The sequence below is a fragment of the Perognathus longimembris genome, chromosome 21, assembly GCF_023159225.1.
Source record: "Perognathus longimembris pacificus isolate PPM17 chromosome 21, ASM2315922v1, whole genome shotgun sequence".
NCBI classification, from domain to species: Eukaryota; Metazoa; Chordata; class Mammalia; order Rodentia; family Heteromyidae; genus Perognathus; species Perognathus longimembris.
Window position 1 is genome coordinate 3,438,169 of NC_063181.1, and position 122,615 is coordinate 3,560,783.

Here is a 122,615-nt window from a genome sequence, read left to right on the forward strand (position 1 = left end):
AACCAGCAAAGATTGCCATTATGCATTGCCCGAGTCATCAAAAGGGAGTTGATTCGGTGACTAGAGGGAATAATCTGGCTGACCAGGCAGCTAAGGAAGCAGCACTCCAGCCCAGAGCAGAAGTATTGACTCTAGTAGACCCAGGACCACGAGCTTTGCCTCCTGTACCCCAGTATTCCCAAGAAGACTTGGAGTGGATAAAAAAAAATTCCCATGACCCACAAAACCCTGGACAGAGAAGGAAACGATGACTGGTGGAAAACTGGTGAAGGGAAACTTATCTTGCCACAAAGGCTGGGTAAGGGGATCCTTAAAAGAATCCACCAAGCTTCTCACATGGGAACCCGAAGAATGCAGGACTTGCTCCGACATTCCAAAGTAAAAATTAGACAAGGAGATCAACTTATTGAAGATATTGTTAAAAATTGCAAGGCCTGTCAGCTTACCAATGCCCCCAATCAACCAGTTACTAAAGGAGCTCGCCTCCATGGGGATAGGCCAGGCGTGTATTGGGAAGTAGATTTCACAGAAATCAAACCTGGAAAATTTGGATACAAATATTTGCTAGTTTTTGTAGACACCTTTTCAGGATGGGTGGAAGCCTATCCAACAAAGCATGAGACTGCGAATATAGTGGCTAAGAAGATCCTGGAAGAAATCCTACCCAGGTATGGCTTCCCATCCACCACTGGGTTGGACAACGGACCGGCTTTCGTCTCAAAAGTAAGTCAGGGAATAGCCGCTGCACTGGGGACGGATTGGAAATTGCATTGTGCTTATAGACCCCAGAGTTCAGGACAGGTAGAGAGAATGAATCGGACTCTAAAAGAGACCTTAACTAAATTGGCCTTAGAGACTGGCGCAGACTGGGTGTCACTCCTTCCTTTTGCTCTACTTAGGGTAAGAAATTCTCCCTATCAGCTTGGCTTTACTCCTTTTGAAATAATGTACGGGTACCCCCCGCCCATTATCCCTAGCCTTCAGACTGAATTGCTTGCTGATTTGGATGATACTGAATTTTTGTGTAAACTTGATTATTTGCAGCTCGTGCACAAGAAAATGTGGCCCCAACTTAAGGCATTATATGATTCTGCTTCTGTCCCTACCCCCCCATTTATTCAGGCCAGGAGATTGGGTGTTCATCCGGAGGCATAACCCCAAATCCTTAGAACCACGATGGAAGGGACCCTACGTGGTGCTACTGACTACTCCCACCGCCCTTAAGGTAGATGGCGTCACCACTTGGGTCCATTGCTCCCACGCCAGGCCAGCTGAACCTTTTGCCCTGGACGACGACTACTATAGTGGATGGGAGGTCTCCAAGCACCCAACTCAGCCGCTTCGCCTTCGCCTCAAGAAAAGAAAGTTAGACTGAATATTGTTATAATTTTCTTTTTCCCTTCTTTCCTTACTACCCTGGCTAGTGTTGATGTTATTTTGGCAGCTCACTCCAAAGTGAGGTGACCCCCTTATTTTAGGTAGTTTTGGGCTTGCTCAGGAATACGGGTACAGCCACCCGACCCTTAGAGCACAGCTAAGAAGTTTCTGTATTATTTTGTTGCTTACATTTGGATACTAAACACTATACAGCTAATGGTAAGTCTGTATAGCTGAAAGTTAATTTTCAGTTTGCAGTAATCCTGCAGTCCCTTGGTAAAGTAGACTAAGGTTATAGGTTCCTGGCTAGGTAAGGTCTACGCCCCTGAGTCAGCCTAAAGAAGTTGCAGAAGATGGATGATCTTCACCCATCAGCCCCCCTTTAAAATCAAGGGACCAGAGTTGTTTTTGGGAAGATGAGGCAGGATAAACTAGAGACATGCAAAACAGAGGTACAGAGACTATTCTGGTAAGAAATGGTGACAGTCCCTTTGGTTACTACATTGGGCCCTACTGGCCCATGCCTTACCTCTATGTCATCCCCTAGACATGCAAGCCATTGAAATGGACAGAATGGAGCCATGATTGGCTCCCAAGGTACCAAAAAGAAAAAGGGGGAAATGAAGTGCCAGACACATGAACCCCATTTTAGAATTAAACCCTGAGCCAATCAGATTGTACCTGTGTCCTAATCTTGCTTGCACACCTGATTGTTGTAACCTTGTTCTTTGCCTTTATAAGCCCTGTGTAATCACAGCTCGAGGCTTCCTCCTAACCTCCGCTGTGTCAGTGGATAGGACGAGGCCCGAGTTGCAGCTCGCTTAAATAAAGCCTTGCCTTGCTTTTGCATTTCGGAGTGTCTGAATCTCGGTGGTCTTCTTGGGGGTGGTCTTGCGACTTGGCACAACAACAACACCTGCCTTTACCATATGAATAATCTCAACAGCCAATTGTTAGGTTTTTAAAGTAGTTAGCCGGTAAAGGAGAACGCCACGTGGTGTTCAGGCAGGAGAGACATTTTATTATCCAACTGCTGGCCTTTGGCCGACATGATCCATGCCGGAAGAGAAGAGAGAGAAGGGAGAGAAGGGGTGGTCCCCACTTAGTCCTGCTTTATTTGGGGCAGGGGCAAGGGGTGTGGCCAGGTGTATTAGGATGTGACCTCAGGGAAAGGGGAGGTAACTGCCTCCAGGTCTGCTGGTTACCTAGGTAACTGGGTGGAGACTTAATGAGGTGGGGGCATCTATATGGAGCTCTCTGGTAGAGGAACTTATACCAGGGGACTGCGGGTCTCTGTCTCTCTAAAACAGGACCCCACTCTGTTAAGAGTGTGCCCTTGCTTTCTGCATTTCTGTCTGCTTTTGTCTACAGGCTTGCTGACATCCTCAGTAGAATCAGCCAAGTTTTCTTGTCACTGTGAATTGTCCAGAAATTCTTTTTCTGGGATTGAAGTTAAGGACCCTAAGGGAGGAGTCCCTGTTAAAAGGAAAATGTCACAAACCCTCACCTGCATCTGGTGCAAGGAGGCAGAGATATGAGGATCATTGTTCCAAAGCAGGCCTGGGAAGGAGAGTTTCAGAGACTCACATCTCCAGGAAGCCGCACAGAAGATGCCAGAGTGGCACTGTGGCTCAAGCAGTAGAGCCTTAACCTTGAGCCACATAACCTCAGTGACAGTGCCTTGGCCCAAAGTTCAAGCCCCAGAACTGTCAAAAAGTTAAAATGAGGCTTGGAATATGGCCTAGTGGCAAGAGAGCTTGCCTTGTATACATGAAGCCCTGGGTTTGATTCCCTAGCACTACATATATAGAAAACGGCCAGAAGAGGCGCTGTGGCACAAATGACCAAAAAGAATCTAGGGGTAGTAGTGCTCAGGAACTGAGTTCAAGGCCCAGGACTGGCAAAAAAAAAAAAGTATAGATGAAAACTTCACAAAACCAGTCATAACAATGTTTAGCCACTTTGCACCTTTGACTCAATGATTCATTCCTGTAACTGTACCTGAGAGTATCACTCAATAAAATCTTTCAATGATATTATGTGCTTCTATTTTTTTTTTTTTTTGCTGGTTCAGGGACTTCAACTCAAGGCCTTGACACTATACCAGAGCTTTTCTGTTCCAGGCTAGTGCTCCAACACTTGAGTCATACCTCCAACTTGCAGCTTTTTGCTGGTCAACTGAGTACAAGTCTCCCGAGTTGCCTCACTAGGCTGTCTTCAAAAGTGCCACCCTCAGATCTCAGGCTCCTGAGTAGGTAGGATTGCAAGCAGAGCAGCCCGGGCCCTAATATCCCATGCAACTGCAGCAAGCAACACAGTAGTCATTCCTTCCTTGAGAACATAAAGCCAGCACTGTATTATTCAAAGTCCAGAGCAGCTGCAGGAGATCCTTGCATTCTTCAGAATGAAGGAGTTCCCACACAGCATGGGCTCTTCATGGTGTCATTTCTGGGCACAGATCATGACAGGGTAGCTCAGAATGGGGTTCCAGGTCATTAAGACCGGAAGTTTCTCCAAGGCCAGTCATTGGGACACTTTGAGCCCAGTGATCACCATTCATTACTGATAGCACCTCTCATCCTGTGTTTATGCAAACTCATGGATTATACATCACTGCCTCTCTTCTTGTTCTTTCCATTCTTCCATGTAGAAAGTGTTTTATATTATACTAAATTAACTGAGAAGCCACATATTGAAGGATAGAGTCCTGGGGTTTTGATTAGAGCATTAATCTGCAGGCAGCTGGTTGTTACAAAGGCCTGCAGCCCACACATACCCATAACACTATCAGGAAACAGGCCAGAGAGGGAAAAAACAACAAAAACCATACCAGCATACCAATCCAGCTCCAAAGAAGAGCTGACTTGGGACGCCATGGTGACTGAAGATGAGCCAGGAGACTGGACATGGGGACACAAACATAGAGATGCAAACAATGGCCCCTGAGCTGGCATGACCCTAAATAGGATCAGGTCTGCGGGTTGGGTCACAGGAAGCTCCCAGACCCAGGCACTTGAGTGACAGGTTCAGTAACCTATAGACCAGCAGGCACACCATGAACACAAGATGTCAGGTAGTACAATTCACTGTGTGGCCAGTGATGGCGCTACCTAAATGTGACCTCCTTATTACAAAACAAGCCTCTTTATTGGGGTCTGTCCAATTTTCAAGATTTTACCCAATGCTTTCTTTTTCCTATGTTCTACATTTATTCCCACTTTTCTCCTACATGTATACCTTCAGACTGAATTCTGTTCATGAAGTTTCCTACATGAAGATGGTGATGGAGGCCAGATCTGGAGGTCAGATCTGGCTGGTGCAAGTGGGCAGAGGCTGACTCCATCTGCATTATCTCCCTCAGCCCTGAGCTTCAGAGTTGAGGGCTCTGCCCTGACTTCTCAGAAGCCCTGGAAGATTTCCCACCTCACTGTAAACAATAGTCATTGTCCTCCACCCTTCCAATCTACCTGTCAACTCTAACTACATTATAGGTTGGTTCAAGCACATACTATGTAACAGGTTGTAACTCCCTTGGCCACCTGCGTGTGGCTTAGCATACTCTATAGGTGTTGTGACCACATGGGCCAGGTACCTGTGGCAAGCTCGACCACGCGGCCTTGGCCTTTATAACTCTATAAAGCAGCAGCTCCAGCACTCCCCAAGTCTGGGCTGTGGCCCTGGCCAGTCAGTTTATTCTAACTTCCCCAAGAAATCCATCTTTTTACTGAAGACTGTCTCTGAGTGGTGGAGTCTTGGAGGGACTGGGAGGCCCCTCCCTCGGACCCTTCCCCCATTACAACCTGGCTTCAAATTAGATCAAACAAACAACTGCTTGTGACTGAACTACATTAAGGCTTGTGCTTTCCCTCAGCAATACCCCCATCTCCCACTCCAACCTGAGGCCACTGGGAAGAGGAACAGCTGTTATGCTCAAACGTCAGACCCCCAAAAGGACCACCAGGGACCCACACATATGCAAAAGCAAAAGGAATCTTTATTGCAAGCTCGAGCTTGGTCCTCTGGGCACTGGGCAACCAGACGCTAAGAGGCCAGGAGCTAGCAGCTAGCATATATATTTATATATATGCTTTATATATTTGGTGGAGGGGGGAGGGGAAGGCAAGGATTTAGCATACACCATAGCATCTTATAACAAATCAACACACACTGCGGGAAAATTATAAAATAATTTTAAAGCATGTTTGGTGCATTTGTTGGAGGGAAGGAATCTGGAAAGGACCAACCCATTTAGAATTGATTGGTTAAGCCAGGGGCATAGGGCACAACTCCAGGGTTTTAGATACTGGAAACCACACCTGGGTGGGGGAGTTCTGGTAACTCTAAAACTTGTTTTTCTTCTCTGCTGGTCACTCTTATGGGTGTTTATGGTTTTTCTGGAAACTATCTGCCCCAGGACATTTTATGGTCTTTCCTAGGTCCTTAGTCACAAAGCGGTTTACAGAAGCAAAATTAGCAGTTAGTAACTACAAAATGGTGATGACAATTTTTAGTTTCTCACTGTGGAACTCCTGAAAGCCCCACCACTTAGTCTGTGGGAACAGGAGCAAACTTAGTTTTAGGCGCCATAGTTAGCACCACACTAAGTCAGTTGCAGACATCAGCATGATTAATGAGTCTTGCTGGACACAGGGGAGGGTGGGTTAAGTTGTGCCTTACAAGTGGGGACTTTTAGTGTCCTTGACTTCAATCACAGAATCAGAACTTCTGGACAAGTTGTCAGGGTAAGACCTTGGCAGAGCTTTAGTGTGAAGTGCCAGACACGTGAACCCCATTTTAGAATTAAACCCTGAGCCAATCAGATTGTACCTGTGTCCTAATCTTGCCTGCACACCTGATTGTTGTAACCTTGTTCTTTGCCTTTATAAGCCCTGTGTAATCACAGCTGGGGGCTTCCTCCTAACCTCAGCTGTGTTGGTGGGTAGGACGAGGCCCGAGTTGACAGCTTGTTAAATAAAGCCTTGCCTTGCTTTTGCATTTCGGAGTGTCTGAATCTTGGTGGTCTTCTTGGGGGTGGTCTTGCGACTTGGCACAACAAGAGTGTGTGTGTTTTCTTTGTTGTTTTTTTTTTTTTTTTTGGCACTGGGGATCGAACCCAGGACGTTGCACTTGCTAGGCAAGTGTTTTGCCACTGAGCTACATCCCAGCCCTTGGCACAACAAGTGATTGAGCAGTCAAGCAAATCGACAAGCAGACAAACGGGCAAGGAGAAGGGAAGGAGCACTCTAACCGAGTGTAGGGCCGGGCAGGAGCGACGGGAGACAGATCCTTGGCTGTTAGGAGGATTCGTGTGCATTCATAATCTGCTAGTTTGTGCTACTGCCCTTTTGTTTGCTACTTTTTTGGCTTACTCTATTGAGCTCTGCTATGTTTTCTTACCAATCTGCTTTACCCAGAAATTCTTATCCTGGAAAGTCAACAGCCCTAAGTGATGAGTCCCTCCATTTAAAGGAAACTTCACAAATCCTCACACGTGCCTCGTGACAAGCCACTTCCCATGAGGCCACCCACAAAGAGAAGGAAGACATTCCCTGTGCTCCTTCCACACACCAGTGAACTGCAGGCCAGAGTACATGGATAGTTTAGTAGCGGGAGAATTTTCTGAGCAGTGACCACTACTTCAGAGTCATTACATGGAATTCCAACTCATGAACAAGTCTTCTTTGTACTTAATCTGATAACGCAGGGGAGCACTGTTGGCTCTAGGCTGTAAACTGAGCCCATCTGAGCTGCTCAGGAAGCTGGGATCTGAGGACCCGGCCTCAATGCCAGCCCAACCAGAAACATCTCAAGAGTCTCATCTCTAATGAACCACCGGGAACTACGAAGTGAGGTTGTGGCTCCCTGTGGTAGAGCGCTAGCCTGCAACCAAACAGGCCAGACACAGCGCTGAGGCTGAGTTCAAGTCCCCCTTCTGACAGAAAAAGAAAAAATGAAACAAAAACCCAATGCCAAAGTCTCATTTCTTTAAGGAAGGCTTTTGCTACTCACCAGGGACGCCATCATCCCAAGACAGTGCTCCTCTAGGCTTTCACTCCCAGGCAGTCCCAGCGCTATGCCGAAAGAAGCATGGAGGGAGGAAGAAGCCAGCGGCCACCTCCAGCCCAGGATTCCCAGCTCCAGCGGAAGTGAAGTCCTGGCTCCTCCCACCTGTGCACCTCCACCCAATCAACAACTCTGCTCAACAACTCTGGGGAGCAATGGGTGAACAGTGGTGCCCAGGACTATCTGTCAGCCAGCAGAGGCCAGGCCTCTGAAAAGCAGAGACTGGCGTGTTCATTACCAGAGACAGACTCCAGAACTGTGGTGTGGGGAATCCAGTCGGTGAGACACAGAAGCCACGTTTTGAGTTGGGATTGGGAGTGTTTAGTAAAAGGCCTGCGTCTGCAAGCAGACACTTGTCACAAAGACTGGCAGCCCCAGGAATACATACTTGGCACTGTAAGAAAAAGGAGCCAGGAGAGCAGAAAGAGCCAGAAAACAATACCAACAACCCAGACCAAACCTAATGGAGTTCTGACGGGTGACGCCTTGATAGCAGAAGCAGGGCTAGGAGATGGGTCGGCATGGGAGATCTATCATCAGAGTGTCTGCCCTACTCTTCCTCTACAATCTGGCCCCCTGGTGATGTTGGGGTTGGCCCCAGGAAATTCAGGTCCCAGCCCCAGACACTGGGGATTTAGGCAGTGCCCATTGGGGCTAAACCCCACTATGTTTTTACATATCCCCTTTAGGTCTATGCAAGGAGCTACATCTACAATTCAAAGGATGGCTTGTCTCCCCTGTGGGCCTTGGAAGCTGGATGGACAGCCCCGCTGTAGTTAAGTGAAGATCTGTGACATTTGATCTTCATCACCTTCAGTGTGACATTTTTATTACCTGGGCTCAGGTCTCTAGGACTGACTTGTTCTTCTAATAGTTCCATTGTGTGTGGACATTGCTTTTAGGACAGAATACATCCAGCTATATATTTAAAAACAAGTGTTTGTCGTTAAGAGAGAATTCACGTTCCACAAGGAGGAGCTATTTTTCCAAGTATTTGCTCTTCCAGTATACATGTGAACATTTGGTATGTGAACCAGGCCTGGGTCCTGAACGCAGGGCCTAGGATCTGATTCTGAAAGTCTTTTTCCCAAGGCTAGCCCTCTACCACTGGAGCCAAGGTGCCATTTTGGGGTTGTTGTTGTGTTTCTAAGTAGTTTATTGGAGACAAGAGTCTGGAAGATGTTCCTGCCTGAGCTGCCTTAGGAAGCTGTTCCTCCTATTTCTGGCTCCTTGGTAGCTAGGATTGTTGAACTGAGCCAACAGCGCCTTGTGAGATGTCTTCATTACAACCACCAGGGCTGGCTCATTTCCACGGTAAGCGGACTACTACTCGGAAGATAATTGCCTGTACCTGTATTATAACTTGTGCTGGGAAACTGAGTCACGAGGGAATTAGAATAAATAGAGCAAACTCAACAGACCTGATCAACTTTAATGGACAGTTAAAGAGGGCCATCGTCACCACAGTGACCTGAGGAGACTCAGGAGACCCTTCAAACCATTGTGGGCAGGGCTCAAGGGTCATAAATAGGGTTGGAGGTGGCCCGAAAACAAAAAGTTTCAGGACGTGCTTTGCAGGTTGGGGTTGCTTACAGTAACTTACCCAGGCCTGGTTCTTGTAGCCTGCTCTGCAAGTTCACTGAGCAAGCTGGGTTTTAATCAGCTGTGTCCTGCGTTGTGAACACAGGTACCTTTTACCTGGGAGGTGCAGGGATACGCCTCCACGTTTTTTAGAGCGCAGATTCTCATGAAATTGTATTATTATATTTAAGGTAGTGTTATGGGGTTCGGGGATTGATTATCAAAGAGACCACTCCGTCCGATGACAATCGGGGATGTAAATGATTTTGTTGAGCGAGAAAGTATGGGCAGGGTCAAGGCTGGGACCTCAAGATGGAGCCCTGAGCCATCTCAGAAGGATGCTTATGAGCACCCCTTTATTCTAACTGTAAGAATCAGTTACACAAAGGTCAGGGTGTCTTGACCATTGCTGGAAATCACCTGACCATCCCCTGATAAAACAAGATAAAACTGTGCAGGGGGGGGGGGTAGAGGGAGAGCAGGGGCAGAGGGTGAGAGGGGAGGAGGGCTAACAGATGCAGACAATTCCCAGCAAAGCAAAACAAGTTCAAAACAAGTTTGGTAAGTACAGCTCAGGCCAGGTTACATTACACGATACCAATCATAGTTGTTCAAAGCTAGTGCCACTACATGGTCAACGATTTGCATTTACATCATTTCGAGAGCACTTTCAAAATTTCAATGCTATATTTGCTGTATACCCAGATGGGCCTCGAACCCTCAACAACAGTCAGCAGCACTCATTCTATCCGGGAGGAGTCTTTCATTTAGCTGTGCTCAGCGTCTGCTCACTGCCACAAGTACCACATGCAGGTGAGAGCAACAGACTTACAGAAGTGGAACTGGCAGTTAGCCATCACAAATAGCAATTCCAGTAAAACTCTGGCGAATAAAGCAATGACCCATTAAGGCCATCATTAAAGCAATCAAAATACTCTTTAATTCTGGGTTCTGGGTGTAACTGGTACTCACTGTGGACCCATATAACTTCTTTAAAACATGCAAATGGGGTACCAATCAGGCTTGATCTCTCTCCTTCCTTTCTTTTCCAAGCTCCAGCAGCTCCAGGCCCAGCTGCTTTGGGCGCCTGTTATTCCACTCTGGTTTGCCCCTCCCTAGGTCAACTCCCTTGTCTAAGCGGCTGTTTCTAGGGACCCAAAAAAGAAGGCTCCCCCATGCCTTTTACTTGGTTTCCACAAGTTGACCAAAGATCTGAAAGGACAGCCACGGAGGCCTGCCTCAGCATCAGCTCTGGGCTCTCACCGCAGGAGGGGCCCAATCCAATTCCTCTGGATTCTCCTCCTGGCTGTAATAGGGAGGTCAGATCTGGCCAGTGCCATCATTAGCTGTGGAGGAAGTTCAGGTGGACTCCAGCTCAGATTAGAGCAGAAGCCAACTCCATCTTCACTAAGATCTCCCCCAACCTGTCCAAGGAAGTTCCCCTTTGCTGTGATAAGATTGTGTAAACTGCTTGGCCACCTGAAGCCTGGAAAGTTCCAGGAACATTGAAGGTTAAACCCATGCCCTCCTCTGAATAGGCGTATCCACCTGCATCATGTGAGCCCCACCAAATCCATGCGCTGATTTCTGCTGGAAAGTACTTTGGATCTGCTGAAACTAAAATTTTTGGGGGACATTCTTGAGTTGACTGGAGTTAACTAGTTCTATTAAGAAAATTGGATATTGTAAGAAATTTTCATGCAGACTGGCCTGCTGCTAAAATCAAAGCATGTATGACAGGCTGGAGAGTCACTTCCAGGCAATGCCTGGAGTGGGAGTATTAAAATGTGTCCAGATGGATTAGGGTGTGACCTCAGAAGAAAGGGAGGTAACTGCCATCAGGTGTACCAGATACCAAGGTAAGTGCACAGAGATTTAAACTGTCTGGGGGCATCTTCATGGAGCCCTCCTGAGGGTAGATCTTACAGATGCCACTGGCCAACTCTAGGCACTTAAAGGCACTGGAATCAGGAGAAATACTCTCTAAAATAGTAACTCATGATAGTTGGCTCTGGTCTGGCTCTTTAGGAGCAGCAGTCCCCATCAGGCTGACCCTTGCACCACCTTTGTTTTCCCCAACAGCATGTGGGTAGAGTCACAGTAAATTGCCTTAATGTAGTTGAGATAAACCAGATTCTACAAACCAGAGGAAAAGAAAATGTAGAGAGTTTAAAACTCTAGCAGCAAAGAAGCCCCAGAAACTGTAAAGAGGAAAGTTAGTATAGTAAGCCTTGGAGAATAAGAAAGGGATTTAAAAAGTCAAGCGTCACAGAAGGTTCCAGTAAGTCGCTGCTGGCATAAAAAAGTAAAAGATGGTGTGAGTGGGGATATGTTACATTTTAAACTGTATAAAAGAGTTTAGAAAGAGAATTAGGGAAGCAAAAACGTTTCCTTTAGATGAAACGGTTTTGGTATGTTGAAAGTAAGAATGACAATCCCTAGAAAGTTTGAGTATGTAGCAAATGATATCAATATGTCTTATAATTAGAGTTTATGAGTAAAGTTGGTATATAATCCAATTGGCTATAATATAAATAGGTAAGTAGGGTCAGAATTGGGGGTTCGATGTGAAACTTCTGTACCTGCATCTGCAGGGTTAAGGGACTTGTGTGATGTCATCTAAATGTTAACCACAAAGATTTCATGTACCATTAAATGCTTAATTCCCTCGCTGAGATGGTTTTGTAGGTAAAGCCTGGATTTGTTCATGTGTGGCCTTAGGAACAACAGGGTTGTTTGAGAGTTGGTTCACCAGGTCTCCCTGGCTAACCACCTTGGTGTCAACGTTGGCTGGACCTATAATCCTTTTACTGTTGGCCATCACTATCGGGCCTTGCCTGCTTAACCGAATAGTGACCTTCCTGCAGGGAGAAATAGGCCAAGTAAAACTTATGATAATCAGACAACAGTATGCCGCCCTTAACGAGGTTCAGGATTCTGATTTCTGGGATTAGAAATAGTCAAAAAGAGAAGTGGAGAATGTAAAGGAAAAGGAAATTCTTTCCCTAAACAAGTGTAGAGTTGGTGACTCCACCGAAACTTTGTGCAGTAAAGATTAGCTCCAGCTGTAACCCTCCCTGACCCCCACCCAGAGAATGTGCTAAACACTAGGAACAGCTGCAGGCTAAAGATTGAGAAAGGGCTGTAACCACTGGACCCCACCCGGAATGTACCGAGAAATGAAATGATCACTGTAATGGGGAGACCAGATCTGCCCAGTGCCATTAATAGCTGTGGAGGGACTTCAGGTTGACTCTAGCTCAGATTAGAGCAGAAGCCAACTCCATCTCCACTAAGCCCTCCCCCACCCTATTCAGGGAAGCTCCCTTTACTATGTAGATTGACTACCTGAGGCCTGGGAGCTTCAAGGGAACCTGTGTCCTCCTCTTTATTATGATAAGTTATGTAGATTAACCACCTGAGGCTTGGGAGCTTCAAGGAAACCAGCTATGAATAGGCATATCCGCCTGCATCACGTGTGCCCCGCCAAATCCATGCGTCAATTCTAACTAGAATGATAGGTTAGTTCAAGTGAATATTATGAGACAGACTGTAACTCTATTGGCCACCTGCGTGCGGCCTAACATGCTCTGTAAGTGTTGTATCTTCATTGGTCACCTGCGTGTGACAAGTTTGTCTGTGATGTTTGTCTTATAACCAGGCTGGAAGGCCACACGGGGGGCGGTCCCAGCTCCCGAGTCTGGGCCGCCCAGGTGTGTACAAGCCCAGCTCCCGAGTCTGGGCTCCACACGTGGTTGTCAGTTTCGGCTCCCGAGTCCGGGCTGCGACCAAGGCCTGTCGGTTCACTTTTTGTTCACTTTTTACTTCCCCAATAAAACTGTCTTTTTGTCACCTTGTAGCTGGAGACTGTGTGGTGGACTCTTGGGAGAACCAGGAATCCCTTCCCTTGGGGGGAACCCTGTTTCATTGTAGCGAACCCCCACTCTACTTCATATTGGTGCATTGGCCGGGAAGAGTCCTTAACCACAATATTTTGTTGGGGAAGACGCCCAGGTGAAGAAAAGGAACCTCCGGAGGAATGAGGTATGTGTAGGGCTGCCTGAGCAGGCCCGTTTTTAGGGCCGCCGAAGTGGGCCCATTCGTAGAGTGCACTGGCTGTAAGGGCCGTCTGCATGAGTGCACTGGCCGTGAAGGCCGTCTGTGGGGCTGCCGAAGTGGGCCCGTCTGTAAGTGCACTGGCTGTGAAGGCCGTCTGCATGAGTGCACTGGCCGTGGAGGCCGTCTGTGGGGCTGCCGAGTGGGCCCGTCTGTAAGTGCACTGGCTGTAAAGGCCGTCTGCATGAGTGCACTGGCCGTGGAGGCCATCTGTGGGGCTGCCGAGTGGGCCCGTCTGTAAGTGCACTGGCTGTAAAGGCCGTCTGCATGAGTGCACTGGCCGTAGAGGCCGTCTGTGGGGCTGCCGAGTGGGCCCGTCTGTAAGTGCACTGGCTGTAAGGGCCGTCTGCATGAGTGCACTGGCCGTGAAGGCCGTCTGTGGGGCTGCCGAGTGGGCCCGTCTGAATCTGAAGGTGCACCGTCTGTAGGCCTAAGACAGAGAGAAGCTGGACGCAGCAGAGCTCTCTAAGGCCGGGGTGGTCAAGGGACGCCTTGACTCCCTTCTGGAAGTCCTCATTGGGGAGGACATGTATAAATTTTGTAAAAAAAATCAGCAATTCTGACCTTGTTCCCTGTTCTGCACGTGGTCTTGTCTATCTGTGTCTGTTCACACTCCTACTCCTGTTTGCTAGTGCTATGATTGACTTTCCTCTACAGGGAAGTATGGAACGACCAAAATCCACTGAGGAACTGCTCCTCTACCTGTGTCTGTTCTTGGTTTTGCTTTTGGTAATTGTTGCTATCAGATGTGTTTTACAGGAAAATATGGGACGACAAGTGGCTTCTGCTGAGAAACTCCCCCTAAACCTGATCTTAGAACATTTTAAAGATTTTGAGAAGAGAGCAAAGTTATCTGGTGATTGTGTCTTCCCTGGAAAACTGACTACTTTCTGCCAGCTGGTATGGCCCACCCTCGGTACTGGGTGGCCCCCAGAAGGCACCTTTAATCTCTCACTTGTTTATGAATCCCAGGCAATGATTGTCAGCGACCGAGAATATCTGGACCAGGTTCCCTACATTGTAGCATGGCGCTATTTAATAGAGGAACCTCCAGAGTGGCTGAAACCCCTTTTGCCTCCCGAGAATACCTCCACCGTTTTGGCTTTGAAATCACGGCCGCTGCTGCTTCCTAAACAGCTGAAGGGCATGCTGCCTCTCCCGCCGGAGGAGGAGGAGGATATCTTGCTCACACCCCACTCAATCCCCCCGCGCGTCCGCCATAGGGTGCCTATTGACCTCTCCCTCAGGGAGTCAGATCAAGTCCTCTTGAGTCCATCCCATACGCGCTCTGGCTCTTCATATGTGGAGGCTGGGGGAAGGGACAGGAGAGAGACTCGCCCCTCAGCCCACCAAAGTAGGGATCCCCTTCCTCCCCCTGCTGCACTCCCACTTAGACAGGTGGGACCCCCTGAAGAGGGCCAGGCTCACCCTTATGAGGTTCATGTCCCCTTTGCTTCTAATGATCTATTAAATTGGAAACAACAGAACCCTCCCTTCTCAAAGAAGCCTCAGGCACTAACCTCTTTGTTAGAAACTCTCTTTATGACTCATCGACCCACCTGGGCCGATATCCAGCAACTCCTGGACATCCTCTTCACCACTGAGGAGAAAGACAGGATTCTCCGGGAAGCCAAGAAGCTGGTCCCAGGAAACAACGGCAGGCCATCGGAAGACCCCCTTGAGATAGAGGAAGCCCTGCCTTCCCGGAATCCGGACTGGAACCCAAATTCATCAGCAGGTAGGGAGCGGCTAAAGGTTTATCGCCAGACTATTCTGGGTGGTCTCCGGGCTGCTGGAAAGCGCCCTATGAACTTGTCTAAAGTAGGGGAAGTAAGACAGGGAATGGATGAGTCCCCAGCAGCCTATTTAGAAAGGCTTCTTGATGCTTACCGTACTTATACTCCTATAGACCCAGAGGCTGAGGAAAATAAAAAGGCGATTAATGTAGCATTTGTGGGACAAGCAGCTCCAGACATTAGAAGAAAGATTCAGAAGATTGAAGGGTTTGAAGGAAAAAATTTGTCAGAGTTAGTGGAGATTGCCATCAGAGTTTTTGACAACAGGGATTCTGCAGAAGAGAGACAGGTTAGGAAACTGGCTAAGATTTTTGCTATCTCCCAAGAGGAACAGAAGAGGAAAACAGGCTCTGAGCCCCGTGAGAGAAGACTATGGAGAAGTAGAAGTAAAAGTAGGGAAAGACCGTGGATGTTAGAGAAGGATCAGTGCAGCTACTGCAAGAGGAAAGGGCATTGGAGAGGAGAATGCCCAAAGAGAAGGGAAACCAAAACACTGGCCTTGGATGATTGACAGAGTCGGGGCTCTCCCCTCCCAGAGCCTAGGGTAACTCTAAAAGTGGAGGGAAAACCAGTCAGATTCTTAGTGGACACTGGAGCAGACATGTCCGTTTTAAAGCAGGCCTTAGGGCCGATGACCAACCAAAGGACAAAAGTAACTTGTTGCGAAGCCCCCCGGACCGATGGATGTCCAATGCCAGGCTAACACAGTACCAGGCCCTGTTGCTCAATCAGCCTAAAGTGACTTTCCGAGCTTCCACAGCCCTCAACCCTGCTACCCTGCTGCCAGACACTGATCAGACAGTGCTGCACGACTGTGCGGAGGCTGTGGCCCATGTCCACAGCATTCGACCAGACCTCACAGATGTCCCGCTACCAGACGCGGAAAAGACCATGTTCACCGATGGGAGCAGCTACGTGATGGACGGAGTAAGGCTAGCGGGAGCAGCGGTCGTGGAAGGGGACCAGGTCATCTGGGCTGAGCCGTTACCAGTGAGCACCTCAGCGCAAAAAGCTGAGCTCATTGCCCTAACCCAAGCTCTGACGCTGGGAAAGGACAAGAAGGTCAACATCTATACGGACAGCAGGTATGCATTTGCCACTGTACATGTACACGGGGCCATTTATAAGGAGCGCGGGCTGCTGACAGCAGAAGGCAAAACCATCAAAAACAAAGAACAGATATTAGGCCTACTTCAGGCCATATGGTTGCCAAAGGCAGTTGCTGTAATGCACTGCCAAGGACATCAGAAGGGAAACTCAGAGGAAGCAAAGGGGAACCGGAGAGCGGATGAGGCTGCACGGGAAGTGGCTACAAGAGATAGGGGCCCGATGGCATTAGCCCTTCTCCCAACGCCAGCCCTCCCAGAGGAGCCCCAGTATTCTTCTGAAGATCAAAAGTTTCTCCAGTCTCTTCACAATGTAAGTGAAAAGGGAAACTGGAAACAGACTCACAGTGGAAGAATTATTCTTCCACGAGCATTAGGACAGACTCTCATTAAGCAAATACACCAGGGAACCCATCTAGGAAAGAGCAAGCTAGCGGAATTAATCCGCCGGTTCTACTATATACCTGAAATGGACAAAATGCTAGAGGATATTACCAGCCGGTGTGTGCCATGCCAGAGGACAAATGCTGCTGGTGGAGTAGCTGTCAAAGGAAGGAGGGAAAGAGGAACGGTGCCAGGAGCCTATTGGGAGGTAGACTTTACTGAGGTAAAAACAGGCAAGTATGGATGTAAGTACCTGCTAGTTTTTGTAGACACCTTTTCAGGATGGACAGAAGCTTTCCCAACCAAGTCGGAAACAGCGCAGACTGTAACGAAGAAGCTGCTAGAGGAGATAATTCCCAGGTTTGGACTCCCAGTGGCCATAGGCTCGGACAATGGCCCTGCTTTCATCTCTCAGGTAACCCAGCTTTTGGGTAAGTCATTGGGGATTAATTGGAAATTACATTGTGCCTATCATCCCCAAAGTTCAGGTCAGGTAGAGAGGATGAATAGAACTCTAAAGGAGACCTTAACCAAATTGACCCTTGAGACTGGCGAAAACTGGACGGCCCTCCTACCATTTGCCCTTCTGCGGGTGCGCTGTACACCATACTTTAAGGGCATCACACCTTATGAGATAATGTTCGGGAGGCCTCCTCCCCTATGCCCTAAGCTTGGTTCTGAAGCCATAGCTGAATTGTCTAACCAACATTTGTTACAGTCCTTACAGGCCCTGCAGAGAATCCAAAATGAACTTTATTCCCAGATCAAGGCCGCTCATGAGAAGCTGCCTAAAGATGCCCCAGCCTTACACCCTTTTGTGCCAGGACAGGTGGTGTGGGTAAGGCGACATAAGACTGAGTCCTTGGAGCCTCGCTGGAAAGGCCCCTACACTGTAGTCCTGACCACTCCGACTGCTGTCAAGGTAGATGGCCTAAAGACCTGGATCCACGCTTCCCACGTCAAAGCAGCTAACCTGACCAAGGAGGACAAGTGGAAGGTGATGCAATCTGGTGATGATCCACTAAAATGGACATTTGTAAAACATTTAAACTAGTAATGTTCTTGTGACTTTGATAAAGAGTAAGAATGGGAGAGTTTAAGTTTAAACTCGGAGTTTGAGCATTACCAAATTTTTGGAGGTTTATTACATTGTCAAAAGAGAAACTGAGGAAAAGACTTTGAAATCAAAAATGCATTTCCAGTCTGTCTATAGGCATTTTTGTAACAGTTTTCAACAGACCCACACAGGACAGGTGATTAGTTCCAGGTAAGAGCATACTTAAAAACTATTTCTGTGTGGACCACCTTGTTGCTTTAATTGGAGTAAAGTGGCCTCTTATATGACTCACTGATCTGAAATCTGCGGTTCAAAGCCAGCCCGGGCAGAAAAAGGTCCCTGTGAGAGTCTTCGTCTCTACTCAGCCAGCAGAGTGCTGGGAACAGAGCTGTGAGTTGCTTTGAGGCTCAAAGTGGTAGAGTGCTAGTCTTGAGCTGGAGAGCTGAGGGACAGCACTCAAGCCCTGAGTCCAAGTCCAGTGATGGACCAAGAGAAATGCCAAAGGTGCATTTACCTCTGAGTGAAAAAGTCACTCCTGGGACAAATGGAGCATCCAGAGGCAGCAAGCCACTGCTTGGATGGCAGAGACAGTGTCAGATCTCAGAGTCACCTGTTTGGCCTTTCAAAAGTTAACTGGAGCCGGGAGGTCCTAAAAGAATGGTTTGTAAGCATGCCTTTCTAAATGCCCATGTCTTTCTACTGGGCAGGAACTTGCCAGTCATCTATGATAGTGGGTAGTAAATCTAAGATACTGGGGAGACATTCTTCCTGTGGTAACCTTCCCACTCCTCTAAGTTAACTGGAGTTGAGAAAAACATGCGTGGCAGGCTACAGAGTCACTCCCAGGAAATGCTTGGAGTGGGAGGTGTATCCAAGTGTATTAGGGTGTCCAGATGAACTAGGGTGCGACCTCAGAGGAGGTATGCCAGTTACCTAGGTAACTGGATGGAGACTTTAAACAGGTGAAAACACCTGTAACTGCCCTGGGGGTGGACCTCATAGATAACCAGGTTCTTTCTGGGTACAAGCCTAAGAGCAGCAGTGACATCACACTGGCTCTTGTATCATGCTTGCTCTCCCCAGAAACCTGTGGATGGAACCATGTTACAGTCCAGGCAAAAAGCTCTCAGAGAAATCAATGATTTGATTTTCATGTACAAGAAAAAAACGGGGGAATGTAATGGGGAGACCAGATCTGCCCAGTGCCATTAATAGCTGTGGAGGGACTTCAGGTTGACTCTAGCTCAGATTAGAGCAGAAGCCAACTCCATCTCCACTAAGCCCTCCCCCACCCTATTCAGGGAAGCTCCCTTTACTATGTAGATTGACTACCTGAGGCCTGGGAGCTTCAAGGGAACCTGTGTCCTCCTCTTTATTATGATAAGTTATGTAGATTAACCACCTGAGGCTTGGGAGCTTCAAGGAAACCAGCTATGAATAGGCATATCCGCCTGCATCACGTGTGCCCCGCCAAATCCATGCGTCAATTCTAACTAGAATGATAGGTTAGTTCAAGTGAATATTATGAGACAGACTGTAACTCTATTGGCCACCTGCGTGCGGCCTAACATGCTCTGTAAGTGTTGTATCTTCATTGGTCACCTGCGTGTGACAAGTTTGTCTGTGATGTTTGTCTTATAACCAGGCTGGAAGGCCACACGGGGGGCGGTCCCAGCTCCCGAGTCTGGGCCGCCCAGGTGTGTACAAGCCCAGCTCCCGAGTCTGGGCTCCACACGTGGTTGTCAGTTTCGGCTCCCGAGTCCGGGCTGCGACCAAGGCCTGTCGGTTCACTTTTTGTTCACTTTTTACTTCCCCAATAAAACTGTCTTTTTGTCACCTTGTAGCTGGAGACTGTGTGGTGGACTCTTGGGAGAACCAGGAATCCCTTCCCTTGGGGGGAACCCTGTTTCATTGTAGCGAACCCCCACTCTACTTCAATCACCTTAGTTCCTGAAAAAGTGGAAAAACAACCACAGAATGTGCCATGGCCGGACATCTGCTTCCCGCCTTGTGTAACGGCCCTGACCCAGGTTTGAACTTGTTCAACTGTATATAAACCCTGAGTTTTCTTTACTCGGGGCTCTCAGTTCCTGCAAGTTCTGTGAGCCCCAGCATGCTCGTCCTACAATAAACCCTTTGCTTTTGCATGAGAACGTCTCTTGGTGTCCTCCATTCCGCGGATGCGCTTCTCGACCCTTTCAATGTATGTATTACCTGAATCCATTGGTCTGAGCTCCAACCACCAGTAAAATAAATGCAATATCTTTACTAGTAAATTAGGAAAAATTAAAAACTCTTCATTCTCAAATTCAAACATGCATTTTGTATGCAACAGGTATAATTATGGTTATGTTATACTAATAGAATAATTCTAAACAATCTGTTCCAAAAAAATATTTCCAAGCTGGGTGCCAGTGGCTCACACCTGTAATCCTAGCTACTCAGGAGGATGAGATCTAAGGATCACAGTTCTAAGCCAGCCAAGGCAGGAAAGTCTGTGAGACTCTTATCTCCAATAAACTACTCAGAAAAAGTGTGAGGACAGTCTGTGGCTCAATTGGTAGAGCACTAGCCTTGAGCTGAAGAGCTCAGGGGCAGCAGCCAGGCCCAGAGTTCAAGCCCCAGGCTGGACAAATGAATTCCAAATTTAGTGTCTGATATAGAGAAAAATGTAATTCTGTTCAATTTATATTACAGGCAGATAAATGATAGATCACGCACATTGCCCTGTGTTCGTGGAGTTTTATATACAAAGCAAAAATAAATGCATGCTAGTCTTCCCCATGCTGTTCTGCAAAGTCATGTCCTACATCTTCTGAGCCTGCCTGTCAAGCACCCTACCAATCAGCCATGCCGGCAACAGGGCTGACACCAGACCAAGCCCCAGCAAGACTCGGTGAGGAGTTCCTCACACAGCACATGCAACTCACTGTTTTTTGTTTTTTTTTTTGACTCTCACTTTTCAGTCCCTTTTGCTCTTCAGTTTCCTTACCATACCACGTTAGTTTCCCTGTTCTTTATTATAACAAACAGCTCTGTTAGTCTTCACCATGGTCATATTACCATTCCCATGTAGAGAGGAAATTGCAGCCCAAAGTTCAGCTTGTGAGGATCAGAATTAAGATTCCAACCCAGGTGGTTTGCGCTGCTATCGATCATCAGCTGTAGTCCCAGCTCTGAGCCTCTCCGATCATCAGGGCAGTGGCGACCATAACGAGTGGTCCAGTGGTGGTTAGTACTGGGTTCTTATCAAACACCAACTGCTGAGTTTTAAGGAAAGCATGTGATTCAACATCTACTTTCTGCCAGAGCCAGCCGGCAGTGAAAAGGGAATCCTGGCTGAGGGGTCGAGGATTAAAGAAACAGGAAACATAGAAGACCAAAGAAAAAAGACTTGAGGCCAAGATGGGGTACAGGAGGTCTGCAGCCTCAGATCTTAACTCAAGACTGCAGCCCAGTTAATTCTTTACTTCCAGGATAAATGCAGTTTGAAAACCAGGAAACAGCATAAGCTTAAAATTCCAGAACACAATAAGGCTTGAAGTTAGCAATACCGGACATAGCTAAGACAGGGTGTGGTTGGTTAACATAAAAATGGACTCCAGAGCAACACCTGATGATAGCTAAGACAGGATGAGTTTGGTTACCATAAGAATGGACTCATGGCAGACATAATAGAGCCTGTCCGATTTTCCATTAAGTCATGTCTTTGCACGTCCTTGAAAACACAGCCAGAGGTCAGGAAGAATTTAGCTGCAAGTTTGGCTCCTGACACTTCTCCACGTAATCTGTAGTCCTGTAAGGAACGGATGGAGAAGAGAGCCCCAAATGTCTTCCTATTACCTTAACCCACTGTCTCCCATCTGTGGAAAGAGACTACAGACAGATATTTAGTCCCTGATATTCTAAGCGAGGGCTTCAAGCATGCCAACACCCATCTCTGCATGTCCTTTAGTGCTTGGTCCTTGCTTTCAAAAGGTCACTGCGAATACCACTCCTCAGGACATTTTCTGGAACTCTTAGGTAGAACCAAACTCCCATTTCTGTGGCTTTTCTTTATGCTTTATATATTGTATGAAATTTTTGCTGCACTAGAGAATTGGTGTATCATTTACATATTCATACCTTTAAAACTTACTGAGTGTGTTTTCCTTGGAATCCATTTTTTTTCTCACCAGCAGAAATAATAGTATTGAAGAGTTAAAGTAAACCCCATTTTCAGGCAGTCCCCGTTTTGTTGTCTGTTTAAACTATGAGTAACCCAGGCCACCAATTATCCTGGCTAGCAGGACAAGCTTATTAGGACCCAGAAGTTCAGGAAACTCCCTGCTTAATTCTAACCGCCTGGGAAAGCTTAACTCTAACTGCCCTGGAATACCTCGAGCCCTGAGCCAATCAGATTTGTACCCGTATCCTAGTATGGCCTGAGCACCTGATGCTGTAACTTTGGATTGTTGCCTTTATAAGTCCTGTGAAATCTCAGCTCGGGGCTTCCTCCTAACCTCCCGCTGTGTCTGTGGGTAGGAAGAGGCCCGACCTGCAGCTCCCCTGAATAAAGCCTTGCTTTTGCATTTCGGGATGTGTGGCTCTCAGTGGTCTTCTTGTGACTTGGGAAGAACAAACAAGTATAATTAACTTGAAGCAATTAGGGCTGGGATGTAGCTCAGTGGCAAAGCGCTTGCCTAGCAAGTGCAGCGTCCTGGGTTCGATCCTAGTACCAAAAAAAAAAATAAAACACAACTTGAAGCAATTAGAGGCAAAGACTTCAATTTTATTTCTGTGTCTGCATTTTTTTTTTTTTTTTTGCCAGTCCTGGGGCTTGGACTCAGGGCCTGAGCACTGTCCCTGGCTTCCTTTTGCTCAAGGCTAGCACTCTGCCACTTGAGCCACAGTTTCACTCCTGGCCTTTTCTATATATGTGGTGCTGAGGAATCGAACCCAGGGCCTCATGAAAACGAGGCAAGCAGCCTTGCCACTAGGCCATATTCCCAGCCCTGAATTTTATTTCTATCTCTTCATTTTGCCTAACTTTAATTTAATGATAACTAATTAGTATCCACTGCTACAAAGTGGAAAGATAGTTCATCAAAAACCTATACACTTTAATCTATGCTGCAAAAGGTTTACTTCCCTAAACTAACAGAAGGGGTTAGTTTATCTCATTTTAAAGATCCCCTTTCATTCAAAGGTGACCCAAATGGTTGCAACCTTACTGTTTTATTTCTTAGCCAGAATAAAAACATGGCAACTGGCTAGCTTTTAACCTATTTCGTTAAAACCAGTTATGAATTTTTAAACAGTCTTGAAATACAGATTCTAGATGGATTTCCAGCCTTATCTCTCTAAGGACATCTCTCATACCTGGAAAGAGTTGCACAAGAAGAACGAGGCCAGTAACAATGAAGAAAGAGTTTCTCATGGCTCCAGATACCCGTGAGGAGATGACAAAGCTGATGAAGTGGTGGAGTCCCTGCTTTCTTAAGGAGACGTTGACTGCTTGGAATTGGCCAAGCCGCAAAGCCTGCTTTGCTTTGTAATGTTCCCTGAGAGGTCACTGTTTTCTATGCTCCTAGGAATAGTGTGTGGGCTAGCAGGGCAGAGGTTAAATAAGTAGCGTTTATGAGAGTGCAAGGCCAAGAAGAAAGCTGCCTTCCAGCCTGGAATATGCTATTCTCTGTCTCTGCCTAGACTTCTCTCTTTTTTTTTCTTGAAGTTCATTAAAGAACCCTTGCTCCCCTATGGCCCTTTTCTTTCTACCTCCAGATATTACGCATAGCTTACATTTTTTAGAGTTTTATTCAGTATTTGTTAACTAGTGTCTAGCAAAATTACTTGAATTTTGCAATACGTAAAGACTAATTTCCTCAAATAAATACTGAACTCCATAGAGACAAGCATTTTGCCTCCCATGGTTGTTTCCCCATTTATTTCTTACACCTGTGCTTTGCAACAGGAGACGCTCCTTGATTTACTGTTGAAAGCTGTCTCTAGAAACCCATGACCAGTTCTATCACTGAAGGAAAATCATTACATGTTCAAAGTTGGTGCAAAGCTAAGATATTTTATGGATCCCATAAGCCAATGTTCCTATATTTGAAGCATCTAACTGGAGGTTTCTTTACTGCTGGAAACAAGGAGATTCCAGCAATAGCATTCTCCTGTGGATACTTTTGTGGTGAGTTGGACATAAGCACTGTATGTTGAATTTTCCAAGAAGCCTTCTGGAAAGCCATTTCCTAAAACTCGGCACAAGAGCGTGTCCTTCATTTCCCTCTTGGAAAGACAAAGCCAATTCACAATCACAGCACACATTTCCAAAGACATTTTGTTCCCATTCTTTTTCTTTTGTTGTCATTGTTATTTTTTAATTAGAAGTTTATTATCTTCAAGTACTATACAAAGGGCTTACAAGTCAATATGTCAGTTCATGAGTTCATTGTATCTTGATTGATATCACCCCTCTCTTCATTGTCCCCTATCTGGCCCAACCTCTCCCCTCCATTCAATTTTCCTAGTTTCATAGGGAATGCATTGGATACCATAGCTGAATTTTCCCTGCTTCTTCTCTTCATTTGTTTACCACCGCCCCCCCCCTCCTTGGCCTCCCCATGCACCTACCTGAAGAACCAGCTTTCTGCTATTGATTTTGTTAGAATATAAGTTAGTTGTTCAGAAGGGCTATGCCATTTGATTTCTCCCCTGGATACACCATACTTCAGTTCTCAGTAAATTGTTTGTCTCAACTTGCTTATTTGTCCCAAGGACATTCTATAAATACGCTTCTACATTTTAAAATTTGTTTACTGGTCAAAATAAGTGGCATATGACATTCAGGTTATACTAGCACCTACCTATGAGGGTGTTTTGAAAGTTAAATGACAAGGTGCATATACAGATACAAGAGTATCTGTATGGAAAGTATATGATGGAAATATGTATGGAAAGTATATGATGGAAATTTATTAGGAGTGCGTGTAATATTTCCAAAAAGATTTGCAGTTACCCGAGAATATTTGCTTCCATTCTGTCTACAAAATGCTCTCCTCCTGTAAAAGAGATCTCCACAACATAATGGGAAGTATGTGAGACTCTTATCTGCAATTAATCACAGAAAAAGCCAGAAGTGGAGCTGTGGATCCAGTAGAGTGCTATGCTTGAACGAAAAAAGGAGCCCAGGGACAGCACCCAGGCCCAGAGTTCAAACCCCAACACTGGCAAAAAAAAAAAAAGCAGGGTGTGGGTGGGGGAGAGGCTGCAGCTACTCATTATGAATCATTTTTCTGTAATAATGAATTCTCCTTGAACTATCTTCATGCCTGTGTGAACCAGAGGCAAGCAGCCCTGCTGGGCCACGTCAGATGGAGGCTGTGAGAATCAGATATGCTCGCGTGTCCTGTGGCCGCTCTGATTAGCTGGCACACAGGGAACGTGAAACTATGAGCTATTATGGAATGGGGAAAGGCAATGGAGCCCAGTCCCGATGGCCAGAATTATGTTCCCACACAAAGATGTTTCTATCTAAATGGAAAAATTGAAGTACGATTCTGTCAGAGAGGGGAAGAGAGGACAGGCATTAGTGGGCTGTGTTTCAGTCCATTTTGTTTCCACTACTGCTTTCCTTCTTTGTCTCATCAGACATATAGCATGGGCAGAGTTCCCAAGAAGAACACACATTTAACCAATGGAACTCAAGTCTGGCCTCACATCTTAATATTCAGAGCACAGCAGGTTTTAAGAAAGATTACCAATGCGAGAAAGTGGCATATGAACAATATTAGAGGCTGCATATGGCAATGCCTCAGCCTTAATTCTGTTTCTCAAGGTCAGCTCTCTCGGCAATGTGTAAGACCAAGTTACAAACAAAAGGAAGGAAAAAAAATACCACATACAATTGTTGTCTCTTAGAAAACGTCACTCCAGCTCTGAGGAATTCTCAGAAACACTGTGTTTGGCTGACCAGTACTGCTAATTTTAGGGTGATGAATAGAAGAACCATGGGCACTATGACTTCACCCCAACAGAGCCCCATCCATTCTCATTTGCCTGAGAGCATCTGAGCCAAAATGAAGAATAAAGCGAGGATCAGACACAGCATCATCCTGCTTGGGACCATATTTGAAGGGACTCTTGAAAACAGATGCAACATTTGTTTAGAAGGACACAAGAGGCTCATTTATATTAGAGAGTAATGGGGTATGCTCTTGGTCAGTGGAGTGAATCAATAAGACATTATGACACACTCCATTTCCCAGGATCAAGGGCGGCTATCACAGATAAATAACCTTGGCATCCGTATTCTGGAGTGTCTGTCTGGTAGTCTACTGCGATGAAGACTGGTCTAGGAATGGGAGAACATGGGGAATGCACGGTTCTGACACGGATATTTAGGTGGAGGAACGACTTCCTGTGATCTTTTCCAGCGTCAGTTTTCTAGGAGAGAAAACAAGGACCATTGCAGATGTGCATCTAGTGGTATTCTTATGTAAAAAACAGTTTGCAGGTTGTGGGAGGCCCCATGAGGACTCCGCAGATGTGAACGCTGACCTTGCTCACTTTTTTCTTATTATTATAAATATTTCTGGGGAAATAAAGGAGGAATAGTCACTGTGCTAAATTGGGTCTGGATTTCTGTGTGCGTGAGATACAATGTCACAGACAAGTTACAATTACAGCCTCCTTTACAAAATGCAGTTAGGAAGTTAGAGAGACTTACCCAGTGGAGGACTTTGGAGAGATGGCTGAAAATGTTCCTCTCAGTTTTCTTTATCCTTAAACGCAAGATATAATATTGGGCATCTGCCTTGCCATGCGCTTGAGTTGGCTAATTGTAATAATATTCACAAGGTGAAAACTCAGTGGAGTGCCTGGCTGCTGTCACTGCTATGACACCCACCAGTCTCTATTCTTTTGTCCAACTTTTCTGTAAACGTTTCCAAGTTCATTAATTCAGAGTGAGCCCCTCCTTCCTAAAACTGAGATTTGTGCTGATGTTTTTCCTATTTTCCCCCCCTGTGGTTTGCAAACATTTCAGCTTCAGAAGTTAATCCATGTCTTCTTGGAGAATGGAGGAACTGAAATGAAGGATTTTGAGTCTTCGTGTATATTGTTTTTAAGCAGCTGGGATCAGGGCCAGCTTCGTGGGCCTGTGGCAGACGTGCACAGTCCCTCGCCCACCCTCCAGTGAGCTCAGATCTCCTTAGTGAATGTACTGGAATGCTCAGGCACTTTATTGGGAGCATGAGCTTCATGGCGAGTGTTGGGTGAGACAGTGCAGTGCACACAGAGCATGGAGGGTGGGATTCTGCACCCTGGGTGTCTCAGATCAGGCACTGCGGTGGCCAGTGGCAGGCTGCCTGCCAGGAGGGGACGTCCCCTCGACTCCAGATTCAGTGCCTCGTGCGTCCCACACAGCGGCAGCTGCAGTCCTGCCCATCTCCCTGTCACAAGGGAGGGACGGTGGCTTGCTCAGGCCTGGGCCTGGGCCTCGGGTCCAGCGGCTGGCTGGAAGAAACAAGGGCACTGAACGGGTCACAGTGATGTACACAGGGGCGTCCCTGAGGGGCAGCACGGGGTCTTCATTGCCTCCCGAAGGTCTCTGTATCTAGGGAGTGGGACAGTGCGTAACAACAAAGACAACAAAGACCAGGTCAACAGGTAGAAGACAACTTCAGCGGTTCGATGGCAGCCTTTCCCTGTCACTTTGCATGTTTCTGAGATGACGGTTCATCTGCGGACATGCAAGGCCTGCCTGCTCACAAGGAGTCACAGGCCTCTTAGCAACCTTCCTGGGTCCACATGGCCCCGGGTTGGGCCCTTGTGGTGTTTACTACTTTACCTCCAACATCTTTAGTGCGAACACACACACACACACACACACACACACACACACATTCCCTCTTTACTCTAGCCTGACTACTTTCCTTAGCTTCAGATCTTGCTCTATGTGAATCCCAGGGCAGTTCCTTACTCTCGGTGTATACAGGAACACACTGGTAATTCACCCAATGGATTTGGATGAAAGGGTATTAGCAGCTATTTCCAGAGACCTTAAAATTGTTCAAAGAGGAAGCAATTCATCTTGGTCTTTTACCTAATGCCACATAGAAAACACCCCCCGTCACTGCACCTGCTGGCAGGGAGAAGGGGCTAGAACAGCTCTCGAGAAACCATCGTAGCCGCCATATTACCTGCCATGTAACTACACATGCTTCAGAATGAGCAGACCTCGGCTAACCCCGAACACCTCCTTCCTTGTGCAGCCAAGAACGCCTTTTTTGATGAGATGTACCTCAAGCTTAAAGGAAGATGCGGGAATTATTGCTTCAAAAATGAAGAGCTCTCGGGCTCTGCCAGAGAGGCCTGAAGTGCTGCGTGACCATCCAGCCCTGTGGGCGGGGCGACTATGAGTGACTGCAAACACACGGCCGGACCCCAGAGGTCCAACCCCTTCGCTTCTTTTCACGCTGGCCCTTGCTGGTGAATAGACACTTCAATAAAAATAAATAATTTGTTTTGGTCAGTGTCGAGAGCTTCTTGGTTTATTTTATTTATTATTATTAATTTTTGGTTGGTCATGGGGCTTGAACTCTGGGCCTGGGCACGGTTCCTGAGCTCTTAGCTCAAGGCAAGCACTCTACCACTTGAGCTACAACATCACTTCCAGTTTTTAGGTGGTTGATTGGAGAGAAGTATCTCTGGACTTTCCTGCCTCGGCTGGATTTGAACCACAATCCTTAGATCTCAGCCTCCTGAGTAGTTAGGACTACAAGCATGAGCCCCTGGTGCCTGGCTTGGTTTATTCTTAAAAATAATTTTGTGGGAAGGCAATTTTCATAAAGCCATCTTATATCTCTCTTAAAAAGGAAACAGCAAAGATTATTCACAGACCAGTAGCTTCATCTCAGGCAGTTGACTCTGACCAAATCACTGAGATGAAAAAGAGAGGTACAGACAGATGACAGACAGGCAGATAAGGAGGAGGAGGAATAGTGGAAGGAGGGAAGAAGAGAGGTAAAGAAGAAAGAAGGGAAGGAAAGACATAAGCAGAAGGAGAAGATAGGGAAAGAAGAAGGGCAGATGGAAGAGAGGAGGGAAGAAGGAGTGAAAGGAATCAAAGAAAACAATGGGTAAGAAGAGCTCAGTCTGTAATCCTAGCTACTCAGGAGGCTGAGATCTGAGTGTCATGGTTCCAAGCCAGTCTGGGCAGGAAAGTCTATGGGACTTTTATCTCCCAAAAACAACTCAGAAAGGGCCGGAAATGGCACTGTGGCTCAAATGGTAGAGCAGTAGCCTTGAGCAAAAGAAGCTCAGGGACAGTGCCCAGGCCCTGATTTCAAGAGAGGCAAACCTCAGAGAGGTGGCTCACGCCTGTAATTCTAGTTACATGGGATGCTGAGGTCTGGAGATCACAGTTCAAAGCCAGCCTAGGTTGGAAAGTTTGTGAGACTCTCCAATTAACCAGCAGAAAACCAGAAGTGGAGCTGTGGCTCAAAGTGGTAGATCACTAGCTTTGAGCAAAAAGAGTTCACGGGGGCTGAGAATGTGGCTTAGTGGTAGAATGCTTGCCCAGCATGCATGAAGCCCTGAGTTGGATTCCTCAGCACCACATAAAACAGGAAAAGCCAGAAGTGGCGCTGTGGTAAAAGTGATAGAGTGCCAGCCTTGAGCCAAAGAAGCTCAGGAACAGTGCCCAGGCCTTGAGTTCAAGCCCCAGGACTGGCAAAAAAGAACAATTACTATGATATCCATTCTCTTAACAAAAGTGTAAAGGCTATAGACAAGGCCATTGCCTAGTTGATGCCTAGACCTATTCAACTTGTATAACTGAAATTTAATATCCGTCTTTAAATCATCCCTCCCTGGATCCTGTAATCATTCCCATTTCTAGTTCCTTAATACTTCAGTCTCTTTCTGGAATTCTCAGGCACCTCATAGGAGTGGTTTTCTGCAATTTCATTTTCTGATTTCTCAATGCCTAATGAGGAGATTTTGAAAAGACAAAGGTGTGATGGAAGTCAGGTAACATTTGTATGGCTGCATCCACACCCGTGGGTTGGTGAGCACACCCTGGGCACCGATGAAAGAGTTGATTCCGTTTGCTGCATTGCCACCTCTATGTGACCTTAGCAAGATTCTTTAAGAGACTGTGACTGTTCTGATCTAAAATCATTTGACCTCTAAAGTGCCTTCTTATGTTTAAATAATTACCATTATAATTGTACATGAGATGCTGCTATAAGAGTATGTCAATACCACAGTCGTCTCTTCTGACTAAATCTGAGAAATAAGTTGAGACATGACTTAAATTCATTGAGGAAAAGACAACCATGTCAGTGCAGAGCCCAAAGTGTGCATAGATTAGAGCAAGATCTAACAAGTGACTGTATAGAAAGCCACTTTAGAGAGGAACAAAGGAGGAAATCGATGTTCCATGATCACAGAAGCCATTTTGAGAGCTATGATCATTTCTGCCATTCGCATATAAGAATTTTTATCAGTTCTTACCAGGACCCGGGTGAAACAGACATCCAAGCATTTAAATTAGGAGCCTATGGGAAAAGTCAGATGCTTAAAATGCTTCCTACGTTATTTGCCCCCATTGAAGTTGATACCCCATTCTACTGTTGATACTTTGCTCAAGTTTCCCCTGCTCACAATTTCTATTTGTCCTTGTCTTTTTTCTTTTTTGCCAGTCTTGGGGCTTGGATTCAGGGCCTGAGCACTGTCCCTGGATTCTTTTTGATGAAGGCCAGCACTCTGACACTTGAGCCACAGTGCCTCTTCTGGCCTTTTCTATATGTGTGGTGCTGAGGATTCGAACCCAGGGCTTCGTGTATATGAGGCAAGCACTCTTGGCCTCTATTTATCTTTTATAACTCAGCGCCCTGCTTTCCTGTTCTCTTCCTGACGTCTTTCGCACATATTGCTCATGTCCCCCTAGGATCCGCTCTGTATTTCCATTCATTAACCTAAGTTAACAGCTCCTCGGTGGCTCTTTTCCGGGCAGTGGGGTGCTGGCATTGGGTGTTACTTTGCATTCTGGGACACCAGCCTCCTGTGAAGGCTTCTATAGGCCCCTTTTTCCTAATCATGGAGTTCTTGCACCCCTTTTATGTGTCAGACTCCCCTCCCCGCGTCTTACTCTTGGCTTCCTGGGTTCTAAAGGAGATGGGAGGTACCTGTGTACCGGGGTGCGCAGGGACCCCTGAGTACGATGCTCAGAGTCAAATCCTGCACCCAGGGAGGGCTCCTCACAAGCCACTTCTGAGCTCATGTCACCCACTTACCTTTTGGTATTAAGGTCACAAAGAAGAGAAGAACAGAAAGCAGGGGGTGGAGCCTCATGGTTGAGGGCCCAGAGGCAGTGGCAGTGACCCTCCAGGGGCTCCTGGGCTTTTATTCCCTGGGGGGAGGGGGGGCTGCGCCTCCTCTGGGCAGTGAGGCTTAACTGGCAGAAGGGCAGAGCCGCCTCTGTTGGAATGCTTCTGAGCTCTGGAGCCCTGAAACTCGGTGAGCAATTGGCCTAATTACAGACAAGCAGTGGGCACGCATTTCCTCTTTCTATGCACTGTGGACTTCTCCAAGGGTCAGGACCAGTCGCCACTTTTCTTGTTGTAATTTCTTATTTATGTTTTCTTTTCCATTAGATGGTGTAATGAAAGTATTATAATTCAGTGCGTGCATACAATGTGTAATGAATGATAAAGTCAGGTAATCGCGGTCTGTCTTGGGAAGGTTCCACTTTTTTTCTAGGATTTTTTTTTGTTGTTGTTGTTGGAGAGGGGTTGGTGCTGGTTCTAGGGCTTGAACTCAGGACCTGAGCACTATCCCTAAGCTTTTGTGCTTAATTAAGGCTAGCACTCTACCACTCAAGCCACAGCTCCACTTCCAGCTTTGTGATAATTTATTAGCGATAGGAGTCTCACGGACTTTTCTGCTGAGGCTGGCTTTGAACCACGATCCTTGGATCTCAGCCTCCTGTACAGCTAGGATTATAGGTGTGAGCTACTGGGCAACTGGCACTCTTCCAGTTTTTTTGTTGTTGTTGTTGTTCTTTGGTTTTTTGCCAGTCCTGGGCCTCAGACTCAGGGCCTGAGCACTGTCCCTGGCTTCTTTTTGCACAAGGCTAGCTAGCACTCTGCCACTTGAGCCACAGTGGCACTTCTGGCTTTTTCTGTATATGTGGTGCTGGGGAATCAAACCCAGGGCGTCATGTATAGGAGGCAAGCATTCTTGCCACTAGGCCATATGTCCAGTCCCACTCTTCAAGTTTTTTGAGATCTGTAATCAACTATTGTTTACTATAAGTACTCTTTTGTAAATTATAATGTTAGAACTACATTTCTCCCTCTCATTGTGTTTTTTGGTCGTTGTTATTTGTTTCTGGGTCATGGGGCTTGAACTCTGGGCCTGGGCACTGTCCCTCAGCTCTTCAGCTTAAGCAAGGGTCTCATTCTTCCACTTGAGCCACAGCACCACTTCTGGTTTCTGCTGGTTAATTGGAGAGAAGAGTCTCTGGGACTTTCCTGCCTTTAGACCAGGATCCTCAGTTGTCAGCCTCCTGAGTAGCATGGATTACAGGTGTGAGCCACCACCTGCAGACTGCTAGCACTCTTCCTCGCCTCTAGTGACCACTACTGCACACTTTTCTAGCTTTCACCAGTGATTGGGGACACAACCACATTCCCCTTTCGGTACCGAGTTCCTTTCACTTGACATGTTCTCAAGTCCTGTCTATGCTCTCTCAAAGGAGAACAGTGTTTAGAAAACTTTACAAGGCACCATGGGAAAAGAATTGTCAGTTTGCTAAAGTATCTAGCTAATGCCTTAAAGGCACCTAACCTAGGGGGTGAACTCATGTAGTATTGTTTACTTGTGATCGGTTTATTTTACTGAATGGTATAGTCTCCAGTTCCATTCATATTTCTTGAGAAACAATGACAGGATTCATATTCCACTATTGCTGAATAAAGGAAGTGAGCCACAGAGCTTCCAGAAAGGCTCAGTCCTGCTGATTGGGGTCCCCTGAGATCCATGCCAAACTTCTGGTTTTGGTGGTACTTGGATTTGAACTCAGTACCTTACACTTGCTAGACAAGCGCTCCTACCACACGTGCCACATTTACTTTTTTTTTTTTTTTTGCCTTACTTTTCAGCTTGATCTTTAAGTTCAGACTGGCCTTAATATGTAATCTTCCTATCTGTGCCTTGTCTGTAGTTAGGAATACTGACACATAGTAATATGCCAAGCTTATTTGTTGAAGTGGATTCTTATTCACTTTTTGGAGGGAGAGCGGATGGGAGAGGGAAGAGGAGCTGAGCTGGCCTTGAACCCATGTGTCCAAATCTCTGCTTCCTAAGTAGCCAGGAGAGGCCTGAGACACCATTCCTGGCCTCTCTGATAAGCTTCTAACCCTTCAACATGATAGACAAGAACTCCTGATTGCTTCAGCTGGCTAAGGCTGTGGTGATTTCTCACAGCAGGTCACAGATTAGCAATGCAGTGGTTTATGCAATAGGAGGAAATGCTCAGTAATGGGGACTGGCTACAAATGCTCCAGGCCAAGCTCACACGTGGATTTTGATCTGAGCACTGTTGCGTTCAGGACCCGGATCTGTGGTAATGGCTATCTGGTTTTTCATCTGGCCTTGGTTGGAGAGGGAAACCCTGTCGGTCTGCATGGGAGAGGGGCATGTGGTAGAGGGCTTCCATGTGGCACACACCCAACTGGTGTGGAGAAAGCGCCCCGCCCTGCCCAGCTGGTTCCCAACCCCACCCAGTGGAAGGATGGAATGGGCCTGGACCCAACCAGCGATGCAGGGTAACATAAGCTTTAGAATAGGTTTTTATCTTTTTTGCTTACTTATTGAGGAATCAGAATGAATGTCGGTGACAAAAAGAAAGATGGGTGGGAAGAAACATTTATGACAAGAGGCTTCAGTGAGTCCTGGGGGTTGTGTTCTCCATCCTGGGACGCTTGCCCAGGGGCAGGCAGCAGAATCTGTTGTCTAAACACCATCCCAGTTACACCTTTGTTTCAATGCAATGTCTTTGGCAGGAGCCATTGGGTGGCTCACAGATTTCCTTAGCTTGCCTCTGACTGCACAGAAAGAGGGGCATGGTAACGATTCAGCAGTCTTACTGTATTGTGACCTTTCTCTGTGGGGATGGGGACAGTGTTTGGAAACAGCTTTGGATGGATGCTTCTTGTTACTTGATTTCCTACACCAATGCTTCAAAAACTTGGGAAATTTTTCTTGAAAAGAACCCAGCAATGCTGGATGCTTCTAAATAATAACAGATGGAGTAGATCGTCCATCCAAGCAATAACAGATGGAGTAGAGTGTCCATCCAAGCAATAACAGATGGAGTAGTGCATCCATCAGCCCTTCCTGAGTTCTCAGGATCTATGATACTTTGTGGTTTTTTTTGTTTAGTTTTGGGTTTTTGGTTTTGGTTTTGGTTTCCAGTCCTGGGCTTTGGACTCAGGGCCTGAGCACTGTCCCTGGCTTCTTTTTGCTCAAGGCTAGCACTCTGCCACTTGAGCCACAGCTCCCCTTCTGGCTGTTTTCTATATATGTGGTGTTGGGGAATCGACCCCAGGGCCTCCTGTATCTGAAGCAAGCAGTCTTCCATTAGGCCATATTCCCAGCCTATTACTTTGTATTCATTTCCCTTACATGACCTTCTATTCATTTCCCTTACTCACATTACATTCTATTCATTTTCCTTACTCCCTACCCACTTCTCAAACTGATGCAAGAGAGACTAGTTCTATATAGTATCACTACTTTTTCGTGGAGTAGAATGTTTTTAGAGAAGAGACATATGTTTCAGTCTCCCTCCCATTTTATATCATAGGTCATCATATATCTTTAATATCTGTTTTTGTATAATACCTCTGTAACAGCTATATTTTAAGAAAGTGGAACAGAAATACAATTTTTTTGGCCAATTTAAAGGACAATATACTTCAAAGAAATGGGCAGAGAGTGTATTTTCCTGGGGGAAGGAAACCATATTCCTTCATATTCAATGTGCAAATATGTTTGTGTTGGTGTCTGCTATTATCTGTGGTTTCATCGCCCCAGGTAATGTGTAAGTGTGTGTGTGTGTGTGTGTGTGTCTGTGTGTCTGTGTGTGTGTATCTCACAGTTTCAAGCCTTGGAATATGGCAAGAATTCATTAAATGACTGTGGAACAGTTGCTACAATACTGGCGATTTCCATCCTGCAGCCTGTTAGTGAGAACATTTCCTCTTACTCCGTGTTCCCATGTCTTGTGCTATTTTACTGTGGTTGAAGGAATTGAGTCCTCCAATCACAGGACTTTGTGAAAATATCCTGTCATTACTCACTGCAACCCTTCAGGTTATGTAGAGAACATTTCTTCATGTTGGGTTCTTTGGGAGTGAGCCTTGTCCTTTATATATTGCACACAAACTATCACTAATAGTCATCTGCTGTTGAGGCAAAGTTGAGTGTGGCAACGCCATCATAGGCTACCTCTTCTCTCCCCAGAAGAACTGCGAGTGAGGTCAGGAAGCAAGGGCCCCTAAGGTCACCTTCTCATCCAGTGACAAGGCCAGGGCCATAGCTTGCATTCTCAGCTTTATTCTAGTTCCTTCTCTTACAGCTTTCCCTGTTCTCCTCTGCACACTCCAGGCTTTCCTGTGATCTCATGAAGATCCTGTGATCCTCTCCGCTGGCCTTCGCAGTGTCTTCCGGTTCCTCCCTCTCCACGCTGGGCTTGCCAGTCCTGTTCTGCCTCTAGTCTTCCCTCCATGTTTAGCAGGAGTGGCGGCTCAGTAAGTGCTCAGGAGGCAGACAGGCCACAAGGGGTGTGCAGAGGCGACTGGGCTGCACTGGGAACAAGGAAGGACCGTGCAGGAGGAGATTACCCACATGAGCTGCTCCCCAGCCACCATTTCTGTGCTGATCATGACAGAGCTGGTTTCTTGTTTTATTGAAATACCTTTACATCATCTTGAGAAATGCGTACCCTTCCCTTCAAAGAACAGAGAGCACAGCTGAGGTGATTCTCTGCATGTTCCCTGAGATTCTAAACATGAGGCATAAGTTCTTCACGGTGCACAGAACAGCTTGACACGTGCTCTGGGAAAGCATTTCCAGACCTGCAAAGCTCATGTGATGTAACAGATAGAAATGTGCGTCTCACATGAGCACACACACACACACACACACACACACACACGTGCACACATGCTCAGTAATGTACACATAAAATCCATGGACACTCTTTCTGTTCACAAATAATCAACACGATGGTTCCTATGAAGTCTATACCTACAAGACCTTTTCAACTTAGGGTTTGTCTTTCAAATCTTGTGTTCCTTCTGGTTTTTCTGTTTTAGTCATGGGGTTGCTCTTCCCTCCCTCCTTCCCTCTCTTCTTGTCCCCCTTGTCTCTCTTTTTTTTGGTTGGTACTGGGCCTTGAACTTGTGGACATGGGGTGCTCAAGGCTAGAGCTCTACCACTTTGAGTCACAGCACCTCTTCTGGTTTTTTGGTGCTTAACTGGAGATGAGAGTCTCAGAACTCCCTGCTAATGCTGTGTTTGAGCCATGGTCCTCAGATCCCAGCCTCCTGAGTAGCTAGATTTACAGGGGTAAGGCACCAGGGCTTGGCTCTCATGTGCTAGTCTCTCTCTTCCTTTTAGAGAGCTCTCTGCTTAGAAGCTGCACCCAAATCCATGGATTCCTTCTGCCTGTTAAACATCCAGTCAGCCAAAGCAGAACTTGGATGTGGGTATGATTTACAGCACTGTAGCCCTCGTAGTCAGAGACCTTCCAAATTTCTGGGGAGACACCCCCTTCCCCTTTCATGGCACAGGTGAGAGGGGCTGTTTTCTCCTGACATCCTACCAGGCCCCAGGCCTGCAATGTTACCTGAGTTCCTCCACATGTAATGTTGTTACCTGGTAGAACTTGGCAGAGAATGAAGATGAGGAGGAAGGTCGGCTTCATGGTTGGAGAAAGGAAAAGCTTATTTGCAGGAGGCAGAGAAAGCTTCCGTCTGTGCCTGTCTAGAATGAGCGCAATGTCTTTGTCTGGGCAGAGAGAGATCCCTCTATACCTCATTAAGGGACACTGGGGACAGAGGTACTCTTGTGTGCTGAACAGCCTTGGGGGAGAACTGAGAGTGCTTGCTGGCCTGAACCCTCAGGGCCTTGGGAAGTTGTGGTCACATAGTTCTGACCATAGAATGTTGTGCAGTAGAAACACAACCTACACACACTTCGGGAGCAGGTGAAATCTTATGTAGTAAATTACAAGTAGTGGGGTTATAATGAGCAATGGTGTTAGATAGTGTTTCTGTCCCCAGGCTCGCAGTGGGAGCTCTGTTCTGTGTGAGCAGCATGCAATTTGATGGCACTTCTGTGAATGAGGATTTGAGTCTGAAGCATGAGGAGCAGGAGACAGAGGCGATGTTAATGAGTAAAGGGGTTTGCCCACAGGAGGAGAAAGTGAAATGGAGCATGGGACCAGAGACCTGGCCAGGAATATTAGGGCTGTACACAGAGTCCCAGTGTTCCCACTGCGGGGCTCATGTTATTCTGTTGAAGAACACAGTGTCTCAAACCTCACCGTGACCATGTACATTCTCCTTGTAAACGAGTACCAGCCCTGAAATTTACCAAATGGACTCTTATGCATTAAATGGATGTTTTGAGCAGAATACTTACATAATACTTCGAATACTTAGCTATTCCTTAAGGATAAATATTTAGTTTTTTTGTCCTCTTGCAGGTCATGGAGCTAAAGCTCAGGCCCCGAGCGCTGTCCCGGAGCTTTTGAGATTGAGGCTCGTGTTCTAGCACTTTGATCCACAGCTCTGCTTCTGTTTTCTGGTGGTTATTTGGAGATGAGTCCCCAAAGATCATTGGGGTCCTGATTGTCCCTTCTTGTTCCCCTAGATTGTTTGCATTGCTTTTGTGCAACCACTTTTGTTAGGAGGGGCCCTAATCAATTTCACGGTTTCTGTTATTACTGACTACTGGCTCTGCTTCTGTAAATCTGCTGGCTTCCATGTAAAGCACCGCGTGTGGTTTTCCCTGGCTAAACCCTGCTGAAAGAAGGCTGGCCTTGCACTCTGCTGCCCGCCCTGTGCAGTGTGGTCCTGAGACAGTAAAGGCTCCTAGCCCTGCTGTTCTGAGTCAGTGGTGGTGTTTACAGAAACTGGGGACACATCAGTCTGGTCCTGAGTAGGAACAAGGGGACCCAAGGTGGAGGAGAGGAGCCCATGGGGAAGAGCTCTGGAGAGTTACAGAGCCAGTAAAAGGTCAGGTGGCTGAAAGAGGCTGTGTGAGAGAGAGGCCTGAAGGAGGAGGGGAAGGAGGAGAAAAATGACGGGGAGAAAGAGGAGGTTGGTGGGGGAGGGGGTGCTGCCTCAGTGGAGGCCTAGACTTTTTCTAACAGGGCTAAGTGTGTATTCCCGGGGCCGCCAGTCTTTGTGACAAGAGTCTGCTTGCAGACGCAGGCCTTTTTCTAAACACTCCCAATCCCAACTCAAAACGTGGCTTCTCTGTGTCTCACCAACTGGATTCTGGCACCACAGTCTGGCGTCTGTCGCTGGTAATGAACAAAGCAAGTCTCTGCTTTTCATAGGCCTGGCCTCTGCCGGCTGACGGACAGCCCTGGGCGCCACTGTTCACCCAATGTTCTGCAGAGTTGTTGAGCAGAGGTGTTGATTGGGTGGAGGTGCGCAGGTGGGAGGAGCCAGGACTTCACTTCCCCTGGAGCTGGGAATCCTGGGCTGGAGGCGGCCGCTGGCTTCTGTCTCCCTCCATGCTTCTTTCAGCATAGCGCTGGGACTGCCTGGGAGTGAAAGCCTAGAGGAGCACTGTCTTGGGATGATGACATCCCCGGTGAGTAGCAAAAGCCTCCCTTAAAGAAATGAGATTGTGGCATAATGTGTTTGTATCTTTTTTTCTTTTTCTGTCAGTGGGGGGACTTGAACTCGGCCTCAGCGCTGTGTCTGGCCTGTTTGGTTGCAGGCTAGCGCTCTACCACAGGGAGCCACAACCCCACTTCGTAGTTCCCGGTGGTTCACTAGAGATGAGACTCTTGAGTTGTTTCTGGCTGGGCTGGCATTGAGGCCGGGTCCTCAGATCTCAGTTTCCTGAGCAGTTCAGATGGGCTCAGCTTACAGCCTAGAGCCAACAGTGCTCCCCTCCGTTATCAGATTAAGTACAAAGAAGACTTGTTCACGAGTTGGAATTCCAAGTAAAGACTCTGAGGTAGTGGTCACTGCTTGGAAAATTCTCCCCCTACTAAACTATCCATGTACTCTGGCCTGCAGTTCACTGGTGTGTGGAAGGAGCACAGGCAATGTCTTCCTTCTCTTTGTGGGTGGCCACGTGGAAGTGGCTTGTCACCGGGCACAGGTGAGAGTTTGTGAAGTTTCCTTTAAATGCACGGACTCTTGACTTAGGGTTGTTGACTTTGCGGAACAAGAATTTCTGGGCAAAGCAGGATGGTAAGCAAATGTAGCAGATTTTAATGCAGTAAGCAAACAAGGTAGCAGACAAAAACAGAAGGGCAGCAGCACAAACTACCAGATTATGAATGCACGCGAATACTCCCAGCAGCCAATGATCTGTCTCCCATCGCTCCTGCCCAGCCCCATGCTCTATTACAGTGCTGCTTCCAATCTGCTTGTCCATTAATCTGCTTGTATATTTGCTTCTCTGCATAATCACTAAAGCTTTGCCAAGTTTTCATACCATGGCGACTTGTCCAGAAGTTCTGATTCCATGATTGAAGTCAAGGACCCTAAGAGTCCCCACTTTTAAGGCAAAACTTCACCTACCCTCCCCTGCGTCCAGCAAGACTCAGTAATCATGCTGATATGTGCTAGTGACTTAGTGTGGTGCTAACTATGGCGCCTAAAACTGAGTTTGCTCCTGTTCCCACAGGCTAAGTGGCGGACTTTCAGTGGTTCCGCAGTGAGAAACTAAAAATTGTCATCACCATTTTGTAGTTACTAACTGCTAATTCTGCTTCTGTAAACCACTTTGTGGCTAAGGACCTAGGAAAGACCATAAAATGCCCTGGGGCCGATCGTTTTTAGAAAAACCACAAACACCCATAAGAGTGACCAGCAGAAAAGAAAAACAAGTTTTAGAGTTACCAGAACTCCCCCACCCAGGTGTGGTTTCCAGTATCTAAAACCCTGCAGCTGTGCACTATGCCCCTTGATACACCACCCTATGGCTTAACCAATCAATTCCAAATGGGTCTGTCCCTGGATCTGAACAATGACCCTTTCCAGATTCCTTCCCTCCACCAAATGCGCCAAACATGCTTCAGAATTATTTTATAATTTTCCCGCAGTGTGTGTTGATTTATTAAAAGATGCTAGGATGTATGCTAAGTCCCTGCCTTCCCCCCAAAAAAATGTATAAAACAGCTGAAAGCCCTAGGCTGCTGGCCTCTTAGCTTCCAGTTGCCGAGTGGGCTGAGCACCAAGTTCAAGCTTGCAGTAAAGACTCCTTTTGCTTTTGCTTTTGTGTGGGTGTCTGGTGGTCCTTGTGGGGGTCCGGTGTTTGAGCACAACAGGGCTTCCTCTTCCCAGTGGCCCAGGTTGGAGTGGGAGATGGGGGTATTGCTGAGCCAAACCGAAAGCCTTATTCTAGTTCAGTTACACGCAGTTGTTTGTTTGATCTAACTTTAGACTAGGTTGTAATGGGGGAATGGTCCGGGGGAGGGGACCTCCCTGTCCCTCCCAAGAGTCCACCACTCAGAGACAGTCTTCAGTAATAAGATGGAATTATTGGGGAAGTAAGAATAAACTGACCGGCTAGGGCCACAGCCCAGACTTGGGGAGTGCTGGAGCTCCTGCCTTATAGACTTACAAAGGCCAAGTCCTCATCTTCAAGCTTCCCACAGGTACCTGGCCACTGAGGTCACAACACCTATAGAGTATGCTAAGCCTCACGCAGGTGGCCAATGGAGGTACAACCAGTTACATAGTATCTGCTTGAACCAACCATTCATCTAGTTAGAGTTGACTAGAGTTGACAGGTGGATTGGGGCGTGGTGGGGAGGACAATGACTTGTTTATTGTGAGGAGCGAAATCTTCCAGGGCTTCTGAGAAGTCAGGGCAGGGCCCTCAACTCTGAAGCTCAGGGCTGAGGGAGAAAATGGAGATGGAGTCAGCTTCTGCCCTCTTTCACTGGCCGGTTCTGACCTCCAGACCTGGCATCCATCACCATCTTGATGTAGGAACCTTCTTGAACAGAATTCAGTCTGAAGGTATACATGTAGGAGAAAAGTGGGAATTAATGTAGAGCATAGGAAAAAGAAAGCATTGGATAAAATTTTGAAAATTGGACAGACCCCAATATAGAGGCTTGTTTCGTAATAGGGAGGTCGCATCTAGGTAGCGCCATCACTGGCCACACCGTGAATTGTACTACCTGCCATCTTGTCTTCATGGTGTGCCTGCTGGCCTATAGGTTACTGAACCTGTCACTCAAGTGCCTGGGTCTGGGAGCTTCCTGTGACCCAACCCCCAGACCTGATCCTATTTAGGGTCAGGTCAGCTCAGGTACCATTGTTTGTGTGTACATGTTCGCTTCCCTGGGTCCTGGCTGGTCTCCAGTCACCATGGCGTCCCAGGCCAGCTCTCTATTGGAGCTGGATTGGTATGCTGGTATGGTTTTCGGTCTTTCTTCCCTCTCTGGCTTGTTTCCTGATAGTGTTATGGTTATGTGTGGGCTGCAGGCCTTTGTAACAACCAGCTGCCTGCAGAATGCTAATGCTCTAATAAAAACCCCAGGACTCGATCCTTCAATATGTAGCTTCTCAGATAATTTACTATAATATAAAACACTTTCTACTTGGCAGAATGGAAAGAGCAAGAAGAGAGACAGTGATGTATAATGCATGAGTTTGCATAAACACAGGATGAGAAGTGCTATCAGGAATGAATGGTGATCATGGGGATCTCAGTGTCCCTGTCACTGGCTTTGGAGAAACTGCCGGTCTTATTGATCTTGTGTTAGGGCTGACCTGAAAACTGGAGTAACTAAATATAAGTTATAGTGTTAAAATTATAACAGCTTTTAAACTCTGTTGATGGGCTGCACCCCCACCCATGAGACTAGTTTCTTATAGGCTAAGTAGTCTAGCATTCACATGTAGACAAATGGCCTCGGAGATGAATGTGAACAATTGATTATCATGTTTCATCATCTTCCCACAGCAGAAATCTCTTTCTCTGCAAGAATCAGTTGACAGGAATGACTCCACAGAAACAAAGACTCACAGCTCATCATTGACAAAGGGTTCGCTAAAAGATGCAGAAGACATCTCTGTTAGCCTACACCAGGGAGAGAACCACCATGAATATTCACGTACTCCTGAGCACCTGGAACACAAAGAAATTGATCGTCTAAATGGCAATGGCATTATCAAAACTTTGTTAGACATTAGACAATCCAGTAAGTCTGTCAAGGAAAACAGACAGAGTGACTGTGGTCTGTGTCCTAAAGTCTTTGTTGAAAGCAATGAACGCTGTAAACACAATGTATCTCACACTGGAGGAAAATCACATGGTTTTAGTTTGTGTAGCACAGCCTTTTTTCCTTCAAAGTTCAGTCTTCATACGACTGCCCACGATGGAGACAAGGCTTGTGACGAAAGTGACCTGGGGCGTGTACTCAGTCAACCCAGGGAGCTCAATTGGCAGGATGGAGGAGACACTAGACAGGAAGTTGATGACAGCCACCTGTTTACTGCCCCCTCCATTCAACCAAGTCACTTCCGGCAGCTGGGGGACATGCCCACTGGAGGAGGGGCAGATGGAGCTCCCCTCTGTGTGTGGGAAGCGGGCATTCAGCCATCTCATTTTGGAAATCACAAAAGATCACATGACAGAGAGAAAGCACAGGCCTGTCCTCCCAGTGGGGAAGCCTCCCAAAGGCCAAGTTACCTTAAGACATATAACAGAACACACACTGAAGTGAAACGGCATGAATGTAACATCTGTGGGAAAGCCTTCAAATGGCCAAGTAGTCTTAAGAGACATGGCATAGTGCACATTGGAGAGAAACCCTATGAATGTCCCACCTGTGGGAAAGCCTTCACTGTGCAATCTTCTCATGCCACACATGACAGAATACACACTGGAGAAAAGCCCTATGAATGTCGCAACTGTGGCAAAGCCTTCAGTGATTCATCTCACCATGCCACACATGAGAGAACACATACTGGAGAGAAACCCTATAAATGTCGCACCTGTGGGAAAGCCTTCAATGCACCATCTTCTCGTACCACACACGAGAGAACACACACTGGAGAGAAACCTTATGAATGTTGCACCTGTGGGAAAGCCTTCAGTTGGCGAGCTTCTCGTACCACACACGAGAGAACACACACTGGAGAGAAACCCTATGAATGTCGCACCTGTGGGAAAGGTCTCACTACATCATCTTCTCTTGCTGACCATGAGAGAATACACAATGGAGAGAAACCCTATGAATGTCGCACCTGTGGCAAAGCCTTCACTAGTCGATCTAACCTTGCCAAACATGAGAGAATACACACTGGAGAGAAGCCCTATGAATGTCCCACCTGTGGGAAAGCCTTCTCTCGGCTATGTTCTTTTGCCAATCATGAGAGAATACACACTGGAGAGAAGCCCTATGTATGTCGCACCTGTGGGAAAGCCTTCCGTGTGTCATCTAACCGTGCCAGACATGAGAGAACACACACTGGAGAGAAACCCTATGAATGTCGCCCCTGTGGGAAAGCCTTCAGTGATTCATCTCAACGTGCCACACATGAGAGAACACACACTGGATAGAAAACGTATGAGTGTCACTTCTGTGAGAAAGCCTTCAGTCTTTCATGTTCTCATGCCAAACATAAGAAAATACACACTGTAGAGAAACCCCCTTAGTGAAGGAAAGCCTTCACTATGCCATCTGAATGCATTGCACATGAGAGTATACACTGCAGAGTAGCTACATAAGTCTCACTTCTGTGGGAAAGCCTTCAGTCTGTCATCTCAACGTGCAATACTTGAAAAAATGCACACTGGAGAGAAGCCCTGTGAGTCTCACTTCTGTGAGAAAATTTTCTATTTGGCCTCCAGCCTTTTTCACCATAAGAAATTACACACTAGAGAAATATTGATGTGTGTCATCAGTGAGTGAAATCATTCAGGATCTCATTTAAACCTGCTAGGACGAGAAATGACAGCAACCACACAAATGCAACGTGGTGTGTGGAAGGTTTTGTTACACCCTGTAACCTTAGAAAGTAAGAGCAATCCTCCTGGAGGGAGAACCCAGGAATCTTATCTGTGTGGGAAAGTCTTCAGTCAATCAACTCATCTAAGACAACACCAGAGGACATATATTAGACAGAAACCACCAATAGAAACCATCTTTGTGAGAGGCTTTAGGCCTGATTATCCATGGGCGAGAAAGACTAAGAACATCGCAGCTCTGGGAAATCCACCAGACATCATGGATGGTTGTCTCCCTCAAAAAAAAAAACAAAAACAAAACAGTGGACACAGACAATGAGTGTCGTTTGTGGGAAAACTGTGAACTGATCTACTCCTCTTATACAGAATCAAATTTTGCACACTGATGAGATTCCACAAGAACATTTTTCATGTGAGAAATCCTTCTGTCTATAGTCAGCCCTTCAATGTCATGTGAGAATACAAAAAGGAAAGAATAGAGCTGTGTGGGGTATCTTGCTTGTATATTATGCACATAAGAACTATGACTATGACTCAGCCTTTAGAGTAAATTTAGATATGATGAACTAGAACCAGAAAAGCCACCTAGAGACCCAAACTCAGTTTGGCTAGTCAGTCCCTATGCACAAATACATTTAAAGATGTATGTATGTAATCTGCTTGGATTCTAGGGAATGTAGCACTCTGTAGTTACAGTGTTAGTTTCAAATACCCTAAGGGCTATAGCGGGAAAGAATCTCCTAATCCATCCTTAATGGAGAAATCTTTCCATCTATGATGTTTTTGTGTGTGTGTGTGTGTTGGTTCCTTGTTGGTCTTCTGGCTTGAACTTGGTGTGAGGCCTGTCAACTATCCTTTAGCTCTTTTTGTCTAGGCTAGCACTCTACCACTTTATGCCACAGCCCCAGTTCTGCCTTGCTAGGTTAACTGGAGAACTTACCTGGCCCGGCTGGCTTTCAATTTTGATCCTTAGATAATCAGCCTCCTGAGTTGCTAGGATTACAGGCATGAGTGACCAGCACTGGGATACAATGTGTCTGTAAGTAATAGGAGAGCATGTCATTTGACCTACCTCATTTGTCTTTAATTTTGTGGACAAATATTCATGTAAGCACCAGGTATGGCATGCAAAAAAACCCTTAAATTAAATTTCTGAAAACTCTAAGTATTCCATCTAAATGAATGATGAACTTTTATACTTGATAGCTTTCTTATTTATCTGCCAAGTGTGTGGTATATGTAAAGTTCCATATTGTATATGATGTTTAGTGTTGTGAGTGATGAAAATCTCTGTGTGAATAACAATGTATTTTTCAATAGTAAGATTCAATGAGGAAGCTTGATCTTCAAAAGAAAGTGAAGTCATGTCTGATTTATTGGATGTCAAAGTATCTTTAAACAATATATAGATATGTACAAATAATATATGTACAATAGTGAGATTGCATAAAATTAATAAGAGGAATCATCACATGTAGATTTGGATGACATGAAATCCAAACTAAAGGTCAACCAGACAGAACGTAATTTGCAGATAGAATTAGGAATACAGATTTGAAGTAATTGAGAGACTAGTTTGAGAAGATCTGACATTTACTTTGTTCTACTTTGTATCCTCAAGTTTAAACCAGAACATTGGATCTGAACTCCTTGATAGGTGGGAAGATATTCAGCCCATACTTTGGGCCATCCCTTCCTTTAGTATCCTTTCCACTGAGATAATTTCCAACTCCTTCACATTAGCAGAAATCCCCAAATGTGCTGAGAAACACAGCACAGGGTTTTCTCTTCTTCCCAAGTGTCTAGGAATGGTACAACTATGTCAAAGGTGAGTGCCTGGGTGTGCAGCCTAAGGGATTTTGGGCTCCTCAGTCTTCCTCAGTACATGGGTGTTACCATGTCTGTTGGTCAGGCCCTGAGAATAGTCCTGATGTTTGTCCTTAAACATCTCCTTTGGGCAGAGTCCTGGTGGGAGCTCCTCTAAGTCAAATCTTCATGATAGCCCTGAAATAACTTATGTAAAATATATGGAAACATATCATTCACATCAAAAGTGCCTGGCCCGAGTGTCTCAGATATGTAATCCCAGCTTGTCAGGATGCTGAGAACAGAAGACTTCCCCACCTCCCCCGGCTTCTTTTTGCTCAAGGCTAGCACTCTGCCATTTGAGCCACACAGCGCCACCTCTAGCCGTTTTCTATATTTGTGGTGCTGGGCAATCGAACCCAGGGCTTCATGTACATGAGTCAAGCACTCTTGCCACTAGGCCATATTCCCAGCCCCAAAGAAAGACTTTTTTGACGCCAGCCCAGGCAGGAAGTCTGTGAGACTCTTACTGACTCTCCCAACGTCAGCTGTGGAAACGATGGCTAAAGGGGTAGAGTGCTATCTTGAGGAAAGAAGGTCAGGCCCCACACACAGACCCTGAGCTCAAGGCAAGGAACCAACAGAAGAAAAGGAATAGGGCTGGGAATGTGGCCTAGTGGCAAGAGTGCTTACCTGTATACATGAGGTCCTGGGTTTGATTCCTCAGCACCACATATACAGAAAATGGCCAGAAGTGGCACTGTGGCTCAAGTGGCAGAGTGCTAGCCTTGAGCAAAAAAGAAGCCAGGGACAGTGCTCAGGCCCTGAGTTCACAGCCTAGGACTGGCCAAAAAACAAACAACCAGAAGAAAAGAAACAAAATGAGAAGCTCCTTAATGAAGAGTATACCGATTTTATGTAAGTAGTCACTGGTGTCATGTTTTTAATAATGTGGAAAAACTGTGCTTTTCAATACACCTTCTCAAATTACCTATATTCAGGGTACTGATGAGCATATCTTTCCAAGTAACAGAAGGTGCTTAGATCAATAGTCGCAGGATACTTGAACTGCCCGGCCTGATGGTGCCGCCCTGGCGGGCTGCTGGCTGCCTCCCAGGCCTCCATGCTTCCCCGCCCCCGCTGACTTCTTGACTCTTTCTGCTCTCTGCATGTAGTGTGGCAGCTTAGTAAATAACTTATTCAGATGAGAGGCTTTTGCGAGGTAGACCAGGTTCTCTAGAAATATTCATCTGAAACCATAATGTTAAGAAAACTCTTGCTAGGTTTCCTAAAGGAGTTTTGAACACAAAATACCCAAGATTGTTAACATGGGATAAATATCCCTTTAATAGTTACATATGTACATACATTAAATCATGTTAATTCTAGCAGCTCTTTTTCCTCTTCCTTACTGGAGTTTTACTTGGTGCTTTCTCTTGTTTGCACTGACGGTTTGAGTTCTGTGAATAAAGTAAAGTAACAGCTCAAAAAAAATAGAAGGTGCTTAGAAAGTATATTAAATAGCAATCATAGTTTGCTGTAAGATGCATGTATATTTTTTAAATTAGAAATAAATGCCCAAATATCAAGAAATCCAGCATTTTCAAAAATGTTTCACAAGTGCCTACCTATACAGTGTGTTTTTAATTTGCTTAATAGAATATATTCATGTTTTTGTGTTTTGATAATGTAATATTTCCAGTAGACTCCTGCTTTCAAAGCTTTGTCCCCAGTGGACTGGGCTGTTGTGGAACACTTGTAGACTCCTAGGTGGAGGAAAAAGGTCATTTTGCTTATGTCCTTGAAGGCTCTGCCAGGAATCTCTTGGGCTCTCCCTCCTCCTCCCTCTCCCTCAGCTCTCCTCCCTCCCTTCTCTCCGTCCTTTTCAGTGTCTCCCTCAGCTTCCTTCCTGGCTGCTAGGAGGTGTGGTAATTCTCTGCTCCATTTTCCCACTGTGGTCATGTTGTGTGCAGTGCATGTGTCTCAGGAACCCAGAGAAGAATTCTTTGAAGTAATGAATCAAAATAAATCCTTTGTCCCTTAAATTGTCTGTGTCCAGAATTTTTATTCCAGTGATGGAAATCAACACCAAGGTGAAAAGGTTTACAAAAGCAGGAATCCAATTAGCAGTGGGTGCTTTGTTGATGAACACGAAGTGTCTGGTGGTAAAGAAGGGAAGAGATAGGGGATGAGGTGGGGCAGAGGGGGGGTGTCACCGGAGGAGTGGCCACCAATCTCTCAATGTGGCATTGGAGGAGTTAGTGAGTTTGGAGTGGGGGCTGGGCTCTCCGTTCTTAGCTAAAGCTCATATTCTCCCAAACTCTGATACTCAGGAAGTAATGGGGAGTCGTGCTCAAGTCCTCATCAGACTCAGCAAGCTGCCCTCTCGCTGGGTGGTGCACAAGACTGCGACAGAACAATCCACCCTCCCTGCCGGCAGACCAACAAACCCTAAGTTTACAAAAGTTGAGCGGATGTAAGCAAGTACCTTTCCCAGAGGCTGACTTTGTCTGGGTCTTCTTGAAATGTTCTTTTGAATTACAGGTACTCTACTCATAAGTCCCTGGTTTCAGCTGCAGTATAATAAATTCACTTGAGTTTGAGACAGCAATCAAGTCAAAGGGATAAATTTTGACCTGGATGCCGGTGACTCACCCTTGTAATCCTAACTGCAATTTTTGTTGTTGTTTCCAGTCCTGGGGCTTGAACTCAGTGCCTGAGCACTGTCCCTAAGCTTCATTTTGCTCAAGGCTAGCAATCTAACTTTTGAGCCACAGGGCAACTTCTGGCTTTTTCTAATTATGTGGTGCTGAGGGATCGAATCCAGTTCTTTCTGCATGCTTGGCAAGCACTACCACCAAGCCACATTCCTAGCCAATAATCATACCTTAAAGGCTGAAATATGAAGATAGAGGTTTAAAGACAACCCAGGCAGGAAAGTCTATGCGACTCTTATCTTCATTAAAGCACTCCAACCCCCAAATTGGGCAGTGGCTCAAAGTGGTAGAGAACTAGCCTTGGAACAAAAGACCTCCAGGGACAGTGATAAAGCCCTAGTTCAAGCCATATTATCTACCAAAACAAAGTAGATTTTGCTAAGCATCAGAAAATCTGTGAACATTTGGGCTATCATGTAGAAATCTAAAAATCAGCTGTACACCAGTGGCTCACACCTGGAATCCTAGATACTCAGGAGGCTGCTCAGATGTGAGGATCGAGGTTTAAAGCCAGCCCAGGTAGGAATGTATCTGAGACTCTTATCTCCACTTAGCCACCAGAAAACTGGGAGTGGCACTGTGGTTCAAGTGGTAGAGCATTTGCATTGAGTTGAAGAGCCAGGGACAGCACCTAGGCCCAGAGTTCAAGCCCTCCTCCCCAAAAAGAAATTTAAAATTCAAGGGCCAAATCTCGAGGAAGGCATGTCCTCTTATTAGTCAATACGGAATAGGCCCCTAGCACAGGAAAACTAGAATTCTAAGTTGTCCTCTTCCAGCCCCTGGCACAGAACTCTGATTATTAAAGAATTTTGTGGACTAGTGGTGAGGATTTTGTCTTTTTACTCTTTACCCAGTGCTTGAATTTGGATCACTGGGCCTTTTTATGATCATCAATGCGGATCCCATAAAAATGTCGACTAAGGTTTTCTGCAAAAGACATTATCTGGGCTGGGAATATGGCCTAGTTGTAGAGTGCTTGTCTTGTACACATGAAGCCCTGGGTTTAGTTCCTCAGAACCACATATATAGAAAAAGCCAGAAGTGGGCTGGGGATATAGCCTAGTAGCAAGAGTGCCTGCCTCGGATACACGAGGCCCTAGGTTCGATTCCCCAGCACCACATATACAGAAAACGGCCAGAAGCGGCGCTGTGGCTCAAGTGGCAGAGTGCTAGCCTTGAGCGGGAAGAAGCCAGGGACAGTGCTCAGGCCCTGAGTCCAAGGCCCAGGACTGGCCAAAAAAAAAAAAAGAAAGAAAAAGCCAGAAGTGCTGTGGCTCAAAAGGTAGAGTGCTACGGCCTGAGCACTGTCCCTTGCTTCTTTTTGCTCAAGGCTAGCACCCTGCTATTTGAGCCACAGTGCCACCTCTGGCCCTTTTCTATATATATGGTACTGAAGAATCAAACCCAGGGCTTCATGCATAGGAGGCGAGCCCTTTACCACTAGGCCATATTCCCACTGTCTGGGTCTCTTGAACCTAGAATTACTTCTACTCTCTTGAGGGTAGGTGGCACTCATTCTACATTTCTGCTGTCAATTTGGAGCCATAAAAGGTGTTGTAGAATAAGTAATGAAGAAAATGGCTACCAGTTTCCTTAAAGCATCATTAATAGTGTTATAATTTCTCAATCTAATCGCTTAAAATTCCTCAGCTTCTCTCCTCTGCCCAGTGGAATTCCGTGGCATGGCACAATCAGGTTGACTGGCATTCCCCAGTCAGGCTGATTGTATACCAGGGAGGGACAGATGGCTCAGGGCACCCAATGCCAAGGGCTAACACAATTACTCTGTAAGTGTGTGCACATTTCTCTATGTGTAAAAGTCACAAGCCAAGTCATCACAGAAAGCATGGCTGCCTGGGGCCCTGCGAACAGATGGAGCCCTCGGGGATTTCCCATGGGTTGAGGGTACCTTGCTCCTGCCCTGTCTCCAATTCACTGGCAACAAGCCAGAGCTGGAGCCCTGGTTCAACCCTAAGTGACAAAGCTAAGGGACCATGCCTAGGCTCTGACTTCAGCACACACGAAAAGAAGACAAAGTTTATTTCCATCAAGTCAAACGAGTGCTAACGTCATCTTTGAAGAGCTATTTAAAAAAATTCAAAACATCACATAGTGGTTTTCTTCGGATTTCTATAGGAGTCTATGTGAAGCCAGTTTAACCGAGCAGGGCAGGAAAGGAGTTCCTTGCAGCAGAGCTGAGAACTCGGGCCCTTGCAGGAGAAGCAGGTCTCTTGTGATGACAATGGTCTGGGGAAGACACTGTGCTCTGTTTGGAAACATGGACTCCAAGGCTGGGCAAGTCAGGGCAAAGAACAAGTTCCAATTTGGTTTGGCCACATAAGGCTAGAATCAAAGCACTAGGAGAGGGGTTTTCTAGGTGTCTGTTTCTCAACACGTTGAAGCAATTTCCTCATGCAGATATTCGCCTTTGCTCCTAAGAGTTCCATCTGCAGGACTGCCTCTGTTCTATCTGCTTCCAGAACACTACGTTTAGACATGTTCTGAGAACGTATGTCTAAAACCTTGAAGGCACAATATGAGGATAACTAACACAATAACCGCCTGACATTTTTCATCGAGAGTTGTTACAAAGGTCTGCAGCCCACACATACCCATAATGCTATCAGGAAACAGGCCAGAGAGGGAAGAAAGGTCAAAAACCATACCAGCAAACCAATCCAGCTCCAATGGAGAGTTGGCTTGGGATGCCATGTGACTGGAGATGAGCCAGGAGACAGGACACGGGGAAACAAACCTAGAAATGCAAACAATGGCACCTGAGCTGGCCTGACCCTAAACAGGATCAGGTCTGGGGTTTGGGTCACAGAAAGCTCCCAGACCCAGGCACTTGACTGACAGTTCAGTAACCTATGGTCCAGAAGGCAAACCATGAAGACAAGGTGGCAGGTAGTACTGTTGTGCCAAGTCGCGAAACCACCACCAAGACCACCAAGATTCAGACATTCCAAAATGCAAAAGCAAGGTAAGGCTTTATTTAAGCGAGCAGCAACTCGGGCCTCGTCCTACCCACCGACACAGTGGAGGTTAGGAGGGAGCCTTGAGGTGCGATTACACAGGGCTTATAAAGGCAAAAACAAAGTTACAACAATCAGGTGTTCAAGCAAGCAAGGTTAGGACACAGGTACAAATCTGATTGGCTCAGGGCTCGAGGCATTCTGGGGGCAGTCAGAGTTAAGCCTTCCCAGCGGTTAGAGTTCTTGACCGGCTGGGCCCTAATGGGCTTGTCCTGGGTTTGCTTACAGGGCCTGCTTATCTCAGGTTCGCATGGTAAAGTGGGGCTCACGTGGTAAAATGGGGCCTGCCTTCAAAGTCTGGCACTTTGAGAGAAAGATGGCGCCGATGGAATAGGGAGGCACCCCGACTCGCTCCAACTGAATAGCGAGCTGGGAACTCCAACACCCAACACCACATCAAGAACCCAGCAAAACCAGCAGCCAGAAGCAGTGGAGAAACGCAGGAAAACAAAAAGGAGCAAAAAAGAAGAGCCGAAAACCTACACGGAGCCGGAGAATCTCCGGGGCACCCTCCCCCCACCAGCCCGACCCTGGCCCAAACAGGGCCAAGCTGGGAAAGGGGAACCCGGCAATCGGTAGACAGGCTGCCGGGAGCACAGAATTCAGACAATGGGACTCCACGGACACTAAGGAGGGTGCGAACCAAGACACACACCGGCAGCGATGAGAAGTTCGGGTCCACACCGGGTTTGGACAGGGGAACCCAGCACGGCAGAAGGAGGGAACTGGGGAAGCCACCACGACACTTTGCCACCCCCTGAGGGACCAAAGGCTGCGCGCGACACACACACAATGCAGTATCAGTGAATCCCCCATTACCCCCATCACACAACGGGAGACCAGCTATCAGAAACCCAAGTCCGACAAAGAAGCTAGATCTCCCTCCCTCCCCCTCCCCACCCCGTGGGACCAAAGAACCCCCAAGTCAGGCGGGAAGCTCCCTTCGGGCGCTGGGAAGTCAGTTTAGCAGGGGAAGGGCGGAGCAGCCCCAAGGCTGCACAAGGTCCTGATCTGGTCAATCAGCCCTGCCCTCTTCCCAACAGGGGCCGGGGGACAGCCGGCAGGGCAAGCCCCACCCGAGGCGCCTGGACCTCGCGGACTCTTACAACTAAAATCACAGGCGCTGGTGGGCAATACCAGCACAGCAGGGACACCTGGGCCTGATCACGTCCCTCCCTCGCAGCGGAGGCGAAGTCTGAGGGTGCTAACCCACACCCGGACAGTCGATCCCACTGGGCTCCACACATACCGCCCCCCCCCAACGGACTCAAAGGAGGGCACAAACACAACCCAACAACCTGGGGCTCGCTCTGTGAGGCATATCCCGCTAAAGTGCCTGTTGTAGTGTACACACAGCGCACAGGAGGGTGGGGCCCCGGGCGACAGCGCCCGCTCTGGTAGGCGTACCCTGCACTGGTGGGCGGGGCAACAGTGGCAGCACCTGCTGCCATAGTCACACCTACACAGGAGGGAGGGAAGAACTACAAACCAAATCTGAGAAGTTATCCACAGATCTCCAGATGTGCAAATCACAAAGAAACATAACTCAGTTCATCAAAGGGGAAGCCAACTCGCCAGCTCCAAAAAGCAGCACGACTGAAGAGGAGATGGAGACTAAAAAAGCAAATGAGGCCATGTTAACAGGAATGATCGAAAGCGTCAGAAATGAAATTAGAAAACAATTCCAGGAGTTTAGAGTGGAAATCTGGAAGGACACCCAGGAAGCCAAGAAAGAAATGGAAGCAAACATGGATACAATGCAAGCCGCCTTTAAAGAAAATCTCCACATCCTGAGAATTGAAATGCATGAAAAAATAGATTTAAAATACAACTCTTTAAAGGAAGAAATTTCCACGATCAGAGCTGATATGACAACCATAAATAGCTCTCTGACATCCATAAACTCCGCAATTGAAACCATAACACAAAGAGTGGACCATATAGAATCCAGAATCTCTCGCCTGGACGATGAAGCAGCTGACAACAACCAGAAAATGACCACACTCCAAGAAAAGGTGAAGCTTCAGGGCAGAATAATCCAGGAACTAATGGACAAAGATAAGAGATATAATCTGCACATAACTGGAATAGAAGAGGGAGCCAAATACCAGAGCAGAGGGCTTAATCATGTTCTCAATAAAGTTATTGCAGAAAACTTCCCCAATCTCACAGGGGACCCCATCCAGGTAACCGAAGCCTATAGGACACCTGGCAGGCCAGACCCCAGGAAAGCCACCCCAAGGCACATAATATTCAAGACTACAGACCTCAAGATTAAAGAGCAAATTCTGAATTCAGCCAAAGCGAAGAAGGAAACTTTTTTCAATGGGAAGAGGATTCGAATAACATCCGACTTATCCACACAAACTTACCAAGCTCGAAGTGAGTGGAAGAACACCATCCAAGTACTCCAGAATAACAATTTACAACCTCGGATCAAATATCCAGTGAAATTGGAGTTCACATTCGAAGGGAGAACCAGATCTTTCCACACCAAAGAGGAGTTAAGGAGTATGTGAATAAAAAACCAGCCCTACAGCGAATATTAAGAGGGGAACCCCACCCAACAGAGATCGTAAAAGACAAACAGACAGAATCAGAAACTTCAATAGCCAAAGTCCAGCAGAAAGACCAGCTCACTAAAGACAAGAAGAAAAAAAAAAGAGGAAAAAACAGCCCAACAAGAAAATGGAAGGAGACAAAACACCCTTATCCTTGATCTCTTTAAATATAAATGGCTTAAACTCCCCGATTAAGAGGAGCAGAATGGCAGAATGGATTCACAAACAAAAAGTTGACATCTGCTGTCTACAAGAGACCCACCTTACAGCAAGGGACAAAAACAGGCTTCGAATGAAAGGATGGAGCAAGATCTACCAAGGAAATGCACCCACCAAAACGGCAGGTGTAGCCATTCTGATCTCAGACAAGCTGGACTTCACTTTAAAGTCCACTCAAAAAGACAAAGAAGGACACTACATATTAATACAAGGAAAAATCCAGAATCAAGACATCACGGTGATAAATGTATACTCACCGAACAAAAGAGGTCCGACATATGTCAAGCAAATTCTCACAGAATTACAGAGCAAGATAGATGCAAACACAATCATAGTAGGTGACTTTAATACTCCTCTTTCTCCAAGAGACAGATCCAACACTCAGAGGATTAGTAAGGGAGCTGAGGACCTAAATAACACCATTTCCCAAATGGATCTAACAGACCTATATAGAACCTTTCACCCTACAGAGACCCAATACACCTTCTTTTCAGCAGCCCATGGATCATATTCCAAAATAGACCACGTCATAGCCCACACAAAGAACCTCAGCAAATACAAAAGTATTGACGTCATCCCATGTATTATATCTGATCACAGTGGATTAAAGGTAACCCTCAACAACAAAGGAAACCACAGACACTATACACACTCTTGGAGGCTAAACCCCATGCTGCTATCCAACACTTGGGCCACAGACCAAATTAAAGATGAAATCAACGAATTCATAAGCCACAATGACAAAGAAAACACATCACAAAGAAACCTATGAGACACAGCTAAGGCAGTACTGAGGGGCAAGATCATTGCCCTCAGCACTCACATTAAAAGAATGGAAGCAGAGCAGGTGAATGCCCTCACGATGAAACTAAAACAACTGGAGAAACAAGAAATGACAGAATCTAAAACGACTAGGAGGGGAGAGATCACAAAGATTAAAGAAGAGATAAATCTGATTGAAAATAGAAAGACCATTCAACAAATAAATAAGACTAAAAGCTGGTTCTTTGAGAAAATAAACAAAATTGACAGACCCCTTGCAAGACTCACAAAAAAAAGAAGAGAAGAGACTCATATACATAAAATCAGGGACTCCACTGGAAATATTACAACAAGTACACACGATATTCAAACAATCATAAGGAGCTATTTCCAAAACCTCTACTCAGCAAAAAACAATAATTTTACAGAAATGGATCAATTCTTACAGAAGTACAAACTGCCCAAACTGAACCAAGAAGAAATAAATCAACTAAATAAACCAATAACTTACGGTGAGATACAGGAGGTAACCAAGAACCTCCCTACTAAGAAAAGCCCAGGCCCAGATGGATTCACCAACGAATTCTACAAAACCTTTAGTGAGGAGCTAATTCCAATACTCCTCAAACTCTTCCGTGAAATAGAAACAGAGGGAGAAATCACAAACTCATTCTACGAAGCTAATATCATACTCATTCCCAAACCAGGCAAAGACCCAACAAAAAAAGAGAACTACAGACCAATATCACTAATGAACACAGATGCAAAGCTCCTCAATAAAATATTAGCTAAAAGGATCCAGAAACTGATCAAGAAAATCATACATCATGACCAAGTAGGCTTCATCCCTCAGTCACAAGGATGGTTCAACATCCGTAAATCAATCAACGTAATTCACCACATAAACAGATCTAAAATTAAGAATTACATTGTTATCTCAGTCGATGCCCAAAAAGCCTTTGACAAAATACAACATCCATACCTATTAAAAGCTTTGGAGAGAATAGGAATAGATGGAACATTCCTCAAAACAATAAAAGCCATATCCAACAGACCAACTGCTAATATCATATTAAATGGAGAGAAACATAAATCATTCCCCCTAAACTCAGGAACAAGACAAGGATGCCCACTCTCCCCACTTCTGTTCAACATAGTGCTGGAATCCCTAGCCATAGCAATAAGGCAAGAGGAGGACATCAAAGGGATCCACATCGGCAAGGAAGAAATCAAGTTATCCCTATTCGCAGACGACATGATCTTATATCTGAAGGACCCAAAAAACTCAGTACCCAAACTCCTACACCTAATAAACCAATTTGGCAAAGTAGCAGGATACAAAATCAATCCACAAAAGTTAGCAGCTTTTCTGTACACCAGCAATAGACAAACAGAAAAGGAAATTATGGAAACAATTCCATTTACAGTAGCCAAAAAAAGAATAAAGTACCTAGGGATCAACTTAACCAAGGACGTGAGGGACCTATTCAATGAAAACTACAAAAATCTAATAAGGGAAATCAAAGAAGACACAAGGAGATGGAAAGACCTCCCATGCTCATGGGTAGGCAGAATCAATATAGTGAAAATGGCCATATTGCCCAAATTGTTATACAAATTCAATGCAATACCTATCAAAATCCCAGCCACATTCTTCACTGAAATAGAGAAACCAATCCATAAATTCATATGGAACAGCAAAAAACCTAGAATAGCCAAAGCAATTCTAGGCAAAAAAATAGTGCAGGAGGTATCACCATACCAGACTTCAAGCTCTACTACAAGGCCATCATAACAAAACCAGCATGGTATTGGTATAAAAACAGATCAGAAGACCAGTGGATTAGAATTGAAGACCCAGAAATAAAACCACACTCTTACAGCCAACTGATATTCGACAAAGGAGCTAAAGACATACAATGGAATAAACATAGCCTCTTCAACTACTGGTGCTGGGAGAACTGGGCAGCCATATGCAGAAAACTCAAAGTAGACCCAAGCCTATCACCATGCACCAAGATCAACTCAAAATGGATCAAGGACCTCAACATCAGACCTGAATCCTTGAAACTACTGAAGGACAGAGTAGGAAAGACACTAGAACTTACAGGCACAGGAAGGAACTTCCTGAATAGAGTCCCAGGGGCACAACAAATAGGAGAAAGACTCGACAAATGGGACTACTACAAATTAAAAAGTTTCTGCACAGCTAAGGACATAACCACCAAAATAGAAAGACAGCCAATGATATGGGAAATGATATTTACCAGCACAGCCACAGACAAAGGCCTGATATCGGTCATCTACAGAGAACTCAAAAAACTAAGCCCCTCCAAGCCCAATAAACCTATTAGGAAATGGGCAAAAGAGCTAAAAAGAGACTTCACAAGAGAAGATATAAACATGGCAAAGAAACACAGGAGGAAATGTTCAACATCCCTGCTAGTAAAGGAAATGCAAATAAAAACAACCTTGAGAGACCACCTCACCCCAGTTAGAATGGCCTATACTCTGAACTCAGGCAACAACAAATGCTGGAGGGGCTGTGGGGAAAGAGGAACCCTTCTCCATTGTTGGTGGGAGTGCAAATTAGTACAACCACTTTGGAGAACAGTATGGAGGTTTCTCAAAAAGCTCAATATAGACCTACCCTATGACCCAGCCATACCACTCCTAGGCATCTATCCTAAACAGCAAAACCTAAGATATCAAAAAGACATTTGTATTTCCATGTTTATCGCAGCACAATTCACAATAGCTAAAACATGGAAACAACCCAGATGCCCCTCCACAGACGAATGGATCCAAAAAATATGGTACTTATACACAATGGAATACTACATAGCGATTAGGAATGGTGAAATATTGTTATTCGCAGGGAAATGGTCAGAACTCGAACAAATAATGTTGAGCGAGACAAGCCTAGAACACAGAAAACAAAGGGGCATGATCTCCCTGATATATGACTGTTAACAAAGGGAGACGGAGAGACAGTAGAGACCAAGTCTGTGAATACTATATATGTTCTTGATACAAGGTATATTGTATATATGTCTACCTGACCTAGAGAAGGGATAGAAAAACAGGACGTAAGATATCACAAGAAATGTACACACTGCCCTACTATGTAACTGCACCCTTTTTGCCCAACACCTTGTAAAAAAAATTATGTTCAATTAATAAACAAATAGAAAAAAAAGACCCACCTTAACCCTAAGGGCTGGAGGGGGGGACAGCTGACCTCCATTGGCCCCCTTCAGCCTCAGCCTCAGCAGAGGTGCCACCCACCCCCCCACCCCCCACCCCAGCCAAGCTCCTCATCCTCCCTGTCATCCTACTCCTCCTTCCCCTCCTCCTCCAGCCCTCTCTCTCACACAGCCTCTGTCAGCTGCCGGCCTGTTACTCACTGTGGCCCTCTCCAGAGCTCTTCCTTCCCCATGGGCTCCTCTTCTTCCCCTCGGGCCCCCCTCCTTCCTTCTCAGGACCAGACTGATGTGTCCCCAATTTCTATAAACACCACCACTGACTCAGAAATGCAGGGCGAGGAGCCTTTACTATCTCAGGACCACACTGCACAGGGCGGGCAGCAGAGTGCAAGGCCAGCCTTCTTTCAGCAGGGTTTAGACAGGGAAAACCACACGGGGTGCTTTACATGGAAGCCAGCGGATATACAGAAGCAGAGACAGTAGTCAGTAATAACAGAAACAGTGAAATTGATTAGGGCCCCTCCTAACAAAAGTGGATACACATAAGCAAAGCAAACAATCTAGGGGAACCAGATGGGACAATCAGGACCCCAATTATCTGTGAAAACTCATCTCCAAATAGCCACCGGAAAACAGAAGCAGAGCAGTGGCTGAAAGTGATACAACACTAGCCTCTCTCAAAAGGTCCTGGACAGTGCTCAGGGCCTGAGCTTTGGCTCCATGACCACCAAGGGGGAACTAAAAACTAAATATTTATCCTTAAGAAATATCTAACTGGGCTTGGGATATGGCCTAGTGGCAAGAGTGCTTGGCTCGTATACATGAGGCCCTGGGTTCAATTCCCCAGCACCACATATTCAGAAAATGGCCAGAAGTGGCGCTGTGGCTCAAGCGGCAGAGTGCTAGCCTTGAGCAAAAAGAAGCCAGGGACAGTGCTCAGGCCCTGAGTCCAAGCCCCAGGATTGCCCCCCCCCCCAAAAAAAATAAGTATTTTAAGTATTATCTAATTATTCTGCTCAAAACTTCCATTTAATGCATACGAGTCCATTTGGTAAACTTCGGGGCTGGTATTTGTTTACAAGGAGAATGTACATTGTCACAGTGAGGTTTGAGACACTGCGGTCTTCTACAGAATAACATGAGCCCCACAGTGGGAACACTGAGGCTCCGTGTACAGCCCTAATATTCCTGGCCAGGTCTCTGGTCCCATGCTCCCTTTCACCTCCTCCTCCTGTGGGCAAACCCCTTTACTCTTTAACATCGCCTCTGTCTCCTGCTCCTCATGCTTCAGACTCAAATCCTCATTCACAGAAGGGCCATCAAATTGCATGCTGCTCACACAGAACAGAGCTCCCACTGCGACCCTGGGGACAGAAACACTATCTAACACCATTGCTCATTATAACCCCTCTGCTTGTAATTTACTACATAAGATTTCACCTGCTCCCGAAGTGTGTGTAGGTTGTGTTTCTACTGTACAACGTTCTATGGTCAGAACTATGTGACCACATCTTCCCGAGGCCCTGAGGGTTCAGGCCAGCACCCGCTCTCAGTTCTCCCCCAAGGCTGTTCAGCACACCAAGAGCACCTCTGTCCCCAGTGTCCCTTAATGAGGTACTAACACACAGGAATCCTCAACGTCCTTTAAGACAGCAGAATGTACACAAGAGGTTAGACCCAACTTAGAGCATGCCCACCAAGCATCTTGTGGAGGCAGCCAGTAACCACTTGCTGATTTATGATTGATAATGTGGTTACATAAAGGAGCCATTTCTTTCCCCGGTTTTCCAATACACATGCCTGAACCAGTGATTCGAGTTAGGGTGAGCCCTACTTTTGACTTCTACCTGCAAGACTCTTCTTCCTTGGCTTGAGACACATTATCAGAGACAGCAATTCCTTCATAATAGGGTGGAGCAACATCATAACATAACCAGCAAGATCTAGTCAAATTGGGCTGAGTATGGTTTAAGATTATATAGGATTTCTGCATCAGCTTTACTAGGAGGTTCTTATTATGGGGTAAATAGGCCAGGGTAAACATGGGGGAGGAGGGTCTGGTACCTGGAGCCAGCGTTAAATTAAGAGAGGGTTCTGGGGCTCTAAATGGGGTCCGGCCTGGTGTCGGCCTAACAACAGGCCTGTCAAGGTGGTCCTGAGGCTTTAAGGCCAAGTTGGGTCCCACTGCTACATCTGTCATAGGTTTAATAATGAGTTTGAGCTGGAAAGTAAGTCCATGGTCATACCCTGACATGTACAATCTCAATCCCCATGTCCTTCCTCTAGTCCACCCACCGAAGGTCTTAGCATTCTTGGTAAATTTAATTACTAGAGGGTTACATCTATATTTAGTGCAGGCTCCTTGTCCCAACCACCAGTTAGCCCAATCACAAGCAAGACTATTTTCTTTTTCTAGACCCTTTCCTGTATGGTTTCGTTTTATGGTGATTAGGTCCCAGCTGGAGTGTGGGTCCCAGTGCGCTTGTCCCGTGGTTTCACATCCCCACTTTTTACAAAAGAAATCTGCTTCTCCCCCACATCTTCTCTCATCTGCCCTAGTTCTCCCATCTCTAGGACACACATAGAAAGGCATTTCCCTCAGTTCAGCTCTTAGCTTTGGGTGGCCACATCCATGTCCAGATCCCCATGTTAGGAGCTGTATTTGCACGAGATTAGACAGGATTCTTTTTCCTTGCACTCGGGAAGTTGCTTATCTAGATTTGGGTCATCGTGATCTGGCACGTCCCAGCTGCCTGCAGCTAGGTCGCACAGGTCCACTATTAGGTCTGGCCACCAGGTTCCTAAGGGAGCTTCTTTAGTTGCTAAGATAAGGGGTTTTCCCCCTCTTGGGGTGATCTGCCAAGATAATTGGAAGGGCTGGTGAGGGTTAGGATTAGCATCAGCATTAACTTGAACAATAAAATAGGAAAGCAAAAAGTAAATGATCATAATAGTAGCAATATGCAGTCTAACTTTCGTTTCTTGAGGCGAAGGCGGAGTGGCTGGTCTGGATGTTTGGAGCCTTCCCAGGTTTCTCCACGGAAATCTTCGTCCAACGCGAAGGGATCAGCTGGTTTGGCGTGGGAGTAGTGAACCCAGGCGGCAATGCCGTCTACCTTGAGGGCAGTGGTTGTAGTCAGTAGCACTACGTAGGGTCCCTTCCACCGTGGTTCTAAGCAGTTTGGGTTGTGTCTCCGAAAGAACACCCAGTCCCCTGGTCTAAATAAATGAGGGGTAGGGACAGAAGCAGAATCATGTAGTGCCTTAAGTTGAGGCCACACACTCTTATGCACAAGCTGTAAATGATTAAGTTTACATAGAAATTCAGTATCATCTAAATCTGCAAGCAATTCAGTCTGAAGGCTGGGAACAATGGGCGGGGGGTGCCCGTACATTATTTCAAAGGTAGTAAAGCCAAGCTGATAAGGAGAGTTTCTTACTCTAAATAAGGCAAAAGGAAGGAGTGACACCCAATCTGTGCCAGTCTCTAGGGCCAATTTAGTCCAGGTCTCTTTTAGGGTTCGATTCATTCTTTCTACCTGCCCTGAACTCTGGGTCTATAAGCACAATGTAATTTCCAATCAGTCCCCAGTACAGTGGCTACTCCCTGACTTACTTTTGAGACGAAGGCCGGTCTGTTGTACGACCCATTGGAGGATGGGAAGCCATACCTGGGTAAGATTTCTTCCAAGATCTTCTTGGCCACCACGTTTGCAGTTTCATGTTTTATCAGATAAGCTTCAACCCATCCTGAAAAGGTGTCTACAAAAACTAGAAAATATTTGTATCCAAATCTTCCAGGTTTAATTTCTGTAAAGTCTACCTCCCAATACACACCTGGCCTGTCTCCATGAAGGCGGCTTCCTTTCATAATTGGTTGAGCCGCTGCATTGGTGAGCTGGCAGGCTTTGCAACCTTTGACAATGTCCTCAACAATTTGGTTTCTCTGTCTAATTTTTACTTTTGAGTGGCGAAGCAAGTCCTGCATTCTTCGGGTCCCCATATGGGAAGCCTGGTGGATTCTCTTGAGAACCCCCTTACCTAGTTCTTGTGTCAAGATAAGTTTCCCTTCACAAGTTCTCCACCAGTCACTTTTTCCTTCTCTGTCCAGGGGTTTGTGGGCCATAGGAATTTTCCTAATCCATTCCAGGTCTTCGTGGGAATATTGGGGCACAGAAGGCAGAGTCCGTGGCCCTGGATCTGCTAGGGTTAATATTTCTGCTCTAGGTTGGAGGGCCGCCTCCTTGGCTGCTTGGTCTGCCAAGTTATTTCCTTTAGTCACTAAATCAACTCCCTTTTGATGTCCTGGACAATGCATGATAGCAATCTTGACTGGTTCCCAGAGAGCCCGAATGAGATTTAGAATCTCCTGCTTGTTTTTAACAGTTTTTCCTTCAGCCGTCATTAACCCTCTCTCCTGGTAGATAGCTCCGTGAACATGTACGGTAGCAAACGCATACCGACTGTCCGTGTATATATTTAGTCTCTTTCCTTTCCCCATTTGTAGGGCTTTTGTTAGTGCCACCAGTTCTGCTCTCTGTGCAGAAGTTCCTTGGGGGAGTGCCTCTGCCCACACTATCTCAGTGTCCGTGGTGACTGCCGCGCCTGCATACCTTTTTCCTTCTCGCATGAAGCTGCTGCCATCGGTGAACCAGGTGTGCTCGGCCTGCGGTAGCGGTGAGTCCAGCAAGTCAGGCCTGAGAATATGTGTTTGGGCCAGGATCTGCTCGCAATCATGCAGAGGCGCTTCCAGGTCCGGATCCGGCAACAAGGTAACTGGGTTTAATGCTGTCGGTATGCAGAAACTGATACGCATGGGGTTAAGTAACAAGGTTTGGTAATGGACCATGCGGGCATTGCTCATCCATCGGTCGGGTGGTTGTTTTAGCACCCCTTCCAGAGCGTGTGGAGTGGCCACAGTCAGGTTTTGTCCCAAGGTCAATTTGTCTGCATCTTTTCCTAAGAGGGCCACTGCGGCTATTATTCTCAAGCACGGGGGCCACCCAGCAGCAACAGGATCCAATTTCTTGGATAAGTAGGCGACCGGTCTTTTCCAAGGCCCAATTGGCTGGGTGAGCACCCCTTTTGCTATCTCTTTATTTTCAGCCACAAATAGGGTGAATGGTTTATTCGCATCAGGTAGGCCTAAGGCAGGGGCTTCTAGGAGGCTTTTCTTAACTGCCTCAAAGGCCTTTTGCATTTGTTCAGTCCAATGGAATTCTGGGACATTTTTGGTGGCTTCATACAAGGGCTTGGCCATTTCAGCGAACCCAGGTATCCACAGCCGGCAAAAGCCCGCTGTTCCTAGGAACTCTCTGACTTGCCTGGCTGACTTGGGCACAGGAATTTTTAGCACAGTCTCTTTTCATGCATCTGACAGCCAACGCTTGCCTTCTTTTAGTATGAAACCCAGATAGGTGACTTTAGGTTTGCAAATCTGTGCCTTTTTAGCAGAGGCCCTGTAGCCTAGATTGCCAAGAGTCTTTAAGAGCCTAGCTGTCCCTTTCAGGCAGCTGATTTTGTCTGGGGCAGCTATCAACAAGTCATCCACATATTGCAACAGGCTTATCTCAGGATTTTTAGAGAGGTACTCACTCAGGTCTTCATGCAGTGCTTCATCGAAGATGGTGGGCGAATTCTTGAATCCTTGAGGCAGCCTAGTCCAGGTCAGTTGGCCGCTTATCCCGATTTCAGGGTCATGCCAGGTGAATGCAAAATAATTTTGGCTCTGTGGGGCTAAGGGCAGGCTAAAAAAGGCATCCTTTAAATCTAGCACAGTATACCACACGTGGCTTGGTGGTAAGGAACTCAGCAAAGTATATGGATTTGGAACGGTTGGATGAATGTCCATTACTCTTTTGTTTACTTCTCTCAAGTCCTGTACTGGTCTATAGTCATTGGAGTTAGGCTTTTTGACAGGCAGTAGTGGAGTGTTCCCGGCTGACTGGATGGGTTTTAGGATTCCCGATTCTAACAATTTTCTGATGTGGGGGGTGATCCCACTCTTTGCTTCTAGTGACATGGGGTACTGGTGAACTTTTACTGGGTCAGCCCCAGCTTTGAGTTCCACAAAGATTGGAGGACGATGTTTTGCCAGTCCCATCCCCCCAGTTTCTGCCCATGTCTGGGGAAACACCTATAACCACTCATTTTCTGGAGACTCAGGCTTGAGATGCTGGTATAGCCTGTACTCCTCTTCTAGTTTGCTAGTGACTAATATATTTACAGGCTTCCAGCTTGAGTCTGTTACCAAAGCTCCATCACTGGTGAATTGTATCTGAGCCTTCATTTTTGTTAAGAGGTCACGTCCAAGCAATGGGTAGGGGCAGTCAGGAATGACTAGAAATGAGTGGGTTACCCGGCCCACTCCTAGGTCCACTGTTCTTCGGGTAGTCCATTTATAGGGTTTGGTGCCAGTTGCACCTTGCACCCATGTTGTTTTAGCGGACATCGGCCCCCTCGGGGCTACTAGTACTGAGTTTTCTGCTCCCGTATCCACCATGAATGTGACTGGGTTCCCCTCCACTTTCAAAGTTACCCTAGGCTCAGGGAGGGGGTCTGAGCCCCGACTCCCCCAGTCACTGTCTTCAGCTAGCTCTAAGGCTGGCAACACTCTGGATCCTACTTTTTGTTTTATCTCCTCCTTTCTGGCTAGTTCTGGGCAGTCCCTGAGCCAATGTCCTCTCTCCTTGCAATAGGCACACTGGTTTTCTCCTACTCTAGGTTTTCTAGGACGAGGCTTGAATTTTCGTTCTCTGGTAGGAGACGAGGATCATCTAAAGTTTCCAGGTTGCACAGAGGTTAAGATTTCTCTAATATCTCTTCTGTGCTGGGCTTGTTGCTGTGCTAAAATTCTAGTCTGTTGTGCTTGTTGCTGCTCCAGGATTCTAGCCAAATTCTTTTCTTTTTCCCTATCTCTCCTTTCACGTTCAGCTTCACGTTCCCTGTCCTTTCACTCCTGTCTCTGCTCCTCTGTCTCCCTTTTGTTATAGACCTTCTCCGCCACTGCTACTAAGTCCCTAACAGATTTTTCACCAAGCCTGTCTATTGTCTGTAGCTTTCGCTTTATGTCCGGGGCAGCTTGATTTATGTAGGTGAACATAACAATCTGAGCGGATTCCTGAGTTTCAAGATCGTAGGGAGTGTACTGGCTAAAGGCTTCTATGAGCCGTTCGAGAAATGCTGCCAGACTTTCATTTTCTCCCTGCCTCACATCATAGACTTTGGCCATATTAGTAGGTCGGCGAGCCGCCGCCTTGAGACCTGCCAACAGAGCCTGGCGGTAGATGAGGAGTCGTTCCCTACCTTCAGCCGTGTTGTACTCCCATGTTGGTCGAGTCTCAGGAAAGGAGACTGCGATTGAGGTAGGTTCTGTGAGGGGCGCTCCGGTTGGGCCGGGGACAAGTTTTCGGGCCGCCTCTCGGATGCGACTCCTCCCCTCGGTGGTGAAAAGAACCTGTAAAGCTGGTTACAATCGTCCCAAGTGGGCTGGTGAGTGAAAAGGACAGTTTCAAGCAAACAAATCAAGTCTTGGGGTTTTTCAGAAAAGGGGGCGTTTTGGGTACACCAGTTGTATAGGTCACTAGTGGCAAACGGCCAGTACTGGAGTTGCTGTTGGCCATTTTCATCTACGGGACCTACGGGGCGAAGGGGAAGGGCAGTGGAGTTGTGGGGAGGCGTAATTCCTCGGCGCCGACAGGTTGACTGGGCAGGACCCTCTGGTGCAGAGGGGGCTGGTGGCATGTTCTCTTCTGCATCTTCATCTTCCTCCTGTATTTCAGGCGAGAAGGGTTGGAGAGGAGAGTATGGTGAAGGAAAGATTTCTTCCTCCATGTTTCCCCCTTGGAAGACAGGTGGACGCGGCTTCATTTCTTCTTTGGTGGTTTCTTTCTTCTCTGCTTTTTCTTCTCCCTGTGTCTTGTTAGTGAATACCTGGATGAGAGAAGAGGCTGGGGACAAGAAATCATGCACCCAGGCGGGGCCATCCTCTTCAACCAGTGCCCTCCAAGTGATTATATAAGGGACTTGGTCTGGATGCCCGCTAAGCACATTATAGATTTTGACCTGCAAAAGTGCAATTTTGGTTTTTTGTTTTGTTTTGTTTTTTTGTTTTTGTTTTTTTGTCCAGTCTTGGCGCTTGGACTCAGGGCCTGAGCACTGTCCCTGGCTTCTTTTTGCTCAAGGCTAGCACCCTACCACTTGAACCACAGCGCCACTTCTGGCCATTTTCTATATATGTGGTGCTGGGGAATTGAACCCAGGGCCTCATGTATACGAGACAAGCACTCTTGCCACTAGGCCATATCCCCAGCCCTGTAAAAGTGCAATTTTAACTATATCAAACTCCCTTCAGGAGGCCACTCGGCGTCCCCAAAGGTGGCCCATTCTGATTCACATAAACTTATCCACTTTTCTTTCTTAACAGTCACACTTTGATTATGAGGAATTTCCTTAACCTCCTTCCAATGGGCTAAGGTTAATTCTAGGGGGCTAGATGGCACATTACCCATGGCTCTGGTCAGGTGTTCAATCCAGACGGCTACGAAAAACACAACAATTACAATAACAGAGAAGGTACCAAATACACAGGCCTGAGAAAATAACAAGTTACTAGTATGTTTTGGAGATCTCCCAAGTTGTCCCCCTACCTCCTGCAATGGTGCAGAAGGAGTGGACTCAAGTTCAAGGTGGGCGGACTGAGCCTCGGTGAGGAGACCCTCTTGGTCAGTGCCGGCTAGGAACCGGACTGATTTGCGCCCTACAAGTATCAAGGCGGGGCTCCAGGGTCCCCCTTCAAGGATGGAGGACCTGGGACGTCTCCCAGTTCCCCCAGGGTTGTCGATGAGCGCATCCGCTCGACAGGCCCCTAAAAAAAAAGACAAAGAAAAAGTACAAGGTGGAATAACCGGCTTCCAACAAGAAAATGAAAGTGAAACACGCACACAGACAAGGGGCAAGACAAGACAAATTAACAGCACTGTTTCTTACCTTCAGGGTCTGGGGTCTCGGGGGTCTTTGGGGATCCCGGACGAGCCCCCAACTGTTATGCCCAAGTCCTCGCAGACCACCAAGAGACCACCGAGAGCCAGACGTTCCGAAATGCAAAAGCAAGGCAAGGCTTTATTAGGCGAGCTGCAGCCCGGACCTCGTCCTACACACCGACGCAGCGGAGGTTAGGAGGAAGGCCCTGAGCAAAGTTTTACATGGGTATTTAAAGGGAAAAACCACAAAATTACACAAACCAGGTGCAAGCAGGGTTGGGGTGCGAGGACAAATCTTATTGGCTCGGGGCTAGGGGATTCTGAAATTGATCGATGGACATTCCAGGGTGGTCAGTGTGACTGGAACACTCCCAAACTGGTTGGGCCATCTGGGAAATGGGTTTTATGACCTATTGGTTTCGGCATAAACATCCGCACAAACAACTTTATTCCTGGAATCTGTACAATGCCTGGTTAGTTTCACCATAAACAAGTTATTTCCCGGGTTTTATGTATGTGTTGGGTCATTCCTAGCTTAACACAAACAACAAGATGGTTGCTATTCCTTTCAAGATGGAGTTGTCTTAGTCCTTCAAAGTCTTTGCCTCTAATTGCTTCAAGTTAAATATACTTGTTTGTTATTCCCAAGTCACAAGAAGACCACTGAGAGCCAGACATTCCAAAATGCAAAAGCAAGGCTTTTTTCAGGGGAGCTGTAGGTAGGGCCTCTTCCTACCCACAGACACAGTGGAGGTTAGGAGGAAGCCCCGAGCTGAGATTTCACAGGATTTACAAAGGCAAAAAAACAATGTTACAGCATCAGGTGTTCAGGCCATACTAGGATATGGGTACAAATCTGATTGGCTCAGGGCTCGAGGTATTCCAGGGCGGTTAGAGTTAAGCATTCCCAGGCAGTTAGAATTAAGCAGGGAGTTTCCTGAACTTCTGGGTCCTAATAAGCTTGTCCTGCTAGCCAGGATAATTGGTGGCCTGGGTTACTCATAGTTTAAACAGACAACAAAACAGGGGTTGCCTGAAAATGGGGTTTACTTTAGCTCTTCAATACTATTATTTCTGCTTGTGAGAAAAAAAAAATGGATTCCAAGGAAAACACACTCAGTAAGTTTTTTGGTTTTTTTTTTTTGGCCAGTCCTGGGCCTTGGACTCAGGGCCTGAGCACTGTCCCTGGCTTCTTCCCGCTCAAGGCTAGCACTCTGCCACTTGAGCCACAGCGCCGCTTCTGGCCGTTTTCTGTATATGTGGTGCTGGGGAATCGAACCTAGGGCCTCGTGTATCCGAGGCAGGCACTCTTGCCACTAGGCTATATCCCCAGCCCCACACTCAGTAAGTTTTAAAGGTATGAATATGTAAATGATACACCAATTCTCTAGTGCAGCAAAAATTTCATACAAGATACAAAGCATAAAGAAAAGCCACAGAAATGGGAGTTTGGTTCTACCTAAGAGTTCCAGAAAATGTCCTGAGGAGTGGTATTCGCAGTGACCTTTTGAAAGCAAGGACCAAGCACTAAAGGACATGCAGAGATGGGTGTCGGCATGCTTGAAGCCCTCGCTTAAACATCAGGGACTAAATATCTGTCTGTAGTCTCTTTCCACAGATGGGAGACAGTCGGTTAAGGTAAGAGGAAGACATTTGGGGCTGTCTTCTCCATCAGTTCCTTACAGGACTACAGATTATGTGAAGAAGTGTCAGGAGCCAAACTTGCAGCTAAATTCTTCCTGACCTCTGGCTGTGTTTTCAAGGACGTGCAAGGACATGGCTTAATGGAAAATCAGAAATGCTTTATTATGTCTGCCATGAGTCCATTCTTGTGGTAACCAAACTCATCCTGTCTTAGCTATCATCAGGTGTTGCTCTGGAGTCCATTCTTATGTTAACCAACCGCACCCTGTCTTAGCTATGTCGGGTATTGCTAACTTCAACCTTATTGTGTTCTGGAATTTTAAGCTTATGCTGTTTCCTGGTTTTCAAACTGCATCGATCCTGGAAGTTAAGAATAAACCGGGATGCAGTCTTGAGTTACAATCTGAGGCTGCAGACCTCCTGTACCCCATCTTGGCCTCACGTCTTTTTTCTTTGGTCTTGTATGTTTCCTTTTTCTTTAATCCTCGACCCCCTCAGTCAGGATTCCCTTTTCGCTGCAGGCTGGCTCTGGCATAGAAGTAGATGTTGAATCACATGCTTTCCTTAAAACTGAGCAGTTGGTGTTTGATAAGAACCCAGTACTAACCACCACTGGACCACTCGTTATGGTCGCCACTGCCCTGATGATCCGAGAGGCTCAGAGCTGGGACTACATCTGATGATCGATAGCAGCGCAAATCACCTGGGTTGGAATCTTAATTCTGATCCTCACAAGCTGAACTTTGGGCTGCAATTTCCTCTCTACATGGGAATGATTGAAAGGGTCGAGAAGCGCATCTGCGGAATGGAGGACACCAAGAGACGTTCTCATGCAAAAGCAAAGGGTGTATTGTAGGACGAGCATGCTGGGGCTCACAGAACTTGCAGGAACTGAGAGCCCCGAGTAAAGAAAACTCAGGGTTTATATACAGTGGAACTGTTATGCCCAAGTCCTCGCAGACCACCAAGAGACCACCGAGAGCCAGACGTTCCGAAATGCAAAAGCAAGGCAAGGCTTTATTAGGCGAGCTGCAGCCCGGACCTCGTCCTACACACCGACGCAGCGGAGGTTAGGAGGAAGGCCACGAGCAGAGTTTTACATGGGTATTTAAAGGAAAAAATCACAAAGTTACATAAACCAGGTGCAAGCAGGGTTGGGGTGCGAGGACAAATCTGATTGGCTCGGGGCTAGGGGCTTCTAAAATTTGATCAGAGGACATTCCACACTTCTATAATTGGTCTACGGACATTCCAAGGCGGTCAGTGTGACCCGAACGTTCCCAAACCAGTTGGGCCATCTGGGAAATGGGTTTTATGACCTATTGGTTTCGGCGTAAACATCCACACAATCAACTTTATTCCTGGAATCTGTACAATGCCGGGCTAGTTTCACCATAAACAAGTTATTTCCCGGATTTTATGTATGTGTTGGGTCATTCCTAGCTTAACACAAACAACAAGATGGTTGCTATTTCTTTCAAGATGGAGTTGTCTTAGTCCTTCATTCCCCCCTAGAGTTATGGGCATGAAGCACAATCCTGTGTTTCAGACTTAAGAGTCAAACTTAACAATTCTCTTTCTGGAACAGGTATGTACCTGCTCCATTGCACCATTAACTGTATGGTGTTTAGTCTGTCGTTCATGAATTGGAGTAATCTATTTAGGATGCAAAGCCCGAAAGTTAGTAGGACAATGATAATCACCAGGGGTCCCAACAAAGTGATATGAGAGTAGTAAGCCATGGGGAAGAATTAAACCATCTTTCAAACCAGCCTTGTTTTGACTCATATTCTCTATGTCTCTTTTCTAATCCTTCTCTGACTTTGGACATGTTATCTTTTACTATTCCTGAATGGTCAACATAGAAACAACACTCTTCTCCCAATGCAGTGCAAAGTCCTCCTTGCTGTAGAAACAGTAAGTCTAGCCCTCTCCTATTCTGGAGAACTACTTCTGATAAGGATGTAAGGGATTCCTGGAGGTGAGAGATGGATTCTTCTATTTTCTTGATATCCTCATCTATGGCCATCCGTAGGTCATGATAATATCCTCTCTGTTGGATGAGGGAGGCTACTCCTGTACCTAGTCGTAAGCTGGCTCCTACTAATATACTTAAGGTTATAGCTGTAAAGGGCTCTCTTTTCACCCAGGAATTGTATTCTAGACTAAGTTGCTTCCAGCAGCCCTGTAAACTGTCCAAGAAATCTGGCTCCGGATAGTAAGATATAGATGGAGTTGTCTTAGTCCTTCAGAACAAGTTCAAACCTGTGTCAGGGCTGTTACACAAGGTGGGAAGCAGGTGTCTGGCCAAGGTATATTCTGTGGATTTTCCAGGAACTGAGGTGATAATTACATTTCTCAGAAAGTTTGGTATATTCCGGGTGGGGTCCAGTGGTTACAGCCCTTTCCAGTCTTTAGCCTGCAGCTGTTCCTGTTACAAGCTAGTGTTCAGTAAGACCAGGTACATTTCTCGGAATAATTAGACCATTCTCTGGGTGGGGGTCAGGGAGGGTTACAGCTGGAGCTAATCTTTAGTGCTCAATCGGTGGAGTCATCAACTCTACACTTGTTTAGGGAAAGAAGTTTCTTTTCCCATACATGACCGTGGTGAAGACTAACAGAGCTGTTTGTTAGAATAAAGAACAGGGAAACTAACGTGGTATGGTAAAGAAACTGAAGAGTGAAAGGGACTGAAAAGTGAGAGTCAAAAAAAACAAAACAAAACAGTGAGTTGCATGTGCTGTGTGAGGAACTCCTCACCGAGTCTTGCTGGGGCTTGGTCTGGTGTCAGCCCTGTTGCCGGCATGGCTGATTGGTAGGGTGCTTGACAGGCTGGCTCAGAAGATGTAGGACATGACTTTGCAGAACAGCATGGGGCAGACAAGCATGCATTTATTTTTGCTTTGTATATAAAACTCCACAAACATAGTGCAATGTGCATGATCTATCATTTATCTGCCTGTAATATAAATTGCACAGAAGTACATTTTTCTCTATATCAGACACATTAAATTTGGAATTCATTTGATCACCCTGGGGCTTGAACTCTGGGCCTGGCTGCTGCTCCTGAGCTCTTCAGCTCAAGGCTAGTGCTCTACCAATTGAGCCACAGACTGTCCTCACACTTTTTCTGAGTAGTTTATTGGAAATAAGAGTCTCACAGACTTTCCTGCCTTGGCTGGCTTAGAACTGTGATCCTTAGATCTCATCCTCCTGAGTAGCTAGGATTACAGGTGTGAGCCACCGGCACCCAGCTTGGAAATATTTTTTTGGAACAGATTGTTTAGAATTATTCTATTAGTATAACATAACCATAATTATACCTGTTTGCATATAAAATGCACGTTTGATTTTTTGGGAATGAAGAGTTTTTAATTTTTCCTAATTTACTAGTAATGATACTGCCCTTATTTTCCTGGAGGTCTGAGCTCAGACCGATGTATTCAGGTAATCCATACATTCCTGATCTTCTGATGCCTATGTGAGAGGAATTCTGATGGGAGACTGGTGACACAGCTTTGCTTCGCTTTCTAGTAACTCATGACCAACCGCTTCCTTCACACAGCCAGGGAAGGAGCTTATAGAAGACTGCGCTGTATGAAAATGGATGGGCGCTGTGAAGCGGAATGCCTTACCTTGAAAGTCAGGATCGCGGGCTGCAGATCTGAGCTGAAGCCGTTCTGTTGTAAGAAAAGAGTGTACTGGAAGAACTAGGCACTTCCTGCAAGAGTGAAACAGAAGATGCTCCACAATGCTGGTGACGTCCTAGGAGCAAAGCTCTCTGGGTTTTCTCTTGCACCTCACAAATTTGAGCTGCTTGATGTTATGTTGATGCATATTTTCATGTTAGATGGAAACACCCTTCCTCAGCTACCAGCTTTTCCCCGATGGAAATAGTCATCGGATTTGTCTTTCTGTCCCATCTCTCAGAGACATTACATGTTCATTACATGAGAAAAATAGATAAAAAGGAACAGGAAATAAAATTTAGACGGGTATTCGGGGACTGAGTGAGTTCTAAAGCTGTAGCCCAGGCTTTCAACAGAGTTTTGGCTTCACACCAAACTGTTCTACCAAGATTCTGATGTCTGCATAGGAAGAGGTTGACCTGCATAACAAATGGATTCCCTGCTAGACCCTAACATGTACTGCTCCAAAAGTAACCCTGCCCTGGGGCTAGGGATATGGCCTAGTGGCAAGAGTGCTTGCCTCACATACATGAGGCCCTGGGTTCAATTCCCCAGCACCACATATACAGAAAACGGCCAGAACTGGCGCTGTGGCTCAAGTGGCAGAGTGCTACCCTTGAGCAAAGAGAAGCCAGGGACAGTGCTCAGGCCCTGAGTTCAAGCCCCAGTACTGGCCAAAAAAAAAAAAAAGTAACCCGGCCCTGTCAATAAAACTCTCTCGTTCTCCCTCATCCTCACAGCTAGGAAATACTTAGAATATCTTCCATCTCCAGTATGATCTATAATGTCAAGTTTCAGCAAGAAAGAGAGCCTATCAAAACTCAAGTTGGTTACATAAGGAGTAACAGGACGAATTCACTCTGGTTAGTTACAGTAAATATGTATCAATTCATGGCTTACTCAAGCAGCAGTGCACCCCAAAGTCATAAAGTTCAATCTCCTTACCACAGGAAATCTGATGAAAAATATCAGGCAGTTATTGTGTTAGTTATCCACATATTCCATCTTCTAGGTTCTAGTCTTACATTCTCAGAACATGTCTAAACATAGTGTTCTGGAAGCAGATAGAACAGAGGGCTGTCCTGTAGATGCAACCCTTAGGAACAAAGGCGAATATCTGCATGAGGAAATTGCTTCAACACGTTAAGAAATGGTCACCTACAAAAGCCCTCTCATAGTGCTTTGATTCTTGCCTTATCGGTGCCACACAAAATTGGAACTTGTTCTTTGCCCTGACTTGCCCAGCCTTGGAGTCCATGTTTCCAAACACAGCACAGTGTCTTCCCCAGACCATTGTCATCAAAAGAGACCTGCTTCTCCTGCAAGGGCACAAGCTCTCATCTCTGCTGCAAGGAACTCCTTTCCTGCCCTGCTTGGTTAAACTGGCTCCACGTAGACTCATAACGAAATCTGAAGAAAACGACTATGTGATGTTTTGAAATGTGTTAAATAGCTCTTCAAAGATGACATTAGCACTCGTCTGACTTGATGGCAATAAACTTTGTCTTCTTCTCGTGTGTGCTGAAGTCAGAGCCTAGGCACGGTCCCTTAGCTTTGTCACTCAGGGCTGAACCACGGCTCCAGCTCTGGCTTGTTGCCAGTGAATTGGAGACAGGTCAGGAGCAAGGTACCCTCAACCCATGGGAAATTCCGGAGGGCTCCATCTGCCTGGGGGCCCCAGGAAGCCATGTTTTCTGTGATGACTTGGCATGAGACTTTTATACATAGAGAAGTGTGCACACACTTACAGAGTAATTGTGTTAGCCCTTGGCATTGGGTGCCCTGAGCCATCTGTGCCTCCCTAAGATACAATCAGCATGGCTGGGGAGTGCCAGTCAACCCGATCGTGCCTTGCCACGGAATTCCACTGGGCAGAGGAGAGAAGCTGAGGAATTTTAAGGCATTACATTGAGAAATTACAACGCTATTAATGATTCTTTAAGGAAACCGGTAGCCATTTTCTTCATTACTTATTCTACAACACCTTTTATGGCTCCAAATTGAAAGCAGAAATGTAGAATGATTGCCACCTACCGTCAAGAGAGTAGAAGGAATTCCAGCTTCTAAAGAAACATGGACAAGGCCTGCACGTAAATAAAGCCAAATGACTACAGAGAGGCTCAGATATCCTGAAACTATGTGTTATCTACATATGCTCTGAGACCTGCTTTAGATTGTTTTTGGAAACATTGCAAGTACTCTGAAAGTGAAATGCATTTTGGAACAGAACTATGTGTTCTGGACCAGCAATGGAAAACACAATTCAAAACTGAGATGTTGGCTGGGAACATGGCCTAGTGGCAAGAGTGTTCTCCTCATATACATGACGCCCTGGGTTTGATTCCCCAGCACCACATATATAGAAAATGGCCAGAAGTGGCGCTGTGGCTCAAGTGGCAGAGTGTTAGCCTTGAGCAAAAAGAAGGCAGGGACAGTGCTCAGGCCCTGAGTCCTAAGCCCAGGACTGGCAACAAAACAAAACAAAACTGAGATGTTGTCTTTATTTTCTCTTTTTTGCCAGTTCTGGCTTTTTCTATATATGTAGTGCTGAGGAAAGGAACCCAGGGCTTCATGTATACGAGGCAAGCACTCCACCACTAGGCCTTATTCCCAGCCCAGATATTGTCTTTTGCAGAAAAACTTAGTCGATATTTGTATGGTATCCAAATAGGTGATTGAAAAAAGGCCCAGTGATCCAAATTCAAGCATTGGGTAAAGAGTAAAAAGACAAAATCCTTACCACTAGTCCACAAAATTCTTTAAAAACCAGAGTTCTGTGCAGGGGCTGGAAGAAGACAGCTTAGAATGCTAGTTTCCATGTGCTATGGGTCTATTCTGCATGGAATAATACGAGGACAGGCCTTCTTCAAAATTTGGCCCTTGAGTGAATTTTAAATTTCTATTTGGGGAGGATGGCTTGAACTCTGGGCCTGGGCACTGTCCCTGGCTCTTCAACTCAATGTTAGTGCTCTACCACTTGCGCCACAGTGCCACTTCCGGTTTTCTGGTGTCTAATTGGAAATAAGAGTCTCAGAGACATTCATACCTGGGCTGGCTTTGAACCTCCATCCTCAGATCTCAGCCTCCTTAGTAGCTAGGATTACAAGTGTGAGCCATGGGTGCACAGCTGATTTTCAGATTTCTGCATGAAAGCACAAATGTTCACAGATTTTTGGATGTTTAGCAAATTCATTTTTCTTTTGCTACATAATGCTACATAACTGTCCCTTGAGCAATTTTCCTCTAAGGCTACTTCTCTACCACTTTGAGCCACTGCACAATTTGCGACTTTTGAGTGGTTTATGGAGATAAAAGTCGCATGGACTTTCCTGCCTGTGATGCCTTTAAACCTCTGTCTTCATTTTTCAGCCTCTTAAGCTAGGATTAATGGCTAGGAATGTGGCTTGGCGGTAGAGTGCTTGCATAGTATGCACAAAGCGCAAGTTCGATCCCTCAGCACCACATAAAGAGAAAAGGCCAGATGTGGCGCTGTGGCTCAAAAGGTAGAGTGCTAGCGTTGATCACAAAGAAGCTTAGCGACAGTGCTCAGGCCTTAAGTTCAAGCCCCAGGACTGGCAACAACAACAAAAATAGGAGCAAGGATTACAAGTGTGAGTCACCAGCACCAAGCTCAAAATTTATGCCTTTGACTTGATTGTTGTCTCCAACTCAGGTGAATTTATTATACTGCAGCTGAAACCAGGGACTTATGAGTAGAGTACCTGTAATTCAGAAGAACATTTCAAGAAGACCCAGACAAAGTCAGCCGCTGGGAAAGGTACTTGCATATATCCACTCAACTTTTGTAAATGTAGGGTTTGTTGGTCTGCCGGCAGGGAGGGTGGAGTGTTCTGTTACAGTCTTGTGCACCACCCAGCGAGAGGGCAGCTTGCTGAGTCTGATGAGGACTTGAGCACGACTCCCCGTCACTTCCTGAGCATCAGAGTTTTGGAGAATATGAGCTTTAGCTAAGAACGGAGAGCCCAGCCCCCACTCCAAACTCGCTAACTCCTCCAATGCCACATTGAGAGATTGGTGGCCACTCCTCCTGAGACATCCCCCCCTCTGCCCCACCTCATCCCCCTATCTCTTCCCTTCTTTACCACCAGACACTTGGTGCTCATCAGCAAGGCACCCACTGCTAATTGGATTCCTGCTTTTGTAAACTTTTTTCACCTTGGTGTTGATTCCCATCACTGGAATAAAAATTCCGGACACGGACAATTTAAGGGACAAAGGATTTATTTTGACTCATTACTTCAAAGAATTCTTCTCTGGGTTCCTGAGACACATGCACTGCACACAACATGACCACAGTGGGAAAATGGAGCAGAGAATTACCACACCTCCAAGCAGCCAGGAAGGAGGCTGAGGGAGACACTGAAAAGGACAGAGAGAAGACAGGGAGGAGAGCAGGAGGGGAGGGAGGAGGAGGGAGAGCCCAAGAGATTCCTGGCAGAGCCTTCAAGGACATAACCAAAATGACCTGTTTCCTCTACCCAGAAGTCTACAAGTGTTCCACAACAGCCCAGTCCACTGGGGACAAAGCTTTGAAAGCAGGAGTCTACTGGAAATATTACATTTTCAAAAAACAAAAATATGAATATATTCTATTGAGCAAATTAAAAACACACTGGATATGTAGGCACTTGTGAAACGTTTTTGAAAATGCTGGGTATGTTGACATTTGGGCATTTATTTATAATTTAAAAAGTATACATGCATCTTAGAGAAAATTATAATTGCTATTTAATATACTTTCTAAGCACCTTGTTTTGTTTTCTTTGAGCTGTTACTTTACTTTATTCACAGAACTCAGACCGTCAGTGCAAACAAGAGAAAGCACCAAGTAAAAATCCAGTAAGGAAGAGGAAAAAGAGGTGCTAATGATTTAATGTATGTACATATGTAACTATTAAAGGGATATTTATCCCATGCTAACAATCTTGGGTATTTTGTGTTCAAAACTCCTTTAGGAAACCTAGCAAGAGTTTTCTTAACATTATGGTTTCAGATGAATATTTCTAGAGAACCTGGTCTACCTCGCAAAAGCCTCTCATCTGAATAAGTTGTTTACTAAGCTGCCACACTACATGCAGAGAGCGGAAAGAGCGAAGAGACAGCGAGGAGACTTCCACAAGGGCTGAGGCCAGGCGTGCTTTTCCACGTTGAGCTTAGACCATGAGCAGGGCAGCAAATCGGCCCAGTCACTTAGAATGAAGAATGTCAGCATTTGAGGGTCAGCTTTCCAAAGAGGCAGAGCTCTTCTCACTGTTTGCAAAAAACCCAAGCTCAGTGATAGTAACCTTGACGTCCAAATCAATTTATACTTCTATTGGCATCAATATATCACTAAAACCACTAAAAATCAGCTAATTGTCTAAGGTGCATCCATGTACAAAAAGATATACAAATTAAAACCATTAAAAAATGATAGGTACCATAATTTGTTCTTGGCCAGAACTTGTTATGTTCAGAAATGATTGTGAAATAAAAATCCAGGATGAACACTGTATACCACACACACACACACACACACACACACATGCTTGGAATGATTTGCATGGGGAGGCCGGCAGGGCGGCGGTCCTCCTGTCCTCCTGTCCTTCAGTCCTCCTGTCCTCCAGCTATGGACTCATCGTCTCTGGCGGGTTGAGGAGGGAGACTCCATGGTCCTTGGCCCTGTGGTGATTCTCGTGGATGGACTGCTGCGCGTGCGGCGGCGCGGAGGTAGGTCTGCTGCGCATCCAGGAGGCAGGGCCGCAGGCTCTCCAGGGTGTAACCCGACTTCCACACCAGGCACTCGGGCCAGCTCTGCCCAGTGAGGGTGTAGAGTGCTAGGTGGAAGGCGGCTCCCGCCATCATGGACGGCAGGTACTTCAAGTACGGGTCGGCGACTATCAGACAATTTCCCCCAAACATGGCCAGGCTTTCGACCTTGCAGTTCACGGGCTGCAGGTGCAGGAAGTACTGCGTGAGAAACTGGAAAGCAAGGACCTTGAGGACCAGGTGCTCCATCCGCAGGACCAGTTTCTTAGAATTGGTATCATCTGTAATGTACACAAACTCTCCCACTTGGGGGACTGTGGTGGCAAGCAGCATGGCAGCCGTGCCCACGACCTGGAGCTTCCCCTTGAGCCCGGACATGGCGGACAGGAAGTGGTCGATGCAGTTGAGGGACAGGTGCAGCGTCTTGTCCTGCAGCTTGTACTCCTGCCCCACCTCCACCAGCCAGTCCACCAGGATGGCCCCCATGCTGTTGGTGATGCCGGGCTGCTTCTTCCAATAGCCCGCTTTGGGCTTGCACTTGACTCCACCTCCCGCAGGTGCGCGTGGATGTCGGCGTGGGACTCCGGCACTGCATTCACACTCGGCGGCGCCTCCTCTTCCAGCGCGATTGACATGTCCATGGTGCGTGGGGACTCAAAACTACCATGCGTGGGAAAATCAAGAGGCACCAGCGGCTTTCATGTGTCAGACAAAGCCATGGCCGTGTTGAAAGCCAGCTCATCCTCGCGCTCAGTGGCTCTGGGCTGGGGCGGTGGCTTCTGAGGCTGTGCGGGGCTTCGTCCACATGGACGGTGATGGAGGCCTGCTGGCTGATTTCCTTCCAAGGGGGCAGATTGCTGACGGGCTCATCCTTCACCGGAAGGTCTTTTAGGGGTGCAGCCAGTCGTGTCTTGGGCCTGGCCCTGCCGCCCACGCGAGAGGACCCCCACGGAGCCCCGGGGGCGCCACCTTCCCGGTGCTGACTTCTCCGGGTTCTCCTGGTCCTCCAGGGGAGTGGCCGGTGGCCTGGTCCACAGGGCAGAGGCCGGGGGGCCAAGCAGCCCAGCATCACGGCTCCCGGGGGCGGGCGGGATGCTCAGCTGCGCTGGGCCCAGCAGACCCACCGCAGGCCGGGCCAACCTGCAGCCCTTGCGCTCCAACGGGAGGTTGTGGAGATGGAGCAGTCAACACGGGCAGAGAAGCAGGGAGGCCCTCGAGGCAGCCAGCAGCCCGCCAGGGCAGCCCTGGCAGGCGGGGCAGTTCAACTATCCCGCGACTATTGATCTAAGCACCTTCTGTTACTTGTAAAGATATGCTCATCAGTACCCTGAATATAGGTAATTTGAGAAGGTGTATTGAAAAGCACACTTTTTCCATATTATTGAAAACACGACACCAGTGACTACTTACATAAAATCAGTACACTCTTCATTAAGGAGCTTCTCATCTTGTTCCTTTTCTTCTGTTGATTCCTTGGGCTTGAGCTCAGGGTCTCTGTGTTGGGACTGAGCTTCTTTGCTCAAGGCTAGCACTCTACCCCTTGAGCCATCGTTTCCACAGCTGACTTTGGGAGAGTCAGTAAGAGTCTCATAGACTTCCTGCCTGGGCTGGATTCACAAAATTCTTCTGTTCTCAGCCACCTGACAAGCTGGGATTACATATCTGAGACACTCGGGCCAGGGACTTTTGATGTGAATGATATATGTTTCCATATATTTTATGTAAGTTATTTCAGGGCTATCATGAGGATTTGACTTAGAGGAACTCCCACCATTACTCTGCTCAAAGCAGATGTTTAAGGACAAACATCAAGAGTATTCTGAGGGCCTGACCAACAGACGTGGTAACACCCATGTACTGAGGAGGACTGAGGAGTCCCAAATGCCTTAGGCTGCATACCCAGGCACTCACCTTTGACAGTCATGGCATTCCTAGACACTTGGGAAGAAGAGAAAACCCTGTGCTGTGTTTCTCAACACATTTGGGGATTTCTGCTAACGGAAAGGAGTTGGAAATTATCTCAGTGGAAAGGATATTGAAGGAAGGGATGGCCCAAAGTATGGGCTGAATATCTTCCCACCTATCAAGGAGTTCGGATCCAATGTTCTGGTAATACTTGAGGATACAAAGTAGAACAAAATAAATGTCAGATCTTCTCAAACTAGTCTCTCAATTATTTCAAATCTGTATTCCTAATTCTTTTTTTTTTTTTTTTTTTTTTGGCCAGTCCTGGGCCTTGGACTCAGGGCCTGAGCACTGTCCCTGGCTTCTTCTTGGTCAAGGCTGCCACTTGAGCCACAGCGCCACTTCTGGCCGTATTCTGTATATGTGATGCTGGGGAATCGAACCCAGGGCCTCATGTATATGAGGCAAGCTCTCTCATCACTAGGCCATATCCCCAGCCCTGTATTCCTAATTCTATCTGCAAATTAGGTTCTGTCTGGTTGAACTTTAGTTTGGATTGCATGACATCCAAATCTACATGTGATGATTCCTCTTATTAATTTTATGCAATCTCACTATTGTACATACATTATTTGTACATATCTATATATTGTTTAAAGATACTTTGACATCCAATAAATCAGACATGACTTCACATGCTTTTGAAGATCAAGCTTCCTCAGTGAATCTTACGATAGAAAAATACATTGTTTTTCACACAGAGATTTTCATCACTCACAACTCTAAACATCATATACAATATGGAACTTTACATATACCACACAATTGGCAGATAAATAAGAAAGCTATCAATTATAAAAGTTCATCATTCATTTAGATGGAATACTTAGAGTTTTCAGAACTTTTAATTTCATGGGGTTTTTTGCATGCCATACCTGGTGCTTAGATGAATATTTGTCCACATAATTAAAGACAAATGAGATAGGTCAAGTGACATGCTCTCCTATTACTTACATACACATTGTATCCCAGTGCTGGTCACTCATGCCTGTAATCCTAGCAACTCACGAGGCTGATTATCTAAGGATCAAAATTGAAAGCCAGCCGGGCCAGGTAAGTTCTCCAGTTCACCTAGAAAGCCGGAATTGGGGCTGAGGCGTAAAGTGGTAGAGTGCTAGCCTAGAGAAAAAAGAGCTAAAGGATAGTTGACAGGCCTCACACCAAGTTCAAGCCAGAAGACCAACAAGGAACCAAAACACACACACCAAAACATCATAGATGGAAAGATTTCTCCATTAAGGATGGATTAGGACATTCTTTCCCCCTAAGGCCCTTAGGATACTTGAAACTAACACTGTAACTACAGAGTGCTACATTCCCTAGAATCCAAGCAGATTACACACATACATCTTTAAATGTGTTTGTGCATAGGGACTGACTAGCCAAACTGAGTTGGGGTCTCTAGGTGGCTTTTCTGGTTCTAGTTCATCATATTTAAATCTACACTAAAGGCTGAGTCATAGTCATAGTTCTTATATGCATAATATACAAGCAAGTTATAATACCCCACACAGCTCTAATCTTTCCTTTTTGTATTCCCACATGACATTGAAGGGCTGACTATAGACAGAAGGTTTTCTCACATGGAAACTGTTCTTGTGGATTCTCATCAGTGTGCAAAGTTTGATTCTGTTCAAGAGGAGTAGATCAGTTCATAGCTTTCCCACAAGGTACACTCACGGTCAGTCTCCATTGTTTGTTCTTTGAGGGAGCCAACCCTCCATGATGAGTGGCGGATATCCCAGAGCTGCCATGGTAAGACCTTGGTATAGCTTTATTGATTGCGCAGGGAAGCAAACAGACAAGCAGACAAAGGGGCAAGGAAAAGGCAAGGAGCACTCTAACAGAGTGTGGGACTGGGTAGGAGCAAGGGAGACAGATCCTTGGCTGTTAGGAGGATTCCTGTGGCATTCATAATCTCCTAGTATGTGATACTGCCCTTCTGTTTGCTACTTTGTTTGCTTATTCCATTGAGTTCTGCTATGTTTTCTTACCAATCTGCTTCACCCAGAAATTCTTATCCTGCAAAGTCAACAACCCTAAGTGAAGAGTCCCTGCATTTAAAGGAAACTTCACAAACTCTCACCCGTGCCCCATGACGAGGCACTTCCCACGAGGCCACCCACAAAGAGAAGGAAGACATTCCCTGTGCTCCTTCCACACACCACTGAACTGCAGGCCAGAGTACATGGATAGTTTAGTAGCGGGAGAATTTTCTGAACAGTGACCACGACTTCAGAATCATTACATGTAATTCCAACTCGTGAACAAGTCTTCTTTGTACTTAATCTGATAATGCAGGGGAGCACAGTTGGCTCTAGGCTGTAAGCTGAGACCATCTGAGCTGCTCAGGAAGCTGAGATCTGAGGACCCAGCCTCAATGCCAGCCCAGCCAGAATCATGTCAAGAGTCTCATCTCTAGTGAACCACCATGAACTACGAAGTGGGGTTGTGGCTCCCTGTGGTAGAAAGCTGGCCTGCAACAAAACACGCCAGACACAGCGCTGAGGCTGAGTTCAAGTCCCCCTTCTGACAGAAAAAGAAAAAAATGAAACAAAAACCCAATGCCAAAGTCTCATTTCTTCAAGGAAAGCTTTTGCTGCTCACCGGGGACGCCATCATCCCAAGACAGTGCTCCTCTAGGCTTTCACTCCCAGGCAGTCCCAGCACTATGCTGAAAGAAGCATAGAGAGAGAAAGAAGCCAGCAGCCTCCACCAACCCAGGATTCCCAGCTCCAGGGGATGTGAAGTCCTGGCTCCTCCCACCTTCACTTTCTTTTGAAGATCAAGCTTCCTCAGTGAATCTCTATTGAAAAATACATCATTATTCACACAGAGATTTTCATCACTCACAACACTAAACATCATATACAATATGGAACCTTACATATACCACAAAGTTGACTGTTAAATAAGAAAGCTATCAATTATAAAAGTTCATCATTCATTTAGAAGGAATACTTAAGAGTTTTCAGAACTTTTAATTTCAGGTTTCTTTTGCATGCCAAACCTGATGCTTAGATGAATATTTGTCCACAAAATTAAAGACAAATGAGGTAGGTCAAGTGACATGCTCTCCTATCACTTACACACACATTGTATCCCATTGCTGGTCACTCATGCCTGTAATCCTAGCAACTCAGTAGGCTGGTTACCTAATGATCAATATTGAAAGCCAGCCGGGCCAGGTAAGTTCTCCAGTTCACCTAGAAAGCCGGAATTGGGGCTGTGGCCTAAAGTGGTAGAGTGCTAGCCTAGAGAAAAAAGATCTAAAAGACAGTTGACAGGCCTCACACCAATTTCAAGCCAGAAGACCAACAAGGAACCAAAACATAAACACAAAAAAAATCATAGATGGAAAGATTTCGCCATTAAGGATGGATTAGGAGATTCTTTCCTGCTAAGGCCCTTAGGGTATTTGAAACTAACACTGTAACTACAGAGTGCTACATTCCATACCATCCAAGCAGATTACACACATACATCTTTAAATGCGTTTGGCATAGGGACTGACTAGCCAAACTGAGTTTGGGTCTCTAGGTGGCTTTTCTAGTTCTAGTTCATCATATCTACATTTACTTTAAAGGCTGAGTCATAGTCATAGTTCTTACATGCATAATATACAAGCAAGATATAATACCCCACACAGCTCTATTTTTTCCTTTTTGTATTCCCACATGGCATTGAAGGGCTGATTACAGACAGAAGCATTTCACACATGAAAAATGTTCTTGTGGATTCTCTTCAGTGTGCAAAATTTGATTCTGTATAAGAAGAGTAGATCAGTTCACAGCTTTCCCACAAGTGACACTCACGGTCTGTCTCCACTGTTTTTTCTTTGAGGGAGCCAACCCTCCATGATGTCTGGTGGATTTCCCAGAGCTGTGATGTTCATAGTCTTTCTCGCCCATGGATAATCAGGCCTAAAGCCTCTCACAAAGATGGTTTCTATTGGTGTTTTCTGTCTAATATATGTGCTCTGGTGTTGTCTTAGATGAGTTGATTGACTGAAGACTTTCCCACACAGATGAGATTCTCGATTTCTCCCTCCAGGAGGATTGCTCTTACTTTCTAAGGTTACAGGGTGTACCAAAACCTTCCACACACAGGTTGCATTAGTGTAATTGCTCTCATTTCTCGTCCTTTGAGGTTTAAATGAGATACTAAATGATGTCACTCACTGATGACACACATCAATTTTTGTCTAGTGTGTAATTTCTTTTGTTTTTTATTTATTTGTTTTTGTTTTTGTTTTTGGCCAGTTCTAGGGCTTGGACTCAGGGCCTGAGCACTGTCCCTGGCTTCTTCTTGCTCAAGGCTGGCACTCTGCCACTTGAGCGACAGCGCCACTTCTGGCCATTTTCTGTATATGTGGTACTGGGGAATCGAACCCAGGGCCTCATGTATGAGGCAAGCAGTCTTGCCACTAGGCCATATCCCCAGCCCTAGTGTGTAATAACTTATGGTGAAAAAGGCTGGAGGCCAAATAGAAAACTTTATCACAGAAGTGACTCACAGGGCTTCCCTCCAATGTGCATTTTCCCAAGTGATGCACGTTGATATGACAGACTGAAGGCTTTCCCACAGAAGTGAGACTTATGGGGCTACTCTCCAGTGTATTCTCTCATGCAATGCATTCAGATGGCGTACTGAAGGCTTTCCTCACTAAAGGGATTTCTATACAGTGTGTATTTACTCATGTTTGGCATGAGAACATGAAAGACTGAAGGCTTTCTCACAGAAGTGACACTCATAGGGTTTCTATCCAGTGTGTGTACTCTCATGTGTGACACGTTGAGATGAATCACTGAACGCTTTCCCACTGGAGCGACACTCATAGGATTTCTCTCCAGTGTGTGTTCTCTCTTGTGCGGCATGGTAAGATTGCATAAGGAAGGCTTTCCCACAGGTGCGACATTCTTATGGCTTCTCTCCAGTGTGTATTCTCTCACGTGTGGCACGGTTATATAATACAAAGAAGGGTTTCCCACAGGTGCGACATTCATAGGGCTTCTCTCCCGTGTGTATTCTCTCATGTTGGGCACATTCAGATGATGTAGTAAAGGCTTTGCCACAGGTGTGACATCCATAGGGCTTCACTCCAGTGTCTTCTCTCATGTGAGTCACGGTGAGATTTCTGAGTGAAGGCTTTCCCACAGGTGCGACATTCATAGGGTTTCTATCCAGTGTGTATTCTCTCATGTTTGGCATGGTGACAAGAACAATTGAAGGCTTTCCCACAGGTGCGACATTCATATGGTTTCTCTCCAGTGTGTATTCTCTCATGTTTGGCATGAGAAGAGGAATGAGTGAAGGCTTTTTCACAGATGTGACATACATAGGGTTTCTCTCCGGTGTGTGTTCTCTCATGTGTCTTAAGGTGATCTAGCCGAATGAAGGCTTTCCCACAGGTGCGACATTCATAGGGTTTCTCTCCAGTGTGTGTTCTCTCATGTGTGTTACGGTAATATAGCTGAGTGAAGGCTTTCCCACAGGTGCGACATTCATAGGGTTTCTCTCCAGTGTGTGTTCTCTCATGTGTGGCACGGTTAGTTGATGTACGGAAGGCTTTCCCACAGAAGTGACATTCATAGGGTTTCTCTCCAGTGTGTATACGCAAATGTCTAGCATGAGAAGCGGGATAAGTGAAGGCTTTCCCACAGATGTCACATTCATAGGGTTTCTCTCCAGTGTGTATTCTCTCATGTCTGTTACGTTCAGATGGGTGATTGAAGGCTTTCCCACAGGTGCGACATTCATAGGGTTTCTCTCCAGTGTGTATTCTCTCATGTGTGACACGGTAAGATGGCGTACTGAAGGCTTTCCCACAGGTGCGACACTCATAGGGTTTCTCTCCAATGTGCACTATGCTATGTTTCTTAAGACGACTTGGTAATTTGAAGTCTTTCCCACTGATGTGACATTCATGCTGTTTCTCTTCAGTGTGTGTTCTGTTATGTGTCTTAAGGTCACTTGGCCTTTGCAAGACTTCTCCACCGGGAGGACAAGCTTCTGCTTTCTCTCTGACATGTGCTACTTCCTGATTTCCAGGATAGGATGGCTGAATGCCCGCTTCCCACACACAGAGGGGAGCTCCATCTGCCCCTCCTCCAGTGGGCATGTCCTCCAGCTGCCGGAAGTGACTTGGTTGAATGGAGGGGGCAGTAAACAGGTGGCTGTCATCAACTTCCTGGGAATTGTCTCCTCCATTCTGCCAACTGAGCTCCCTGGGTTTACCGAGTACACGCCCCAGGTCACTTTCCTCACAAGCCTTGTCTCCATCATGGGCAGTCGTATGATGACTGAAATTTGAAGGAACAAAGGCTGTCCTACATAAACTACAATCATGTGATTTTCCTCCAGTGTGAGATACGTTGTGTTTACAGCGTTCATTGCTTTCAACAAAGACTTTAGCACACAGACCACAGTCACTCTGTCTGTTTTCCTTGACAGACTTACTGCATTGTCTAATGTCTAACAAAGTTTTGATAATGCCATTGCCATTTAGATGATCAATTTCTTTGTTTTCCAGGTGCTCAGTAGTACATGAATATTCATGGTGGTTCTCTCCCCAGTGTTGGCTAACAGAGGAGATGTCTTCTGCACCCTTTAGCAAACTCTGTGTCAATGATGAGCTGTGAGTCTTCATTTCTGTGGAGTCATTCCTGTCAACTGATTCTTGCAGAGAAAGAGATTTCTGCTGTGGGAATATGATGACACATGATCATCAATTGTTCACATTCATCTCCGAGGCCATTTGTCTACATGTGAATGCTAAACTACTTAGCCTACACATAAAACATATTACAACTGGGCACTGATAGTTTACACCTGTAATCCTAGCTAACCACATGGATGAGAGGTGAGGATCATGTTTCAAAGTCATGCAGTTCAGGAAAGTCCATGAGACTCTTGCCTCCAAAAAGCTGGAAGCAGTGCTGTACTGGAAGTGGTAGAGTGCTAGGCTTGAGCAAAAGAAGCTGAGGGACATTGCCCAGGCCCAGTGTTCAATCCTCAGGACAAGCAAAAACAACAAACTTATTTTTTCTTCCATATCCCCAGCTTGAAAATGCTAAAGACATGATCCATGCAGGATGTCAACAACAGAAGAATCAAGTGAATGACCAGATAGTCTTGTCTCTATGTGTGTATGTGTGTGTGTGAGAGAGAGAGAGAGAGAGAGACAGAGAGAGACAGAGAGAGAGAGAAAGACACAGAGACAGAGAGAGAAAGAAAGAGAGAACAGAGAGAGCATAAGCATAGTTGAAGACAGAGACATAGACAGACACATAGGTAAATGCATTGGCTTCAGACTATTTTATATTGCATATCTCAGATTGTTTGTTTTTATTTTTGCTTTTGCTAATCCTGGGGCTTGAACTCTGGGCCTGGGCATTGTCACTGAGCTTCTTTTTGCTGAAGGCTAGTGCTCTACCTCTTGAGCCACAGCACTACTTCTGGCTTTTTCTGTTTACTGAGAAATCAAAGCCAGGGCTTCATATATACTAGGCAAGCACTCTACCACTAAGCCACATTCTAAGACCCTGAGATGAAGGTTTTGAAATCCTGTTATTTTCCTTATGAAATTCAAACTATCTGGAACTTCCATCCAAGAAATTTCCTCAGCTAATGATGAGGCAGGCACTCGCTTTGCCAGCCACTCTTTCCACTGCCAGGTCTTTACTGGTCACGACAGGATTCGCATCCGTGTAACTTACCACTGACGGGGTCACGTGGACCTTACTGCTGACCTGCTGTATGTAAAGACGGCCATCTTTGCCATGTGGAATGGAAATGCCTGTAAGAAATGTTTAAAAGCATACCTGCCATGAAACCGGGAGATTTTTGGAAGCACCTTAATCCGCATTTGTGTAGTCATTCAATGAATCAAAGGAAAGAAAACAATCCTCAGTAATACCAAAATTGAGAGACACAGGGTAATAAAAGACAAACAACTACAAAAGCAGTAATTCCAAAACTGTTTGATGTAAGTGAACTGAACAACTCAGCGAGGGAAAGAAAGGGAAAGCGGGAGAAGGGAGGGGGGTATGAGGGAGAAGGTAACAAACAGTACAAGATATGTATCCAATGCCTAACGTATGAAGCTGTAACCTCTCTGTACATCAGTATGATGATACAAATTTGAAAAAATAGTAAAAAAAAAAAATCCTTAAGGAAAGCAACTCTTGTCATATTCACGATTATGAATGACAATTTCTGTCATCACTGCTGCTTCAAATCAGGATGTGTGTGCTGTTGCTGAGATTTAAGCCTCAAGGCTAGTGCTTTATCACTTGAGCCTCAACCCCACTTTCTGCTTTTTTGTGCTTAGTAAGAGAGTCTCCCAGAGTGCTCCTGTTTGGATGGCATCAAACCACCATCCTCAGATATCAGCTTTCCTGGGTAGCTACGTTTGTAATTGGAAACAGAGTAGCTAAGAGAATACAATATAACTGTAAATGAGGTAATTCATTGAATCTAAGGAATCCCACAGTGGCTCCAAATTAGATGAAGATGCTGTTCATGTAACTCCATGTTCACAAGCAATGGGAAATTACAATATATAGTCTAAGGGTGGATTCAGAAGTAATCCCTCAGTTTCTATTTCTGCCTTAACAAAATACAAGCTATCGTTAAAAGTACATTCTCGGGCTGGGGATATGGCCTAGTGGCAAGAGTGCCTGCCTTATATACATGAGGCCCTGGGTTCGATTCCCCAGCACCACATATACAGAAAATGGCCAGAAGTGGCGCTGTGGCTCAAGCGGCAGAGTGCTAGCCTTGAGCAAAAAGAAGCCAGGGACAGTGCTCAGGCGCTGAGTCCAAGCCCCAGGACTGGCCAAAAAAAAAAAAAAAAAGTACATTCTCACAGGCTGAATTCAAGTAAAATTCCAGTGGAAAGAAGCTGAGCAAATGTATTTGTACATACATATATGCTTCATTTTGTACACTCACATTGATAAGTATATATGCGCACTGGACGGGTCCCGGTACTCACCGATGGACTCCAGCAGACAGGCAACATCTGACATCACATCTCTCCACAGCTTCCTCTGTGCTGGGTTCATCAGGTCCCACTCTTTGGTGGTGAAGTTTACAGTGACATCTTCAATGTTCAGAGGTTCCTGCAACACCCAAGACGGTTCCCATTCGACAGTGCAACAGGGACAAGTCCAACAGACAAGCCTTGATATGACACCAACTGAGGTAGGTAAAGGGGAGGCCACGTACACACAGAAACCAACAGTTCAGGGCTAGGCTAGGCCTAGTGGCAAGAGTGCTCACAACATATACATGAAGCGGTGGGTTCGATTCCCCAGCACCACATATGTAGAACAGGCCAGAAGTGGCACTGTGGCTCAAGTGGCAGAGTGCTAGCCTTGAGCAAAAAGAAGCCAGGCATATGCTCAGGCCCTAAGTTCAAGGCTCAGGACTGGCCACAAAAGAAAAGAAACCCACGGTTCTTTAGGACAACAGCCCGGACCCTTCGGGTTGAGTGGCCTCAGCACTGGCCACACTGAAGGATGCTGTGGAGGGGCGGATGAGCAAGGCGCACCCCGGAATACTGCATGGCCTGTGGAAGAGACGATATGGAGTTACCACATTCCAAAGGAACACCTTCCTCTCCTGGGACTGGAACTTGGGTCTTGGGTGCTGACCCTGAGCATGGTTACTCAAGGCTAGTTTGTGCTCTACCACTAGAGCCACAGCTCCCCTTCCAGCTTTGCTTGGTGGTGGATGAGAGATAAGCGTCTGGGGGACTTCTCTGCAGGGCTCTGAGCAACAGTGGCCAGTCCTCAGCCTTTGCAGCCACATGCTTATGACTCCTTTAGAATAAAGTTTGTGCCAGCTTTGGGCTTCATGACCTACATGCTGTCTCACAGTTTATTTTGCTAAACCTGAGTCTCCTCCCACCAGAGTTACACTTCCATTCCCCCATTTCTCCTCTTCTTCGCCTTCTCTTTCTCCGTCCCCTCCCTCTCTTCCCTGTCCTCCCCCTCCTTTTCTTTTTCCCTCTCTCTCTCCCTCCTTCTTCTTCTTGGTAATTTAGTGGAGAAAAGAATCTCATGGGTTTTACTGCCCAAGCTGGCTCTGAACTGTGATCTTCAGGTTTCAGGCTCCCTTGTAGATAGAATAACTGCTGTGAGAAACCTATGCTCCATTCTAAGACTTCAATGTTACTACAAGCCCTCAGGCACTGCACTCAGGTCTGAGCAAGGATCGACTACAGAAAAGAAAGCAGAGTAAAAGGCTGCCAGGAATAAAAAAAACTCAAGCATAAAGCTAGTCCATCAACTGCTCCTAAGATTAAGGGAACAAAGTTATTCATGGTAAATTAGGCAGGATAAGTTCAGAAGAATGAGGCCCGGTGAAGGCAACTCAGAAATGTGGTGTTTAGAAACATACAAGCGCAATCTCAGCTTCAGAGACACAACAGGATGCATCCCTTCCTGAGAAATTGCAGTGAGCCAACAACAAATTTCATCCTAACCTCTGGCTATGTTGTTATCTCAAGGATGTGCAAGACATGGCTTACTTGAAGGACCCCACGAATCCCAAGATGTTTTGCCGGGAGCCAAAATGGCTGTCAGGCTGTAACATAAAGAAACTACAAAACTTAACTGATAAGGATGTCTGGTGCTGGCTGTAAGGATGTAACATAAAGAAACTATAAAACTTAACTGATAAGAAAATCTGGCACTGTTTGTCATGCTCTAACAAGAAGACACTATAAGTCTTAGCTGATAAGAATGTTTGATGCTTTTACAACCTTGCCTGTTGAGCCTAACATCTTGTCTAGTTTTAATTAACAACCTTGTAAACTTTACTCAGTCCCTGTCCTGAGAAGGACCATCCCATGGTTCTGTAACCTAGCAACCTAATGACCCTGTCTGTGTGAGTTACCCTTTGCTGATTACTATATAAGCTGCCCTGCGAAAATAAAGTTTGAGACCTTGATCAGAATCCTGTCTTGGTCTCCCTCCTTGTGTCTGGTTTGTCTCTCATTCAGGTCAATTCCCCCTCGGGCTCCTGTTGACGAAACCCCGCAGGCCGGGGCAATGTTTTCTTTATTATATCCACAAGAGTCTTTTTTATGTAAACCACTCAACCTTACCTTCTTTTACTGCAGCCAGGTTTATTCTTAACTTCCATCTTATGTGCAGTTTAGCAACCAGGGAATAGCATAGGGATTAACTAAAGTTTAAGAAAACAGGAAGGCCCTGAAGCTGGGAAATAAAATCTGGCAGAAATTTGTCTGGCAGGATGTATGCCTTCCTGAGTAAAATGCTCCCCCAGAACTTAAGCAACCCCCAACCAAAATGTAGACAACAGGGCACTTTCCGTATCTCAGGGAAAAGGAATTGCTCTGTGGCAGGATGGGTTCCACCTGCCAAGAGAGCCCCAAACACCCAGAAACTCAGGAGGTAGCACCAGGAGTGATTAGGGCAAAAGGAAAACACCTATTTTGCCATAAAGTTAAAGTCACACGCCCTTTTTTTACCATATTAATAATCTCAACAGCCAATTGTTAGGTTTTTAAAGTAGTTAGCCGGTAAAGGAGAACGTCACGTGATATTCAGGAAGGAGAGAAAGTTTGTTACTGAACTGCAGGCCTTTGGCCGACATGATCCATGGCAGAAGAGAAGAGAGAGAAGGGAGAGAAGGGGCAATCCCCACCCAGTCCTGCTTTATTTGGAGCAGAGGCAAGGGGTGTGGCCAGGTGGATTAGGATGTGACCTCAGGGAAAGGGGAGGTAACTGCCTCCAGGTCTGATGGTTACCAAGCTAACTGGGTGGAGACTTAATGAGGTGGGGTTATCTACATGGATCCCTCAGGGAGAGGAATTTATACCAGGGAACTGCGGGTCTGTGTCTCTACAAGACAGGACCCCACTCTGTTAAGAGTGTGCCCTTGCTTTCTGCATTTCTCTCTGCTTTTGTCTACTGGCTTGCTGACATCCTCAGTAGAATCAGCCAAGTTTTCTTATCACTGTGAATTGTCCAGAAATTCTTTTTCTGGGATTGAAGTTAAGGACCCAAAGGGAGAAGTCCCTATGTTAAAAGGAAAATGTCACAAACCCTCACCTGCATCTGGTGCAAGGAGACAGAGATATGAGGATCATTGTTCCAAACCAAGCTAGGAAAGGAGAGTTTCAGAGACTCACATCTCCAGTAAGCTGCACAGAAGATGCCAGAGTAGCACTAAGGCTCAAGCAGTAGAGCCTTAGGCTTGAACCACATAACCTCAGTGACAGTGTCTTGGCCCAAAGGTCCAGCCCCAGCACTGTCAAAAAGTAAAGATGAGGCTTGGAATATGGCCTAGTGGCAAGAGAGGTTGCCTTGTATACATGAAGCCCTGGGTTTGATTCCCTAGCACCACATATATAGAAAACGGCCAGAAGTGGTGCTGTGGCACAAATGGCAGAGTGCTCAGCCTTGACCAAAAAGAAGCTAGGGATAATAGTGCTCAGGAACTGAGTTCAAGGCCCAGGACTGGTAAAAAAAAAAAAAAAAAAAAAGTAAACAGGAACTTCACAAAACCAGTCATAACAATGTTTATCTACTTTGCACCTTTGACTCAATGATTCACTCCTGTAACTGTACCTAAGAGTATCACTCAATAAAATCTTTCAATGATATGATTCTTTTTTTTTTTTTATTTCTGCTGGTTCTGGGACTTCATCTCAGGGCCTTGAGACTATACCAGAGCTTTTCTGCCCCAGGCTAGTGCTCCACCACTTGAGTCACGCCTCCAACTTGCAGCTTTTTGCTGGCCAACTGAGTAAGAGTCTCCCGAGTTGCCTCACTAGGCTGTCTTCAAAAGTGCCACCCTCAGAACTCAGGCTTCTGAGTAGCTAGGATTGCAAGCAGAGCAGCCCGGGCCCTAATATCCCATGCAACTGCAGCAAGCAACACAGTAGTCATTCCTTCCTTGAGAACACAAAGCCAGCACTGTATTATTCAAAGTCCAGAGCAGCTGGAGGAGATCCTTACATTCTTCAGAATTAAGGAGTTCCCACACAGCCTGGCCTCTTCATGGTGTCATTTCTGGGCACAGATCATGACTGGGTAGCTCAGAATGAGGTTCCAGGTCATTAATACCAGAAGTTTCCCCAAGGCCCATCAAAGGCACACTGAGAGCCCCGAGATCACCATTCATACTGATAGCACCTCTCATCCTCAGTGTTTATGCAAACTCATGGATTATACATCACTGCCTCTCTTCTTGTTCTTTCCATTCTTCCATGTAGAAAGTGTTTTATATTACACTAAGTTATCTGAGAAGCCACATACTGAAGGATTGAGTACTGGGGATTTTATTAGAGCATTACTCTGCAAGCAGCTTGTTGTTACAAAGGCCTGCAGCCCCCACATACCCATAACACTATCATGAAACAGGCCAGAGAGGGAAAAAACAACAAAAACCATACTAGGAAACCAATCCAGCTCCAATGAAGTGCTGACTTGGGACACCATGGTGACTGAAGATGAGCCAGGAGACAGGACATGGGGACACAAACATAGAGATGCAAACAATGGCACCTGAGCTGACCTGACTCTAAATAGGATCAGGTCTGGGGGCTGGGTCACAGGAAGCTCCCAGACCCAGGCACTTGAGTGACAGGTTCAGTAACCTATAGGCCAGCAGGCACACCATGAACACAAGATGTCAGGTAGTACAATTCACTGTGTGGCCAGTGATGGTGCTACCTAAATGCGACCTCCCTATTACAAAACAAGCCTCTATATTGGGGTTTGCCTAATTTTCAAAATTTTACCCAATGCTTTCTTTTTCCTATTTTCAACACTTATTCCCACTTTTCTCCTACATGTATACCTTCAGATTGAATTCTGTTCATGAAGTTTCCTACATCAAGATGGTGATGGAGGCCAGATCTGGAGGTCAGATCTGGCTGGTGCAAGTGGGCAGAGGCTGACTCCATCTCCATTATCTCCCTCAGCCCTGAGCTTCAGAGTTGAGGGCTCTGCCCTGACTTCTCAGAAGCCCTGGAAGATTTCCCACCTCACTGTAAACAATAGTCATCGTCCTCCACCCTTCCAATCCACCTGTCAACTCTAACTAGATGAAAGGTTGGTTCAAGCAGATACTATGCAACAGGTTGTAACTCCCTTGGCCACCTGCGTGTGGCTTAGCATACTCTATAGGTGTTGTGACCTCATTGGCCAGGTACCTGTGGGGAGCTCAACCATGCTGCCTTGGCCTCCAGCACTCCCCAAGTCTGGGCTGTGGCCCTGGCCAGTCAGTTTATTCTAACTTCCCCAATAATTCCATCTTTTTACTGAAGACTTTCTCTGAGTGCTGGAGTCTTGGAGGGACTGGGAGGCCCCCTCCCTCGGACCCTTCCGCCATTACAACCTGGCTTCAAATTAGATCAAACAAACAACTGCTTGTGACTGAACTGCATTAAGGCTTTCGGTTTCCCTCAGAAATACCCCCTTCTCCCACTCCAACCTGGGCCATTGGGAAGAGGAACAGCTGTTATGCTCAAATGGCGGACCCACAAAAGGACCACCAGAGACCCACACATATGCAAAAGCAAAAGGAGTCTTTATTGCAAGCTCTAGCTTGATCCTTTAGGCACTGGGCAACCAGACGCTAAGGGGCCAGGATCTAGCGGCTAGCAGCTGCTTCATATATTTGGAGGAGGGTGGGGAGGGGAAGGCAGGGATTTAGCATTCATCATAATCTTGTAACAAATCAACACACACCGCGGGAAAATTATAAAATAATTTTAAAGCATGTTTGGCGCATTTGGTGGCAGGAACGAATCTGGAAAGGACCAAGGCATTTACAATTGATTAAGCCAGGGGCATAGTGCACAGCTGCAGGGTTTTAGATACTGGAAACCACACCTGGGTGGGGGAGTTCTGGTAACTCTAAAACTTGTTTTTCTTCTATGCTGGTCACTCTTATGTGTGTTTATGGTTTTTCTGGAAACTATCTGCCCAGAGCGTTTTATGCTCTTTCCTAGGTCCTTAGCCACAAAGCGGTTTACAGAAGCAAAATTAGCACTTAGTAACTACAAAATGGTGATGACAATTTTGAGTTTCTCTACGCGAAACTGTTGAAAGCCCTGCCTATTAGCCTGTGGGAACAAGAGCAAACTCAGTTTTAGGCGCCATAGTTAGCACCACACTGTCAGTTGCACACGTCAGCATGATTAATGAGTCTGGCTGGACACAGGGGAGGACGGGTGAAGTTTTCCCTTAAAGGTGGGGACTCTTAGGGTCCTTGACTTCAATCACAGAATCAGAATTTCTGGACAAGTCGCCATGGTAAGACCTTGGCAAAGCTTTATTGATTGCACAGGGAAGCAAATAGACAAGCAGACAAATGGGGAAGGAAAAGGGAAGGAGCACTCTAACTGAGTGTGGGGCTGGGTAGGAGCAACGGGAGACAGATCCTTGGCTGTTAGGAGGATTCCTGTGGCATTCATAATCTGCTAGTATGTGATACTGCCCTTCTGTTTGCTACTTTGTTTGCTTATTCTATTGAGTTCTGCTATGTTTTCTTACCAATCTGCTTCGCCCAGAAATTCTTATCCTGCAAAGTCAACAACCCTAAGTGATGAGTCCCTGCGTTTAAAGGAAACTTCACAAACCCTCACCCGTACCCCATAACGAGGCACTTGCCACGAGGCCACCCACAAAGAGATGGAAGACATTCCCTGTGCTCCTTCCACACACCAGTGAACTGCAGGCCAGAGTACATGGATAGTTCAGTAGTGGGAGAATTTTCCGAGCAGTGACCACTACCTCAGAGTCTTTACTTGGAATTACAACTCGTGAACAAGTCTTCTTTGTACTTAATCTGATAACGCAGGGGAGCACTGTTGGCTCCAGGCTGTAAACTGAGACCATCTGAGCTGCTCAGGAAGCTGAGATCTGAGGATCCGGCCTCAATGCCAGCCCAGCCAGAATCATCTCAAGAGTCTCATCTCTAGTGAACCACCGGGAACTACGATGTGGGGTTGTGGCTCCCTGTGGTAGAGCACTAGCCTGCAACCAAACAGGCCAGACACAGCGCTGAGGCCGAGTTCAAGTCCCCCTTCTGAGAGAAAAAGAAAAAAATGAAACAAAAACCCAATGCCAAAGTCTCATTTCTTTAAGGAAGGCTTTTGCTACTCACCGGGGACGCCATCATCCCAAGACAGTGCTCCTCTAGGCTTTCACTCCCAGGCAGTCCCAGCGCTATGCTGAAAGAAGCATGGAGGGAGACAGAAGCCAGCGGCCGCCTCCAGCCCAGGATTCCCAGCTCCAGGGGAAGTGAAGTCCTGGCTCCTCCCACCTGCGCACCTCCACCCAATCAACACCTCTACTCAACAACTCCGTTGAGCATTGGGTGAACAGTCCCGCCCAGGGCTGTCTGTCAGCCGACAGAGGCCAGGCCTCTGAAAAGCAGAGACTGGCTCTGTTCATTACCCAGAGACAGACGCCAGAAATGTGGTGTGTAGTCGGCGGCGAGACACAGAGAAGCCACGTTGTGAGGTGGATTGGGAGTGTTTAGTAAAAGGCCTGTGTCTGCAAGCAGACTCTTGTCACAAAGACTGGTGGCCCCGGGAATACACACTTAGCCCTGTTAGAAAAAGGAGCAGGGAGAGCAGCAAGAGTCAGAAAACAATACCAGCAACCCAGACCAAACCTAAGGGACCTCTGACAGGTGACGCTTTGCTAGAGGAAGCAGGACTAGGAGATGGGTCGGCATAGGAGATCTGGCAACCGAGTGTCTACCCTGCTCTTCCCCTACAATCTGGCCCCCTGATGGAGTTGGGGTTGGTTCCAGGAAATTCAGGTTCCACACTGGGGATTTAGGCAGTGCCCATTGTGGCTAAACCTCACTATGTTTTTACATATCCCCTTTAGGTCTATGCAAGGAGCTACATCTACAATTCAAAGGATGGCTTGTCTCCCCTGTGGGCCTTGGAAGCTGGGTGCACAGCCCTGCTGTAGTTAAGTGAAGATCTGCGACATTTGATCTTCATCACCTTCAGTGTGACATTTTTATTACCTGGGCTCAGGTCTCTAGGACTGACTTGTTCTTCTAATAGTTGACCATTCGGTGTGAACATTGCTTTTAGGACAGAATACATCTAGCCATATATTTACAAACAGGTGTTGGTCGTTAGAGAGAATGCACGTTCCACAAGGAGGAGCTATTTTTCCAAGTATTTGCTCTTCCAGTATACATGTGAACATTTGGTATGTGAACCAGGTCTGGGTCCTGAATGCAGGGCCTAGGATCTGATTCTGAGAGTCTTTTTCCCAAGGCTAGCCCTCTACCACTGGAGCCAAGACACCATTTTGGGGTTGTTGTTGTTCTTTCTAAATAGGTTATTGGAGATAAGAGTCTGGAAGATGTTCCTGCCTGAGCTGGCTTAGGAAGTTGTTCCTCTGATTTCTAGCTCCTGGGTAGCTAGGATTGTTGTCCTGAGCAAACAGTGCCTTGCAAGATATCTTAATTACAACGACCAGGGCTGGCTCATTTCCAGGGCATACCGACTACTATTCAGAAGACAATTGCCTGTACCTGTATTACAACTTGTGCTGGGAAACTGAGTCACGAGGGTATTAGAATAAATAGGGAAAACTCAGCAGACCAGATAAACATTAATGGACAGTTAAAGAGGGCCATCATAGCCACAGTGACCTGAGGAGATTCAGGAGACCCTGTAAACAATTCCGGGCAGGGCTCAAGGGTCGTTAAATAGGGTTGGAGGGTTGGAGGTGGCCCAAAAACAAAAAGTTTTAGGATGTGCTTTGCAGGTTCTGTTTTTGCTTTCAGTAACTTACCCAGGCCTGGTTCTGGGAACCTGCTCTGCAAACTCATGGAGCAAGCCCGGGTTTTTTTTGTTTGTTTTTTTTGGCCAGTCCTGGGGACTGGACTCAGGGCCTGAGCACTGTCCCTGGCTTCTTCTTGCTCAAGGCTAGCACTCTGCCACTTGAGCCACAGCGCCACTTCTGGCCATTTTCTGTATATGTGGTGCTGGGGAATCGAACCCAGGGCCTCATGTATATGAGGCAGGCACTCTTGCCACTAGGCCATATCCCCAGCCCCTGCAAGCCCGGTTTTAACCAGCTGTGTCCTGCGTTTTAAATGCAGGTGCCTTTTACCTGGGAGGAGCAGGGATACGCCTCCATGTTTTTTGAGCCCAGATTCTCATTGTATTACTATATTTAAGGTAGTGTTATGGGGTTCGGGGATTGATTATCAAAGAGACCACTCAGTCAGATGACAATCGGGGATGAAAAGAATTTTGTTGAGCGAGAAAGTATGGGCAGGGTCAAGGCTGGGACCTCAAGATGGAGCCCCGAGCCACCTCAGAAGGCTGCTTATGAGCGCCCCTTTATTCTATCTGTAGGAATCAGTCACACAAAGGTCAGGGTGTCTTGACCTTTACTGGAAATCACCTGACCATCCCCTGATAAAAAAAAGATGCAACTCTGCAGGGGGGGGATGGGGGGGACAGGGGAGAGGGGGGGGAGAGCAGAGCAAGGGAGGAACAGAAGAGCTGAGAAGGGCTCAAAGATGCAGAAAATTCCCAGCAAAGCAAAACAAGTTCAAAACAATTTTGGTAAGTACAGCTCAGGCCAGGTTACAATACACAATACCAATCATAGTTGTTCATATCTAGTGCCAGTCCATGGTCAATGATTTGTATTTACATCATTTCGAGAGCACTTTCAAAATTAAATGCTATATTTGCTGTATAACAGATACCCAGGTGAGCCTCGAACCCTCAACAACAGCAGCACTCAGTCTATCCGGCTAGGAGTCTTTCATTTAGCTGTGCTCAGCGTCAGCTCACTGCCACAAGTACCCCATGCAGGTGAGAGCAACACTTACAGAAGTGGAACTGGCAGTTAGGGATCACAAATAGCAATTCCAGTAAAACTCTGGAGAATAAAGCAATGACCCATTAAGGCCATCATTAAAAATATTCTTTAATTCTTGGTTCTGGGTGTAACTGGTACTTACTGAGGACTCATCTAACTTCTTTAAAACAAGCAAATGGAGTACCAATCAGGCTTGATCTCTCTCCTTCCTTTCTTTTGCTAGCTCCAGCAGCTCCAGGCCCAGCTGCTTTGGGCTCCTGTCATTCCACTCTGGTTTGCCCCTCCCTAGGTCAACTCCCTTGTCTAAGCGGCTGTTTCTAGGGACCTAAAAAAGGAGGCTCCCCCATGCCTTTTACTTGGTTTCCACAAGTTGACCAAAGATCTGAAAGGACACCCACAGAGGCCTCAGCATCAGCTCTGGGCTCTCACCGCAGGAGGGGCCCAATCCAATTCCTCTGGATTCTCCTCCTGGCTGTCTTTTGCCTAAGCTGGAGTCACTAAACTCTGCGACCTAAAGCCTCCTAAGCTCCTATGTGTAAGGCCCACCCTGGGAGGCTCCATGGAGACGCCTCCACTGGATTAATTGTGAGCCCAGGACCTGAGTTGATCTCTGGCCTTTCTCTAAATAATCTGGCTGACAGCAGCCTTCCCCAACTCCCCCACCCCACCCCTGCCACTTGATTCGTTTGCTCTATTTCCCTTTCTTTTGTCTTCTTCTTTCCCCTCTGTCTCCCCATGCCTCCATCTTGTGTGGGCTGGCAGTTTGCTCCTCCCCCACCCCCACCAAACTCCTTTCTCCCGGATCATGTGGCTTGTTTCCTTCCAGGCGAACCTTCCAATAGACTCATGTTATCAAATCTGGCCTCAGTATTTTCTGAATTATGACTGCAGGTGTCTCCATCATGGGACACTGGATTCTGACATCTTGGGGGACCGACACATCTCCTGCAGGTGCTTGGTGTAATAGGGGGTCAGATCTGGCTAGTGCCATTGTTAACTGTGAAGGGACTTCAGGCTGACTCTGGCTCAGATTAGAGCAGAAGCCTACCTCCATCTCCACTAAGCTCTCCCCCACCCCATCCAGGGAAGCTCCCCTTTATTATGATAAGTTGTGTAAATTGACCACCTGAGGCCTGGGAGCTTCAAGGGAACCTGTGCCCTCCCATTGGTAGGCTTATCAGCCTGACCTCAAATCCCTGTGGCCTCCAGAGTGGGCGTATCCACCTGATGTCAAATCTATATGCCAATTCTAACTAGAAAGATAGGTTGGTTCAAATAGATACTATGAGACAGACTGTAACTCTATTGGCCAACTGGGTGTGGCCTAGCATGCTCTGTAAGTGCTGTATCCTCATTGGCCATGTGGCAAGTTTTACTGTGATGTTTGCTTTATAAAGAGGCTGGAAGGCCACAAGAGCGCTGTTCCAGCTCCAAAGTCTGGGCACAGATCCTGCACACGTGGTCGGCAGTTTTGGCTCCCGAGTCTGGGCTGCAGCCAAGGATGGTCAGTTCACGTTTTGTTCACTTTTTACTTCCCCAGTTAGTCTTTCATTTTGTCATCTTGTAGCTGAGACTGTGTGGTGGACACTTGGGAGAAACAGGAATCCCCTCCCATGTGGGGAGACCCCAGTTCATTGTAGCAAACCCCAGCTCTACTTTATACTGGTGCATAGATTTGATGTCAGGTGGATACGCCCACTCCCGAGGCCACAGGGATTTGAGGTCAGGTGGATAGGCTTACCCATGGGAGGGCACAGATTCCCTTGAAGCTCCCAGGCCTCAGGTGGTCAATTTACATAACTTATCATAATAAAGGGCAGCTTCCCTGGATAGCGTGGGGGGAGAGCTTAGTGGAGATGGAAGTGGCTTCTGCTCTAATCTGAGCTGCAGTCAGCCTGAAATCCCTCCACAGCTAACGATGACACTGGCCAGATCTGCCCTCACTATTACACTTGGCAAGTAGACGGGCTCCCCAACTTAGGTTCCTTCTCCTTTCCCGCTGTAAACGGCTCTGCTCTCTGTGCTCTCCTGCATACTTAGTATGTGCTGAACCACTAGACTCTGTCACTGGTCCAAGCCAATGAGCCCCCACCTTACCCCCTACAGGGGCTGGGGGCAGCTGACCTCAGTCCCCATCCACCCCTGGCCTCCGGAAGGCAGCACCCACCTCCCACCCCAACAAGCTCCTCCTCCTCCCTGTCATCCTCCTCTTCCCTCCCCTCCTCCTCCAGCCCTCTCTCACACAGCCTCTGTCAGCTGCCTGCCTGTTACTCACTGTGGCCCTCTCCAGAGCTCTTCCCTATTGGCTCCTTTCTTCACCCTCTGGCCTCCCTCTTTCCTACTCAGGACCAGACTGATGTGTCTCCTAATCCTGTAAACACCACCATCGAGTCAGAAAAGCAGGGTGAGGAGTCTTTACTATCCCAGGACCACACTGCACAGGGCGGGCAGCAGAGTGCAAGGCCAGCCTTCTTTCAGCAGGGTTTAGACAGGGAAAACCACATGCGGTGCTTTACATGGAAGCCAGCGGATTTACAGAGGCTGAGCCAGTAGTCAGTAATGACAGAAACAGTGAAATTGATTAGGGCCCCTCCTAACAAAAGTGGTTGCACATAAGCAACGCAAACAATGTAGGGGAACAAGAAGAGACAATCAGGACACGAATTATCTCTGGGAACTCATCTCCAATTAACCACCAGAAAATAGAAGTGGAGCTGTGGCTGAAAGTGGTAGAACACTAGCCTTGATGTCAAAAGCTCAGGGACAGCGCTCAGGACCTGAGCTTTAGCTCCATGACCTCCAAGAGGCCAAAAAACCCCTACATATTTATGCTTAAGAACTATCTAAGTATTCTAAGTATTACCTAAGTATTCTGCTCAAAACATCCATTTAATGCATAAGAGTCCATTTGATAAACTTCGGGGCTGGTACTCGTTTACAAGGGGAATGTACATTGTCACAGTGAGGTTTGAGACACTGCGTTCTTCTACAGAATAACATGAGCCCCGCAGTGGGAACACTGGGACTCCGTGTACAGCCCTAATATTTCTGGCCAGGTCTCTGTTCCCATGCTCAGTTTCACCTTCTCCTCCTGTGGGCAAACCCCTTAACTCTTTAACATAGCCTCTGTCTCCTGCTCCTCATGTTTCAGACTCAAATCCTCATTCACAGAAGGGCCATCAAATTGCATGCTGCTCACACAGAACAGACCTCCCACTGCGACCCTGGGGACAGAAACACTATCTAACACCATTGCTCATTATAACCCCACTGCTTGTAATTTACTACATGAGATTTCACCTGCTCCCGAAGTGTGTGTAGGTTGTGTTTCTACTGCACAACGTTCTATGGTCAGAACTATGTGACCACATCTTCCCAAGGCCCTGAGGGTTCAGGCCAGCAAGCATTCTCAGTTCTCCCCCAAGGCTGTTCAGCACACAAGAGCACCTCTGTCCCCAGTGTCCCTTAATGAGGTATAGAGGGATCTCTCTCTGCCCAGACAAAGACATTGTGCTCATTCTAGACAGCCTCCTCATTCTAGACAGCAGGAGGCTTATTTGCCTCCTGCAAATAAGCTTTTCCTTTCTCCAACCATGAAGCCTGCCGTCCTCCTCATCTTCCTTCTCTGCCAAGTTCTACCAGGTAACAACATTGCGTGTGGACAAGCTCAGGTAACAGTGCAGGCCTGTGGCCTGGTAGGATGTCAGGAGTGAACAGTCCCTCTGACCTGTGCCATTAAAGGGAAAGGGGGGGGGGTCTCCCCAGAAATTTGGAAGGTCTCTGACTACGTAGGCTACAGTGCTGTAAATCATACCCACGTCCAAGTTTTGCTTTGGCTGACTGGATGTTTAAAAGGCAGAAGGAACCCATGGATTTGGGTGCAGCTTCTAAACATAGAGTGCAGCCCAGGGACTGACAGTGTTGGGGACAGTGGACTGGGAGCTTCCAGATGATAGGAGTCTGGCCGGAAAACACCCTTCGCCAGGCCTGTCTTCCTGTCTGCACTGGTGGGGCTCCTATGCTAGGGCCTCAGTATGACGACTTTGGCGCTGAAGTAAAGAGATTTGCAAGTATTGGAAACAGCTCCTGCTTTGTCTAACAACTGGAAGGGGCTCCTGGCCCTGATGCCCAGGAGAACAGTTGCACTGCTTCACACCAGTGGGAATATCTTCTCATCTTTTCTTAAGAATTCAGAACCTTGCACATTAAGGAAAGAGTAGAAAAGTCATGGGTATTTAAGAGCATAGGAGATCCTTCTTCTATTTTTAACAACTGCTAATGTACTAGTTTTGGGTAAAACAGACAGGTCTGAAAGTTTACAACATATTATGTAATGTGAAGCCCGAATATCCCTTGTGAATCCAGAGGTTCTCCCTCCGTGTGTGCAGCTGTGATTGATCCATCTCCTGTAGCCCAGTAAATAATACTTCAGGTGGGGTAGCAAGGGGAAGCTTTGAGGACAAGCAGATGTTGCAAATGCAATAGAAAAAGAGGCAGGGGAGTGGTTGTGGTGAAGTGAATGCAGTTGGGAATCTAATGGATATTACAAAATTAGCAAGACTGAGCTGGGAATGTGGCCAGCCTAGTGGCAGAGTGATTGTCTGGCAATCATGAAATTCTGGGTACCTCATTACCCCATACACAGAAGAAACTGGAAGTGGCGCTGTGGCTCAAGTGGTAGAGTGCTAGCCTTGAGCAAAAGAAGCTCAGGGACAGTGCCCTGGCCCTTAGTCAAGCCCCTGGTCTGGCAAAAAAAATAATAAAATAAAATGAACATGACTGTGAGGAGGAGAGAGAGGGATGGTTGAGAATGTTGAATGGGGTGACATTGATCAAGATACATCATATTAATAAATTAGGTTGTTAAGTGCCAACTCCTTAACTACTTAAAGATAACAATAAGGCTGTGGTGAAGTATAGAGAGAATAGAGATGGAAAGCCAGTTTGGTTTGTCAGATATTTGTTGAGTATCCACTATATGTTAGAAAGCAAGTGCATCAGGAACAAACCCATATGATGACTTTGATTCCTGTGTCTAGTCAATTTTCTATGCAATCCAGGTAGAAGTCCACACACTTCTAACAAAGAGCTGTTGAAAGGTAGAGAGAGACTAGCACATGACAGCCAAGCACTGGTGCCTCTGGCCTGTACATCTAGCTACTCAAGAGGCTGGGATCTGAGGATCCTGGTTAAAAACCAGTCTGAGCAGGAAGTTTTGAGACTCTTATCTCCAATCAAGCACCAGAAAGCCAGAAGAGGTGCTGTGACTCAAAGTGTTAGAGGTCTAGCCTTGAGCACTCCAGCTCCACAAGTTCAAGCCCCACAACCAACAAAACCTAAGAGAGAGGAGTGGGACAAAGAAGAGAGGGAGGGAGGGAGGGAGATAGGGTTGGAGGAAGGGAGGGAGGGAGGGATGGAGGGAAGAGCAACTTCATGACCAAAACAGAAAAACCAAAAGGAACACAAGATCTGAAAGACTAAAACCCTAAGTTGAAAAGGTCTTGTAGGTATAGACTTCATAGGAAAAATCATGTTGATTGGTTGTGAACACTAAGAGTGTCTATGGATTTTATGTGTATGTTAATGAGCATGTGTGCACGTGTGTGTGCGAACTTGTGTGTGTGTGTGTGTTTGCTCATGTGAGACTCACATTTCTTTTTAAGGTTTTATTATAAAACTGATGTACAGAGTGGTTACAGTTTCATACGTTAGGCATTGGATACATTTCTTGTACTGTTTGTTACCTTGTCCCTCATACCCCCCTCCCTCCTACCCTTTCCCTTCCCCCCCTCCAGGTGTTCAGTTCACTTACACCAAACAGTTTTGCAAGTATTGCTTTTGTAGTTGTTTCTCTTTTTTTACCCTGTGGTGAGACGCACATTTCTATCTGTTACATCACATGAGCTTTGCAGGTCTGGAAATGCTTTCCCAGAGCACGTGTCACGCTGTTCTGTGCACCATGAAGAACTTATGCCTCATGTTTAGAATCTCATGGAACATGCAAAGAATCACCTCAACTGTGCTCTCTGTTCTTTGAAGGGAAGGGTACACATTTCTCAAGATGATGTAAAGTTATTTCAATAAAACAAGAAACCAGGTTTGTCATGAATACAAAGTAACAGGCTGGGAATATGGCCTAATGGCAAAAGTGCTTGCTTCATATACATGAGACCTTGGGTTTGAAACCCAAGCACCACATATATAGAAAACGGCCAAATGTGGCTCTGTGGCCCAAGTGGCAGTGTGCTAGCCTTGAGCAAAAAGAAGCCAGGGACATTGCTCAGGCCCTGAGTCCAAGGCCCAGGACTGGCCGCAAAAAGAAAAACAAAAAACAAAACAAAATACAAACTAACATGCGTCCTGAGAACTCAGGCAGGGCTGATGGACACTCTACTCCATCTGTTATTGCTTAGATGGACACTCTACTCCATCTGTTATTACTTAGAAGCATCCAGCAGTGCTGGGTTCTTTTCAAGAAAAATTTCCCAAGTTTTTGAAGCATTGGTGTAAGAAATCAAGTAACAAGAAGCACCCATCCAAAGCTGTTTCCAAGGGGCTGGGGAATATGGCCTAGCGGCAAGAGAGCTTGCCTCGTATACCTGAGGCCCTGGGTTCGATTCCCCAGCACCACATATACAGAAAATGGCCAGAAGAGGTGCTGTGGCTAAAGTGGCAGTGTGCTAGCCTTGAGCAAAAGGAAGCCAGGGACAGTGCTCAGGCCCTGAGTCCAAGGCCCAGGACTGGCCAAACAAAACAAAACAAAACAAAAAAACAGAGCTGTTTCCAAACACTGTCCCCATCCCCACATAGAAAGGTCACAATACAGTAAGACTGCTGAATGGTTACCATGCCCCTCTGTCTGTGCAGTCAGAGGCAAGCTAAGGAAAAATGTGAGCAACCCAATGGCTCTTGCCAAAGACACTGCATTGAAACAGAGGTGTAAGTGGGATGGTGTTTAGACAACAGATTCTGCTGCCTGCCCCTGGGCAAGCATCCCAGGATGGAGAACACCACCCCCAGGACTCACTGAAGCCTCTTGTTGGTTTAAATGTTTCTTCCCCCTCCACCCCACCAATCGTTCTTTTTCTCACCGATATTCTTTCTGATTTCACAATAAGCAATAAAGAAAGATAAACAAATACCTATTGTAAAGTTCAAGGTACACCTATGACCCTCCCTCACTAGTGGGCGCCTAGCCCATTGCATCCTTCCGCTGGGTGGGGTTGGGAACCAGCTGGGCAGGGCAGGGCGCTTTCATCACACCCACTGGGTGTGTGCCACATGGAAGCCCTCCACCACTCACGGGAGGAGACAAGACCCTCTTCCCTGCAGACCAGCCGGGTTTCCCTGTCTGACCAAGACCAGATGAAAAACCAGATGTCAGCCATTACCACAGATCCGGGTCCTGAACACAGCAGTGCTCAGATCAAAATCCATGTGTGAGCTTGGCCAGGAGCATTTGTAGCCAGTCCCCATTACTGAGCATTTCCTCCCGTTGCATAAACTACTGCATTGCTTTTCTGTGACTTGCTGTGAGAAATCGCCACAACCTTAGTCAGCTGAAGCAATCAGGAGTTATTGCCTGCCAGGTTGAAGGGTTAGAATCTTAGCACAGAGGCCAGGAATGGTGTCTCAGGCCTCTCCTGGCTACTTAGGAAGCAGAGATTGGGACAAAAGGGGTTCAAGGGCAGCTCAGCTCCTCTTTCCTCTCCCTTCCCCACTCCCTGCAAAAAGTGAGTAAGATTCCATTTCAACAAATAAGCTTGGCATATTAATATCTGTCAGTATTCAAAACTACAGAGTAGATCCTGAAAAGGCTGCTTGGAAAGGCCAGGACCAATTTCTCCTCCGCATTTCCTCAAAACATGGATTGCAGAAGACACACACTTCAGATCAGAAGGGGGAGGTGGTGTTGAAACTGACTCCCTAAGACTTGCCACTTATTTCAGATAGAATTCTAGTTCTGAATTTAGCACTTTATCAGCAGCAATTGTAAGAGCAGCCTGCTTTCAGCTACGGAGAGCATCGAATGTCAACACGTGAAACACCTAATTCACTCTGTGCAAATCTTACAGCCACGTAGGTAAGTACTGTCATGTGTTCATGCATGAGCTGGCATTGGCCTGTCTAGCTTAGGAAGTGTCTGTGCCTTCCTGAGCCCCTGTGCCCGCAGACTCCTAGTGGAACATGAGAGACTCCTGTGCAGAGACTCTGCGCGTGTGCACGTGTGTGCATGTCAGGTAAAAAGGTTGGCTTCATTTTGTATATGGAACATCATATAATCTTGTGTTGAATAAGATTTAAAAATAAAAAGACCTCTGACTACTCTCATGAGAGCCAGCAGAGCCAGCAGAGTCCATTTGTCATGAATTCTGAAGTTCCCAATCCCTAACAGCCAAGGATCTGTCTCCAGTCACTCCTGCCCAGCCCCACACTTGGTTAGAGGGCCCCTTCCCTTCTGCTTGTCTGTTTGTCTGCTTGTCTATTTGCTTGACTGCTCAATCAATAAAGCTCTGCCAAGGTCTTACCATGGCGACTTGTCAGGAAGGATTCTGTGATTGAAGTCAAGTACGCTAAGAGTCCCTACTTTTACTGCAAAACTTCACACACACACACACACACCCCCGCCCCAGTGTCCAGAGAGATTCATTAATCATGCTGATGTGTGCAACTGACTTAGTGTGGTGCTAAGTGTAGGGCCTAAAACTGAGTTCGCACCTGTTCCCACAGGCTAAGAGGCGGGGCTTTCAGCAGTTCCACAAGGAAAAACTAAAAACTGTCATCACCATTTTGTAGTTATTAACTGCTAATTTTGCTTCTGTAAACAGCTTTGTGACTAAGGACCTAGAAAAGACCATAAAATGCCCTTGGGCAGATAGTTTTCAGAAAAACTGTAAACACCCATAAGAGTGACCAGCAGAAAAGAAAAACAAGTTTTAGAGTTACCAGAACTCCCCCACCCAGGTGTGGTTTCCAGTATCTAAAACCCTGCAGCTGTGCACTATGCCCCTGCCTACACCCTTATGGCTTAACCAATCAATTCTAAATGCGTTGGTCCCTTGATCTGACCAATGACCCTTTCCAGATTCCTTCCTGCAATCAAATGCACCAAACATGCTTTAGAATTATTTTATAATTTTCCCGCAGTGTGTGTTGATTTGTTAAAACATGCTATGGTGTATGCTAAGTCCCTGCCTTCCACTCCCAAAATGTGTAAAACAGCTGAAAGCCCTAGGCTGCTCGCCTCTTAGCATCCAGTTGCACAGTGAGCTGAGGACCAAGCTCGAGCTTGCAATAAAGACTCTTTTTGCTTTTGCTTTTGCATATGTGTGGGTCTCTGATGCTCCTTGTGGGGGTCTGGTGTTTGAGCACAACAGTGGTTCCTCTTCCCAGTGACCCCAAGTTTGAGTGGGAGTTCGGGTAATTGCTGAGGGAAACCGAAAGGCGTAATGTAGGTCAGTCACAAGCAGTTGTTTGTTTGATCTAACTTTAAACCAGGTTGTAATGGGGGAAGGGTCCGGGGGAGGGGCCTCCCAGTCCCACCAAGAGTCCACTACTAAGAGACAGTCTTCAGTAAAAAGATGGATTTATTGGGGAAGTTAGAATAAACTGACTTGCCAGGGCCACAGCCCAGACTTGCGCAGTGCTGGAACTCCTGCTTTATAGAGTTATAAAGGCCAAGACCGCGTTGTCAAGCTTGCCACACTTACCTGGGCAATGGAGTTACAAGACCTATAGAGTATGCTAAGCCACATGCAGGTGGCCAAGGGAGTTACAACCTGTTACATTGTATCTGCTTGAACCAACCTTTCATCTAGTTAGAGTTGGAGGGTGGATTGAAGGGTGGGGGGACAGATGATGAGTATTGTTTATAGTGAGGGGGAAATCTTCCTGGGCTTCAAGAAGTCAGGGCAGAGCCCTGAACTCTGAAGCTCAGGGATGGGGGAGATAATGGAGATGGAGTCAGCTTCTGCACTCTACACCAGGGAGAGAACCACCATGAATCTTCACATACTACTAAGCACCTGGAACACAAAAAAATTGATCATCTGAATTGTAATGGCATTATGAAGAATTTGTCAGACATTAGACAATGCAGTAAGTCTCTCAAGGAAAACAGACAGTGGGACTGTGGTCTATGTGCTAAAGTCTTTGTTGAGAGCAATGAACACTGTAAACACAATGTAACTCACACTGGAGAAAAATCACATGGTTGTATTTTGTGTAGGACAGAATTTGTTCCTTCAAAGTTCAGTCACCATATGACTGCCCACGATGGAGACAAAGCGTGTGAGGATAGTGACCAGGGGCATGTTCTCAGTCAACCCAGGGAGCCCAGTGGCAGGATGGAGGAGACACTGGCCAGGAAGTTGATGACAGCCACCTGTGTACTGCCCCCTCCATTCAGCCAAGTCACTTCCAGGAGCAGGAGGCCATGCCCACTGGAGGAGGGGCAGATGGAGCTCCCCTCTGTGTGTGGGACACGGGCATTCAGGCATCTCATCCTGGAAATTGGGAAGCAGCACATGTCAGAGAGAAAGCACAGGTGTGTCCTCCCTGTGGGGAAGCCTTGAAAAGGCCAAGTGACCTTAAGACACATAACAGAACACACACTGAAGAGAAAGGGCACGAATGTCACATCCATGGGAAAGCCTTCACTGTGCAATCTTCTCATGCAGCACATGAGAGAATAAACACTGGATAGAAACTATGACTGTCACACCTGTGGGAAAGCCTTCAATGATTCATCTCACCGCACCAGACATGACCGAACACACACTGGAGAGAAACCCTATGAATATCGGACCTGCAGGAAAGCCTTCACTCAAGCCTCTGACCATGATAAACATGACAGAATACACACTGGAGAGAAGCCCTATGAGTGTCACTTCTGTGGGAAAGTTTTCTGTTATTCTTCCAGCCTTTTTCACCATATGAAAGTACACACTAGAGAAAAAAAACTGGTGTATGTCATCAGTGAGTGAAATCATTCAGTATCTCACTTAAACCTTGCCAGGAAAACCAATGACAGCAATCACACCAATGCAACCTGTGTGTGGAAGCTTGTGGTACACCCTGTAACCTTAGAAAGTGAGAGCAATCCTCCCAGATGGAGAACTCAGGAGTGTCATCTGTTTGGGAAAGTCTTCAGTCAATCAACTCATCTAAGACAACACCAGAGGACATGTACTAGACAGAAACCACTGACGGAAACTATCTTTGGGAGAGGCTTTAGGCCTGACTATCCACGGGTGAAAAAGACTATGAACATCTCAGCTCTGGGAAAGCCTCAGTCATCATGGAGGGTTGGCTCCCTTAAAGAACAAGCAGCAGAGAGAAACCATGAGTATCGCTTGTGGGGAAGCTGTGAACTGATCTACTCCTCTTATACAGAATCAAACCTTGCACACTGATGAGAATCCACAAGAACATTTTTCATGTGAGAAATCCTTCTGTCTATAGTCAGCCCTTCAATGTCATGTGGGAATACAAAACGGAAAGATTAGAGCTGTGTGGGGTATTATATCTTGCTCGTGTGTTATGCACATAAGATCTGTGACTATGACTCAACCTTTAGTGTAGATTTAAATATGATGAACTAGAACCAGAAAAGCCACCTAGAGACCCCAACTCAGTTTGGCTAGTCAGTCCCTATGCACAAACGCATTTAAAGATGAATGTGTTTAATCTGCTTGGATTCTAGGGAATGTAGGGGTCTGTAGTTACCCTGTTAGTTTCAAATACCCTAAGGGCCTTAGCGGAAAGGAAACTACTAATCCATACTTAATAGAGAATTCTTTCATCTATGATGTGTGTGTGTGTGTGTGTGTGTGTGTGTGTGTGTGTGTGTGTGTGTGTGTTCTGGTTCCTTGTTGGTCTTCTGGCTTGAACTTGGTGTGAGGCCTGTCAACTATCGTTTAGCTCTTTTTTTCTCTAGGCTAGCACTCTACCACTTTATGCCAGAGCCCCAATTCCAGCTTTCTAGGTGAACTGGAGAACTTACCTGGCCCGGCTGGCTTTCAATTTTGATCCTTAGATAATCAGCCTCCTGAGTTACCAGGATTACAGGCTTGAGCCACCAGCACTGGGATATCTGTAAGTAATAGGAGATCATGTCACTTGACATACATCATTTGTCTCTAATTTTGTGAACAAATATTCATCTATGCATCAGGTATGGCATGCAAAAAACCCTCTAGTGACAAGTTAAAAACTCATAAGTATTCCATCTAAATGAATGATGATAGCTTTTTTTATTTAGCAGCCAAGTTTGTGGTATATGTAATGTTCCATATTGTATATGATGTTTAGTGTCATGAGTGATGAAAATCTCTGAGTGTATAACGATGTATTTTTCAACAATAAGGTTCACTGAGGAAGCTTGATCTTAAAAAGAAAGTGCAGTAATTTTTTATTTATTGGATGTCAAAGTATATTTAAATAATATATACGCATGTATGAATATTTACAATATACAATAGTGAGATTGCATAAAATTAATCAGGAGTCATCACATGTAGACTTGGATGACATGCAATCCAAACTAAAGGTTAATGAGACAGAACTTAATTTGCAGTTAGAATTAGTAATACAGATTTAAAGTAATTGTGAAACTAGTTTGAGAAGATCTGACATTCATTTTGTGCTACTTTTTATCATGAAGTTTAAACCAGAACATTGGATCCGAACTCCTTGATAGGTGGGAAGATATTCAGCCCATACTTTGGGCCATCCCTTCCTTCAATATCCTTTCCACTGAGATAATTTCCAACTCCTTCATGTTAGCAGAAATCCCCAAATGTGCTGAGAAACATAGCACATGGTTTTCTCTCCTTCCCAAGTGTCTAGGAATGCCACGAGTATGTCAAAGGTGAGTGCCTGGGTATGCAGCCTAAGGCATTTGGGGCTCCTAGGTCCTCCTCAGTACATGGGTGTCTGTTGGTCAGGCCCTCAGAATATTCCTGATGTTTGTCCTTAAACATCTCCTTTGGGCAGAATAATGGTGGTAGCTCCTCTAAGTCAAATCATCATGATATCCCTGAGATAACTTACATAAAATATATGGAAACATAAATCATTCACCTCAAAAGTGCCTGGCCTGAGTGTCTCAGATATGTAATCCCAGCTTGTCAGGAGGCTGAGAACAGAAGATTATTTTTTGAAGCCTGCCCAGGCAGGAAGTCTATGAGACTCTTACTGACTGCCCCAAAGTCAGCTGTGGAAAGGATGGCTCAAGGGGTAGAGTGCTAGCCTTGAGCAAAGAAGCTCAGGACCAACACACAGACCCTGAGCTCAAGCCCAAGGAATCAACAGAACAGGAACAGAATGAGAAGCTCCTTAATGAAAGAGTTTAGTGAAGTGTAATGAAAGAGTTTTATGTGAGTAATCACTGGTGTCATGTTTTCAATAATGTGGAAAAGGTGTGCTTTTCCATATAACTTCTCAAATTACCTATATTCAGGGTACTGAAGAGCATATCTTTACAAGTAACAGAAGGTACTTAGATACTACATTAAATAGCATTATAGTTTGCTGTAAGATTCAGGTATATTTTTAAAATTAGAAATAAATGACCAAATGTCAAGATACCAAGCATTTTCAAAAACTTTTCACAAGTGACTGCGTATCTAGTGTGTTTTTAATTTGCTTAATAGAATATATTCGTGTTTTTGTGTTTTGATAATGGAACATTCCCAGTAGACTCCTGCTTTTAAATCTTTCTCCCAAGTGGATTGGGCTGTTGTGGAACACTTGTAGACTTCTGGCCTGAGGAAACAGGTCATTTTGGGTATGTCATTGAAAGCTCTACCAGCAATCTCTTCTGGTCTCTCTTTCCTCCTCCTCTCCTCTTCCCTCTCCCTCTGCTCTCCTCCCTCCCTTCTCTCTGTCCTTTTCAGTGTCTCCCTCAGCCTCCTTCCTGGCTGCTAGGAGGTGTGGTAATTCTCTGCTCCATTTTCCCCCTGTGGTCATGTTGTGTGCAGTGCATGTGTCTCAGGAACCGAGAGCAGAATCCTTTGAAGTAATGAATCAAAATAAATCCTTTGTCCCTTAAATTGTCTGTGTCCAGAATTTTTATTCCAGTGATGGAAATCAACACCAAGTTGAAAAAGGTTTACAAAAGCAGGAATCCATTTAGCAGTGGGTGCCTTGTTGATGAGCACAGAGTGTCTGGTGGTAGAGAAGGGAAGAGATGAAGGGGATGAGGTGGGGCAGAGGCGGGGATGTCTCAGGAGGAGTGGCCACCATTCTCTCAATGTGGCATTGGAGGAGTTTGCCAGTTTGGAGTGGGGGCTGGGCTCTCCGTTCTTAGCTAAAGCTCATATTGTCCAAAACTCTGCTGCTCAGGAAGTGTCAGTGAGAGGAGCAGAGGTGAAGACGCAGGAAGGGCCGGAGAGTCGTGCTCAAGTCCTCCTCAGACTCAGCAAGCTGCCACTTCACTAGGTGGTGCACAAGACTGCGACAGAACACTCCACCCTCCCTGCCGGCTGACCAACAGAACCCCTACATTTACAAAAGTTGAGTGGATGTAAGCAAGTACCTTTCCCAGAGGCTGACTGTGTCTGGGTTTTCTTGAAATGTTCTTCTGAATTACAGGTATTGTATTGGTGAGTCCCTGGTTTCAGCTGCAGTATAATAAATTCACCTGAGTTGGAGACCAAGTCAAAGGGATAAATTTTGAGGTGGATGCCGGTGTCTCACACTTGTAATCCTAGTTGTGATTTTTTTTTCTTGTTGTTGCCAGTCCTGGGGCTTGAACTCAGGGCCTGAGCACTGTCACTAAGCTTCTTTGAGCTCAAGGCTAGCACTCTATCTTTTGAGCCGCAGTGCCACTTCTGTCTTTTTCTCTTCATTGATGCTGAGGGATGGAACCTAGGGCTTTGTGCACTCTACCGCCAAGCCACATTCCTAGCCCCTAATCCTAGCTTAAGAGGCTGAAATATGAGGATAGAGGTTCAAAGACATTCCAGGCAGGAAAGTCCTTGAGGCGCTATCTCCATTATACCACTCAAAACCCCCAAATTGGGTAGTGGCTCAGAGTGGTAGAGAACTAGCCTTGAAGGAAAAGAGATCAAGGAACAGTGCCAAAGCCCTTAGTTCAAGCCCCATTATGTACCAAAACAAAAAAGAATTTGCTAAGTATCAGAAAATCTGCAAACATTGGGGCTGTCATGTAGAAATCTGAAAATCAGCTGTACACCAGTGGCTCACACCTGTCATCCTACTGACTTTGGAGGCTGAGATCTGAGGATTGAGATTCAAAGTCAGCCTAGGTAGGAACGTCCATGAGTCTCTATCTCCAATTAGCCACCAGAAAACTGGAAGTGGCCCTGGCTCAAGTGGTAGAACACTAGCATTAAGTGAAGAACCAGGGACAGGACCTAGGCCCAGAGTTCAACCACCCATCCCCAATAGAAATTTAAAATTCACTCAAGGCCAAATCTTGAAGAAGGCTTGTCCTCTTATTATTCCATGTGGAATAGACCCAGAGGATGTGGAAACTAGAATTCGAAGTTGTCCTCTTCCAGCCCCTGGCACAGGACTCTGGTGTTTAAAGAATTTTGTGAACTAGTGGTGAGGATTTTGTCTTTTTACTCTTTACCCAGTGTTTGAATTTGAAACACTGGGCCTTTTTACGATCACCTATTTAGATACTATAAAAATGTCAACTAAGGTTTTCTGCAAAATACACTATCTAGGCTGGGAATAGAGTGGTAGAGTGCTTGTTACTCATAAATGAAGCCCTGGGTTTGGTTCCTCAGCTCCACAAATGTAGAAAAAGCCAGAACTGGTGCTGTGGCTCAAAAGGTAGAGTGCTAGTGTTGAGCAAAATAAGCCAGGGACAGTGCTCAGGCCCTGAGTTCAAGCCCCAGGACTGGCAAACAAGAAAAAGGAAAGACAACCTCTCAGTTTTGAATTGTGTATTCCATTGCAAGTCCAGAACACAGAGTTCTGTTCCAAAATGCATTTCACTTTTAGAGTAGTTGCAAGGTTTCCAAGAAAACAATCTAAACCAGGTCTCAGAGTATATGTAGATAACACATAGTTTCTGAATATCTGAGCCTCTCTGCAGCCCTCTGGGTTTATTTACATGCATGCCTTGTCCGGGCCTTTTTTGAACCTAGAATTACTTCTACTCTCTTGACCGCAGGTGACAGTCATTCTACATTTCTGCTGTCAATTTGGAGCCATAAAAGTTGTAGAATAAGTAATGAAAAAAAATGGCTAACGGTTTCCTTTTGACATCATTAATAGTGTTATTATTTCTCAAACTAATGCCTTAAAATTCCTCAGCTTCTCTCCTCCGCCCAGTGGAATTCTGTGGCATGGCATGATCAGGTTGGCTGGCACTCCCCAGCCAGGTTGATTGTATCCCAGGGAGGCACAGATGGCTCAGGGCACCCAATGCCACGGGCTAACACAATTACACTGTAAGTGTGTGCACACTTCTCTATGTGTAAAAGTCACATGCCAAGTCATCACAGAAAACATGGCTTCCTGGGGCCCCCAGGCAGATGGAGCCCTCGGGGATTTCCCATGGGTTGAGGGTACCTTGCTCCTGCCCTGTCTCCAATTCACTGGCAACAAGCCAGAGCTGGAGCCCTGTTTCAGCCCTGAGTGACAAAGCTTAGGGATCGTGCCTAGGCTCTGACTTCAGCACACACGAGAAGAAGACAAAGTTTATTGCCATCAAGTCAGACGAGTGCTAACGTCATCTTTGAAGAGCTATTTAAAACATTTCAAAACATCACATAGTTGTTTTCTTCGGATTTCTTTAGGAGTCTACAGGAAGCTCGTTTAACTGAGCAGGGCAGGAAAGGAGTTCCTCGCAGCAGAGCTGAGAACTTGTGCCCTTGCAGGAGAAGCAGGTCTCTTGTGATGACAATGGTCTGGGGAAGACACTGTGCTGTGTTTGGAAACATGGACTCCAAGGCTATGCAAGTCAGGGCAAAAAACAAGTTCCCATTTGGTGTGGCCCCGATAACGCAAGATCATACCACTACAAGAGGAGTTTGGTAGGTGTCCGATTCCTAACAAGTCAAAGCAATTTCCTCATGCAGATATTCGCCTTTGCTCCTAAGAGGGCCAACTGCAGGACTGCCCTCTGTTCTGCTTCCAGAACACCATGTTTATACATGTTCTGAGATTTTAAGACTAAAACCTTGAAGACAGAATATGAGGATAACTAACACAGTAACTGCCTGACGTTTTTCATCAGATTACCTGTGGTGAGGAGGTTGAACTTTATGACTTTGGGGCGCACTGCTGCTTGAGTAAGCCATGAATTGATACATATTTACTGCAAGTGACCAGAGTGAACACATCATGTTACTCATTATGTAACCAACTTGAGTTTTGATAGGCGCTCTTTCTTGCTGAAACTTGACATTATAGATCATACTGGAGATGGAAGATATTCTAAGTATTTCCTAGCTGTGAGGGTGCGGGAGAGAGACATTGATTGACACAGCAGGGTTAATTTTGGAGCAGTACAAGTTAGTGTCTAGCAGGGAATCCATTTCTTATGTAGGTCAACCTCTTCCTATCACAGATATCAGAATCTTGGTAGAAAAGTTTGGTGTGAAGGCAAACCTCTGTTAAAATCCGGGCTACAGCTGTAGAACTCAGTGCCCAAATACCCATCTAACTTTTCTGTCCTGCTCTTTTTTCTCTATTTTTCTCACGTTATCACTCAATGAAGTAAAGAACAGGCTATATATCTGAGAGATGGGACACAAAGACAAATCCGATCACTATTTCCATCGGGGAAAAGCTGGTGGCTGAGGAAAGTTATTTCCATCTAACATGAAAATCTGGATCAACATAACTTTAAACAGCTCAAATTTCTGAGGTGCAAGAGAAGATCCAGAGAGCTTTCCTCCCGGGACCTCACCAGCATTGTGGAGCATCTTCTGTTTCACTCTTGCAGCAAGTGCCTAGTTCTTCAAGTACACTCTTCTCTTACAGCAGAAGGGTGTCAGCTCAGATCTGCAGCCCCCGATCCTGACTTCCCAGGTAAGGCATTCTGCTTCACAGCGCCCGTCCATTTTCATACAGCGCAGTCTTCTATAAGCTCCTTCCCTGGCTGCGTGAAGGAAGCGGGTGGTCATGAATTACTAGAAAGGGACGCAAAGCTGTGTCACCAGTCTCCCATCAGAATTCCTCTCACATAGGCATCAAAAGATCAGGAATGTATGTATTACCTGAATACATCGGTCTGAGCTCAGAACTCCAGGAAAATAAGGGCAGTATATTTACTAGTTAATTAGGAAAAATTAAAAATTCTTCATTCCCAAAAAATCAAACATGCATTTTATATGCAAACAAGTATAATTATGGTTATGTTATACTAATAGAATAATTCTTGTGATTACACTGGTTGCATATTTTCTAACTTGAATAAACAATCTGTCCCCAAAAAAATTTCCAAGCCTGGTGCTGGTGACTCACACGTTTAATCCTAGCTACTCAGGAGGCTGAGATCTAAGGATCATGGTTCAAAGGGAACTGAGGCAGCAAAGTCTGTGAGAATTTTTTTTTTTTTTTTTTTTGGCCAGTCCTGGTCCTTGGACTCAGGGCCTGAGCACTGTCCCTGGCTTCTTTTTTTTTTTTTTTGCTCAAGGCTAGCACTCTGCCACTTGAGCCACAGCGCCACTTCTGGCCATTTTCTGTATATGTGGTGCTGGGGAATCGAACCCAGGGCCTCATGTATATGAGGCAGGCACTCTTGCCACTAGGCCATATCCCCAGCCCTGTGAGACTCTTATCTCCAATAAACTACTCAGAAAAAGTGTGAAGACGGTCTGTGGCTCAATTGGTAGAGCACTGGCCTTGAGGTGAAGTGCTCAGGGGCAGCAGCCAGGACCAGAGTTCAAGCCCCACAATGGACAAAAAGAATTCCAAATTTAGTGTCTGATATAGAGAAAAATGTACTTCTGTGCAATTTATATTACAGGCAGATAAATGATATATCATGCACATTGTCCTGTGTTCGAGGAGTTTTATATACAAAGCAAAAATAAATGCATGCCAGTCTTCCCCATGCTGTTCTGCAAAGTCATGTCCTACATCTTCTGAGCCAGCCTGTCAAGCACCCTACCAATCAGCCATGCCGGCAACAGGGCTGACACCAGACCGAGCCCCAGCAAGACTCGGCGAGGAGTTCCTCACACAGCACATGCAACTCAATCTTTTTGGACTCTCACATTTCAGTCCCTTTCACTATTCAGTTCCCTTGCCATACCACATTAGTTCCTCTGTTCTTTATTCTAACAAACAGCTCTGTTAGTCTTCACCATGGTCCTATTATCATTCCCATGTAGAGAGGAAATTGCAGCCCAAAGTTCAGCTTGTGAGGATCAGAATTAAGATTCCAACCCAGGCGGTTTCCGCTGCTATCGATCATCAGAGGTAGTCCCAGCTCTGAGCCTCTCGGATCATCAGGGCAGTGGCGACCATAACGAGTGGTTCAGTGCTGGTTCTTACTGGATTCCTATCAAACACACGTTGCCCAGTTTTGAAGAAAGCATGTGATTCAATACCTACTTCTCCACGTAATCTGTAGTCCTGTATGGAACGGGTGGAGAAGACAGCCCCAAATGTCTTCCTCTTACCTTAACCCACTGTCTCCCATCTGTGGAAAGAGACTACAGACAGATATTTAGTCCCTGATGTTCTAAGTGAGGGCGTCAAGCATGCAGACACCCATCTCGGGCCAACCTTTAGTGCTTGGTCCTTGCTTTCAAAAGGTCCCTGTGAATACCACTCCTCAGGGCAACTTTCTGGAACTCTTAGGTATAACCAAACTCCCATTTCTGTGGCTTTTCTTCATGCTTTGTATCTTCTATGAAATTTATGCAGTATCAGAGAATTGGTGTATCATTTACATATTCATACCTTTAAACCTTAATGTGTTTTCTCGTAGAATCCATTTTTTTCTCACCAGCAGAAATAATAGTATAATTAACTTGAAGCAATTAGAGGTAAAGACTTGAATTTTATTTTTATTTTGTGGGGGGTTTTGTTTTGTTTTGTTTTGCAGTCCTGGGTTGTGGAGTCAAGGCCTGAGCACTGTCCCTGGATTCTTTCTGCTCAAGGATAGCACTTTGCCACTTGAACCACAGTGCAACTTCTGGCCTTTTCTATAAATATGGTGCTAAGGAATCGAACCCAGAGCTTCATGAATATGAATTACCAATTGGCCATATGCCCGCCCTGAATTTTCTTTCTTTCTTTCTTTCTTTTTTTGCCAGTCCTGGGCCTTAGACTGGGGGCCTGAGCACTGTCCCTGGCTTCTTTTTGCTTAATGCTAGCACTCTGCCACTTGAGCCACAGTGCCACTTCAGGCCATTTGGTGTGTATGTTGTACTGGGTAATTGAACTCAAGGCTTCACATATACAAGGCAGCACTATTGCCCATAGGCCATATTCCAAGCCCTGAATTTTATTTTTGTCTCACAGATTTTTATACTTGGGCTGGCTCTGAACCATTATCCTCAGATCGTTGCCTTCTGAATGACTAGGATTACAGGTATGATCTGCCACACTGGAGGCGATGCTTTCTTGATCCATTCATCCCCTGAAGAGCATCATAGCTGTTTACATACCTTTGACCATATTGTGAATAATGCAGCAATGAACGTGGTTGTGCAAGTGGCTTTCCCGTGTCCTGAAATTTAATCATTGGGATAAATGGTGAATTTAGGGTAGATGTCTTAGGTTTTTTAAGGGATCTCGAAATGCCTTTACACACTGTTGGAACCAAAAGAGTTGAGTTTTCAAGTAATGATGAATTAGTATATATTTTCATGAGTGTGTATACATAAAACTGAGTATCTCTGGGAGCTTCATAGGAAAGAAGAGGGCATTAGATGGGAAAGAGTTAGAAGGAGAAGAGGGAGGAAAGAGAGAGTCAGGGAGGGGCAGTATGTGATGAGATGAACATCTACAGGAGGAACTGCTCCATCTGTAACCCTCTAACTCTAGAAGTGGCAGGAGGTCAGACAGTACCACAACACAACCATGACCTTCACCTCTGAACCACTCTGAGACACACACAGGAGACGCCTATAAAAGAATCTTTAAATAGAATAATGAAATACCAAATGAACAACCAAGCAGTGTAATAGTTCGAATGAGTAGAAGGTGTCTCAGCTTCACAATGCTCCTCAGACATCAGCTTTGTCCGGTCTGTGGATACCTAGGCAGGACAAACATCCAAAAGCAGGTAATTTCACAGCCATGAACTCCTAAGATCATGTGCTCACTTCACTGAGGTACATAAAAAAGGAACAGTCTAGGGTGCATGAGAGTTACATTTTAGACATGTCTTGAAAAGCAGTTGATTGCCTTTAAATAGGTTTCGTGTGTCAGACAAAGCCATGGCCGTGTTGAAAGCCAGCTCATCCTCGCGCTCGGTGGCTCTGGGCTGGGGCGGTGGCTTCTGAGGCTGTGCAGGGCTTCGTCCACATGGATGGTGATGGAGGCCTGCTGGCTGATTTCCTTCCAAGGCGGCAGATTGCTTACGGGCTCATCCTTCACCGGAAGGTCTTTTAGTGGTGCAGCCAGTAGTGTCTTGGGCCTGGGCACTGCCAGCCGCACGAGGGGACCCGCACGGAGCCCCTGGGTGCCACCTTCCCGGGGTTGACCTTCCCCGGGTTCTCCTGGTCCTCCAGGGGAGCGGCTGGTTGCCTGGTCCGCAGGGCAGAGGCCGGGGTGCCAAGCAGCCCAGCATCGCGGCTCCCGGGGGCGCGCAGGATGCTCAGCTGCGCTGGGCCCAGCAGACCCACCGCAGGCCCGGCCAGCCTGCAGCCCTTTCGCTCGAAAGGCTGGGGCCCGCAGAGGTCATGGAACGCAGAGACAGAGCAGTCAGCGGGGGCAGAGAGGCACTGAGGCCCGCGAAGCAGCCAGCAGCCCACCAGGGCAGCTGCAGGCGGGGCAGTTCAAGTATCCCACGACTATTGATCTAAGCACCTTCTGTTAATTGTAAAGATATGCTCATCAGTACCCTGAGGTAATTTGAGAAGGTGTATTGAAAAGCACACTTTTTCCACATTATTGAAAACATGACACCAGTGACTACTTACATAAAATCGGTACACTCTTTCGTTAAGGAGCTTCTCATTGTTCCTGTTCTTCTGTTGATTCCTTGGGCTTGAGCTCAGGGTCTGTGCGTTGGGACTGAGCTTCTTTGCTCGAGGCTAGCACTCTACCCCTTGAGCCATCCTTTCCACAGCTGACTTTGGGAGAGTCAGTAAGAGTCTCATAGACTTCCTGCCTTGGATGGCTTCAAAAAAGTCTTCTGTTCTCAGCCTCCTGACAAGCTGGGATTATATATCTGAGACACTCGGGCCAGGCACTTTTGAGGTGAATGATACATGTTTCCATATACTTTATGTAAGTTATTTCAGGGCTATCATGAAGATTTGACTTAGAGGATTTCCCACCATTACTCCGCCCAAAGGAGATTTTTAAGGACAAACATCAGGAATATTCTGAGGGCCTGACCAACAGACATGGTAACACCCATGTACTGAGGAGGACTGAGGAGCCCCAAATGCCTTAGGCTGCATACCCAGGCACTCACCTTTGACTGAGTCATGGAATTCCTAGACACTTGGGAAGGAGAGAAAACCCTCTGCTGTGTTTCTCAGCACATTTGGAGATTTCTGCTAATGTGAAGGAGTTGGAAATTATCTCAGTGTAAAGGATATTAAAGGAGGGGATGGCCCAAAGTATGGGCTGAATATCTTCCCACCTATCAAGGAGTTCAGATCCAATGTTCTGGTTTAAACTTGACGATAAACAATAGAACAAAATGAATGTCAGATCTTCTCAAACTAGTCTCGCAATTACTTGAAATCTGTATTCCTAATTCTATCTGCAAATTAGGTTCTGTCTGGTTGACCTTTAGTTTGGATTGCATGTCATCCAAATCTACATGTGATGATTCCTCTTATTAATTTTATGCAATCTCACCATTGTACATATATTATTTGTACATATCTATATATCGTTTAAATATACTTTGACATCCAATAAATCAGACATGACTTCACTTTCTTTTGAAGATCAAGCTTCTTCAGTGAATCTTACTATTGAAAAATACATTGTTATTCACACAGATTTTCATCACTCACAACACTAAACATCATATACAATATGGAACATTACATATAACACAAACTTGGCTGTTAAACAAAAAAGCTATCAATTATAACAGTTCATCATTCATTTAGATGGAATACTTAGAGTTTTCAGAACTTTTACTTTGTGTTCTTTTGCATGCCATACCTGGTTCTTAGATGAATATTTGACCACCAAATTATAGACAAATGAGATAGGTCAAGTGACATGCTCTCCTATTACTTACATACACATTGTATCCCAGTGCTGGTCACTCATGCCTGTAATCCTAGCAACTCACGAGGCTGATTATCTAAGGATCAAAATTGAAAGCCAGCCGGGCCAGGTAAGTTCTCCAGTTCACCTAGAAAGCCGGAATTGGGGCTGTGGCGTAAAGTGGTAGAGTGCTAACCTAGAGAAAAAAGAGCTAAAAGATAGTTGACAGGCCTCACACCAATTTCAAGCCAGAAGACCAACAAGGAACTAAAACACACACAAAAAAAAATCATACATGGAAAGATTTCTCCATTAAGGATGGATTAGATTATTTCCTGCTAAGGTA

The 122,615-nt window shown here is 46.1% G+C and overlaps 1 protein-coding gene and 1 pseudogene across 1 annotated transcript; both read right to left on the bottom strand.

The window, feature by feature from the left end:
* Positions 1-60,969: 60,969 nt before the first annotated feature.
* LOC125339710 lies at positions 60,970-65,857 on the bottom strand. Its single transcript, XM_048330969.1, is given in 5 exon segments — positions 60,970-61,577; positions 61,580-62,115; positions 62,197-64,763; positions 64,821-65,488; positions 65,491-65,857. Coding segments are annotated over 5 exon segments (4,746 nt in total).
* Positions 65,858-77,965: 12,108 nt separating this feature from the next.
* Positions 77,966-121,529, bottom strand: LOC125339711 (annotated as a pseudogene).
* Positions 121,530-122,615: the final 1,086 nt, after the last annotated feature.